General features: G+C 41.7%; 7 protein-coding genes across 11 annotated transcripts; 4 read left to right on the forward strand and 3 right to left on the reverse strand.

Moving 5' to 3' along the window:
• Positions 1-10630: 10630 nt before the first annotated feature.
• e2f3 (E2F transcription factor 3) lies at positions 10631-18410 on the reverse strand. Of its 2 annotated transcripts, XM_061741956.1 has the most exons (7): positions 18228-18410; positions 17725-17794; positions 15504-15720; positions 13447-13581; positions 13135-13246; positions 12840-13026; positions 10631-11969 (listed from the first exon to the last, which is right to left on the reverse strand). In XM_061741956.1, exons 3-7 carry the CDS (start codon positions 15710-15712, stop codon positions 11719-11721), a joined length of 894 nt encoding a protein of 297 aa, XP_061597940.1. In that variant the 5' UTR covers positions 15713-15720; positions 17725-17794; positions 18228-18410; the 3' UTR covers positions 10631-11718. The 2 variants fall into 2 exon arrangements, with proteins under 2 accessions (XP_061597940.1, XP_061597941.1); XM_061741957.1 differs by lacking the exon at positions 17725-17794.
• A 2864-nt stretch (positions 18411-21274) lies between these two features.
• Positions 21275-24606, reverse strand: LOC133461167 (uncharacterized). The gene is made up of 3 exons (XM_061741958.1): positions 24266-24606; positions 23313-23428; positions 21275-22242 (listed from the first exon to the last, which is right to left on the reverse strand). Exons 2-3 carry the CDS (start codon positions 23391-23393, stop codon positions 21454-21456), a joined length of 870 nt encoding a protein of 289 aa, XP_061597942.1. The 5' UTR covers positions 23394-23428; positions 24266-24606; the 3' UTR covers positions 21275-21453.
• A 2108-nt stretch (positions 24607-26714) lies between these two features.
• On the reverse strand, positions 26715-31560 carry srfbp1 (serum response factor binding protein 1). The gene is made up of 3 exons (XM_061741061.1): positions 31465-31560; positions 28326-28775; positions 26715-28168 (listed from the first exon to the last, which is right to left on the reverse strand). The coding sequence occupies exons 1-3, from the start codon at positions 31465-31467 to the stop codon at positions 26945-26947; spliced, it is 1677 nt and encodes a 558-aa protein (XP_061597045.1). The 5' UTR covers positions 31468-31560; the 3' UTR covers positions 26715-26944.
• A 1640-nt stretch (positions 31561-33200) lies between these two features.
• On the forward strand, positions 33201-49939 carry maco1a (macoilin 1a). The gene is made up of 11 exons (XM_061741060.1): positions 33201-33432; positions 36011-36152; positions 36252-36378; positions 36614-36737; positions 37429-37607; positions 38790-39315; positions 40108-40266; positions 42762-42944; positions 43032-43152; positions 43972-44146; positions 47946-49939. The coding sequence occupies exons 1-11, from the start codon at positions 33353-33355 to the stop codon at positions 48146-48148; spliced, it is 2019 nt and encodes a 672-aa protein (XP_061597044.1). The 5' UTR covers positions 33201-33352; the 3' UTR covers positions 48149-49939.
• A 2544-nt stretch (positions 49940-52483) lies between these two features.
• Positions 52484-78200, forward strand: ldlrap1a (low density lipoprotein receptor adaptor protein 1a). Its single transcript, XM_061741960.1, has 9 exons — positions 52484-52638; positions 63279-63421; positions 67575-67687; positions 67842-67956; positions 74743-74815; positions 75490-75585; positions 75750-75877; positions 76151-76185; positions 77809-78200. The coding sequence occupies exons 1-9, from the start codon at positions 52554-52556 to the stop codon at positions 77951-77953; spliced, it is 933 nt and encodes a 310-aa protein (XP_061597944.1). The 5' UTR covers positions 52484-52553; the 3' UTR covers positions 77954-78200.
• A 3929-nt stretch (positions 78201-82129) lies between these two features.
• LOC133461169 (probable thiopurine S-methyltransferase) lies at positions 82130-91569 on the forward strand. Of its 4 annotated transcripts, none has more exons than XM_061741961.1 (9): positions 82130-82379; positions 83579-83743; positions 85088-85180; positions 85255-85387; positions 86623-86675; positions 86746-86820; positions 88991-89076; positions 89163-89207; positions 91321-91569. In XM_061741961.1, exons 1-9 carry the CDS (start codon positions 82315-82317, stop codon positions 91437-91439), a joined length of 834 nt encoding a protein of 277 aa, XP_061597945.1. In that variant the 5' UTR covers positions 82130-82314; the 3' UTR covers positions 91440-91569. The 4 variants fall into 4 exon arrangements, with proteins under 4 accessions (XP_061597945.1, XP_061597946.1, XP_061597948.1 ...); XM_061741962.1 differs by having other exon boundaries at positions 83582-83743; XM_061741964.1 differs by having other exon boundaries at positions 82134-82294; positions 83582-83743.
• Positions 91570-98819: 7250 nt separating this feature from the next.
• sdc2 (syndecan 2) lies at positions 98820-125865 on the forward strand. Its single transcript, XM_061741073.1, has 5 exons — positions 98820-99154; positions 119442-119550; positions 121140-121303; positions 122670-122799; positions 124858-125865. The coding sequence occupies exons 1-5, from the start codon at positions 99101-99103 to the stop codon at positions 125019-125021; spliced, it is 621 nt and encodes a 206-aa protein (XP_061597057.1). The 5' UTR covers positions 98820-99100; the 3' UTR covers positions 125022-125865.
• Positions 125866-143725: the final 17860 nt, after the last annotated feature.

The raw sequence follows: 143725 nt of genomic DNA on the forward strand, positions 1-143725 counted from the left end.
AACACAAATACTGTAACATGAGAATATTATAGATGTCAGAGTTCAACCACCAAACAATATTTTATTTTTCAGTAACACTTTCCAGCCATTTCTCAACAACAAAACTTTGGTTGGATGCTAATTCGGAACGTGAATCATGATGATGATGGCAGATTTGGAGTATCAACAATTTACAACAAGTGTAAGCAATAGCCATACGCATCATACTGTCCAGTGTCATTGAACCAACTTCACATGCTCTCCGAATCAGCTGCATTGGCTGAACTCATGCGGCAGCCTGTTGCAGAAGTGCTTGTTTCTGTATCTTGAGTGTTTTTCCTGTTAAACTGATATTTTTGTAAACATTTTTCTAGATTAACAACTGACCAGAATAGGTGGGGTCACGCAGCAGGATCACTGTGCTTCTGACTCCACACTACACAAATAAGAAGTGTGCTTTGAAACTGCCCCGCCCCCATCCTGATTTCATTGGCTGGCCATTTGTAAGCGAGAAAAGCGGAAAAACTTTCGATGGAAGCATCGCTGATGCAGCCTACCATTCAGTGTGGCAATGCTTAACATCGCCCCATTCACACAAACGGGCGGCAACCCGACCCTCTGATCTAGACCTCCAGTCAATATATCGCCTTATTGCTATCCAATATTCAAATGTAAGGATGGAGGTGAAATTTAAAGTGGCACAAAGCAACTTTTGTGATTTTTTTTTGCTCATTGGCATCTGCCTGCAGGCATGGAAGTCACTTTTACAACACTGTCCAAGACTTATTCCTGTTTACTTTCTTATCTGGTCACTGTTTGATCACTACTATAAATTATTTGGTGCTGCTTTGAAGAAAACCTGCAGGACAATGATTCTTTTGTGCAAAGAGGACCTGAATTCTGGCTTTCATCTCTTGCAGTTTACTTTTCAAAGCAAACAAACAAGACAACGACATTTCAGTGGATGATATACTATCCCTGATGATGATGCCGACAACGAGGACAACGACGATGATGATGATGATGATGATGATGATGATGAAGTGTGTGTTTTTCTATGGGCAGTGGTGATTCTCTTATAAGTACCTGAGTGTTCACCTCAACAATAAACTGGACTGGACTACTAATTCCTCTGCACTCCACAAAAAAGGCCAGAGCAGACTCTATCTGCTCAGGAGACTGAGGGCTTTTGGTGTGCAGGAGAAACTCCTGAAAACATTTTACGACACTGTGGTGGCATCAGCCATTTTTTATGGAGTGGTCTGCTGGGGCAGCAACATCACAGCTGCAGACAGAAGGAGGCTGGACAAAACCATCAAAAGGGCCGGCTCTGTCGTGGGCTGCTCTCTGGACACAGTGCAGGTGGTGGGAGAGAGGAGGATGATGGCTAAGCTTTCATCCATGATGGAGAAGGACTCCCACCCCATGAAGGACACCTTCAGAGCGCTGGAGAGCTCATTCAGCGACAGGCTCCTTCACCCTAGGTGTGTGAAAGAGCTACAGAAGGTCCTTCCAACCTGCAGCTGTGAGACTACACAACCAGCACTGCTCACAGTAGACCACATACAACCTGACAATAAATGTACATAAGGGAAATAAGGTGCAATATCTTTCACTCACTGCAACGTGCAAATATGTAAATATCCATCTGTAAATATCCGTCTGTTATCTTTTTATATACTAGTATTTCTTATTATTTATATTTCTTCTTATTATTATTGTATACCAGTTTACTGTTTATAGTGTTTATAGTGTGTTATTATTATTACTGTGTTATTACTTTTTCTATTGTTGCCTCTTGTTTTTGCACTATCCCCTTTGCTGCTGTAAACTGCAAATTTCCCCTCTGTGGGACTATTAAAGGTTTATCTTATCTTATCTTATCTTATCTTATATCTTATCTTCCACAAACACTCCAGAATTGATCCCCCTTCATGAAATCCATTACATAATATCTGAGGGAATCCATCTGCCTGGGATTCTCTACTTCCCTCAACAGCGCAAATAAATAAACCCGGGTAGAAGGAAGAAGTGGAGGATAAGGAAAATGAGCTTCAGTGAAAAAGGAATCTATAAATAACTTGGGAGGCAAAACTTAAATGATGTGGCCCATTCTGTGTGCGCGGGGACTTCAGTGCACCCCGGCGCCGCCATATGAACGCATTAACAAGACAAAACACCATCTAAAGACCCATTCCAAGTTCCTTAGATCAGTGAGGAAGTATTGGCTCCGGTTATTGTGCTCAGTGAGCCACTAACTCTCCCTCTGCCCATGCCGGCACTCAGTGATCACCACCATGTGTGCACACTGTGGCCCCGAGTGTGATGGGCCTGATTTTCCGTAGATGGGATGATTAATGTGCCTGCTCTGAGATGCTGAGTGAGATTGATGCTGCCCAGTATCCATTCCACGCCTAATCTTTCATCCTTACAGTAAATATGACACAATGTCCATATGCACGCAAAAACAGCCTGATTACAAACAGCTTGCAAGCCATCGTTCCTTTTAATGATTACATCCAAAGGCACTCTCTCAGTCTGACGGCTGCTTCCCTTAATGAAATTATCCCGTCGCGCTATCTGCCTCCTTTGAGTTGCATGAGGTAAGGAGTTTCCACCGGGGTCACTCAGCCAAGTGGCCCAAGTAAAGGAACTCTAATGCAAATGAGATGTAAATTAGGCTAAAATTGAACACTGGTTAATTTGGCCTCCTGACATTGCAAACAGTCGCAGGAGATCCGATGCAAATTACATGCAAATGACAACCGATGCTCTTTGTCTCTCTTGGGTAAAGGTAAGGAGCCTATGGGCTCCGGTTCACGTGTGATTTTGTCTATGCAAATATTTGACGCATTCAAGTGGATCTAAAGAGAAAAAACAGCTACCAGAGAGATGGGTAGAATAGTTCACAACAGGTCACGAGGCTGTCATCGCAACAGCTGAAGCATTATACACCCACACTGCACGGCCCGGTGCATGAGAGGAAAAATACAAAACCTCAAACCAGCGAACACGACGCAACCAGACATTACATTCCAACCGCCCCACATTTGCCAAAGCCAGGACCCAGCTGTGCGCAATCCAGCCAACCACAACATCATCTGGAGCCGAGCCTCAAAATTCACCCCTTAGATCAAACCCTTCGCTTTAAAGGCCCACATATACCGTCAATGTGGCAACATGGCGGGGGTTGTGTTAACACTTGAGAGTGAATCTAAAGCAAACATCTTCTGAGCGGAGGTCAAATCTTTGAACAGACAAGCCCCTTCATGCCACGTGACTGAAGAAAATTACTTTCCTGCACGCTCAATCCATAGACTGACCTACAGTATGGATTCCTGCCGATCGGAGCAGCTGACTGATCCCATTGAATCTTCCTCTCGACCGTCTGGTTATGCAGAAAGTAACCGGTCACAGCGTCTACTGTGTAGCCTTTAACATGCCTTTAGCATGACCGCAATGGTCAAATTGAATTTGAATTGAATTATCCTTGACTGTAAACTGAATCAGAGTTGCTGCAAAAACACAGCCGCAATTTTGGCACCTGAACGATTTCCTTTCACGTACCCACATAAACAAATGTGTCGTTGCCCTTCCCTTAAAGAAAGAAAAACCCCACAAGGGTCAAATCATTTTCTAGGAGTACCAACTCATTTGTCGGGTCAGTTTCATTCGTTTGCTTTTTAAATAATTTAGTTGAGCACAGTTCAAACGCAACATCTGATTTTAATGAGTCAGTTTTCAGTAATTACTTTTGCAGTTTCGACCCATCTCCATAATCGTTGTGGGCTTTTTTTCCTTTAATGGAAGGATACCAACAGATCTGTCCACGTGTGAATGTAGCACTTTGCTTTTACAGTTACACCCTGATGGACATCTCGGGGGGAGCGGCTCAGCGTGTAGCCTGGGGACATTTTGACACGCAGCAGGGCTGGAGATTTAACCTCTGACCTCTACCAGCTCGAATCGCTCTGCCCATCCAACATGTTCACGTTTTTAAGCGGAAACATGTCCTTTATACCGTCAAGCTTACTATATACTACCTGTATCTGTCAAAATATCAACACTGATGCTATTTTCTACCTGAACGTGGTAGAAAATAGTTAACCGTTTAAATTATTGTCTCTATATTCTTTAGTCTGTAAAATGTACAAAATAAAAGAAGCAATGACCAGAGTTTTAAATAACAATCAGCACTAAAATTACCTGCAAACTCTTTAAAATGACCAGTTATTGCTTTATCTTTTGCGCAGGTAAATTTTATCTTTGTACAATATATTTTACAGCATTCCCCGATTTCAGTCCTCAAAGTTTTAGACGTGTCCATGCTTCAGCACACCCTGATACAAGTGACTGCCATTAACAGACTTGTGCAGACCTCGATGACAAGTTGATTGTGGTTAAATCATTTGAATGGGGTGTGTTGATGCAGGGAAACATCTAAAACACGCAGGGCGGTGGCCCTCGAGGACCAGAATTAGGGAGTAGTGGCAATAAGTATAGGGGGACATTTTAAAAAAGCATCTAGGTGCTTTGTAAAGTTATATTTCACTACGGGAAAATGTGTGCCTTTACCTATCTATAAAACTGCATCCGAGACGGGTGCATTGCTCAGAGTTTTCTGGAGATTTACTACTTGACACCTCAAAAATACAACCAAACATGCTTCTCTTCCAAAAGCACGTCTGTACTGTAAAGCCCAGAGGTTTCCTCTGAGATATCTAGTCTCCAGTTTCCTCTCCTGCATACCTATAAAGGCATTTGGAGGTGTGTGCGCAGCTGCTTTCTTTAACATGCCGTCGTCCATTCGTCTCCCCACGTCAGGCTGCAAAGTGCACCAATCTTTGTGATGTACGTTTTACACCCAGAGCTGCGGCGGATGAATCAAACTGCTCCCGTGCCGCTTTGTCACTATTCACTTCATTCATAAATCCAAAATGTTGCAAACGCAGCCGGTTGGCTGTGATGGCGTTGCGTAAAAAGACGCTCCACTCCCAGTGCCAATGAGAAACAAGTAGTACGCTCTCTCTCCCTCTCTCCCATGCGTTCATGCTCCCTCTTTAACCCTCTCCCGTTTTTCGTTCTCTCCGTTTGGTTCCCTGCCTAGGTGTCCTACAGCAATAACAGCAGCAGCCTGGGGAACGGCAGCGGAGTATAGTATTGTGGGTAAAGCGGGCAGCCGGTCACACGTGTCATCCTGCACCATCGGTACAGGATACACTTGACCCAAGTCACTCCTCGACCCCTTCCACTGCTCCAGTCTTCAGTCTTTGCCCCATGTCGACCTTTAAGCCCAGCTGTCTGCTTATTTCCTCCAGGGCTTCAAAAAGTCCCAGCGTGCCCCACGAGTGTTGAAAATTAAAGTTCAATGAACAACTGATTGCCTGACTGACAGCTTTATTGACTGATCTGTAACTCTTCTTTTGGGAAAGGAGGGTGCTGACATTAGGCCTGCTTCAATGTGACCCAGTTCGATAATCACCTTGTTTTTTGGGGCTTTTTTTTTTCTTTTTATGGTCACGTTTTAGTTGCACAGACGACAGAATGAAAATAAAACGACTGACAGAACCACACATGAATCAGTACCAGCAATGATCCACTGACTGTCCGTGAACTCGGAGTGTGCCAGCGTTTGTGGGGAAGTGGGTTGACAGAGTTCAAGGAGGTTTTTTCCAGGACAACACTGCCACCTATGGCTCTGTCGGGGTATTGCAGGCAGCCAAAAGATTACATCATCATGTTCAGGGCGATGATGTATTTTTCTTAGATGCTGTGGCTCAGACAAAGAGAGGAAGGGACGGATGCTGTTGAATTCAGTAAAGACAGGAGAAAAGTTTTAAAAGACAGGACAGAGATGACATGTTTTTGAGCACATCCAAATACTTTTCATCAGCATTACTTCCAAAAACATGTGGCTTGTAAAATTAGATATATTCAACTGGTTTAACTGAGCCTCATACTTCAGAACACTGGTTACTAACCAGTATGTTGGCTTTAAGAAACTCCTTATCTGTAAAGCTGTGATGTATTGAATGTAAAAACATTTGAAATGTAAAAAATGTGCCTTAAGCAATCACAGCACACCAACTTGATGGGATGACTAAATGTCACACCATCAGGTATCTGTCTTTCCCAAATGATGACATGAAACGCACTGAACAGCCTCATAGGTGTTTAATTTGACAATGATGAGCCTAAAAACACCCCCCCATCAAAAGTTTTTAGGAAGGTTTACTCTTACTGACATCTCCGGCTCCCTGCGGTTACAACGTGAAACATCCCACACCTCAAGTCATTTCCTCTTGAATTCATAAAAGCAATTTCCCAGCGACACGCGGGCCGCGCTCCACGTGCGGCGGTGCGAACGCAGCACAAGCTGCGGGAGCTCACTGCCCCCTGGCGGTGACGGGCAGCACTGCACCGGGACTCCACGGCAGATAGGAGCATCATTATGATTGTTCACAGGGCCGGCCCAAGCCTCCATGGGGAACCTAAGCAAAATGTGATTTTGGGGCCCTCTTTTACAGCCAATAATACTGATTATTGATCATTCACACACCCACTATAAACTTATTTCATGTCGAGGGACTTTCCTAACTTGAGGAAACTTTTCACAATTTCCTTGACACCAAAAGTACACTAAAACATGCAAACATATTTTTATCTTTCTGTTTTTTCTCCTCTTCATCTTTCATCCTCTTTTCTCCGCTTCTGACGGATAAGTCCGTTTTTGCGACATGGTGGGCCTTCAACCTACTCCTCAGATGCGAAGTGCCGTGCGCAATGCACGGTTGAATGAACACATAACCAGTGGAGCTCTGGAGCCGGGAGCCAGTAGTCGATATGCCAGCAGTAGTCTACTCTAGTCTGTTAACATAATATTGTTTAAGGTATAATATTAATTATTGTGTCTTTGTAAAATAACCTACCTTTGATAATGTATGAATCATCACTCACACATAAAAAAAATAAATGAGTTCGCTTATGCCTTGGACCGGCTCTGATTGTTCAACAAAAATTAAGCCAAAAAAGGAAGCGGGGTATATAACCACTTACTGCGTCAACAGGATTTAAGAATTTAGGAGCAATCATTGCAATCAATCTTCAGTCCAGGAAGGATTACTCCCAAACTACTTGGAGTCAATGAAAAGGCAGTTCCCAATCTCCCCAGGAGTGGACATCCCAGCAGATGTACCCCAAAATCTAATGGTGCAATACTGAAAACAAACAAACAAAAACTAAAAACAAACACTCAAAACCTACATCACAGACCCCCAAAACATCATTGAGTATGTCAAATAAAAAGTTCATAACGGGACAATTAGGAGAAGTCTGAATAAGTATGGTTTATTAAAAAGGTTGCCAGAAGAAAGCCACTTCTGTCTTTTTTTTAGAAAAAATTCAGCCACTTTCAAGAATAGTGGTGACGGGGTGGAGATTGGGACGTGTTTTACAGTCTGAGTAGCTTGCAGTAACTGAAATGACCAAGAACATTTCCGTCGAGACCATTCTAGTCCATTTTAAGATGTCAGAATGCAAAAAAGAAGAAAGTGATTTCATCCTTATCCATATGTTATATTATCCTATGTGTACTGTTTTAAAATGAACAAAGATGATTTCCCAAATATTGCCTTCAGTTCTAGACTCTTGGCTTTCCACGTGTGCTCTGATTTTTATATGAACTACATGGCATCTGAGAGGACATTTCCAGGTAGAAGGCGCCATCAGAGGGTGCTGTAGTCACATTAAAGATAGCTGTTCTGATGCTGATTCTTCCCTTGTTGAGTGCTGATAAAATACACCCCGACTTTACTTGTACACAGGTTAATTGTCATGTCGACAGTAGAATGGCCTTGATGTTTACGGCACTTAACATGTTGCCCCTCTGAAAAAGAAGGTAATCAGTCGGAGGAGGGTACACAGCTCCCTGCGGTTTCATTCAGAGCTGCGTACCTTAAACAGACTTCAAAAAGCTGGAAAGGTTGTGGTTCCACTCAGCTGGAAAAATCTCATTCAGTCTGCAAAAATAGTCTTTCTGATGTCAGCGTTGCATTTGATAACAGCACTCTTTTACAAAGGCTTACTGGTATCAAAGGGACAGCGCTGGCATGACCAGAGTTTGCCCTTTAAATAGCTAAACTAAATTATAGAACTGGCTTCTTTTGCCTTCTCAGTTATATTGTATATTGTAACATACAAATATGAAACTACCTGACAATAATGCAATTATTTATATGTCCTAAAGTTACTCTGATTTGTCTCCAGCTGGTCCAAAGTGATGCTACGAGGGTTCTTCCCCAATCTGAGACCCGACGGGTTTTCTGTGAAATTTCAGATGGGTTTTTAAATTATTCTCTTCACATACAGTATGAGGCCTTTAAGTGCCTCACTCCCTTTAATCTTAGGGAATCTATACATCCATATGGTCCAAATACACCCCCCTCCCACCCCCCAAACTGTGCAGATCTTTAGTTATGAGGCTCCTCTCTTGTGACATCAGTGTTTCAGTTTCAGCATCTGTTCCAACTGTTTTTAAGGAAGCTGTGGTGAGACCTCATTAAAAACTGTCTAATCTTGAGGCTACAGTCCTCTCCAATCTGTCTTTTTTGTCAAAGGTCTTAGAAAATGTTTTTGCTGACCCAGTTCTTCTCTGTTTCGGAGGAAAATCGTATCTGAGAAATTCCAGTCAGGATTCAGAACCCGTCGTAGCACTGAATCTGCTCTACTGAAGATCCAAAACGACGTCCTCCTGTCCCTGGATGCTAATAATCCAGGGCTGCTAGTGAGGCTGGACCTCACTTCAGCATTTGACACAGTTGACCACTCGGTCCTCCTGAAACGTCTGGACCAGCGGGTTTGCCTTGATGGTCTTGTGCTGCAGTGGTTCAGATCCTATCTGACCAAGAGGAGTTTCTCCATTATGATTAATGACATCTCCTCATCCTCAACCCCTTTGACGTCTGGTGTGCCACAGGGATCCATTTTGGGCCCTCTCCTGTTTTCATTATACATGCTGCCATTAGGGTCAGTAATTTCCAGACATAATGTCTCATTTCACCTTTATGCAGATGATCTGCAAATCTATCTGCCAAAGTTCATCAAATGCCCTGGAATCCATCCACAGGTGCCTGGACGACATTAAACTCTGGCTGTCTCAAAACGTCCTCTATACAAGAGTAAAACTGAATGTATTGTATTTGATCCTTCCAAGCCCCCCAGTAGTACAGTTTCCTCATTTATCCCAGGTCTTGATGCCCTCGCCTCTCATTTCAACCAGGTAGGACAAACAGATCAACTCTGTTGTCAGTGCGACCTTCTGGCAACTTCGACTCCTCACAAAAGTCAAGGCGTTCTCGGGCCGCTGGTTGGCAGTGGTTAAAGCAAGCGGCCCATGTACTGAGGCTACAGTCCTCCTGTAGCGGTCGCAGGTTCGAGTCCCGGCCTCTGGCCCTTTGCAGCATGTCGTCCCCATTCTCTCTCTACCCAATTCCTGTTTACACCTTGAATAAAGGAAAAAAATCTTTAAAAAAAAAAAAAGGTCAAGCCGTTCTTGAGCCGTAGTGACCTTGAGAAGGCTGTACATGCTTTCATTAGTTCCCGGCTTGATTATCGTAATGCCCTTTACTTTGGTATCAAACTCTACTGCGTAGTTTGCAACTTGTCTAGAACGTTGCTGCTCGCCTGCTAACAAATACTCAGAAGCACGACCACATCACACCTGTCCTCTATTCTTTACACTGGCTCCCTGTTGAACTTAGAATTCATATTAAGCTCTTGTTTGTTTTCAGTGCTATAAATCACCTTGGTCCCTCATATCTGCAATGTTATAAAATTCTGTCAACCCAGCGGGTAAAGGTTGCAGGGAGGAAGGTGAAAACGTGGGTTGATCGCACTTTTGTAGTATAGCTGGTCCTAACCTCTGGAACACGCTTCCCCTTGAGTTACGGCCCCTCCCTAACCCGCGTCAATTCAAATCCAAACTAAAGACGCACCTATTCAGATTGGCATTTGGCTTATAATAGCCTTTTTTATTGATGGATTTTATACTTTTGTTTCTTTTCATTAGTTTTTCTGGAATGTTTTTATCATTCTAAGTCTCTATGTGTTTTATTATTTTTGTAGTCCATGTTTCTATTTGATTATAACTGTAAAGCACTTTGGTCAACAGTGGTTGTTTTAAAAGGGCTATACAAATAAAGATTGACTGATTGACATTAACGCTGCACTGAGTGGTGAAAGACGTAAAAAGATGCATATGCTACCACAAAATATACAGTTTACAGGAATTAGCTTGACTGTAATTAAAGATGTAAACCTTATACGGTTATATTTTCTAATTTCATACAAGAAAACTCCAGATTTGAACCAGTCTGGTTGGGAATGTGCTCATGAACCCGGATACGTCGTCTTCTACGTTTGACACAATGATAACAAGCTGGGTTACACACATAAATGGCCCTGAGGGACGACAATCGTGCTGTGAATCACTTCTACCATGAAGTAGTTTTCACAAACAATCTAGTGGTGAACGTTTCCATTCATCACATAGACTAAAATAGCCATCAACAAAGAAGCCTGGTTTTGGTTAGTCTTATTCTCATTTTTCATTCTTATTTTCAAAGCAAAGATGACACCCACATATGCACCGATCCTCCATCAGCCACTTTAATTCAGTCGTTAGGCGACATGAACCTCCTCCTGGCCTGGTTCATGTCTATTGTCATCAGATGCAAATAACAGTTTGAGTTTACAAAAACAGTCTTGTTGTGCTGCAAATCATTTTCAAGGGCTCTCATAGATGCTCAAGTGAACACCACATGGTTTTAATAGTACAGCCATTCCACTCCAACCGTGGTGACAAACAGTTCTTCACATTTTCACAGCCTTGAAATACATCAAGTCCTTTGACTGGTAGAGTCTGGAAGGATGATGTTACCGCTCCGTCAGCTGCCGCGGCAACAAAGCAGTTAGCCTGCAAGCGCAGCAACAGGAGCGTGGAAGCAGCCAACCAATCCCACCTGACATGCATCAACCTGTCTCTGATGTTCTACAATCCAGGACAGACCCTGTAGAGGAAAGGCGAGGCACATCTGCATGATTCCAAGCTGAGAGCGCTTCACAGTGTCACAAAGGGAGAATCCCACCGTGATTAATAGCTTACAAGGCAATTTCCTGCTGGGCTGATACTACTGGGCAGGAGACAGAAACACGACAACAAACAAACAAAAAAACCTAGGATTAATCCATGTAACACAAAACAAGATTTACAGATCATCTGAAAACCAGTACAAAAGCATTAAGTTAACTCTCTGGAGGAACTTTAAGCAATAAAAAAAAAAAAAAAAGGAAAAATAATTACTTAATTCCAATTACAAAATCTTTCAGCTGTGATGCACCATCTCTCAAGGTTCCTTTGGGATATACGCACAAACATAATCATCAGAATCTCAGCAGACGAAGACATTTCTACCACAGAATGACAGAACTGTACAATATAGACCGCTATGTTCATACTTTGGAGAGAAATGATCAAAAAAGGTGTGAAAACTAGATGAAAGGTCCTAAACAAACAAAATGCACGACAGAAGACATTCACTCCTCCGCGGTCTGCAGGAAAGATGATGATAAATCCCAGTGAGGCCAATGAAAATGTACCTCCAAAAGAAAGACTTGCGCACACTTTGTCTTTGTTTATTGCATCTACTCGGCGTCCGGTTTGTGCAGACCTCCGTCGCCTGCTCAGAGAAGCGACATGTCCATGGGCGACTGGCCCAGGTCCATGGGGAAGAGGTCTGTGATGCCCTCATCCTCCGCCAGGTCCAGAAGGTACTCCTCCTCACTGAGAGAGAAGGGCGGAGGGGGAGTGCCGTGGTCGTGGGGAAGCTGGAGGGGGCTGGGCGTGGAGGAGAAACTAGACCGGGGGGAGTGTTGTGTCAGCTGGGACTGTTGGTTTGAGAAACTGTCAACTCCGCAACTATTGTTTGTATCCTCTGGAAAGAAGACAAGGACATAGAGAGATAATGATTAGAAGGGATTAGCTTAAAGATCAGATATTTGACTGGTTTTCTGTGTAAAGCCAGAAGCTGATATTCCCTGTGCCGTGATTAGGCCTGTGTTGAAAAAAATCAATTTTCCGATTCTAAATCGATTCTCATATTAATTCCTAAAAATCGATTTGTATGTCTAAAGATCGATTTTTTTCCACCATTACATTTTCACCCGGTGAACTTTAATCCCACTAGTCACGTCATTTAATTCACACATGCGCGTGGTGTGAAACTATCAAACAATGAACATGGCGTCAAAGATCAACCACAGTGTTAACAAAGCGCTGGTTTTGAAAACTCCTGAACTAAATAAACTTCTCTTTAGAGAAAATACTGGATATTTCAGCTTAAATTTCTAAATGTTATATTAGTTCAATGAATTTCATATTATCTATATTAACTATAGCTTGTTTGGTTTCTTCTGTTATCGGACACGGTTTGTCATGACATACCTGAAAAATGCTGGGTGCATCATGGCAATATGTGTGTCTGGTGACAGAATAAATTAGACAAGCTAAAATGATTTGTTTACGGCATGAGCTGTTGCAATTTCCTTCTTTTTTTGCACTTTAAATGGATATTGAAAGGCCTATTTGAGTTATTTATTTCTTAGTTATTTCACAATAATTATTGTATTATTATTTCACTAGTTATTTTACAGTCGTATAATTCAGGCAACAGCTCATAAAACCTTTTTAATAACACTAACACAGATCAATATCGGATCAAATCAAATGGTGATAATCGATTCTTAAGAATCAGAATCGATACCCAGCCCTAGCCGTGATGACGATTCCCAAACAGAAAGCTCACGTTTAGAAGATGCCTGCATGAAGGAGGAGAAAGGCAGCGGGAGGAAGACATCGTTCCCAGAGGCGGCTGACTCCAAGTGGCTGCTCGCGGCAGCTGCTGCTGCTAGGGATTCCACAGAGAGGGGCTTGTCCGTGCAGAGGAACACTTCGATGGGTCCATGGACGCTACTGAGGTGGACCTGGAAGCTCTGAGCATCAGGGAAACGCAGGCTGATATCATTAAGGTAGCCAACGACAGACACTCACGTCGGGGGATGTGGCAGTGCTGTGACTATTGACCATCCCATCGTACGTACCTCCTCCGGATGCGGCACCTGAAGTTTAGTCCCTGCAGGAGCTTTGATCACGATCACAGTCTGTTCTTTCAACCACGGAATCTGACTGACATCCTTATAAGTCAAATAGGCGTATGTGATCCCCAAGGTCAAAGAAGGTCACTGTGATTGGAGAATTCGATAAAACAAAACTGCAGAAAACATCTTTTTTGGCATAAATGTGCCTTCTGAACGGACAACAACAATTGTTTTTTTCTGTCACATCAGGGGACTAAAAGTTCAGCTCTGACTGAAATCAGACAGTTAAAGGAAGCTTCATTTACAAACAAAGGATATCTCTGGCAGTGGCGGTCCTCACAGAGAAGGTTCATCTGCAGTGTGCAACGCTGAATCAGCTCATCCAGCTTCTCCTCCTCCTCAATGAGAGCCTTCAGCTCTCCGTTCTTCTGTTCACCCACGTGCTCGCCCCTATGGACACGCATCACACGACACAGGGACAACTAAAGTGACTATTTATGACTAAATATCGTCGTCAACAAACCATCATCTGAGGAAAATATATAATGCAACATCGTAGATTAATAAAAACTAGACTAAAATGTAGATTACAAAATAAAAACTCTGCTAAAATGTGTCTTCATTTTTGTTGACCAAAATGAGACGAGACAAAATGTTGTAACAAAGTTGTTTCCTGTGGTTTAGTTCTGCTGCTGGGTGACGTCACGTGGAAATCCCAGTCGCTGCAGCGGGGAATCAGATCCAGAAGATGCAGCTGCAGGTTAGAGGCTGATGCCGTTAACGCAGAGCTCTAGGTTCACGCCAACTAAAAACAAAGTTACATAGAGAAATGCGGGGATCTTCTCTGGGGCTGGGAGAAGAAGAAGAAAACCATCTTTGGATACACTTTCCTACATAGACGTGGAAAAGAAAACCCAATGTGTTGTCGAAAAAGAAAAAGATGGGGAGAAATGCGGAAAAATAAATATGTTGTAAACTCAAATTAGAGTCTTCTGTATCTGGAATGAATGTATTCTTGAGTCTATAAAGGTAACGATAATATGATAACCTTGTTTGAATTGTAAAATGGGTTTTGCTAAATAAATTCTTTGACTAAAATAAGACTAAAATGCTCAGATTTTTAGTCAACTGAAACTTGACACGACTAAAAGGAGAATGAACGTGACTAAAACTAATAAAAACTAAAAGGATAGCTTGACCCAAAGACTAGACTAAAACTAAAATTGAAACAGGCTGACAAAAACAACACTACGGAAAACCAAGCAACAGCCTGCAAAAACGACCACAGCTTCCTCCGGACATTTATGGCGCTTTTATACTAGTACCTACTGAGCGCGACTCGACTCTTCTCGCCTCCACTTGCCTTGTCCTTGTTTGTTTTTAGACACCCAGATGAGAAGTAGATTGGAGCGAAGCTGCTGTGACATATCTGATTGTTTGATCTAAACGAAGAAGACAACAACACTAAAGATGTAGAAGATGGATTAGATGATATATGTGCTGCTGGGTCTGTGGCTTGTGTTCGATATCAAGTTAAAAATTTAAAGTAAAATAAGCTTTTTTTGTTTGTTTGTTTCGGCGCTGCTGAAAAGTCTGTTGGGAGCCGCGAGCGCATGAAGTGACAGAGCTCCGGGTAGATCTGGTCGTTCCTTATCACCCGTCTAGATCCCTTTTAATTCTCTCCTCAGCCACCAGGTTTATGAACATCTGCACCTCAGAGTTGGATCAACAAACAGACTTTTGCTGCCATTGCCTGTCGAATAAAATGAAGAAGCCGCGAGCCGCTCTTGCGCCGATTCCCGCTTCCTGACTCAAATGTCTATCGGCCCCGCCCCCCGACCAATCGGTGGCGTGTAATGTGATGACGTCAGATACAGCCGACTCAGCCGCTTAAAACCTCGGCAAAATAGATACAGAAAAAGTATCTACTCGGCACGCCTCCACCCGCCTCCACCCTTAGTGGAGAAGCGCAAAACCGGGGCGTGGCGAGTCGAGTCGCGCTGAGTAGGTACTAGTGTAAAAGCGCCATTACAGTGAGGTTTAGATCACTGGCCTTTTCCTCTGTCGCCCTCGCCGCTTACCAAAACATAATACTTTTGAGGAAAAGCTCTCAGCATTAAAGGGGCCATTATATACATGTTTTTTTAAGAAAAAGCACCGTATGTGCTGGAGAGGGAACCTTTGGGTGTCTAAAGTATGTTTCAAGACCAAAAAACTTAAACATAATACCACCAGCACTTTAAAGTAACAGAAGTACAGTTCATCACTCAGCAGTCATGTAGCCTCTAGACGCCGTCGCTGTGAACCCATCACATTGTCCCCTTTGGTTTTAAATCAATGAAAGAGCAGCCACTGCTGGCCCTTCTACTTACAACCACTGGACCTGGTTTTTGGTCTTCTTGATGAGCTTGACTCCTTCCAGGACGTTGGTGATGTCATATATGCGTCTCTTTTGTGTGTTAAGCTCCCGGCAGACGGAGTTGAGGTCCAACACTCCATCTGCCGAACGATGTAGAAGGTTTGCAAACTTCTGGGTCAGCAAACCCAGCGACGTGTCACACCGCGATCTTCCCAACAGCATCTTGACTGCTAAGAAAGGAAGAAATAAAGAAAGATGACTGATGGGCTGACGATGTCCTCGTCAGCCCATCATGATGCATCATGATGGCACAGTCCCTGTTATGAATGTTCATAATACTCAAATAGAGCAATCTGCAACCTGTATGGTAAAAAAAAAATAATCCCTGGAGGAACAACAGACTAATCTTTGGAAGAACCACTTTAAACTGGAAATTGAACACCAAAATAAATGCATATTAATGGAATCAGTGAATTATGAAACACCATTTGCCTTGGATGACATCACAGGACTGGGTGGTACCTGGAAGCTGCACCTTCTAAATTGTTCCCACGTGTTACACACTGGTTTTCATGCAGCAGTTTTATCCAATTGTAAATGGCCCGGTTTCCCAGATCAGTTAAGTAGCTCTTAACAGCGAAAGACTTCTTTCACAGGCTCCTTAAGAAGGTTTGAAAGAAGTCTTTCGCTGTTAAGAGCTACTTAACTGATCTGGGAAACCAGGCCAATGTGTACATGTGCAGGAGGAAGGACATGTGACCATAAATCTGCAATAGTGATGGTTTTCTGTTGGGTTCTCAGCTGTTTCATTATGTTCTGTACGTCCCGTGAGCATGGATGAATGCGTAACATGCGACTACAGAGGTCTAACATGGATGGAAATCTGTCCCAACACTGAACTAGAGCTAACGCCGAGCTGAAAGGCGGATCAGTCTGAAATCTGGGTTTCAAATTTATTTATTTTTTTATTTAACCTTTATTTAACCAGGCAAGCAGATTAAGAACAAATTTCTTATTTACAAATGCAGCCTAGGGGGGTAAGACTCCCAACAGTTGATGTTATTGGTTCTGTACTTCACAAACCATGTATTACCCGTCACCCCCTACCTTCTCTTCTGAGTTTGACAGCTGTCTGACAGGAAGCCCGCTGTCATGACAACGCTCAGGTGGGCAGCGTCTAGTTATACTAGTAAGCCGCACTTCACTCTTCCACCCACAAAATACCAAAACAAGGACATAACTAGTCGTGTGCAAATTAGATGTAACAGAACATGCCTGTTGCGCCTGTAAAGACGACGGCAAATCTCACAGTAGACTTGTAGTCAAGACCACCTAAACCGAGACCAAGATACTACCAAGACCCAAGAGTATCAAGACCAAGACCAAGACTAGTTCAGCTCAAGACCGAGACTGAGACCAAAAACAACCTACCGGTAGCTATTTCATCATCTTGTGTGAATTGTAGAACATCAGCACCATCCTGGTTCAGCTGCTTAGTTTCCATATGAGGTTGTTTTCAACTGCAGCTCAATAACCCAGAGAAGTGGATAATGATGTTGAACTCACTATAAATGTTTTCATCCATCAGCTGATATCATTTATGTGTGGCGACTGCACTACTGCTATTTCTGCACCATTGGAGGATTGACTCAACTACTAACTAGTCCAAAAGTCATGTAACACAATAACCAGCCTCCAACACCCCCCTCCACCTCAGAAAAGTAATGAATAGTAAATGTTACTGATTTAAAGCAGCACAATGTAACTTTTCCACCTTAATATAATATTTCCAGAGTGATTGTGATGGTACATCAACTTCCAACAGGTTTAATGACACCTCTGTCATGGTCTGAGGGGTCTGTATCACCTTCACTGACACTATGTAACTTTGAGGTGGATGGTAGGAACCCTGCCACATTACTGGTAAAGCACTACCACTTTTGTCCAAAGGAGCCGCCAAACTCAACAAAAGCTGAAAGTTACATTGTGCTGCTTTAAATTGTACTTAATTTGGAGATGAAACGTGAACAATGACGATACACAGAATTATCGACTTGAAATTGCATTATTTACCATTATAGTAGCTAAATTACACTGAATATCAGCATCACTGAAATGGCATAGACCTAATGCTTAATGCTGTTTAATGACTATTTGCATTCTTTTTTGTTTTGTGTAATTGTTTTTTTGTATGCTCGAAATAAAGATTTCAATCAATCAAATCACAGTCTTACGTTTGGCCCCTGGGGCCGCAGAGGCCGCATGGCTCCTGATGTCAGCTTCCAGCTCCAGCCTGCTCGGTGCCTGACAGGAAGGATTTACCAGAACTTAATACACAAAATTGAATTGAAAATAAAAATAAAAAGCTGGAAAAATCCTCAACACTACATAATCAAATATTAAAAGTTTTAGTTGCTTTATGCAGCCCTACTTTGGTCAGTAACAGAGTATGGCTTTGTCATTCATTCGTTCACGTTTTTTGCATATAAAAAGTATGGATGCATGTGTCTAGGTGAAGGTAATAAGTTCATGTTTTGCTCTGAAGATGGTTATTTCTCCTTGCAGGACTGAAGGCTGATTTATGGTGCCGCGTTACACCGACGCAGAATCTACGGCGTAAGGAACGCGGCGACGCGCACCGTACGTTGGGCGTCGCCGCGTAGCCTACGCCGTCGATTTGACGCGGAACCAAAATTCAGGCTTGAGTGCAGCAGCACTCCCATCCCCCCAGCCTCACCTCAGCCCGCTGCAAACAGGCGTTCAGCGACCAGTAATCTACACTTCACTCAGTTTCAGACGATGTCTTTTCACTCTTCCAAACACTTTGTCAGAATATTCACGAGACGATGGTCAAAATATTTAAAAAAGTATGCTCCAGCAAGGTGTAGTGTTATACGCCTCAGATCAGGCTAAAACGCGACTCAAGTCACCGGATGTACACAAATGCAGCCAAATTTCGCCTCGCATTTAATTTTCAAAATATAAGCATGGAATTAAAGCGTAGTTACTTTGCCTTTTAACATGAATTATGTGTCACTGTCTCGTTTGGGAACTTTATGAGACTATTACTAGTGGAAGAAAACAAACATTAAAATTAAATCAAATGAGTGGCAGAGGTGGAAAAAGTACTGAAAAATTGTAATTGAGTAAAAGTATATTTATTTTGCTTAAATCCTACTCAAAGTAAAAGTAAAAGTACTCATCTAAAAATTTACTTGAGTAAAAGTACAAAAGTACTTCATTTAAAATGTAATTTGACTAAAAGTTACTTTCAGTTGTTTAATGCAAAAAAAGGATGAGTCACGAATCAAATCCAGCACAAGTTGTTTTAATTAACTTCGAGGCATATTAAAGTACACATCCACACTTGTAAAAGCTCGGCTGAGCTCAGTAACAAGATCCTCTTACTTCCGCAGAACAGGACAAAAAGGACAGTCACAACCTGTACTGTAAAGTGCAAACTATTTTCAGTCCAACCGACAACACTAAAACCAGAATCAAAGTATTCAAACACAAAATAAAGTGCCCAATGCCCACAGGATCCTGCTATTCACAATAATCCACAATAAAATGCCCACAAGATTTTAACCAAAAATGTTGTACTCAGTAGGCTAATGTGAGGGGGTTCAAATGTAGCGAAGTAAAATACTTGGGTCAAAATGTAGTCGAGTAAAAGTAAAAATTACATATTTCAAAAACTACTTAGAAAATTACAAATCACTCATAAAAAGTACTCAATTACAGTAACGTGAGTAAATGTAATTTGTTACTTTCCACCCCTGATGAGTGGTAATTAAAAGGAAGCAGTTGTAGCCACATTAGCAACTTACATTTTTACGGACAGTTATTTGTATTGTGATGTGAACGTATTTTGTAACACAAGCAGATTTCGGACAAGTTATGTAATACACTGAATTAGTATTTCAACTTGATGATGCTCGTAAAACCCAATTTCCAAACGCCTCCATTTGATTCAAACATGCTTTTATTTTGAAGATACAGTAAGAGCTTCCGCTTTAGGCGGGATGCGTTTGGCGTTGCGTTTAATTTCAAGATATTGTTTACACAATTACCTAATATTGTTATGAATGCTTGGTGAAAAGTTTTAATAATCCATGGTATTAAATCCCCCTCATTGTGAATCTATTTTTTTAAGGAACCTTCAACGGCTGCTGCTGATACAGATTCACCTTCCAGTGAGCAGAGGTGTCAAAAGTATTCACATTCATTACTCAGATAGAAGTATAGATACTAGAGTTTAAAAATACTCCTGTAGAAGTATCACCTCAAGTTTTTTACTCAAGTAAAAGTATAAAAGTATTGGTTTCAAAACTACCTAAAGTATAAAAGTAAAAGTAATGTAAGGGGGGAAAAAGCCATTAAGGACAAAAGCCATTGAAAATGAATGCATCTTAGTATAATGCAAATATATTAAAGAACCATATATGTGTACTATTGAGCATTAACATGTGTTTCAGAGAGCAGGAGATATGATGACTAGTTGCCTATAAGTATTGTAATGGTGCAAAAAGTCAAACTTCAGAGGCATGTTATCATTTATCCTAACCTTTATTGGAATGTACATCCAAGTTTAGTTGCAGGAATCTGAGGGAACGGATGTAAGAACAAAACTGGACAAGAACATCTGAAACAACCACAACCAAATTCACTCTATCCGGATGGAGCAATTTAACTGGATAGTTTTTTTTTAAAGGCCGAAATGAAATAGAGTAACAAGGCTGTTTTTAAAATGTAAGGAGTAAAACGTACAGATAATTGCGTGAAAATGTAAGGAGTAAAAGTAAAAAGTCGTCTGAAAAATAATTACTCCAATGAAGTATAGATAACCAAAATTTCTACTTAAGTAAAGTATTTGTACTTTGTTACTTGACACCTCTGCCAGTGAGACCTGTGCCAGCACCCCAGAGGAGCCCGGCTTTGTTGAGACTGACTCGAGGCCCAGTAGTCCCCTCGCGGAATCAACAATCTGTGGAGGGACGTCGTCTTCAACTTTGCCAAGCACCTCCAGTCCGAGGCCTCAGGTGAAGCGCAGCAAAAAGGCACTTGATGAGTCCAGCAGTGAGTCAACCAGTCTGATGCGTAGCATCGGTAAAACACTGGAAAGGATGCTTCAGGACGACCATGATGATTCCTCTCTGCATACTGTAAAAACATTGAACACAGAATGCAGTTGCCACCACATGTATTGCCATATTTCCAGCATGAGGTGGACAACTGCCTCTTCAAGTATTTGGTGGACCAGAGGCAGACAGAAACATCTAAAACACATTTAACTTTGTTGTAATTTTTGATGTGCTACTGTAAATAATTCCTACATGTTTATATTGTTTTTTTTACTACCTACGTTTTTATATTTTTCTTTGTATTTCATTGTATTGCACTCAGATATTAAAACACTTTTTGACTTAAACAGATGGTATTCTAGTTTTTTTTTACACTATAGATCATTTTATCAAGAAGCACCATTTTTAACTAATCTAATCAGTTAACAGTTGTTTTAAATAACCATTTGTGAATGTCATATTGGAGTTAATACAGCCACACATATAGAGATAAGTGGAAACTTGGGTTAATATAAGTTGACCATCTATTTTAAATACACCACAAATGTGTTTATTCCTCAAGCAGATAGTTGGCATGTGTTATAAATAACAAAATCCAGCAAGTCTTGCTAGAAACTGTATTAGTCCTTGAATAGTGCACAGAACTGTGGAAAAAAACTAAGGCACTCCATCTTCAGGTAAAAGATACTGTGATTTTTTGATATTCAGACACCACATGCATACATGCCAAAGAAACATGAATCCACAGTAAGGCACAATGAACGAGTAATTAACATCAAGCCAAAATAAAAGATCCAGAAAACAAATACTGTATATACACTATTTACATCACACATCCATACTTCTGACATGTATGAAAGGTTTTTCCCTCATAATTTACTATATTTTGCCCCACTGAAAATGCACCGCACCAGCATCAGAGATGAAGTAACGGCATAGTTCATCCCTGTGTTGCTCGGCTCTGGTTGTAGCATTGGTTGTGTGTGGCAGGGAGGCTTGCCGTAGCTCAGGGTCTTCTCTCCATCTTCCTGGGACAGTGTCATGATCTGGTCCTTCCTGGTCAACAATTCCCGCCATGTATAGGTCACGGCTCTCGGTCCGCAGGAAGTTGTGTAGAGCACAGCAAGACAAAACAATGTCCTCCACTTTGGCAGTGTCTTGAATGTTAATGGTGGTTTGAAAGACTCGAAAACGGTTGGCTAGGATGCCAAAAGCATTTTCTACCACCTTTCGAGCTCGTGACAGCCTGTAATTGAAGATGCGCTGCTCTTCAGATAGCCTGTGGTTTGGATATGGTTTCATGATGTACTCCTTCAAAGGAAATGCCTCATCTGCCACAACGCAACAAGGAGCCAGCTGGTAAGAACCAGGAAGCGGTGCAGGGGCAGGGATGTTGGATGTTCTATTCTCCAGGGCATCCTGCAGTGTGCATCCTCCAAACACTCCGCCATCTGAAATCCGCCCATTGCAACCAACATCCACGTACAGGAACCTGTAACTGCTGTCGACCAGTGCCATCAGGACCATGGAAAATGTATCGGATTCAGTTCCTGGTGGGGGGCGAACGTTTACATGTTTCCCATCCAGAGCACCGAGGCAGTTTGGGAAGTTCCACTGAGCCTGGAATCCATCGGCTACTTGCTGCCACTCTTCCACTGTGTCTGGACACTGAAAATAAAACACATGAAGGATAGTTTAAGTAACCTAATACATACAAAAACAAATAAAGAAACTATTTGCTATTCTGTCTGACTTGTAGGACAGAGAACCTTGAGAAACACATATACTGTCTGTTGTGATCAAAAGACAAGATTAACATAGGCCAACGCATGTCTGTCTGACATCATCAAAATGCAGGTTGAGTTCTGGGCATATCCTGCTCAAGACAATTCATACCACAGTGCTAATCCAGTTACTATTATAATTACAAAAGGCAAAAGGACAGATCGTCTGAGAGTCTGAATAAGTTGATTTTCTGTGTGAGTATCTTATTGACTAAATTATTCAGGTGTATTGCTGTAGGGACATACAACAATACACCTGAACAATTCATTTCCATTTCATTAGTAACTGAATTGTTCAGGTGTAATGCTGTAGGGACATATAACAATACACCTGAACAGTTCATTTCCATTTGATTAGTTTCAAGAGTTTCTTTTACTCACAGGAGGCCTATTTTTATGCAATTAGTTGTGTAAATACATACAGTCATGGAAAAAATGATTAGACCACCCTTGTTTTCCTTGTGTTCTTGTTCATTTTAATGCCTGGTACAACTAAAGGTACATTTGTTAGGACAAACATAATGATAACCACAAAAATAGCTCATAAGAGTTTTATTTAAGAGCTGATATCTAGCCATTTTCCATGGTTTTCTTGATAATAACCTAAATCACTTAAGTTTTTACATCAATAGCTATGGCATTGCACTGCCAAAAACAGTGCTTTTATGCATTCAGTGTTTTCTTTTCTGTCTGTTTTAGTCACATGATACACTTTAGTGGTACCAGGCATTAAAATTAACAAGAAATTGGAGAAAAAAGGGTGGTCTTATAATTTTTTCCATGACTGTATATACTGGAGACAATATCAAAATACAAATTTAACTAAATCTATAAATCGACAATACAAATGTAACTAAATCTAGTAGATTATGTTTCTACAAAGCCAAGATGTAAACCGTATTGCACAGCTGAAGATGTAAACGAGATGTAAGATGTAAACATAATCACACATACCTTCAGGTATTTCTCTTTTAAAACCTGGTGTATTGCTGCACAGGTTTCAGGAACGAATTGCCGGATCGTTGATACTCCCATTCGGAACTGGTGAGAAAGGCTCCTGAAGCTTTCCCCTGTTAATATTAACAAGCACATAACTTAGTTATCATGTTTCAAATGTGTCACCTGTTTGTTCACGCACTTTATTCCAAATCCAAACAATGTTCAATCTTTAAAAAGCACATTATACAAAATGAAAGTGTTGTAGTTTTAAACATATCTAAACCACCGCGGTTGAATTGGTTTGATATTGGATATTGGATATTCGACATTCAACACCCATAAAACTTGTGATACATACCACTGATTTTGGTCAAACCACTTGTGATGTGTTCATGGTCATCTAGACTATATATCACAAAACAGTAATTATTAAAAAATCATATAAAAAAATCATATATATGGGCTGATTTAAAAATCATATGGGCTGATTTAATGTGGTTTAATGAATTCAACACCCATAAAACTTGTGATACATACCACTCATTTTGGTCATATTGCTTGTGATGTGTTCATGGTCATTTAGACTATATATCACAAAACAGTAATTATTATAAAATCATATTATGGGCTGATTTAATGAGGTTTAATGAATTCAACACCCATGAAACAATCGGTGTTATGTATCACAAGTTTTATGGGTGTTGAATTCATTAAACCACATTAAATCAGCCCATATATATGATTTTTAAAACAGCCCATATATATGATTTTTAAAACAGCCCATAGGCCATATATATGATTTTTTATACGATTTTTTAATAATTACTGTTTTGTGATATATAGTCTATGACCATGAACACATCACAAGTGGTTTGACCAAAATCAGTGGTATGTATCACAAGTTTTGTGGGTGTTGAATATCCAATATCCAATATCAAACCAATTCAACCGCGGTTCATCTTGCCTACCTGTTGCCAAGAAGCTCAGTGTAATCGTCAAACGTTCCCCCACGGAGATACAATCCCTGTAGTTGGTATTTTTCCTCTGGATGATTGGCCTGATAAGTTCCTCCACAAGTGGAACTGAGCAGGGAAAAGCCGAGCGAAATCTTTGAAATGGTTGGTTTCATTCATGTCCAGCTCTCGACACAGGTCCGGGTAAACTCCTGGAGCCTGTCGCTGTTGTATCCATGATTTCACCCATGTGGTGCGGTTTCTTCTTATTTTTTGCCTCCGCCTCCTCTTTTCTTCTTCCACAAGCAGAAGGCCGAGGGCTGATAAAGCCACTGCCAATTTTTTATTACGCATTGTGGGAGCGAAAGTGGTCTGGAAATGTGGTGTGAATATGAAGCATGGACGAGACCCCCCACTACGGTTGTGTTTCCTGTATCTGTCACACGTGGGTTTCCCCACTGCCCCGCCCCTTTAGGAGACTAACAGCAGGTCCTGAGTCCATTGAGCCCTATGGGAAGTTTTTGATATTTCTCATATTTTTTTATATGTAGACAATTTGAAGGCTGTTATATCTGATATGATTAATATAATTATTCTTATGGGTAAATATCATATTCACTGCTGTAAGTGGAGAAATGGTAAGCCCTCCTTTGATTGGTTTTTAAATTATTTTAAATTGTTCTTTTTGTCCCTCAAAAAAATTGATTCCAGCAAAATGGCTAAAAAGATTTGTGACGACATATCTTGTTCTTTGCTTTTGTGATTCATGCCTCAGACCTTGCTCCTATTTTGTTATGGTTTTTGTTTTGCCTGATTTTGAAAATATATGCAAATGTTTTTACTTGTATTTTAAAATAACAACCCCTTTTTGTTTGTTTTGTTTCATTTCTACATATATATATATATATATATATATATATGGAGCCAAATCAGGGCCAAAAGTTTTGCTAATTTGAAAATAAGATTTGAACCTGAATTTTTTTTTTTACAGTTTCAGTTTTATTTTTTTCAGTATCAGATCTTTTTTTCAGTTTCAAATCTTTTTATTTCAGTTTCAAATCTTTTTTTCAGTTTCACTTCTTTTTTTTTCAGTTTCAGACTTTTGGCCCGGATCTGGCGTGGGGGGCGTGGCATCAACTGAGAGGGGCGTGGCATCATGAGTGACAGCAGAACAGAGAAGGCGGGGGACGTTCCTCACTCATGTGACACCAAAATGTGACACCAAAATGGCAATTTTCAGACCGACAAATTAGGAGAAAATTAACTTTGTTTGAGACCTGTCTCTGTCTGAGCAACACACTCTCAGCGCTCCTCTCTGGTGGTGCTGATTCAGAGAGAGTCGTCGGTCACTGCAGAGCTGCCAAAGTCGTTTTCCCATAGGATAAACTGAAATTTAAAACTAAAATAAAACTTGCTTCTTTGCTTAATAATACTGTTATTGTTATTATTGAAGTCTTTTTGGAAGGGAAAAAAAGAATATTAGACTTATCCGATGATCTTGTACTGGGTTGATATCAGATATTAAAGGAGCTGTATGTAAGAGCAATAATAAAACGAATCATAAAATGACCCCGATATGTCAACAGACAGGGGGGGCCTGGGACTGAAAAAAAAAATATATATATTTTTTTTAATTCTCATTAAATTATGGAATCATTTTTCAAAATGTTTCAAAATATGCCTATTTTGTGGAAAAAACATGTAGTATTTGAGTTACATAAAAGCTGGTTATTTGTTTTCTTCCTAATTGTCCTTGTGGTCAAGAACCCCCAACACAAAAATGGTTTGGCCGCTGATAAAAATTTGATGTTATCATTTAATTCAACCATTAGAATGGTCAAAATGTCCGGTCAGCACAAGTCTGGTGCTCAGAAAAGAAAAGAAAAGAGAAGAAGAAAATAGAGGCCTCAGAGATTCTCTACACAAATATTTTAAAAAGGGGGTGACGGTGAAGCTGGAATTAATAAAGTCAGCGTAGAGCAAAGTAAGAAACAGTGCAGCCAACGTTTACCAACCTTGTAACTTAACCTAACTGGCTGGCTCTAATGTTAACGTCCATTAGCTTGTATAAAAACCTGAAGAGCAGAGGGAGAGGAGAGGAAGAGGGAGAAGGAGAGATCCGGGCGCAGGGGGGGTCCATCTTAGATTATTTTGTCCGGGGCCCAGGCAAGACTGTCAGCTGGCACTTCAATGTGTCGTCGAAAGTAGTTACCTCAACACTTTTACAGCTTGGACATTTTTTTTTTTTTTTACATAAGTATAAATACACCTTATCGTTAGCAAAGTGGTTAAAATCTAATATAAACAAAACAACATGAATACCAGGTTCAGTTGCACAACTATATCTGAAACATCTGAAATCATCTAATTTATGTAAAGAAATTGCAACACAATATATGCTTGTGAATAACACCGGTTTTATTAAAAGTAATTACATAAACAAGTGAGGTCAGGGGTTGAGACAAGAGGTCCGCTGACGATGCCAACATTTTATTTTTACAATGTGCTGTTTCATAAAAACATATTGTTAGTTGTTTTTTTTTTTCTTAACAATACAGTTAGAGAATGATTTAACTGCTTTTTAGGACATTACTAACATATGCTGAGGTCATTGTTTTTCAGACATTTCTAGGATGCAATAGGCATAAACTTAATAAGGTATAAAAGACAGAAACCAAGTACTCTGTAATAGTCTCAGTCATCATCATCAAACTTAATCTTTTTCCCTTGGAATGCCAGGATTTGTCCTTGCTGCTCTTTTCTTTTCTTGCTGGCCTCCCAGGATGGATGGAGCGCCGGCTGTGGTGCTTGACGAGAAAAGACACCTCCACCCCTGTGATCTTTTTGCCCCCGAACACCCCCTCTTCCTCGTCCCCTCCCTCTCCCACCAGATGCAAAACCTCTGTCAACTCTGTCGGGACGTGCGCTTTCAGCACAGGCCTGGCTGTATTTGGACTCTGAAGTTCCTTTTTCATGGCCAACATCACGTTTAAATTTTCCTTGGCCCCTAAATTTACCACTGCCCCTCCCTCTGCTGATACCCCCACCAGACTTAGACCCACCCAAGGATGAACAGAATATAGACTGAGGCGTTTTTGATTTCAGCCTGGCTTCAAGTTTATCAAGTTCAATCTGGAGCTTGTCAGAAGTTTCCTCGCTGCCCGTTGGATCCTTTTTCACATTACCCTCTTGGTCCGGACTTTTCTCCCCTTCATTGTCTTTCTGCTTTTTCTTTTTCTTGAATTTGCTTACTTTTCCTATAAAGAAGTCGTCATCCTCGCTGTCTTCTGACTGGGAGGACTGCTTGTGAAAGCGCTCCTCTGTGCTGTCGTCAAAGTACTCTCTCTGTTCGTTATCCGATGACTCAACGTCACTCTCATCATCATCTGCGCTCTTCTTCGGTGCTGCCGGAACGGACAGAGCTCTACTTTGAGGTTTAACCTTCACTAAGACCTTTGCATCTCTATTTTGTACTGACACGGGTCTAGCATTCGTAGACTTTGACATATTTTCTATGTGAACATCAACCAATTTATCTTTCTCCATTTCCCTCTGAAAGTTGGCAGCAGTTGCAGCTTCATTGTCTTTAAGGACAACTCCCACCTTCTCATTGTCAGTTATTTTTTGAAGCCCAACAGACCTGTCTTTTTTGTTTTTCTTCTTCTCTCTTTCTACCTTCTTTTTAGGAGAAGGCAGAGATGCCTTTTCGGGTTGCTTCTGAACTTTTGTCTTTCCTCCCAGCTTTCCTATGACACGGTCGTCTTTGAAGGCTTGCACAGCAGCTTTGATGCTCTCAATCTTCTTATTGAACTGAGGGTGGGTGGCGATGCGTGCAATAGCTCGGTCAGAAAGAGTAGACTTGGGATTTTTGCACACTTGTTCAAAGTTGAGAGTTATCTGCAAGGCTGTCTTTGTAACCTGAATTGGGAGGAAAATAAAATCATGCATGAGAGGATTTACGGTGTAAAACAGGAAAAGGTTATACATTTTAAATAATTTAAGTGCCAATATGGTTCAGTAAATCACTCTAGAAATGGCCCCTCTGGCCTACAGAGAGGGACATAAGCAATCCTACCAGGTCTGGTTTGAGCTTCTTCATGCACTGGACCTCCTCCATCAGTCTTGCAGCTCTCCTCTGATTCTTCTCGATTTCTGCCTCCTTTCCCTTATTCTTCTTCAGGACTGCAGCTTGACGGAAAAGTTTCCTAATGATCAAAACTCGAATCCTTTTCACCTCCTTCCTCATCTTCACCACCTCATTGTTGAGAATCAGGACAGGTGAAGGAATATTTTCTCCTGTGGCTTGTGGCACTACTTTAACTTCCTTTTCACCACCAACTGTACTTTCCTCTTCATCGTCATTGCAAATCTCCTGCCCTTCTTCCTGTTTCTCCTCCTCCTCCTCCTCCTCCTCGTCCTCAGTCGCCTCGTCCTCAGTCTCCTCCTCAGTCTCCTCCTCCTCCTCCTCCTCCTTCTTCTTCTCGTGTTCCTCAACAGGCAACATTTTTTCCTTGGTTTTTATCATCTGTTGGAGAATAAAGCCATCATTACTGATAACAGATAACTGACAACAATATGATACATATACTCACTTTTTTTCATCTAAAGAAAAAAGTGTAGTAATGAAAGCCAAAAGTGTCCTATGGCATGCTTTTTCAACTGTTGGAGTATGGCAACACATCACCGTTTCCCGTTGTCATGATTTACAATCCGTGTTGTTTTGAATTGCTCCGTTAGTTTTATTATTCTCATTATTACTCCAGAAAACAGGTTTTTACTATTAACTTGGTTAAGTAAACACTGAATAATTAACTTGTGTCTTTGGTTTTTTTGGTATGATTTCTTTGATTCATTCTTTAATATATTTAAACAACATTCTGTAGCCTGAAATTTAAAATGTATCCCGTGAAGTTGCACTAACACCTTTACAGTATCTTGGGGTTTGTTAAACCATCTTTCTGGAATGGCTCCCCTGAACACAAATTGTCACTCAAGATCTTATCAATGCCATTTCTGAACAGACACCCTTGAAAGCTGACCACGTGTGATCAAATCATGGCACATGCTTTATGTCCCTTGAAATCGTATAGTATGATACCATAGACTGTATACAAGCATGGACGAATCATTCAGTCACGTGACCCACTGGGTTCTGAAGACCGGTGTTGTGCCAAAAAGTGATTGCCTGCCAGAATCTGATTTCTTCTGATTTGTGGCCGCGGGAGCGCGCACAGCAGCCTGTTGAACGATAGCGCTAAAACGTCAGATTTTCAGATTATGAAGCTCAAGAATGAGATAAAGTCATATTTAGGCAGAAACAACTTTTCATTAACTGCATTTGGCCTTCAATCAATTTTTGGCAGGTGAAAATGCCTATTTTGTGTTGTAATGGTCCTTTAAAAGAGTTAAAAGCAATCCTGAGAGCTCTAGTGTTTATATTATGAAGCTCAAGAATGAGATGAAATCATATTTAGGTAGAAACAACCTTTCGTTACTTGTATTTGGCCTTCAATCAATTTTTGGCAGGTAAGAAGACCCATTTTCAGGGGAGAAATCAGATTCTAGCAGGCAATCACTTTTTGGCACAACACCGGTTTTAAACTTTAAAATTTTTGTTTAGATTTAGAGGTGTCAAAGTCTGGAATAGTTGGTACCATATTGCAAACAATTGTAGGTCCCTATCCATTTTCAAAAGTCGCTCAAGAGAGCATTTAATTCAACAATGTAGTCAAGAAAGCTCTTAATGTTCTTTTGCACTTCATATTCTGTGTTCCCATTTGTTCAGCATAATACTCATATTTTCATGATCATGTGTACAGTAATTTTTTTTATCTTTTTTTAATTTTTTTTTTTTAATTATTTTATTTTCATTCATGTTCTACATGCAATTTTTATGATTTATTTTTATTTTTATGATTTTGTATCCTCATAAGCATTTTGTTAAATGTTATTAAGTGGGGGCTCCTCATAAGCTTACTGGCTTGCTCGCTCCTCCCTGCACAGTTTCTTTTAACTGAACTTATTTGTGTAATGTTGTTTTTTATGTTATGTGTTAAATAAACTAAACTAAACCGGTTTTTTGTGTTTTTTTTTTTTACAATTGAGTGCGGTGAATTTTTTTTAACTTCATATTAAGCATTAGATGCATTTCCAATATGATTGACTGGCAGTCGACTCAGCCAATCGTGAGCCGGTATCACTTCCTCATCAGCAGGCGTCATGCTACCGCACTCCGCGGAGCAACCACACGTTTGTACGAACCCAGCGTCGGATAGACATGACGGTAATGTTTGATTTCGCCGTCGAGGCCACATGTTAAACGGTATAACCCGCTGTAAATGTTTACCAGCAGCTCTGCGGATATGTCGGCGGGGTTTGGCTGAAGGAGCTGGGAGCAGAGCTAACGCTGAACCACATGCGGTGGGCGGGGTTGCTGCTGAACAAGAGAAACGGGCTTCAAAAACCGCTCTCCACAAACCAATGGGTCTCCTAACCTAATGGATCGTCCATTGTTATTTACTGTATACAGGACTGTCTCAGAAAATTAGAATATTGTGATAAAGTTCTTTATTTTCTGTAATGCAATTTAAAAAAAAAAAAAAATGTCATACATTCTGGATTAATTACAAATCGACTGAAATATTGCAAGCCTTTTAATATTGCTGATTTTGGCTTACAGTTTAAGATTAAGATTCCCAGAATATTCTAATTTTTTTAGATAGGATATTTTAGTTTTCTTAAGCTGTAAGCCATGATCAGCAATATTAAAATAATAAAAGGCTTGCAATATTTCAGTTGATTTGTAATGAATCCAGAATGTATGACATTTTTGTTTTTGTAATTAAATTACAGAAAATCACAATATTCTAATTTTCTGAGACAGTCCTGTATGTATAATACTTATGTGATCACTATATACCAAAACACCAAAAGACGTAAGTTTTAGGGCACTTTTTTATGTCAACGCTACTAAACTGTGTATTATCCAAGTTAAAAGTAACCACATTCATTCGTATGCCATCGCGTACTGTTGCGTTTGTATTAATCAAGTATTTGGATGAGCTAACGCAGTATGATACCTCAAAACAAACGTGGCCAAAGCAGCATGCACTAGTGAAACTGTTTAAAACGAGCTACACGTGAGTTTCTTACATCTGACACGTGTCGGGAAGAATAAGAAAACTAGTATTTCAGCGCGTAATTAGCACACTTACCATTCAGAAAAGAAAACTTTAAAAAAGAAAAGTCAAATTTGAGAAAAGAAACCCCACGACTAGCAGGAGGCGGCCATGTTTAGCACATCGTTCACGGCGCGGTGACGTCAGACGTCGCCGTCGGGGTCGGGACGACGCGGTGACGTCAGACGTCTTTTTTTTTCAACTTTATTGAAGCAAAAGACAGAATTGAGAGCAACATCAGACATATGTGTATACAACATAAAACTACACAATTATACAGTCACAAATACGCCTGGGGAATTAGTCATTGACAAAGAAAAAAAAATTAAACAAATATCTTATATAGCTTACAAAGGTCATAAGTTTTAACAGCTTTTTTATTTACAGAATCAGATATGGAGAATATGTATTGTTTGATATATGCGGACAGCTCCGGAAAATTCGGCTTTTTATTTAAAAATTTGGATGTGTGGATATAGAATTTAGTTAAAATAATGAGCAAATTGATCAAATAAAATTTACAGTTGAGATTCCTGTCAAATTCAATATATCCAAACAATACATTTTTCCAGCACAAATTAAATTGGGGGTAGATGTGATCTATAATAAAGCGGGACAATTTACTCCACAGTTTTTTTGTGTACAGGCAACACCAAAATAAATGAATCAGTGTTTCATTGGGAAAACCACAAAAAGTACAACTCACATCAATGTCTTTCTTAAGACTCTGTAAATAATGATTGCTAGGATAGAATCTGTGTAGCATTTTAAAGGAAATCTCTTTGACTTTATTAGTTAGGAAAAACGTCTGTGGTAATAGCCAGACTTTTTCCCAATTAATGTTTCCAACAAAAGAAGACCAGTAAGATAGTGAAGGTGTACTGATGATGTCTTGTTGAAATGCTTACGAACAATATTGTTTTTGTTCTTAGTGTTCCAAGAAAAACACATTTTTCCAACAGTAGTTTCAATTACATTTTTTTTTTTTATTATTCTTTATTTAAATCTCAAAATACAATGCAAAATTAAGAACAAGGGTAACATACAAATACAGACATTCGAGCACCATATACAAAATAAATAAACAAGAGAATATATAAAGAACAAGACAGTTGAATGTAAATTAAACAGATAAATAAAAATAAAAACATAATGTGCGAGAGTGAGTTTCATGTAGTCAAGTTGATGCCGATGGTTTTTTGTGCCTTTTGGTTTTTTGATGAGTAAATTGTCCTTATATATAGATCAAGTTCTTTTTTAAGTACAAGGAGTTCAGGTTTTCTGTGGATTAATTTGGACTTGTGTATGTGAAATTTAGCTTAAAATAAAAACAGATTAATAAAAAAGAAAGCATCCCTATCTTTGTGATTAAAATTATGAAAACCAAAAATAACATTCTTAAAATAAAGATGAAAATCAGAAAGGACAAAATCAACAATATGCTTGTGGAAGTCCCTCCAAAATTTATAACTGAATTCACATGACCAAAATAAGTGGGAATATGTCACAGGATATGTTTGGCAAAAAGAACAATTAACGTCTATATCCTTCTTAAATTTAGATAAATATTGTTTTGCAGGGTAGAATTTGTGTATCAATTTGAAAGAGATCTCTTTGACTTTATTTGTTAGGAAGAATCTTTGTGGTAACAACCATACAGGGCAACGTCGGGTGACGTCAGACGTCGCCGTCCGTCGGGACGACGCGGTGACGTCAGACGTCGACGTCGGGACGACCGACGCGGCGTGTCGTGAAAAGGGGCGGGGCTTCGGGGGGGACTGTTTTTATTTATTTCTTTGTTTCATGTGGATAAAACAACAACAATGGTGGATAATTGAAGAAGTGTGAATATTCAAGAGTGAGCGGATGACGTTTCCAGTCCCAGTTATCAGACCGATAGCGCAAGTGAATCCACAGGGGGAGGATGAAGCGGCGCAATGCGGACTGCAGTAAACTCCGCCGGCCGCTGAGACGGAGCCGCATCAGCGACGGTTTATACAGCAGGTACCGGGGAACAATGGCCGCGCTGCGAGAGGGGACGCGGCGGCGGGGTCCGCTTCAGACACAACCAACCACGGGTTGCTCTGGGGCTGTATCCGCCACTAAACTGTACAAATCCGCTCAAACTGTCACCATAACAGGCCCAGGTTTACCTGTTTATTCCTGTCTGGATCGGTCCGTTACCACCGTTTGAACCCTGCAGGTGTTTGCTGCGGAGGTTATTGTTTAATTTAGAAATTGTGTAACAGCGTAGACTTGAGAGAAAGCTGACTGACAGTCAGAGGAGCTTTCACCTGTGCTTTGTTGGGCGGGTTGGGCTTCAACTCCCAAACAAAACCCGAAAAAAGAAAATTATTACCAAGTAATCTACAGCAGTTGTTTGTTTTTTCAAATCCAGAAGATATAGAACATAGAAGGAAATATAATTTCAAACATCAGCATGCTAGGGTCACTCTCAAGCAGATGTGTACATCGGTTGTGGGAGTAAAACTGTGGAACTCTCTACAGAATGATTTAAAGGAATGCACAAATTCACTTAGGTTCAAAAAAATGTATAAAGATAAAATATTTAAGTTATATGATCATGAAGACTGGGAATTAAGCAGTATTATTAATATCTGTGGTTGGTTCTATTTAAGTGTATATTTTTGTAAATATTGGTTACATTGACTGTTCTTTTTGTTTTGGTATTTAATAAGGGACAGGTAACATAAGACTTGTCTTCATCCTGCTCCTTTTCGGTCATGGGTGTGTAGATTGACCACCATGCACGAAACGAAATAAATAAATAGATAAAAAAAAAAAATAAAATCAATTTTTAATTGAACGCGTTTCTTCAGGAACATCTGTCTTGAGGTTGATTGGTGGTTAAGGCTGATTTATGGTTCCGCGTTACACCTACGCAGAGCCTACGGCGTAAGGTGCGCGTCGCCGCGTACCTTACGCCGTAGGCTACGCGTCGATTTAAAGGAGCTGTATGTAAGAGCAATAATAAAACGAATCATAAAATGACCCCGATATGTCAACAGATGTTTAAAAATCGTGTTCATTTAACATATTTATGTCACTGACAACAGCACTCAAGCCAGGATATCCCAGTTTAAAAAGAGGAGTTGCAGCCCTCAACTGATGTTTATGTTGTCATTTTTTGTTTTGGCCTGAAGCTCCACCCTCCACCTATCTCCCAATCACCAAGTCAGTATTGTTTCTGAAGCTCCACCCTCCACCTATCTCCCAATCACCAAGTCAGTATTGTTTCTGAAGCTCCACCCTCCACCTATCTCCCAATCACCAAGTCAGTATTGTTTCAGCATCCGGGTTGCCAGCTCGGCTCTAATTATCGCAGCCATGGCAGCCTACGTTCCTGCTGCATTCTGCAGCCTACCTGGCAACCTCTGGTCGGGGGGAGGAGGGGGAGGGTACACGCCGCTCAACAATATTTTGAAAGTGACTGCAGTACCAGTTTTGGACATTTCTTACAGACGGCTCCTTTAACGCGGAACCATAATTTATGCTTTAGGCAGCAGATGGAAAGCAGCTGTGCTGCTGCCAACAAGTCCAGACATGACACCCCTCTTGCTCTGCCCCGCATGTACAGATAACATACAGTACAGCAGTTTGATGGACTTCACTTGTTCAATGTTTGTCTATTTTAAATGGTATATTTTAAATCGTGTTCACTGCCGCTTCTTTGTCTGCCTTCAGATCATACCTGTCAAGTTTTGGATTTAAAAATACGGGAAATTTTCCGCTGCTGTCCCACCAGCCCAACCAGGGTCCTGTATCTTACATTTTAAAACAGATTTACGAGCAATTCAAAATAACTACCTGTCAACCACTTACAAACTACAATTATGTGGTCAGAATCTGATATTGACCTTTGTTGACCCTGAAATGTTGTGGACATTCTTATGTTTGTAATTCCTATAATAGAGCCTAAATGAAAACACAAAAGTGGATTAAAGCACATTTATTTATTTTAAATATTTTCAGTTAATATACACATTAATTGTCTTCAAGTGAAACATCTACATTTTCACTCATGTGGCTCTCTGGCATTCACTGACTGATGACACAGACGTATTTTTCTGTGTCTTTTCTTTAGGAAAGTAAATTTGGTTTCCCATTTTTAGAGATATTTACACCAAGTCTTTATTTTTTGTCAGAAATATCGTCACTCTCCAATCCACCTCTGATTTGTTGTTCAGAGTTTGCTCCCGTTGTCGCCACTAACCTCGCAAGAACAGCTACCCAGGCGACAGCAGGTGGTAGGTCTTGCGAGGCCAGTGACCATTCAGTTTGCAGTTTAAAAATTATTATATTATAAAAAGGGAAATTTACGGGAAAATACTAATACGTGAGGACGGCCAGAAAGAGGGTTCAAATACGGTAGTTTCCCAGCCAAAGCGGGAAACTTGACAGGTATGCTCCAGATAGGGAAGTGACACTGTCCGCAAGACTAATGTATAAACCTGATGGTTGTCATTGAAGCGGCTACTTCATGAAACGCCATGTGCTGTACTTTGTTTTGGACTCAGTTCTTTGTTGAACTGTATATTTAATCTGTTTCTGCTCCTCACAGCACGTTCCTGTACCTGAAGTTCCTGGTGGTGTGGGTGTTAGTTTTACTGGCCGACTTTGTTCTGGAGTTCAGGTTTGAGTACCTGTGGCCCTTCTGGCTTTTCATCAGGAGTGTGTACGACTCCTTCAGATATCAGGGGCTGGTAAGAGCTCGTCTGGTGACCTTTCCTTTGCTCTTTCCACTTGGCACCGGTTATTGAGCCTAAATGTGTATTTCTGTGTCTCTTTTCTCCTACACGTAGGCATTTTCTGTCTTCTTTGTGTGTGTGGCATTTACATCAGACATCATATGCCTCCTCTTCATCCCCGTCCAATGGCTGTTTTTCGCTGCCAGCACTTACGTCTGGGTCCAGTATGTCTGGCACACAGGTTAGTTCAATTTTTCAATGGACTCTTTTCTTACATTATTTAATCATTTTTCAGATGAATTCAAATATTAAAATTTTTATTCTTGCAGCCAAATTGCTAATTTCATTTCAAATATTTAAATAAAAATTTCATTACTTTCTTTTTTTTAATTATATATAAAGAAATCCAACTACAAACCCGAGTGCTGGAGAAAAAAATAATTACATTTTGCTTTTCTTTTCCCTATTTCACACAGAGAGAGGAGTCTGTCTACCAACTGTTTCGCTGTGGATCCTATTTGTGTACATCGAAGCTGCCATACGGTTCAAGGATCTAAAGAATTTCCATGTAGATCTCTGTCGGCCTTTTGCTGCTCACTGGTAAATGCATTTACTGCGTTGTACGTTTGATATTGCCCTTTTGTTCTTTTTCCCTCATTACTACTGATAACAGTGAAAAATACACAACTACGTAATTTTTTTTTTGTGTTCTTGCATTAATGTATGCCATATAGTCATATGCAAAAGTTAGAATGTCCTTTTTTTTTTTATGCTCCTTTTTTTTTTGTGTAAGACACAATGAAAATAATCAATAATTATTTCTGCACATTAGCCTGGTGAGAGATCCAAATCCATCCAGGTCAATGTTCATCAGTAAGAAAGAATATTCACAAGCGAAAACCTTCAAGACAGTTTTCAGAATTTTCAAGAGTGGATTAACCAGAAAATTTACCCCAGAAATGTAAAAAACAAACAAACCATGGGCTACATCTCGCATCATAAAGTCTATGGCACAATTAGAAGACCTAGCAAACGACTACTCCTCTTTACTGCTGCTAAAGGTGAATCTACATACTACTGAATGATGGAGCTACTGAGCATTGCCCTCTGATGCATTAAAACATGTATTTTACTTTTCATTTTGTTAAATGGATAATCGGATGGTTAAAAAAGTTTGTTGCTGTTCAACTGAGTGTTTGTGTGACTGTGTAAAACGGTTTCTTTTCACATTCTTGCCTGAATCTAAGCAGACATTTAGGGTTCACTCTCAATATATCTCCTCCCGTTGTAGTATCGGCTATCCAGTGGTGACTCTCGGCTTCGGCTTCAAGAGCTATGTCAGCTATAAGATGCGACTGAGGAAACAGAAGGAAGTCCAGAAGGAGAACGAGTTCTACATGCAGCTTCTACAGCAGGCTTTACCACCAGAGCAGCAGATGCTGCAGAGACAGGCGCGGGAAGCAGAAGAAGGTGAGACGCAGCACACTTAAAAGCCTTATGGCCGTACTATCAGCGGAATTAAAAACCAACAAAAGTTCTGCATATGAGTGACAGATGAACAGTTTGTTTGACACAGGTTGGACGGGTCAGAAAAAATGTCCCGGACCGGCATTTATCCCGGGCCAGCAAGGTGTGACTTAAAAGAGTCTTGAAGTTTAACTAAAGGTGTTTTTTTTGAGAGGCAGGTGTTAGACATGGGCTTCCTTGCATCCTCTTTCTTCCATCTTTTATTTATTTATTTTTGAAATGTACCACTTGCAAATGCAAGGTTACAACAGTCAGGAGGAGCACAACACACACCGTGCTCCGAGCACACCAGGGATATTTGTGCCAGTTTTGGTTTCACAGTTGGAGGGGTCGGAGACGGCAAACCATCAACTCTGCTCAAATTGTACAATATTTTTATACACTGCTCCCCAGGTGGATCTAAGTGGCCTTAAAATTGCCAAACCAAGTGGCCTCAACAAAATAGCTTAGAAAGAAATAACATCTTCTCCAACGAACGGTAATTCAAGGATGCGAAACACGTCTGGCAAGAAGAACTAACGACATCCAACTGGATGTAAATGTGTCCCGGACTGCAGTAATTTCTGTTCTATTATGTTAAAAAGTACAGTTTCTATCTAAATTTCTTCTGCATACCTCTTCCACTAGCTAATAGTTTCTGCACTTTTGCTGACGTGCTTAAGGTTACTAGCAGCTCACACAGATGACCCGTCAATTATTTGCTGATTGTCTTCTGAGTCCACTCTAAAATTTTAAACACATCCTTTTCTCTGCTTTGCTTTTAACCACAAAAGTGTAGAGTTAAACAACCCCGTCAAGGGATAATTGTGACACCTTTCATACAAATGGCACCAGACGGGGAGGTGACCTAGACTGAGAGGTATGCAGGTCATCTGTAAAGGCACCAGAGGGCTGGTTTGTTTGTCGGTAGACATTTATAGACAAAGGAGATAGTGTAATATTCGTGTAGCTTCTTTCTTCCAGGGAGTGATGTCTGACTCCTCTGCTTTGTATCAGTCAATCAAGGTCATCGTTTAGGCTAGCCTCTGTTTATAACCAAACATGTCTCTACTTGTCTTTTGGTTAAATCTGCTGTTGTATGTTTATACCTAACGGCTAAGATCATATACCTTTGCTTTCATCCAGCTGCCTTAGCTAAAGGGATCTCGGAGCTAGAACCCACAGTCGTATCTCAAAACGGAGGACCGCCTGGAAAGAAAAGTACCTCATTCCCGTTACCGGAACTGGAGTACCGCGAAAAAGGGAAGGACAGTAGCACGAAAGAGGGCAAAAAACAGAACGCAGTGGGAATCAATAACAACAGTATTATACACACGCTGGACTCCAAACTGCAGGAGGCGGAGTATATCGAGAACTGCGTCGGGACAAAGAGACTGAACAACGACCTGGCAGGAGAAAACGCAGACAGCAGCAGCCACACTACCAGTAAAGAGGACATGGGGGGGACGGGGAAGAACTACAAAAACACCGGTGGAGGTGGCGCAAGCAACTCGTCTCCACGAAATCACAGCTCTGCCAACGGCAGCCTCCCGTCAGGCTCCTTGGCCAATAAGAGCGAGAGGAAACAGAAAGGGTCGGGGAAGGGGCAGAAGGATCTGGTGGAAAACTGCATCCCCAATAACCAGCTGGGCAAGCCAGAGGCTCTGCTGCGGTAAGGCCACCGTTCCAACATCCCTACTTACGATTGGTTTTACGATAGGGCTGGGCGATATGGACCAAAAGTCATATCTCGATATTTTCTAGCTGAATGGCGATACTCGATATATATCTCGATATTTTTTCTGTGCCATAATTGGGGTTTCCCCCAAAGCATTATAGCATAGCATCTCTGTTAGCTTCATTTTTTTCTGAGGCAAACCCTTAAAAAAACAGTCAGTTTTAATACAAAGCCTCGTGCCAAATGTCACACAGGTTCCTTTATTAACAGAGGTCTGCACAATATCAAAATGTATAAAATAAATGAAATAAAAATAAACTGCCTGCATATATAGAATAAAAATGCTTCTTGAATAAAATAAAACAAAACAAATGTCCCTTTCCTGCATAACAATAAATTAAAATACACTGTACAATTAATACAATGTAGGCAGTAACAGGCAGACTTTTCCACTGAGGTTGACAGTTGTGCAAATAACAAAACATTTGTGCAAATCTCAAATAAAACATTCAAGTCAATTTGTCACAAAATAAGCTATATCAAAATCAAAAAAAAAAAAAAAAAAAAATTTAAATCGATATAAACGATATTGTCTCGTACCATATCGCGTTTGAAAATATATCGATATATATTAAAATCTCGATATATCGCCCAGCCCTATTTTACGATAACAACCAGAATTAGTTTCATTGTGCAGTTTAAAAAATAGCACGTTGAGTAACGGGGACTAGTTTTAGGTGCTTGGAAACGAGTAAACAAATGTTTTACTGTCTTTTTTTCGGGAAGGCTGGAGCAGGATGTGAAACGCTTGAAGGCAGATCTTCAGGCCAACAGGCAGCTAGAGTCGGAGCTGCGCAGTCAGCTTTCCTCTGTGAGCAGCCAGGACCGCAGCCTCCGCTCCGAGCTGGGCCAGCTGCGCCAGGACAACGAGCTCCTGCAGAACAAGTATGTGTACGCACACTCTCGCACTTCAGTAGTGGGGCTGGATAACGGCGCTTTTCCACTAGTACGTACTCAGCGCGCCTCTACTCGCCACGCCCCCGTCTTGCGCTTTTTCTACTACGGGCTGAGGCAGGTGGAGGCGTGCCGAGTAGATACTTTTTCTGTACCTATTCTGCCGAGGTTCTAAGCGTACTGAGTCGGCCCTGGATCTGACGTCATCACACTAAAGCCTGAGTTATGGTTCTGCGTCAAATCGACACCGTCACCGTGACGCCGTCGTGAATCCTTCGGACTTCTCTGTCACTCCATTTCGCTGCAGTGCAGTACCCTCCGTGACCCCTAATTCGCAATCTTTTCCTGAATGGTTTATCCGACTTTTTCCGGTCACAGTGAATCAAAGAGATAAGGACAACTATTGTGCAAAAAAACAAAACAAAAAAAATCACACATACACGAAGAAAAGAGCGTGACTCCACCGAGCGGTTCTGCTCAGTTTAGGTGGGTTTGGTTGGGTTGGGGACGGTAAGCTCTCAGCTTGGTTGTGCTGGGGCAGCAATGTGAGCTCACAGCCATGTAGCACCGTTTCTCCTGTCCGTCATGTAAATGTGCCAGTAAGAACAACATCATTTGGACTGTAGTGAGTCCGCAAAACACCACAGAATAAGTAACTAGTAAAGTCGGGTCACCACCACCTCCCTGACCAAAGCTCACCCACACGCTCCACCAGTGGCTCCTTCCCTTTCTACACTTCCTGGTCCGTGTTGGAAGATGCTGTCCTCCATCAAATCAAACCTCTCCCATTGTTTCAGCTTGTGGTCCTGGCTGCTGTGATCTGTAACCTCCCCTCCTCACTGCACGGCTATCCCCCGCAGCCGCTCCCTCCACCCATCTCAATACTTACTTGTTCTTGACTTTGCCATAAAAGTCCTCTTACACCTCTCTTTCCCCCAGTTACCCCGACGATTTCACTTCCTGGTTCGTACAATGTCCCTTGCTTCACACTTGTCTTCTATTTCACCTATAAACACAAGCCGTTTGAAGTTCTCAGTTACAAAATGGTGTGTTTTATGACTGGTTAAGGAAGGAAGACGACTAATGTTTGCAATTCCATCCTAAGTGTGCCATATTTCTTAAGCACCTACTGTCTTGGGGGTACCAACCTTTGGTGTTTTAGTACAGTCTTCTGGGTTTGATTTGGTCGTCCAGAGGACGGTAGGAATGCTGTCTGGGACGGTACATGTTGGCTGTTTTGGAGATAAAGTGGTCAGATTTAGATGGTTTGGACACACACAGAGGAGGGATAGTGAACTTCTTAGGAAAAGGATGCAAGGGTGGGAGGTGCCAGGCAGGAGGCCTAGAGGAGATTTATAAATTTAAGAGATTTATGGGTGTGGTGAAGGAGGACATGAGGTTGGTTGTTGTGGGGGAAGGTAGATGGAGATGGACGACTTGCTCCGGCGACCCTTGAAGTGAGCAGCAGAAAGAAAAGAAGAAAAAGATGAAGAGTAAGGATGCTGTTTGATATGCATACAACCAGTCAGAGAAATGAAGTAGGCCATTGTGGATGAAGAGCATCCACAATGGCCTACAGTTGAGTAAGAAACAACTTACTCAAGCTGTTGTCTTTTTTTTTTTTTTTACAGTAGAAACTTGTTGATCCAAGGTAGGAACGGGCGATATTTTACCGTTCACGATAAACCGTCAAAAAAATTCCCCACGATAAGAATTTGTCATCTCGCGGTAAAATAGATAAATTCCTTTTGATTATGTTTTTGTGTAAAGCTGATTTATGGTTCTGCGTTAAATCCACGCACAACGTACGGGGAGGAAGGAAGGGAGGGAGGGATGGAGAAAACAAGGAAGGAAGGGAGAAAACAAGGAAAGAAACAAGGAAGGAAGAGAGAAAAGAGGAAGGAAGGGAGAAAAGAGGAAGGGAAGAAGGAAGGAGAGAGCAGGAGGAAAGGAAGGGGAAAAAAGAAGGAAGGAAGGAAAGGGGAGAAGGAAGGGAGAAAACAAGGAAAGGAGGAAGGAAGGGAGAAAACAAGGAAAGGAGGAAGGAAGGGAAAAAAGAAAGAAGGAAGGAAAGAAAAAAGATGGAGGTGGAGTTGAATTGGTATTTTTTTTATCGTTATCGGGATTAAAGGCCAGAAATTATCGTGATACATTTTTTAGTCCATATCGCCCATCCCTAATCCAAGGTGATATTGGCGGTTCCTCGGCCACCCTGGTTGTTTTTGAGTGGTGGCTTTTGGATTCCTCTGCACGAGTCGTGGCATTAAGCCTTCCCCATGGTGATTGGTTCAGCACGTTTTGCACCGGGGGAAAATGGCTGTGAACGGGAGCAAGAGACCCGTGTCATGACAAGGAATTTTTGTGACGTGAATGGATACACTGTGGTACTTGACCGACCCGAGCTTTTCTATATCGCTGAGCGGGAGTGTGGTTCATGTCACGGCGCCAGTGCTGCCTGCTTAATTACGTGCTTCCCTGTACTTTAGGCTCCACAATGCCGTCCAGGCCAAACAGAAGGATAAGCAGACCATCTCCCAGCTGGAGAGGAAACTCAAGGCCGAGCAGGAGGCCCGGGCTCTGGCCGAGAAACAGCTGGCCGACGAGAGGAAGAGAAAGAAGATGGAGGAGGCCACCGCCGCCAGAGCAGTAGCTTTAGCTGCTGCAAACAGGTACCAGTCTTTGTTACTTAAGTCCGCGGCTCTGGGCCACGGCCACCGTCTCCAGCCTGACAAACAGGTTTTTGTCCTCCGAAACAGAGTGGAGTCCACTGATTCTCTCCGCGGTCGTATCAGAGAGCTGGAGACTGAGTGCAAGAAGCTCAGTATGGATATGAAGCTGAAGGAGGATCAGATTCGGGATCTGGAGGGAAAGTGTCAGGTGAGATAAACTGCTCTGTGTTGATGGCTGCCGCCATAAGAAAGTATGCGTTTGTAACTGTGTCATGCGTTATTTTCTGCAGCTATCAAAGACCTGTGGGCCAGCTAACCTTGTCTTAGACAAGGGGTCGGCAACCCAAAATGTTGAAAGAGCCGTATTGGACCAAAAACACAAAAAACAAATATGTCTGGAGCCGCAAAAAATGAAAAGTCTTGTATAAGCCTTAAAAATGAAGGCAGCACATGCTGCATGTTTCTATATTAGTTATAACTGGGGGAAGAGTTTTATTTTCAATTATGCGCAAGTCAAAATTTTGAGAAAAAAGTCAAAATGTCAAGAAAAAAGTCAAAATGTCAAGATTAATGTTGAAGTACAATCTTGAGAAAAAATTCGAAATGTCGAGAAAAAATTCGAAATGATGAGAAAAAAGTCGAAATGATGAGAAAAAAGTCGAAATTTCGAGAAAAAAAGCCGAAATGTCGAGGAAAAAAAGTCGAAATGTCAATGTTGAGAAAAAATTCAAAATTTCCTGAAAAAAGTCGAAATGTCGAGAAAAAAAGTCGGAATGTCGAGAAAAAAGTTGAAATGTTGAGATTAAAAAAAGGGGAAAAAATGAAGGAAAAAAAGGTCAAACATTTTTGAAAAAGCTCCAGGAGCCACTAGGGAGGCGCTAAAGAGCCGCATGCGGCTCTAGAGCCGCGGGTTGCCGACCCCTGTCTTAGACTGTAGCATGTGATTGTATGGAATCCTTGAGAAGTGCAATGTTTTTCAGTGTAACAGAGTTTCTGATTGTTCCTGTCCATCTCTGATCTCATGAAGGAGCTGCGCAAGTACAAAGAGAACGAGAAGGACACAGAGGTGTTGATGTCGGCGCTGTCGGCCATGCAGGAGAAGACCCAGCACCTGGAGAACAGCCTCAGTGCTGAGACCAGGATCAAGCTGGACCTCTTCTCTGCGCTGGGGGACGCCAAGAGGCAGCTGGAGATAGCGCAAGGTAGCTGCTGCTGGTGCAGACGCACCCACTCATTCACGCTGCCGTTAGCCACTTTCAAAGCACCACCGTTTTCCACATGTTCTTGTTCGCTTCTGAGTTCTTAAATGAGCATGTTTTCTTTTGTATATACACATCGTTCTAAAGTGTCAGGGGACTATTTAATTATTTATGACCTCCACAAAGGAGATGAGGCGGCAGGTGTGTTTGTGTTTGTCAGCAGGAGGAATCAACAGGTCGTTACCAGAAACTTCTGAATTTAAGTCTGATCTGGATCTTGGAAGGATTGAGGCAAATTGAGAAATGTCGTGATCAGAGATGACTTAAATAGCAGTAGAATTTACAGCAGCGCTTCACACCGAGCCTCAGAGCATTGCCACGGTAAACGTGAGGAGAACTCGATGCATTGGGTCTAAACTGCTCTGTAGCCTTAAAGGGGGACCTATTATGGCATGTAATACCTTAAAACAGGCATTGAATGTCTTAAAAACAAGCTTTTGATTGTTTTTGCTAAATAAATTAGAAATTCAGCCTCTGAGCCATGTCTTTATCTTCCCATTCTCTAACCTCATTATCTATGAGGGATTCTGAGTGGGCGGGGCTATGATAATGAGGCACTGTGCTGATTGGCTGCCTGAATGACGTGATACACCGCTACGAAAAAATGGTGGAAGCTCCGGCCGGCGGAGTTAGTTGTGGGCGTGGTTTCACGCATCGGAGGCCAACCTATGTAAATCACTCCCGTCGTTACGTAACGACTGGAGCAGAATCTGAACGACTCATAGAACCCACTTCACACTGGATGTCTCATCGGTGGCTGTACAGACACTGCAGAATTTGGTTGCTTTCCTCCTTCTCTGAGTTGGCAGGCTGAGGGGAGACCACTTTATATATGTTAAAGCAAGAGAAAACGTGTTTTTCATAATAGGTCCCCTTTAAGCAAACCACTCAGGGAGGCTTTTCAAGAGTAAAGGCTTTGATTTACCAGAGTATAAAGAGTGGACTCTTGAGCAATGGAGAAAGCTCTTTCTGTTCTGTACTATTAATCCAAGAAAGGAAATTGCCTATCGCAGTGACTCAGGCCGTAATACAGGTTGTTATAGCTGTGGATGGGAAGGATGTTCTGTAATAATGCAGTAGACCCGAGGAATCCTCTGACTGAAGCATCGACTGTGATCCCAGTGTTGAGAAGAGGCAGTGTTGTCATTTTCACCCTGTGGGGCTAGTATTATTATTTGGGGTTGCTTCAGTTAGTCAGGTCTAGGTTAAGTAACCTTATTGGGCTCCCGAAGAATGAGGACGTCTGCCTGAATGAATGAAGGTTTTTCTATGAGCAGATTTCTTTGCCCCCGAAGGGATGTGCCCGTTCATAACAGACTCTACATGTCCCCTCCTCTCGACCCGACTACTGTCAAGCCCTTTCTGAAAGCCTCTGTGTGATATACTGACTGTCAGGTCCTCTCCTCACCTCTCTCTGCCCTCCTCCCGTCTCAGCACCATGGGGAGTTTTCAGTACCTCTCACTCCCACCTGACATCCCTCATAGGGACTCTTTACCCCAGTTCAAATCCAGACTCCAAACACATCTGTTTAAAACTGCATACAACTTATAATCTTTATTTTATTTTTATAGTGTTCTTGTCTGTTTTTTTTATTATTATCATTTAGCTGTAAAGTGTCCTTGAGTACCTTTTTTTTTTTAAAGGTGCTGTTAAATAAAATGTAATAATTAATTATTATTACTGCTCTGTCTCTTCCTGCCTGTTCTGGCACCCTGCTAGGTTTCATATTGATTTTATAATCTTACCTCACCTCCAAATCCTTAAATGGTCTTTGCCCTGCACTGGCTTAACCAACACATCCCCTCCTGAACATTGAGATCTGTGCAAAAAGCCCCGCTGGTTGCTCGCACAGATGCTTGCAGTTTGCCTTGATTCTTTTTACATTTTTGTGAAGATCATTGTAACAATCTTGCATCAGCAGAGTGTGTGACAAGATGGGATAAATAAGATTAAATACAAATGATTAAAAAAAATAAATAAAGAAAGAATTAAGACGCATGAATAAATGATGTGTTGCATTGCCACCACCTGAGCCTCCCTGGTCTCAACGTTTGGACAAGCTGGTGAACAAATATTGGGCAGAGATTTGTGAAGGTTGCCAGTGAGAGCTGAAGATGTGGGAACTTCCAGCTCTAACTGGATCGAACGGCGTAGGAATAAACTCTGGAAAAGGATGGAATTCCCTCTCCGGGTGGGAAGTGAGGTGCTGCTTCAAGTGAAGTATCTGGATTTCTAGTACTAAAATGAGGGAGAAATGGAGGAAGAGAGTGAGCGGTGGATTGACACGGGCAGTGGTTCAGACTTTGCAGTCCCACACTCACCTACGGTCACGGGTGGTTGGTAGTGACCACTGACTGCATAAGAAGAGCTGGACGAAGCCTCTCCCACATCGCCTGCAGGGTTTCTGAAGAGTGCTGGTCAGAACACTCCCACCTTATGTCAATCACAGTTGGCCATTTTAGCTCGGCCAACTTAGCTTATGCTACTGTTTGATGCTAATTAATATCAATTTACATGCATTCTCATCAAATCTCTCCAAACATCCTCCTTTCAAGCGGCGGCAGCGGTACTGAGACATCTGAAACGTGTTGTGACCCGGAGTCACTTGGGCTGCCACGACCACTAGAGCTGTTAACGCGGGCCTAGCCTACGTCCATCACCGCCTTTTACCGCGGCTGCCAAGGGACAATTTTAAAGCTTCCTGAACGATTCACAGCGACTCCCGGCCGCTTCGCGCCAGGGGAGCGGTGGAGCTCCTCCGGAAGCTTCAAACGGTTTCAGATGTCACAATCAGAAAAAATATGAATGATTATCCTCTCTTAGGTCTTTATTCACAGCTCAGGAGTTGAAAAAGTGATGACAGCTGTTCATTGGTTATGCTTGCTGCCAGTTATAAGTTCATACCCTTATTTGTACTTTATATTTTCTTATATAAATTTACCTGAAGTGGCAAAAAAAAAGTTTTCATGTATGATTCAGACCAACATGGCAAATGCTGCTACATGTCCTTTTGTTTAAAGGGGGCCTATTATGGCATCTAATACCTATTTTAAACAGGCCTTGAATGTCTTAAAAACTAGCTTTTGATTGTTTTTGCTAAATAAATTAGAAATTCAGCCTCTGAGCCATGTCTTTATCTTCCCAGTTTCTAACCCCATTATCTATGCCGGATTCTGAGTGGGCGGGGCAGCTATGATAATGAGGCTCTGTGCTGATTGGCTGCCTGAATGACGCCATACACCGCTACGAAAAAATGGAAGCTCCGGCCGGCGGAGTTAGTTGTGGGCGTGGTTTCACACATCGCTCCTGTCGTTACGTAACGACGGGAGCAGAATCTGAACGGCTCGTAGAAGTCACATCACACTGGATGGCTCATCCGGGCGGCTGTACAGACACTGCAGAATTTAGTTGCTTTCCTCCTTCTCTGAGTTGGCAGGCTGAGGGGAGACCACTTTATATATGTTAAAGCAAGAGAAAATGTGTTTTTCACAATAGGTCCCCTTTAAATGATTGTGTGTTAGACGCACACAGGACGCTCACCTGTGCACCAGTGGGGTCCACAGCCACGTGTCATTAGTAAAGAGTTTTGTGATTGCTGAGAGACAAAATTGAAACTGCACAACGCTATGTGCCCTACAGATAGTTTATCATTTATAGTTATGACCAGAGCTGTGCAGGATTTGGTCCGAGCCTCCTCTGCCACCACCTCCCTGACTCAGTGTACTTGCATGTGTCTTCCAGGCCAGATCCACCAGAGGGAGCAGGAGATCGCAGAGCTGAAGCAGAAGATAGCAGAGGTGATGGCGGTGATGCCCAGCCTGTCCTACTCATCAGACGGGGGCAACCTGAGTCCCGTCACCCCCCACTACTCCTCCAAGTTCATGGACAATAGTCCCTCCTCCCTGGACCCCAACGCTTCAGTCTACCAGCCCCTGAAAAAGTGACTGACAGCCACTCGTTTGTCAGACTGAACTTTGTCCCTCTTTGTTCTGCTCTCGCTTTCAGTTCGGGTCATTTTTAAGTTTACAGACAAAACTCCTCACTACACCTGTGAATTTGTTTCCCTTTCTGGGGAGGTTTTATTATAAGAGCTATTATTTTGAAGAGGTTGTACACAGAAGGATTGGTTGGCCATCATGCATCACTTCTTTTCTCCTCTTTATGGTTTGAAACCCCCCAACAGCCACTTTTCTTATACAGTTGACTAAAACCCAGACATCTAGATTAAAAAAAGAAAAGAAAAGAAAAAGAAATTCGATTGACTTCTGGTGATTGTTTGAACAAGAGCGAAGATGTGTTTTTAGTTGTTAGTTCACGTGTAAAGTAAAGCCCCGTGAGAGATACATGAATGTAAAAGTGTTCATGTTTTGATATCAGCATTAACTTAAATCAGTGATTGTTTGTTTTGTAAAGTTTCAGTTCAACAATGTGCATTTCTTTTCTAAAATAGTGATATTGAACAGATAATCGTTTGCTGTGTTCCTCAGATATTCTGGTTATAGTTTCTCGTCCTAATGCTGGACTATTGGACCCTCCAGGATTGTAATTGGATGAAGCAGATGGAGTTTTGTCCTTTAAAAAAAAATGCTACTGTTACGTTGGACACGAGACTGCCAAAAAACTACATTGATGTTCAGACACACTTTCTCTTCTTTTTGGACCAAATTCGAACCTGTTCGGCCATATTCTTTGCTGGATTTAATGATGTCGAGGTAACGGGCTGTCACCGTGATTTGCCGATTTTTACAGTGCCTTGCGGTTTCTCTTTTAAGATTCAGGAAGCACATATTTTGTGATCCTGGGATCTTAAAGCATCCTTCTTCAGATCTTCTCTTTCTCTCTCTCTGGCTCTGATATGCCTGGTTTACATTTGAATGAGTTGCTCAAATGCTCTAGTCAGTATTGAAAGAACACAAAAAAAAAAAAGTGGAGACGTTAAACGTGCTTCATCATTTCGCAGCTAGTCAGCCACAAAGCTGCAGACGTAAAGGGAAAATGTAACGCTGGACGTGGTACGAGACGTATCATAGCGGCAGCCTTGGTATGCCAAACACCAACCAAGCTGCCGGTCTGTGGTCGGGCCCTCCAGCTGCCGTCTGTTGTTTACACCATGTACATGAACCCACTGAGGAATGTTTTCTTTGCTTATTTAATTTCAGTTCTTAAGTGCCAAGTGTTGGTGTTCGGTTTCCATCCATACTTTGATGTAGCTTGCACAATGTTTGCAGAAGTGTGCCGTTGATTTTGTTTGTTTTGTCATTAGGACATATATGAATGGTGGTGTGTTTACAAGATCCTTAGAGTCTGGTGAGGCAGCAGAAGGTCAATTGGACTGATTGTGTTACTCGCACACTTATTTATTTGTTAAAGACATCGAGTGGCACTTATTTGGAATTTCTTATCATATTCTGTTGATTTCCTGTATATGTTTTTCATCAGAAAAAGATAATGGGAATGTGTTGAGAAGAGGTCGCCTCTGAATCGTCTGACCGCTTTCTGCTCTCACGTCACCTGCCAGGAAAAAAAGAAAAAATGTGATGTTGAGGGAACACTCTTGAATTGAGTTCTCAAGTTGCTTTTACAAGTTTATAGGAAGGAAGAGAAGGTGCTTTGTTTTATGTTTTACTGTTCCACCACTTGTTTCTTTTTCTTTTGTAAGTAATGGTGGCTGTGTCACACGTTTCACTTTGATCTTCACCATTAAAGAAAGTCTTGCTGGTGGCAATGCAAGCTGTTGAGACTGTCGTGATTTCCTCGTCTGTTTCCTTCCTCTGGCTCTAGTGGAGGCCGAACCTGAGACTGATCACCGGAGGAGGAGACCAGGGTTTGTAGAAATAAAAAACACAAGCGCCTCACTCTTAAGACGGTCAAAAGGCAGGAAAAGTAAGTGACACTCAAACAATTGGAGGAACATCTTGAAACTAAATAACTTGTGAGAAGGTCTGACACTGAATCTAAAAAGAGCATCTTGGAGGGATAAGAGTCTATGGAAGAGTATTGGGACAAGGGCAGGAGAAAAATGAAAAATATTTTAGAGGATGAAGATTTTTTTTTTTTCATTATGCACTTTGAGAAAAAAGTCGAAATGTTGAGATTAATGTTGAAGTACAATTTTGAGGAAAAAAGTCAATGTCAAAAAAATAGTCCAAATTTTGTGAATAAAGTTGAAATGTTAAGAAAAAGGCAAAATTTCGACTTTATTCTTGAAATTGTATTTCAACATTAATCTCAACCTTTTGACTTTTTTCTCAAAGTGCACAATAAAAAACAAATCTTCCCCTCTCAAATATCGTTTCTCCTGCATGGCCCTAATACTCTTCTGTAAGAGTAGATAGCCTGAGGGCAATGAATCACATCTAAAAACAATTTCTGAATAATGCTCCAGAGTAAAATTGTACAGACTTGAATGTCTCATTATCTATAAGACACAATACGATCAAAAGATTTTAAGAATCTGGAGAAATCTCTGTGCACGTTGGACAAGGAGGAAAGACCAGCTGGCTCGTTATCAGTGCTCAGCTCAAGACCTGCCACCTCTCGTGGTATGGAGGTGCATTAATATCTGCACGCATAAAACGTCAGCGCTCAAACATCCATGCTGACGTGTGTGTATACAGGATTTAGAACATTTGCTTCCAACCAGACATGTTGTCCAGAGAAAGTCTTGCATCTTCCAGCAAGGCGGTTCTTAAGATGGTACATGTCCTTACTTTCAACATTTGGTTAGTTCTCTGTGTCCTATCATGTAAAAACTCTGAGTCTATGAGATATGAAAATCATTGCATCTTGTTCTTATTGGCATTTCAATGTCCCAGCCTTTTCAGACTCGTAGTTTTACTTCCTGGTGTATCTTTATACTCTGACATATTTTAAAGAAGACACTTGATAACATTTGTTGTAACAGTTGCCATGGAAACAGAAGTCGTTTACATGCACGAGCTAGCTGATTTAAAGCGCCCAAAAACCAGATAATGACAATGATACCCAAATGCAGATAAGCGGCACAGGAAAGGTCAAGGATAAACAGCATAAGAAATATGGGAAAGACCTGAGTATGGAGACTGTGGTTTTCCCCGACTATCGTCGTGGGGAGTGTAGGATCCCTGGGAATGAATACAGGAGAACTTTGAGCATGATAAGACAGTGGGAGTATCACATGTTTCAAGATGTGGTTATAGGAGCATATTCTGAGCTCCAGCACCTCCATACACAGGTTTTGGACGATACATGCTGGGAAAAAAGACACAAAACTGAGCAAAAGAAGTACAACTGTTGGCAATAATATACACTGCCAGTTGCTAATTTACCACTATGAGTAAATACATTATTGTTCCATTCAATCCAATATATGTAAGTAATTGAGTGACTCAAATTTGTAGGGGACAGACACAATTTGGAGTAAAATGACCCACCTTCCTTATTATTTAAAAAATATACAAAATTCAACAATACCTAATCCTCAGGGAAATTTATCTAAATGAATTTATCTCCCTCCAATGCCACATCTTGCTACATTTGCTCTACCGCTTAAGTGGATAACACAAAAATGTAAGTGATTTTAAATATGCACAAACTTTCTAAAGAAGTGAGTGGAGTGGAGTTAAAAATGTGAAGTCCATCCATTTAAGCCAGGAGCATAAACAAAACTGGAAAGACTTGTTAACTGGAGGCTTTATTTTATATTGTTTGTATTTGACAAAATCATGTCACGGATATTTCATTGAGACCAGAGAAGACCATTATTAACATTTAAAAAACCGCCAGAATGTGTTAAAAGTTAAATGCAGTCACCACCCTGATTTATGAACCAGCAACAAAAAAGTGCTTCTGTTGGATTTAGTCAAAAAAAAAAAAAAGAAAGAAAGGCACGGGATGTCGCCTTCAAGTGGCGCTTGGAAAAACCTATCTTCTTACTGAATTCCTCTTCCCTGAATAGACTTTGCTCTGTTTATGCACTTAATTATCAGACAAATATTTAGATATTCACTGTTCAGTTCTAGGTATAATTATAATAATAAAAAAAATCATCGTCATAAAACCTAGATAAAACATTACAATACTGCAAATACAGAGAGTAAAGCTGTGCTCAAATCAAGATGCAGGGACTCTATAAAATAGACTTTCTAGTCCTTGGGTCAATGTTTTTTGTTATGATACATACAATAATCACAGGATTTGATTGAATTAGCCCTGGATAAAATGTATCTGTATTTTTTCCCACGTGACTAAACGCAGCCTACTTAAAGCTCCCTGCACTTGAACGCAGCAGCAGAGATCTCCATCAGCTGCGCGCAGGACTCGCCAAAGACGCACCAAACTTCTGCTGGAAGACGCACCAAACTTCCCGACATGGATGCCTTCAAGTCGGCCGGCAGGGCGATCATCCGCAGCCCCAGTGCAGCCAAACAGTCGTGGACCACAGGCAGACACAGAAGTAAGAAACCTACTGAACTTATCTGGACAGAACAGGATAGAAGTTGAGAAAATGCGTCGTTTTTTTTAGCCGTAGGCTGGACGTTTTACTTTTGCCTCACCGAAGTTGACAAGTTACTGATTTTGCTCTGATAAACCAAGTAAAAACAGTCTGGGGACACTAAATTTAAACATGCATTATGAAAAAGTAGCCTACTATGTCGCTCGCTGGCTGTCACATTCTGACGTTTTATTGATTGCTCTATTCCAATTAAAGATGGTTTGTTTCTGCGGGGGTCAGAGGTGTTTTCGAGCTTTAAAAAGGTCTGATTTCCACCAATCAGGGGTCTTGAGCTCCTGCATGTTGTACAGGTTCCCCTGCGTCATCACACCTGATTCTGATTGCCTGCTCATCTCTGTTGATGACGTAGCTCCTGGTATCAGGTTGTGCTGAAGCAGGGAAACATCTCAACCCTGCAGGACAGGGGGGCAAGGACAGGAATTGAAAACCCCTGCACTAGATAATTGTGCAGTTTTTGAGTAATTTGAGTAGGTGAGTAATAAATAAAGTAAAGCAGTCATATGCTTAAGTATTTCCAGTCACTTGCTTACCTTTTGAAACTGAGTCAGTTTTGTCTTTTTCTAGTTCTCTTCTTCACCTCCCAGATGTTTTGGTTTCTGTGTGGTCTTACAGTAAACCACACCCAGCTTACAGTTTCTGCTTCCCAAAAACATTCAAGGAATGTTGCTTTTTAGTTGCGGGAATGTTCCCTGCTTCTTTTTTTTCCCCCCAGCTTCTTGTAGGGTTATTATGGCAAGTTTTCCTGGCATCCTAGAACGTTAGCTTTTGGTTACATGTTTGGTTCCCCGGACGTTACTTATGTGACAACCTTGGGTACCCTTTGCAACTTCTCATGACGTTATCATATCCTAACCCATGGGCAGCTAGTCTTTGTGTGACATCTGAAGATGAGTGATTTTTTGTTTTTTTCTCCTGTCATTGATAGATGAATATGCAATCTTAGAATCATGATAAAAATATCACAAAAGTTTTATTTCAAGGCAAGAATATATAGATAGATAGATGATTAGTTTTTATGTAATGATTAGGATGAATATTTAATGGCGCTGGCCTACAGTCAGTGGAAGGTTTGAATTGTGATATTAAAAAAAAGAATCAAAATAAAGGTAATTTCTAGTTCTAAACATTCCTGGAGTGTGTTCACTCCCTTCTCTCTGCCGTGACTAATCTTTTCTCTTACAGCATTCTTTACAATTATATAAAATTGCCAGCCTTTCCTTGCTGAGGACTTGGCAACACTGGCTGGTTTAAACTTGAAGCGGGCCCTCTGCATTTCAGATGTCTGCGATATGGAACGATTTCAAATTGGACAGCAAACTGCAGTGCTGGAGCAGCTTTTGCCGTTTGGAAATTGGTTGCTTTTTGTCCCTTTTTTTTTTTTTTTGTTTTTTTTTGTGGATCGCTACACTCCCATCACACTCATTGCTTCATAATTTAGCGTAAGTGCAGTCAGCCTGGCTAAAACGACCTACTGTGATTGACATGGGTGGATGTCTTCCAGCAGCTCCCCAGGCCTGTGCAACACAGTGCTGTACGAGGGGAAGGAGGAAACAGAAACAGTCCCATGGGTGACGTCACGAGGAGTTTCTTCTTGTACAGTCCATGGGCCCTACTTCCTAATGTTGTGCCTTGTCAGTTATGGGCACTCTACCTGTACCATCAGTCTTTTTTTTTTTTTTTTTTTCTCCTCATTGTTATCACAGAAAGCTGTGTGAGTCTGAGATTAATTGCTGAAGGGATGTCAGGCCGACCGTAATGTTTGATTTAAATGTATACATTTGGAGAAGTGCAGACTCTGGTTAACCGTCTAAAGTTGTAACAAAGTAAGGTTTGCGTTGAGGTTTGCCTCAACTTCAGTAGCAAGGTGGGTTCGTCTGATTGGTTTTAAGCACGGAGTAGGTGGCTGAAACACAGCGCTACCAAGCCAGTTGAGAAGTGACACTTGTTGGGAATAGCTTTCAATCTCTTTACAATCTGTTCACGTGCGTCAAGGAAGGGATTTTAGGATTATAACGGCAGTAGTTTAAGAAGGTTTTAGTGACCTTGCTAGTACAATAACGTTCTTTATCAGCATTTTGGATTTTGTATAATCCCGCCTGGTCAGCCTGAGAAAGAGAGGTCTGGGTCAGAACCATAAGTGCAGTGATTTGTGTGTGTGTGTTGGGGTGAAAGGCGTTATTGGTCCCCAGTCTCCCTGTAACCAAGAGGACCAGCCAGGAACGGGTCTGTTGTTGGCACCAAGTCCACACGGGATAGGAGTAGTTTCAAGTTCAGACATCAGCTGATCTTTGGGGGTCGTAATATATAATATCAGGCAAATGCAAGATCAGATGATCACCTTATACCTTTTGTTTACTGTGCCATTTTTTTTTAGTTCACAAAAACCAAACAAAAGAAATACATTTACAAATGAAATATTAAGATAAGATTGTCCTTTTATTTCTCCCTCAATGGGGAAATTCACTTTGTGCAGCAGCAGTACACTCAACACACACATGCAGAGAAAGAGTAAAAAAAAATATATAATTACGAAATATAAACAGTATATACATTGGAATGAAAAATAAAAAGTAGTGCAGTATGGGAAAGAAAGTAAAAACAGTGCAAAAAAAGTGCTTACATAGGATTTGAAAGGGGCAGAGCTGACTATACATTAGATGGCTTTGTTGAAACTTCATTAAGATTTTTAAAAGACTTAACATACGACACACAACATCTAAAGAACATTAGCCAGAGCTTTTAGTCTCACTAGTTTGCAGAGATTAGGGATATTTCAACAAACAACGCTCCTATTGGTCGCTGATGATAAATGCACAGTGGAATGATGTGATTTGCATGAGACAAGACCATAAACTACATAAGACAAACTGGACAAACCCCCTTTGCTGTCACTCATACTTTCTTAAAAAGTGCTCAAAGGTGGGTTTCCACTGTTAGTATGATCTGAGACACGCTTGATTTTGATCAAAAGGCCAGGTCCAAGAATATCTGCCTCTGATTGGCTCCAATTGCCACCCTACGCCTTAGTGGTCAGGGAACAAAAGAGATTACGTTTCATAATGAGATGAATTGAGAAGTAATTTTATTGCAATAAATAAGTGGTGAAAGTTTTAATGATAAAACAGAATGAGTAATGTCAGTGAGGTTCATAAAATATACTAACAACGTACTGCTCAATTCTTCCTATATTCTTAATTACCATACTGTAATTTTAATCTTTTGCTATTACCCTTGACGCCTCTTCGCTAGAACGATAAAAGGCAGCGGAGTGCTGTGAATGATAAAACATGGCTTCATGTTTTATAATTCAATTCAAAACTAGATCCATGACTGAGGTGGAAGATGAAACTGCTGAGGTGTGGCAGGGAGGATGTGGGGCAGGAGAGGAGGAGGCTGGGATTGTTTCTGAACTGAACCTGTGGAAGAATGAGTTCAGTTCACTGACTCCCTTCACTTCAATCTATCAGGAATATCTCTGAAATACTACTCAAGTAAATTTGAGTAGTACTTTGAATTCATCACTTCTATTTACGAAGTACCTTCGTTTTAACTGCTCAGTTTTTCAAATCACATGCATTTCTATCGCCCCTTTTATATTTATCGCCGTGTGCGCGCGTGTGTGTGACATTTTAGCTTCAAAGTGTGTGATTTAAAAAAAATGGCAAGAGGGAAAGACATAAGCAATAGTCTTACAGAAGAGTTGTTATTGCACATCAATCTGGAAGGTGTTTTAAAACTGGACTGCAGTAATTATTTTAAAGAAAAATGGGCCTAAATCCCTCTACGACCGTTTGAGAGAGAGACTGATAAACAGCAGACGATACATTTAAAATTATTGCTGCTAAAAGTGGATCTTCAAGCTATTGAATCATGGGGGTATCTAATATCGCCCACATGATTTATTACTTATTGTTATGAAATGGTTATGTTTATTTAAGATCGTATTTGACAAATTCTAATATTCACTACATTTGATTTATATTATGTTCTGCTAACATTAAAGAGTCTATAATAGTTCCACATGACTTTAAGCTTGTGCCTCAGGAATTGGAGAAACCCGATTTGTAATATTTCCAACAGAGGGTTTCCCTCAAAAATGGAGTGTATATCGAATATTCCATCTAAACCTCTGCCTTGGGGATGATGTGCAGTCTTGGACTGCTATTGAACAACATGTAGCAGCTCAATAATAAACCTAAAGCAGAGTTTAATGTACACAAAGCCATGGAGTCTCGAGTTGCAACGCCTCAGCAAGGTCTCTTAGAATGACCCTTTTTGTTCTGGCTCAAGTGCTTGCAGAGGATATTTTGACTGTAAATTTGGCTCTGACCCCGATTTTTATAAGTGGTATTGGCAGCTTCATGAAATTCAGCTACTGACCCACTTGTAATAGAAGTAGTGTTTTTTAGTATAGGTTTACAGTACTTACCCTGGCGGCAGGCCACACATTCCTCTCCGAGTCTGACCCAATTTGTCTGGGTTTTTCCTGCATAGGGAAATACAATGCTACCATTGCCTCGGCCTTCAAGAATATGCATGTATGCCAGTATTTACAAACAAGTATGAACTTGGTGTAGTTGGCATTTAAAACTACAAATATGGCTGTCTACCACTGCAATGTGAGGTGATGGCAGGATACTACAATGTGATAATCGGGCAGAGCCCCCCACAGATGATAAATGTGGGGTTCCCCTACCGACCTGACGACTGTCTGACAGCAGCCTCACTTTATTGCTCTTGTCTTCAAGTCACATTGAAACAGATTAAATGACTTTATCGAGTTTATAAACATGCACACATAGCTCCTTAATTTATGTGACATTGTTGATGTTCTTTTCTAGACGTGTAGAGACCTTAGTCTCATGTTTGGCCAGGAAAAACCGTCCTCATTCACGCTAGAGCTTCAGGTCTGATGAAACAAAGTCTGGATGACCTACATTTCCAACTTAAATTGATTAATTACATTCTACACTTTATGTGAATGACACCTACCAACTACACAGAAGACTGGTACCTACCAGACCAGGAAAGTCTTGTCCCAGTGCACATAGCGCAGCACTATTAGGTGCATTTCCACCAAGAGGAGTTCCAAGTAAACCTGCCGGAGGGGAAAATCTAACGGGGCCGACCGTCTCCTCAGCTCCTTCGGCTGGCGTGTCTCCATTACAGTGTAGCGCAGGGGTCACCAATCCAGGTCCTCGAGGGCCGGTGTCCTGCATGTTTTAGATGTTTCCCTGCTTTAACACACCGGATTCTAATTAATCATCGTCATCAGCTTGTCATCCAGGGCTGCACAATTCTGTTAATGACACAGTCACTTGTATCACGGTGCAATGAAGCAGGGAAACATCTAAAACCTGCAGGGACACCGGCCCTCGAGGACCAGGATTGGTGACCCCTGGTGTAGCGCCACGCAGGAACTTTTAACTTAACAAATAACACAGCTGACCATGAGGTGGCGGTAATGTACACTTTTTCTGGAAAGAAACGCATAAAGAATTGATGCTACGTCCGTTTTTGTTTTTTAACATGCATTGCGGTCGTAGCGTTTGAAATGAATAGAAAACCCCATGCGGGACCTTTTTTTTATATTTATGTAATATGGCAATAAGACCTGAACCGTCTCGCTGTTCCTTTTATCTCCAACTTCATCAAATCTACTTGTAGCAAAATGTTTCTGGTCCAAACGGCACGAATGAGTTGTGGTCACATGATTTAAGTTAGTAAGTTTAGAAATGCTGATCAGTGGAGTCCCCCCACCAGGAGGTTCCTGTTGGACAACCTGAAGACCTATCCTGCTACAGAGACATTTTTTGCCACGTAAAGGTTTCCAAAGGCCACTTTTGCAGGGCCGTTCTGGTAACGCGCACAAACGGCCCGGCCTCGGAAAAAATACCCAGAACTCCCGCTAGTGGAAATGCACCTATTGAGTAATTTTAAGGAAACACCTGTGGCCACGTAAAATGTCAACTAGGATGCAAATATTTCTATTCCATAATATTATTTCTAGAAAAATTCCAGTTCAGTTAAAAACATTACTTTCCTCATCAATGAGGCTTTTTTTTTTCTCCTTTCTTCTGCTGTCTCTCCCACTGCATTTAAATGAAATTTTGTCACTTATGACTTCGGCTATGGTGGCACATTTTGATACCTGTCAGAACTAACTTGATGTTAATTCTGTCCTTTAAACGGTCACTTCAGGTGACGGCTTACATTCAGAATGCATCCCACCTCTAGTGATGGAAGTCTTGCTTGCTGACTCAGTCTCACAGTGCAAAGCTGGTTTTATTGGGTATGCACTGATTTCAAGGACAAAAACTTGTGACTAAGCCTCTAGCATTCCTATTTCTAAGAACCCCTGTGATCATAAACCTGGGATTATGGTATACTACGATAATTCTTGGTAGGCAGCCCCTTTATGTAGCTTGTACTTCTTTGTGATGCTCAGAATACCTATTCTTCCCTACATGTACCAACAAACTCTTATCTTACTGTGAGTCTCCTATCTGTCATTCCATAAGGATCTGACAGTTTTGTTATGACTAACTTATGTAATGTTGCAACAATTATTTATGTCCAGAGCTGTGGTAATCTTTCTGCCAATATCTTATTGATAGAAAAGGTTGGCCACTGCAGTAGGTCTTCCTCAGGACACCCCAAAGGTTTCAGTAGTTTTAGGATCTGGACTCCGAGTGTGAAAAATAGTTCTTAGTCCCTGGACCCCTCTCACAATCGCAGTTGCACCATATAGAATAATTAGTTTGTTTGGCTTAGTTTGACTCTGCTGTCTTCTTTTCATGGATCTGATGTCATTTTTTTGGAAGCCAGATCATGGATCGTTGATACTGTAAAACAAACGAGACAAGCTGTTTGTGCGAGACAAAGAACATGAGTAAAGGAATGGATTCGGACGCACTGGTAGCAGAGCCAGAATGTCTGAGACAGTCTCGCAAACGGTTCACGGTTCATCTTTTTTCCTTGTACACAATAATTAGTCACTGCACCCTAACAACATATGACATCTTTATCTTCTGTCTTGGGTAGGAGTACGCTCTCAGTTCAGACACGGAGACAGTCGTGTCTTCTCACCTTTCAACCCAAAGTGCTCCACATTCTCAGACTGAATGGTTCCTGGTACCTTCTGTGTTAGCGGGTTCTTGGGTTAAAAAAAAATTGAAAACTGATGCTAAACTTCAATATTGGCCGTTTAGGCTGACATCAGTCTGCATCAAGACTTGTGGGAGGTATCAAGTTTTTTCTGCTTTTAGTTGAGTTTGAATTGAAATCTTTGTTTTACTGACATTGCCATATGAACTTTGTCATAAACTTCTTAAACTGAGCTAAATATAACTCAGACATACTGTATCTATATTTTTTCAACAAAAACAAAGCCAAAGGGCTGAAGTATTGTGTGAAAACAAGGTAGCCTGCTAAACATGGTTGCATAACTTGTAGGATCACCTTCAGCGATAAAGTCTTTCTGTTTGAAATGATCAGTCCTTCATATTGTTGTGGAGGAATTTTCACTTGTTTTTCATTTTTATATTGAGATTTTCTGGCAAGTGTTTACGTTCAACTCTCTTAATGTATGCAGGTAAGTGTAGGACGCACCAACGGCATCGCTAGCAGCACCGCTAACTCTGAGTGGGGACGTCTAGTGTTGCCGGACTGAATTCTGGATGCCTCCTGTCACCTTGGACGCATTGCACAAATGATATTGAGAAAAGTTTAACTTTTGAAGCCTCAGAACAAATGTCAGTCAATCACGTCATAGGTATACAGTCTAAGGCCGGGCAAATCATTTATGGGGTGGCCATCATTGGGGAAAAGGGAAGAACTGTTTATTGCCATGTGCAGTTTTCCTGTGATGAGACCATGACATTCCCACTGCTCCTCTACTGCGTGTCGCACATCACATGGACAAATCATTGATAGCCAACACTGCCACAGCAAAATAGTTTTTTTTTTTTTCTCCTTTTCACTTTTCGTGTATTTATTATGTAAAGTACCTTGAATGGCCTTGTTGCTGAAATGAGTTATATAAATAAACTCGCCTTGCCTCTTATTGCTGAAGGCCTGCTGCGTCCAACCTGACAAAAACATGGCTTTCTTAAAGACTTAGGGTGTGGACATTCATTTCCACACCCACTGACATTCAAATCAGCTGCATCAAAATCAGTTTGGACCCTGTATGGAGTGATTCACCTCGACTAAGTTCTGTTTGTGCAGAAGATCAGCCGGTGTGCTCGGTGTCGCCGTCTTGCTGCACGGCCCAATTTTGATCTTCAGCTTCAAATGACTTCACACACATAAGAGTTTAGTGATTTCACAACTTTGTTTTCATGGACAAGTTAACCAATAAGATGTGCTCTTTATCTCTATTTGCCCCCCCACAAAGATGACTGTTAAAACTTCAAAATTTGTTAGCATAATACCGCAACCCCCCTCCCACATCTAAAGACTATAAATGCTCATTTTAAGTTGCAGACTCATGGTTTTGCTTAAACTGCAGCATTTAAATGACGACCAGATTCCTTTGAGACTGTTGTGCATCTGGAGAAAATTAACAGAAAGTATTTGTTTTGACATTTACGATGTTTTGTCCTGTAAGAGGACAAAAAGGGGATGAGGGCACCTCAGAATGTCGTACAAATGGGAAGACGTGCCTTTTATGGGGTCATGTCATAGAGGCATGTCTGCAGATTCTAGAGTTGTTTTAAACTGAAAAGATTATGTTTAAAAGCATTGTTTTAGGTTGAAGTACATAATTAAAACGAGCTGATTACACCCTTTCCTTCTGCTGGTAACACAGTCCTCAAAGGGCTGCAGTGTATCACCAAACCGGAGTTGCATCCAGTAAGAACCACTAACACAAAGGCGAAAAGTCTGTGCGCACATGATGGATGACATCACACTATATCCCAGAGGCTGTTGGAGATCACACGAGCGTGACTTTCTCAGATGATTGTTCTCATTGTGAACCGGTGTGTGTTTAGATGTTGAGTGCTGATCAACACCAGAGCTGACACACACCTCAGGAAAAACCTGGAAAAAACCGCTGCAGAGACCTGTTTAAACACTTTGCCCATTCAACTCAGAAGTCATACGTTAATAGTGCAGAAAAGGCTTTAGTCCTGCTTCGAGGAGCACTCATAAGCATTATTGTGGACAACAGAATTAACCTGGTTTTTATTAGTTTTAATTGGTCATTATTAAGAATATCCGAGCTGTTGGATCAATTTCCCCGCTACACATGCACTTAATGTGCAGTGAAGGACTGAGCCTTGCACTGGCTGCTCTCAATTATCCATTTTACTCTGCTGCTAGTACAGTTAAATTCCCTTGTGCACCGTGAGACATCCTTTGTTTTGATTTCGCTACATGGAAGCCTAATGACAGGAAAGATTCTTCTTTTTTTTTTTTTCACCCAGTGCTCCAAGCTAACTTGACTGATCTTGTACCCCGATTTAATTTGCTGGACCTTGCCGTGCAATAACAGCCCCTCTAGAAATAAGCCTATACTCTTAACTAAATCTTGTAAAATTAATGTCTTATTTTTTTGCAAAATATCTGCCAATGTGTTTAGGAACTTCTTCTAACGGAGACTGCTTGAAACTAGCAAAGTAGACTGAAATAGTGATTTTCTTGAAACAAGGCTTTGTACTTTCTAAGATGTTTTTGCAGTGTAACGTTTCCTTTCCTTTTTGTAAGGTTGATGATTTTTAGCTTGAAAGTGAAGCTGCTGACCAGAATGAATCCTCTTCTATAAATAGTTTAATTGGTTTTTAACATCTTGAAGTCTGAAAACATGCGGTCTTTGCTCTGTGTTTGTGTGTGTAAACATGTACTAGCATGAGTGTGTGGTATGCACTTACATCCCAGAGGAGCTAGATGAACTTGGAGGTAATGGGGATGTTTTTCAGTCCTCTGATGCCTCGCCCCTCCTCCGAGGAGTTTCTGTAAACACAGAGGAAGCGCCGGGACCCGCCGGCACCAGCCGGCACCACGTTCAACCTGATAAGAAACCGCATGACGGTATCAGCGGCTCCTTCAGCTGTTACAGTTTCAGCACTCCTCATTCATCTTCAAACAAGTCGGCATTTCTTACGAAGGCAAACCATTAAAGCCACACACGAGGTTGGCTCTTGGAGACGCGGTCCACTTGGAAAGGAAAATCACGCTTTGTTCTGGAGTCCATGTACATTTGCCCTCGGTCCTTTTTACATTTTTGACGTTTTACATTTTCAAGGGCTGGAAGTTGTTTTGGAGATGAAATATTTAGTTTACATCTACAAAACCTCTGACCTAGATACCTTGTTTTGCCTCTCCACTTCAGGGAGAACGGAAGGAACGGCTCAACTCAAAGTTCATCACACACTTGTTTACATTTGCTCTAATTTGTTTTTTCCCAGGCTCTTTGAATGTTCTCATGACTTTAATTTATCTTGGAATATGAAATGGAAACAGCTTTAAAAATAGATGTATCTTGATATTTATGCTTTGCGCTTTACAAGAATGTTATTACTCCCGATGAATATATTGACCCACTTGTACCTTTCCAAACCTGCTTTCTTCTGTAGAGCTTCCAGAGAACTGGACCGATACACGAGAGACCATCTTGGAGGGGATGACCTTCAATCTCCGTCACCTCGGCATGACCCTGGTGGACCAGCCCAAAGGGGAGGAGCTCTCTGCAGCCGCTGTGAAGAGGATCGTTGCCACGGTCAGAGCTCCAAGAGACGTGTGCCATGTCTGCCTCAACTACACACCTCATCCTCAATCAAAGACCAGTCACCCTGCAACTATGAGCTAGCGCTTTGTAGCAGGCTTCAAAACACAGGGCTTTCTTTCCCAGCTCATGGTTATGAAGGATCATGTCCTCTTGTAGTAAACATTAAACCTCTAATGTTTTAAGGTTTTTTTAATTGATAATCTATAGGCAAAAAGAGATTTATTCAAGCATTTCTGACTGGATCCATTACATGACCTCACGTGACTTTGATACGTGTTATTGAGAACATTTGGTCTACTTTCATTTCATCCTTTCATCCTGCAGATATGCTTTTTCCCAAAAAAGGCACACTAGTGATGAATAACATTAAAATGTTAAAATTCAGAAGGAAACGCTGGCATAATCATGAAGTGCTGAATCTGTTTAGACAACAGACTGGGGGGGGGGGGGGGGGGGGGGGGGGAAACGAGTATCTAGAGCAATAACTTTATTTACAGGCGATGCACCACCTTGAGCTATCGCAAAATAAACATCTACAGTAACGGCCCCAATGCTGATATTGGGTTGGTTCATCTCTAATATGAATGTTTTGCTTCATGCAACCATCCTGAAAGTCCCATTTTATAAGGAACTGGAAAGGGACAAGCACATCCAAAAAGAAAAGAAAGAAATCACTGGTTTAGATCCAGGGAAGCTGGTGCTACAGTAGCAACCCACTCTGCAAAGCTAGATGCAAAAACACTTGCATCAGGGCCGAGGGGCCAGATTACTGGTACAACACTGTGACCACCTTGGTTTTATCACACGTGTCCAGCCAGTGGACAAGCAACTATGAAAAGGAATTAAAGAACTGACACAAAAACAAGCAGCAGTTGTTTTTGCAGACGTCATGAAGTAGGTTAGTTCACTTGAAAAAAGTTGCCGTATTTTTCTTTGTATGCTTTTTTGAGGTAAACTTGCTAAAGGAGTCTGAGAAGTTTCTCGATGTAGCCAGAAGCAGTTTGTAAGAGTTAGAAACCTTTTTTTTTTTGAAACACCATCCATAATATCACGAAGATTGTGATGTAGGTTCCGATTAACATTTGAGCGTCTGTATTTACCATCAACAGAACAGCTCCATACCACACATGTTGTCCTTTCTTTTCTGAAAATGATTTGCAGGTTGCTGTTCATACATTGTCGGGAGCTCTGCAAGAATAAACTCTGTTAGATGCTTCTTACTGAAAAGGAGGCAACTGACAGGTGTTTTTCGACACTCCTGTCATAACTGTGAATTCATCCCAGTCTTTTGCATCTTCAAATTACTATGTGATCATGTATGATCATTTTCTCTGCTCTTTTTTTGGTGATAGAGCCTTGAAAACACAGTTGGCTCACGTTCATATAGGTCTGTTTGATTGATTCAACTCCATATCTTTACAAAGGTCAGTCCCCAGGCTGGACTGGAGCAAGAATCCGCCCTGGCATTCTTCCTCTCAGTTGGTGGTGAACACGGCCCCTCAGACCTCCCCCACAGTCCTCCTTGAGCAGTCTGTACTCAGGCCGTGTCCTGGACGAGTGTACCAGTGCGGTGTTGCAGTCCGCTCGCTCGTTGTTGCCCAAGCTCCAACGTTCCGACTTCGCAGTTGAAGCCAAAGTGGAGAAGTACCTCGACTGACCACCGGAGGGCTCAACTCAAAAGGGACTCTATCAATTATTCCGTATGGAAACGTGTCCAACTTTTTAGCAGATGTAAACATATTTACAGCGTGGTTTAAAAAAAAAAACTGCCCTCAACCTAATATTTTGTTGCTGTAACTCTCAATGAGACTTCTAACTGCAAGACGAATGGGTTCATCCCCATGTTCCCACAGCCCTATGCTCCCACATTCCAGTTCTATGTGAACTGCAACATTCTCTTTTCTTATTTTGATTGTTTGTTCAGTTAAAATAAAGTCATTTATTGTGTACTGTGTCAATTGCACAAACTTGTACATTGGATTTCTTCAGGTCCTTTGCAAGCAGCCTTTTGAGTGTGAAGTCAACTGAACAGATATGTGGGAACACTGGGCTGTGGAAAAGAGGACACGCTCCCCATTGAAGACACCTGTGATGCTACAGGACACTGTTGTTAGGACCCGAGCACCAAAGGTGCAGAGGACGAAGCACCGACCATCTTACTTACTAACTAGGATGCGTTGCAGTTCCTCAACTGGCCGCTAGGGTTTGGCTCCAGAGGCGAGTCAGAGGTTGACTCCCATGTTGTATAGCAGAAATAAACATATTTAAAGCCTGATTCAAAAGATGGTTTTGTTCTCAATCGTTTGATTTCACATTCATGACAACTCTGAGGGGTGGTGGATTTTTTTTTGTGCCACGCCAGGAGAGTTTATGTAAAGCATTACATTTATTTCTAATATGATTGACAGTCAGATCAGCCAATGGCCAGCCGTTATCACTTCCTCAAAGAAACGGTCGTTTTTGATTGACATGTAGTGGGTGTGTTCCCAGTTCCCAACAAGGCTTCGCCCCTCACGAAGAAAAACGGACTTCAAAGCGGCTCTTCAGAAACCAATGGGTCACGTGACCTGATACTTTGTCCATTGTTTTATACAGTCTGTTATCGCTCTGATTATCAGGGCGCGAGCACCAAGGCTGCGGACGACCCCACACGATTTGCTGTTCACAATCAGCTGAGTGTTTCGATGGTATTGCATATGGGGCCCAAGGCAATTCATGCTCCCGCCCCGTAGCTCAGCCATACATTGTTTAATCCGGCCCACATTTGATGTATATGATTTGTGGTCTGATTCTGAACACTCCTACAGTTAAAAATATTCAGGAAAAGTTTTAGCGCCACCTGTTGGCAACAATAAATATACTTTTGTATTACGTGTCCTCACTGGGATTGAGGTCATGCAACTCCAGTTCAAGCGCTAGTGAAGACATTAATAAAGATTACTATGTGGCCACAGTCATATAAGAGGTCCAAAGTTAGGTGGAGATGTTTCACTGCCAAGTCAAATGTTTTTGATTTTTACATTAAAAAATAAATAAATAAAAGATGAAATCAGGGGCTAACAGTGCTGGGGGGGTGGTACGTTTCTTAAGTCACAAAAATGATGTTCAGCCCTTTTCAAAACAATGTCCTAAAGTGTGCAGTATTTCTTAAAAGATTTCATACTGTCTGTGTAGATTACTTCTTCTCCACTTGCACACAGCTGGGGGATAGCGTACCGTCTTTGGTGCCTTTGTCCTGTCTTTTTTTATTTTTTTAACAAAATAATGCACTTCACAATCTCAGTCAATCAGTTTTAACTGAACTTGTCACTATGCTCAAATTATTTTCAATCTCTTCTAGGTGTTACAATTTGTAATTTCTTAAATTTTTCATTTGTTTGTCCCTCTTAAATAATTCAGTTGAACAATTTAAAGCAATGCCTGATTTTGTTCATCTTTTCCATCCTCGGCTTCTTCTGTTTACTTTGTCAAAGCCCAGCCAACTCGCGCTGAGCGGTATTTGTGTGGCTGGGGGTGCAGCTAACGGCCTAAACATTGTGGATTTGGTTGAGCAATTTCAGGACTTGGCAATAGACACGTCAGTTCTTTCCGGTTTAAGACCCATCATGGAATTAGACCCCTGTAACCTACAAAATGTTTACAAAGGAAAGTCAACAAACGCTCTGACTTCAGATGCAAAGCTTTTGACTCAGTGAGGAAAAATAAGAATTCCCAAACAAAACGTTTAGCTTCACATTATCATTATAATCTGTTTTACTTGCGGTGAAAGAATTAACTGCCATTTTGAAATTGAATCACTTAATTACATTTGTTTGTTTGCATATAAGAGAAACAAGAACACCTCAATATTTCTGTGTAGGGATTGCATGATGGGAGCTTCTCGTTTTCAGAAAGCAAATGCTAAAATAGCTGCAAATATGTGAACCTAAATTATTTCACTTAATATTTCCACATTTGAAGCATTAAGGTAATGGTTAGTGGAAGTCATGTTGGCACAATACTTAACAGTGGAATAAAACAATCTGAAAAAGACAATTCCGATCAAATTTCACAACAAAGGTAGGCACTGCTGGGAATGTGTTGTTCTATAATGCATGGTTTTAGTTTTTTACATATATTCTATTGAACAAGAACCTCTTTACAGGCTAAAGCCAGTGGGAAGAAACCCCAGAAGGTTGCCTTCAAGGTGTCTCCTCAGGGAATCATCCTGCATGACAGGCCGACCAATAGACTGCTGGAAAACATCTCCATTTACAGGTATGTGCAGAGCAGGAGGTGTTCCTCATGTGCAGTATTTAAAGTACAGTGAGTGTGCTGTTGTGTACATAGCCTAGCACATGGTAGATGTATACCCTGAACTCTGCCTGACATCTTTTTGTTGCATGTTTAACCCGTCACCCCTGGCTGACAGAATATCCTACTGCACAGTGGACAAACTGCATGACAAAGTGTTTGCTTATATCACTCAAAACACCCTCAATGGGACCCTGGAGTGTCACGCCTTCCTCTGCTCCAAGAGAAAAGTGGTGAGTTTAGAGTATTTGTCCCTTTTGTTTCTGGTGCAGAGCACACAACATTAATTTTGTTCAAAAATATCTGCGATACTGTTTCCTCTGACCACGAAGCACGTTTCCACTGTGTGATGTCAGAGCGTTTTTCTGGCCTCGACACAAAGTTAGTGTCAGACTTCATGGACAGTGGAACGTGCCATTTGTGAATCTTGTTCCATATTGTAGTTTCTATTTTTGAAAGAAATATACACAAAGTAATCCCTTGTGAATGTGGATGTATTAGGTACTGATGGAGGGTTCTCGGAGGGGTGTTGTTCCTGGAGCCTGTTTCTCACCACCGTGGCCTAGTTCCCCAACAACTAATTCAGACCTTGTTAATCCAGGCGTCTGAGCCGGCATTTCTATTCTGCTCTGTTCAGCTTGAAGGTCGTGCGCAGTATTTTTGCTGTTACTAGGATCGCACACCTCTGGAATAATATCCCTTATGTTGTTCCCGGGATCTGCTGGAGCCACAACTCCCACCGGGCCCACTGTTGCCTTCACCTTCCTCGTCTTTTCTACTTCTTCCTTCAACCCCTGGTATTTTTCCAGCTTCTCATGTTCCGTCTTCCGCTTGGGATCGCTACGTCTATCATTGCTGCTCTCTTCTGGAGTGTGTCGACCGCCACAGTGTCCGGTGAGTTAGCCATCCCCAGTTCATCGGTCTGGATCTGGAAGATCCACAGGATCTGCTCTTCCATGCACTACCACTCCTGAGGGCATCTGGGACCTCCAACCCATACTCAGTGCAGATGTTCCTGCGCGCTATTCCAGCCACTACGTACGGAAGTAGTATTAGGGCCAGGCAAGAGAAAAATAAAAATATTTTAGAGGAGGCAGATTTTTTTTTCATTATGCACTTCGAGAAAAATGTCGAAATGTTGAGAAAAAAGTTGAAATATTGAGAATAATGTTGAAGTACAATTTCAAGAAAAAAGTCAAAATTTCCAGAAAAAAGACGAAATGTTGAGATTAATGTTGAAATAAAATTTCAAGAAAAAAGTCAAAATTTCGAGAAAAAAGTCGAAATGTTGAGAAAAAAGTCGAAATGTCGAGATTAATGTTGAAATACAATTTCGAGAAAAAAGTCAAAATATCGGGAAAAAAGTCAAAATGTCGAGATTAATGTTGAAGTACAATTTCAATGGAGAGATCAAGGAATACGGTACTTACAGCACGTAATTGTAGGAGGACAGTTTGTACCTTTCAATACACTTATTGTTCAATACGGAGTTAGCAGGAATAAATTTTTAGAGTATCAACAATTTAAGGCAATAATAAATAAAACATACAAAATTAGCCAATTAGATTTACAACTTCCCGCTAAGATAATAGATTTATTGAATCTAAGCACTTTAAAGTTGTTATCAAAACTCTACAGGTTAGTGTCTAAACTGGACGATTCAGTCTCTCTCCCGATCTCTAAGTGGGAGGCGGATCTCTCTCTTAATACCGACCAGTTTTCTTGGTCACAAATATGCTTAAATACGTTTACTATGACTAAAAACCCAAACCTACAACTTATACAGTACAAAATTCTTCATAGAATACATTATACTGGACAAAGGATGTTCCAGATGGGCTTTGTCACCTCTAATATCTGTTCACAGTGCACAGAGAACACCCCAGATAATTATATGCATGCTTTATGGTTCTGTACACCGGTACAGAGGTTCTGGAAGGAGATTTGTGAGGATTTATCCACATGGATCAACCACAGAATCCCAGTGTGCCCCACGGTATGTATATTAGGTCACCTGGGAGACACTCAAATAGATCCTAATTGGACACACCGGGTTCTCACTGCCTTATGTATCGCAAAGAAAACCATTCTAGTAAATTGGAAACAAAAATCCAGTTTATGTATCAACCATTTTAGGAATCTTTTATCAGATCATATTAGTAGTGAGATAATGTCTGCCTCCACTGAACAACATTCGGCTGAATTGCACTCTCTGTGGTCCCCGTTTATTGGCTTCGTTACCTAGTGGGGGCGGGGGGGGTGGTGATGATCTCGTAGCCCTTGGGGTTGGGGGTCGGCTTGGGGTCTGGGGCGCGGGCCTCTGGTGGCCCCTGGGGGGCGGTGGGGGGGGCCGCGGGGCCCTGTCCCTAGCCGGTGGGGGCCTTGGGGGCCTGTGGGGGGGGTTACCTCATGGCGGTGGGGGGGGGGGTGGCTGGGGAGGGCTCGGGCGGGGGGCTGTGGCTGGGGCGTCTCCGGGCCTCCCGGGGGGGGGCGGGGCCGTGGACGTGGGGGTCCCACCCGGAGGGCCCGGCCCTGCCTGGGTGGGGGGTGGCTGTCTGCGCTGGGGGGGCATTGCTGCCTTGGTCCTCCGTCGCTGGGCGGGGGCCAAGTGCCCCTGCGGATGTGGGGACTCCGGGACCCTTGGGGTGTCCGCCGGGGTGGCCTCGGGGGGGGGGTGGGGCCGGGTCCGGGGAGCGGGCCCTCCCTGACCGGGGGGTGCACGGGCGGGCGCGACGGCGGGGTGGCACCATTCCCAGGTATCTATGTCTTATGTTGTCAGTATGAATGGGAGGATGTTGGACCGTTTCCCCCTCCGTCTGGGGGCTCCGGCGGCGCCGGGGGCGCCCTTGGAGGTACGGTGGGGCCCTTGCCCGGCTCGGAGGGCCGGCCCCCGTCTACTGGACGGCCGGTGGGGGGACGCGGGTGTCTTATCAGGGCCGGCTTTGCTGGTCCTGCTTCCTGGCTTCAGCCTCCGCTCCCCCTCTTTCCCCCCCTACACGATTCATACGTACATAGGCGAAGGGCGGGGGGTCCGGGTCGTGGGGGGCACTGTCCCGCGGGGCCTGGCACTCCCCGCCTCACGGTTTTAACAGCAAAATAGACACTGCACATTCAACACTTAATAAATACATTTGACAAGGACACGTAGTTCGGGAGGGGGGGGGGGGTCGGTGTCAATCGATACTTGGCCCTTCCCCCTCCCTGTTTTTATGGCATTAATCACACGCACTCAACACCAGGGGCGGGAGGGGGTCCCACATCACCCGCGTTCCCTCACTGGCCTGGGACAGGTGGGTCGAGTTACCCGGGCCTGGCGGGGCCCGCCGTGCAGCCTGGGGTGCCTTCTGGCGGTGCTGGACCCCCCGGGGAGGGGGAAACGGTGCGTGATTGTATGTCTGTGTCGGTGAGAATGCGGTATGGAAGGGTCCTGCCATGGAGGATTTGAGCCTCCATTGGCAGGACATCAAAACTTAATAATTTATGAATATTATATTATACAAAGATGGTTATTATTATTATTAGTATTATTATTATTAGTATTATTATTATGTATAGTATATTATATTATTATTAGTATAGGTATCTGATAGGTGAATGGATGAATGAATGGGATGCCTGGGTCTGGGGCCCTCCGTTGTCGGGCCTGCACGGGTGTCGCCTTGTTGGGGGGTTCCCTCTCTCCGGGCCCGTCTCCGGTCCCCCCCGCTGCCTCTGCGGCGGGGCGCCCCTCTGGTCTTGGGGGGCCACTTTCGTGGGGGACGGGTGCGCCTGCCCGCGTCGGCGGCCGGGGCGGCTCTGTCTCTCCGGGCAGGCTGGCCCCCTGCCGGGTGGGGGTCGTTGGCCTGAAGGGTGAGGGCCTCCTGGCCGCGTGTCCGGCCCGGACCGGACGGCCGGGGATCGCCTGGGTCGCGGCCCGCCGCCGCGGGGTCCCTGGCTGCTTCTTCCCGCGCCGTGGGGGCCCCGCCCGCGGGCCCCCTCGGCCGCCGCCGGGGGGGGGGGGGGGGCCTCGCAGGCGGTGGGTTGCCTCCCTCCTACTTCTCCCCTCTGTGGGGTTGCCGGTGGCCTGGGTTCCGGGCTCTTCCGTGTCGGCCTCTGGTCTCGCGGGTGGCGGGGTTGCTCCCCCCCCTCCCCCACTATAGATACACTTCAGGTGGAGCTTTGTTTGGTTTATTACACACACACACACACACACACACACACACACATAGGGGTGGGAAAAAAAATCGATATTTCAATATATTGTTGTGCTCTCTGTTTCAATAAATAATCGATATACTGTCGGCTAATATCGATATTTTATTACAACACACATAATGGTTTACGCGGTTGTCACCGCACTATTGTTCAAGCTCTGCCCCGCCCGCCCCCGCTGCCCTCGTGAACAAAACAAACATATCAAAGCGGCCGCCTGAGAAACCAGCTCAGAAAATACAGAACCACGGGTTACTTCGTACAGACAGCGGGCTGAGCAGCACTGTTAATGCTGGAAGTTACTGGTGTTTAAGCTGCCATGTGCGTTAATGTCCGCTCACACAGACAACCAGCTGCGTTAAGAAACGGACCCCGCTCCGCTCGCGCTCCACGTGAGGAGAGCGGCTCGCGTTACACCAACGCAGAGCCTACGCCGTAGGGGTACGCGGCGACGCGTACAGTACGGTGCGTGTCGCCGCGTACCTTACTGCGTTGGTGTAACGCGGAACCATAAATCAGCCTTTACACACGACACGGACACACAGACACACGCCCACCCGTGCAAAACCAGTGTTCAGTGCTTTGGATATTTCAGCTTAAATTTCAAAATGTTATATTAGTTCAATGAAGTTCATATTATTTATATTTATTATAGCTTGTTTGGTTTCTTCTGTTATCGGATACAGTTTGTCATGATAAGTGAAAAATGCCTGATGCTTCATGGCAATATGTGTGTGTGGTGACAGAATAAATTAGACAGGTTAAAAGGATATTGGAAAAGAAGGCATATTGAAAAGCCTATTTGAGTTATTTCTTAGTTATTTCACAATAATTATTTGTGAAAGTATTATTTCACTAGTTATTTTACAGTCATATAATTCAGGCAACAGCGCAAACATTTTTTTTAATAACACTAATCCACATCAATATCGGATCAAATCGAATAAAATGGTGATAATAGATTCTGAATCTTAAGAATCGGATCAATTCTTGACATTTTAATAGATACCCAGCCCTAGGAGGCAGTGAGGTACTGTGCAAAATTAAGTTGCTTACTAGCTTTTCAGTATTAGAAACAAAGCAGTGCACTGTCTTGGTTTATATAAAACATGTTATTAATGTTCATGCACTTTAATTTGTCCAGCTGTACAGTGTTTACATTTACAAGCCTAGGAGACAGTGAGGAAATATACAAATGCACTTTCTTGTATGAAGTTTTAGCATTGAATAAATGCATAACTACAGACGTTTTCCTTTTTATAGGTATTTTTTCCTTTTCAGTCCCATATATCGTGATATATCGCTCTTACCGATATATCGATATATCGATATATCGAATATCGAAAATATCGTGATATTATCGATATCCTGGGCCACATATCGCCAAAGTATCGAATTGGGACTTACCCGTATCGTCCCACCCCTACACACACACACACACACACACACACACACACACACACACACACACACACACACACACACACACACACACAGTCACAGTCACTTAGTCACATGCATATACACACACACACACACACGCATGATCATATACATACACACACACACACATAGACATACACACTGGCTTGTTCACCTGCATGCTGGCTCTCTAGTTTTTGGGTTTAGGTAGCGGTAGCGATAGCTTAGCTCAGACTGCGATCAGATCTCAAGATTTAGGTCGATTGCTGTTATTTTTTTGGTTGGCTCCGTGCCGGTTTCGTGCTTTGTTTGTGTTTTTTTTTTTTTGTTGCAGATTTCCAGTGCTTGACGTGTGTCTCCGTGTGTTCCTGCTTCCTGGATTGGCAGTGGATGTCGTCACCCCCCCCCCCCCCAAAAAAAAAAAAAAAAAAAACACTGGGTTTGTATGTGTATATTTATGTATGTGTACGCATTTGTGTGCGTATATATATGTATATATATTAAATATAGTAATAATGCACATATATACACTTTTGGTTTCTACCGTCATGGTATCAATCAATAATATGTGTGCAGACAAGGTAGAAAAAAAAAAAAAAAAAAAAAAAGTACAATTTCAAGGAAAAAGTCGAAATGTTGAGAAAAAAGGCGAAATTTCGACTTTATTCATGAAACTTCGACTTTATTCACAAAATTTCGACTTTATTCTTGAAATTGTATTTAAACATTAATCTCGACATTTCGACTTTTTCTCAACATTTCGACTTTTCTCTTGAAGTGCACAATAAAAAAAAATCTTCCCCTCTCAAATATTTTTTCCCTTGCATGGCCCTAATACTCTTCCATAACTACCTTCCAGCACCTCACGTCGCGCTGTTATGTCCTGGATTGTCTCTTCACTACCTTAGCACAGTCTGAGGCTGGAGTCATGTCTGGTGTGGTGCTGTGGTCTGGCCTACTACGGAATAATGTCAGGAGACTATTACCTGAGATGATGGGAAACACCCATGGCAAGGTGTCGGCCTGAATAAATACACTTTCAGCTAAGCATTGCTTCTTTTCACGACTTCTTTTCACAACATATGGCATAGCAGGAACTGTCGTTGGAGCGCGCTGCAGCGACTGAATCGCTGCTAGTGTAGCTGATCAGGAGTGACTGCAAGTGATCAGCTCTCTGTGTGACGAGAATAGGAAAGCAAGGAAGTGGTCGTAGTAATTGAGACAGTGGCCAGGGGCTTTTTCTTGACTCCCTTCAGCTTATTACAGAACACACAGTTGAAAGGGAACCTCCTTTATCATCAGCTGTGCAGCCGTCCATGTTTCTGGCGTCACGAGGGTTGGTAAACATGAATGCACTCTTTGCTCTACTCTCAAGGTATTACAGTGTACTTTCTCCTCTTTTCCAGGCTCAAGCAGTGGCTTTGACAGTCGCCCAAGCATTCACAGTAGCATTTGAGCTCTGGCAAGTGGCAAAGGAAGGTAATCATCACATCCTTCCCCCTCCGTAGAGGTCCCTGAGATAGTTCTGTCATCATCTTGGACTTTGTGTGTTCTGAAGCTGTAAATTCACCACATCTGTATTATGGTTCCAGAACACAGTCAGGATGTTAGAAAAACCATTAGTCTGCTTTCTTGGTCCGTTGTTACTAAAGTTAGCCAGAGACACCGCTTTGTAGAGGATATTAGAATTACCTTCCAGTCAATAATCAATACACAGCAGAGGGAAGTGGGCAGGAACTGATCCGTTTTCAGTGAAGTCAAGTGTTCAACAGTGTTCCGGGGAAGGAGTGAAACGGGACTTGTTTATTGTGCAAGGTTTACAGATGTAAGTCGAGTACATCTGGTACGCCACAAGCGTTGTGGCTCACATCATCTACGATCTCCCAGAGCGGCATTAACGTGCACAAGTTAAATGTTCGTTTTCAGGCCAACACAAACTCCATCATGTTACCAGACTTAATCATAAAACAAGCCGATAATAATCTGACATCATTCATATCTTCTCTGATTAGGTGAGATGATGATTGAAAATTAGTTGGGGTTTTTTTTTTTCTCAAGCATGAATCCATCTTATTAAGAGTTATGCTTCATTAAACTGGTCTTGATGTGAATTCACTTGGTCTACATATCTTTTTTGTTTTTGTTTTTTGTAGAGAAAGGAAAAAGAGTGACGTCTGGTTCTGCTGGAGACACGGGCAGCAGTTCCCACTCAGAAAGATCCAACAGCTTTGGGAATCTTAAAGAGACGGGTTGGAAAAATAAACTCCACAGTCTTTGGACTGTATTTGAACTGTTTCCACATTGCTGTCGTGTTTCATTTTAACCGAAATATATACGTATATCATAGTAAACGATATATATGTATATATGCAGTGTTCCAGCAGTATTAACTGTCCCTCGCTCTGTCATTCAGATGCTGCCCCAGAAAACCTACTGCACATAGAAGACGCCGTGATTGTGGTCGTGGAGAACAGTGAGAATCTTCGGGAGGATCAGAGGAATCGCCACAAGCCCTCGGAGACCAATAACAATCCTGTCCCGGTACGTTTCTCTGCTCTGTTGCTGGCGTTCTGTTGAACATCCTGAAAAGTTCTCTCAGCTGCATCCTGCGGGACTCAGGATCTTGTCACCAGGTCCACGATGGTTGTCTTGAAACGGATGCAGCATCAAAATGTTTAGACACTGTTGAAAATGGCATGTGGTTTCCCATAAGTCTTACATGCGGCTGCATGAAAGTCTGTGATGGATGTGCTGTAGTGAAACTGTGCTGTGTGATATTGTGATATTCCCTAATATAAGTCCCTTCTCTTCTAGGATATGGAAGATGGTTTGGATGAAGCCTTTTCCAGGTAATAAATCTGCAGTTAATAATGTAAAATGAATCCTCCTTGATTCTCTTGGCTGTCTGTTAGCAATAAAGTGTCTCCTCACCAAAATCAGCCCATAACATCCATTAGTATGTTGTTCACGCTCATTCAGACCTGGCTTCACACTGCCACTCAGTGGTGATTCATTTGTACTGCAATATACATGCTTTTTTTGGTGATTTCTTTTTTTTTTAGCTTCTGATTTTCTAGAAATTGAAATGTTGAGGCGACTACCTGAAGCAAAAGCTGTACAATGACTAAGAATGAGCTTTTTAGCTACACCTGAACCTGTCCTCAACCTGCTGTGTTTGTGTCTCCAGCTGTGCTCTGGATAGCTATGGTTCATTACCAGGTAAAGTTGAGCTTTACTGTCAACCCCGACTTGGTCTCGCTCACTAAACTAACATCAGTCTGTTCCATTCAATCACTACCGAATCCAGTAATACTGTTTACAGTCATGTCAGCCAGTAGTTCCCCTCCCTGATGGATAAATTGACAAGTTTAGGAAAAGAGGGCTTGAATTTCTGTCAGAATGAAAGGGGTCTTTCACTGCCCACCCTCCCTCCCCCCCACCAATAACCCCCCTGTGATATATTGTGTTTGTGAGAATGAGCCGAAGTAGTGGACTCTTGTGACTCAACTTCAGAGTGCTTGTTTTTGCTTGAGCAGCACCTGTTTTTTGTTTTTTTTGCTCTTGAATAGGAGCGGTGGCTCGTGTTTTATCCTAGCGTTCAAATGTCCTCAGTGTCTCAATAAGATCTTCAAACCAAGACTGATTAGATAATGATTATCCACTGAAGTGACGGTTTGCTTCGATAACAGAGGTCCCAAATTAGTACGGCTTTAGTTTCATTAAATAAAAGGTCTTCAATGCTGCGATGACACTGTGACTTGGGAGAGGAAACGAAGGGGAGTCAAAGTTTTGGGCATTTGAAAGATGCCTTATCTTGCCCCCACATACTACATAGTATATAAGATAATGATTAATTTGCAGCCAGGTGTTTACGTAGAGTATAGAGAGGACAGATAAACCCTTTCCATCCACATCAGGCCGGTGACCTGATGAAACTTTTCCTGTCTCGGGTCAGTAAGAACTTCCTCTTTTGTGACATCACAGAATAATGAATCCTAATTCCTATCTTCAAAGTCAGAAGTGTACATACGTTAGGTTAGTGTTTGAACTGTTTAACTTTAGCCCTCTCCAGATCTCTCACATGTTGTTCGGCCCCAGTTCCTCCTGACGGAGTTGGTGGACCTGAGTGGAGTTTGTGGGCCTTCTTGCTTGCACATTCCTGCTTAGTGCTCATTGGTGATCATCCGTAAACCACTTTGCAACTCGTTTGCAGATACGGTGTCACTTCTAGTACTGTACATTGTTAGAAACATCTTTTGGAATTCTTAAGTAAGTCAGCAATCCCAACTGACTTTAAATATGAAATGTTCCTTAACGTCACTGTCAGACATGGAGGAAAACCTTTTATTTGTGATGAGTCATGCCTGCAGGGAACTGAATGCATTTCTGGTGTGTTGCCGAGACAGAGGGGAGACGTTTCTGGCTCATTTCAGTGTTAACTTCCTTTTGTATTTCCCCCTTCTTCTTCTCAGACTGGCAGTGTCACGTACTAACCCCCAGGTCCTGGACACTGGGGTGATTCCTCAGGACTGGCTTGCTGAACCTGACTGGGACAGCACCAACGGAAACACCCCCGACTCTCTGTGCTTGTACAGGGAGGATATTTTGGGGTTCTGACAGCTGATGTGCAGCGAGGAAAGATTTTCCGACAACAAAGAAGATCACAGGGACTGACATCCTCAAAAACAAATCCAGTTTTTTGTGTGTATCAACACAAAGTAGGTCTGCGGTGGCACAAGCTGCTGCCCCTGCACACCAAGGCAACAATACCATCCTGTAATATTCCTGCATCTCATCTTTAATTACATGACAAACTTTGGCAATGACGCGAGTTGACTGTTCTGTCATCATTGGTTCCCTTTTTGTTTACCGGTACTTAAATTGTTGTCAGTAGTTTTGGCAGCCCAATCAGCATAACTGTCTGTATCAAATTATAATTGATGGTTTTTGTATGGATGAAGTGGGGAATTAATTAATTATAACGAAGGCCTTAATAACAATCACGAGACAATCAGCTGTGCTGTACTGTAAATGGTTTTCCTCAAAGTTCATGAATTGGGAATCAAGTTCATATTTTTGGTCCTCCTCTGACTCGTACGCTGACTGTAAATTTTGTGTATAAATTTAAAAATTGCTGTACTTGTATTTAAATAAAATCTGTCATTTGCTTATTCAAAACATTTTTACTTTTGTAGTGAAACAGTGTTGTCTGGAATGAAGCCCAAATGTGTTTAAACTCTAATAAGGCTTTTTTGGTACACTAAATTCTGAGTTTTGTGTAGAACTTAAAATTATTAATGAATAAGCAAAAAGACTTTTGCTAAACTCCAAATATTTTCTCAATTTTAGGATGACTGGATTCCTTTGACAGCTTCTAGATTTGAAGAATTAGCAATTTGGATTCAATTTATAACCAGAAAAATTGCTTCTCTTTTGAAAATGCAGGCCTGAATGCTGAGAGCTGAACCTAAGCAAGAAATAGCTGAATCCTGTTGAAAGTTAGTCTAGACATCCTTAAATCATACATGTCAGCAGGTGCATTACATTTCACTATTTTCAGATAACACCCCATCATGCCCTCCCATTCATGAACAGAGAATAAGTCAGAGTTATCATTCTCACCATGGAGTCACACCAAAGCGTCAAAAATTGCCTGTGGATGCTTGCATCGCGTGGTTGCAGTAGTGGCAGGGTGGCTTACAAGCTGCGATGCAGAACTGGAGGGAAATAAGTGTGTGTGTGTGTGTGTGTGTGTGTGTGTGTGTGTGTATATATATATATATATATATATATATATATATATATATATATATATATATATATATACACTTAATAGAATGTACAAAAACACAAACTCAAAAACTGAAGTTCCACTTGAGAACCGTTGTACATTAGGTTAAGCAACAATAATTTGGGGGAATTATTAATCCGTCAAATCAACCATTGTTACATATATAGCCTACCGGTATATCAAAATTGTTGAAATAGAACAAAACATGTGGGAGTAGTTATATGACATGGAAGAAATGCTTTTACTCACCATACACACCTATTATTGACTGGTTTAACATGATGATTTTTCAGAAACTGTAAAGGCACATCTGCATTTGTAAAGCCCACTAATGGGTAGTCACGTTTGTGCATTAATTCAATCTTATTGGGATTTTTGCAATTTATATCAAAAATATATTTTATTTTGCTTTAAAAACGTTGGTTCTGGGGAAGAGAAAAATCTGTTTTGAAGACCTTTTGTAGATTCCGGCGCTGCCACGTTTCTGCTGTAGGCGACGCTGTGGCGCGGTGTTCCGCTCTAATCCTGCTGGTTTTCCTCACAGCTGAGGAGGATCCAGGGAAGGAAGGCTGCGTTTCTCCTGACATCCTTGTGTTATTGTGTATTTCATCCAAAGACTGTATAAGACAGCCACATAATGTATACACACACAACTGTCCACAGGCGCCGCAAAGCGGAACCCGTTACACATGCACACCTGATTAGTTTGTCATCATCCAAGTCGACTCAACACAAGTCTGTTGTCACTGTAAGTCACTGGAATCAGGTGAGGTAAATTAGGGAAAAAATAAAAAACAACTGGAATCAGGTTGGGTAAAGTAGGGAAACAATAAAAAGCAAATGGAATCAGGTGGGGTAAAGTAAAGAAAAATAAACAACTGGAATCAGGTGGGGTAAAGTAGGGAGAAAATAAACCCAACTAGAATTAGGTGGGGTAAAGTAGTCAAGCAATAAAAACAGATGGAATCAGGTGGGTATAGGGAAACAATAAAAAACAGCTGGAATCAGGTGGGGTAAAGTAGGGAAACAATGAAAAACTGCAGATGTGGATAATGCTGGCTTAAGGAGGCTATAACCACACACGAAGCAACGAGAGCTCGTCACCAAAGGAAAAAAGATACATTTGTATGAAGCAAGAAGGTTGGGAATGGTATAATTTTAAGAACATAGAAAATAAATACTTTGATAAAGACATTGTCTTGATGCAATATGACTTTTATCATTTTTATTAGGGCCCGAGCACCAGCAAGGCTTGTGCGAAGCCCTATTGAAATCGCAACGATTATTATTAGGGCCCGAGCATTGACAGTGCGAAGGCCCTTTAGTGTAAACTCTAGTGTATTAGAGTCAGTAGTCATAGCTGCAGCTGCAGGACAAGACTAGAGCAGCTGGTCTGAAACAGAGCTTCATCCTAGATATGCTGCTATAGAGCTACGCTGCAGAGAGACACCAACATGATCCAATGAGCGGTGCCCATCACCCCTCCTTTCTCAGTTAGGCTATTAATTATAAGTCTCTCATCATAACCATCATTGTTCTCCATTGTTCTTGTAGTTTGTTGTGCTGGTCCCCCCCCCCCCCCCGTCCCCTTTTTGTCTTCTGTGTACGTTTGCAGGCCAGAGCTTCAGGAGCTGCATGCTGACCTGCAGTCGCCGCCCTCTGATCATCCAACTGCTACTTCCACCTGTCTATGTGGAAGTCTGCTAGATGCCTGCTGACATCCTGCCCTGCAGTCCCCCCCCTCTGACCACCTCAGTCTGCTGTCTACATCTGTTTATATATGTCCCTTTTGCACTAGTCCCGCTTCACCTCGATTCTACCCGCCACGGCCCCCGTTTTGCGCTTTTGCACTAGGGCTGAGACGGGTAGAGCCGCTCCAAGCCGATACTATTTCTGTAACCATTCTGGCGAGGTTCTATCCGGGCTGACCCGGGACTATTTCTGACGTCACCACCCTCCTGGCCACTGATTGGTCGGGGGGCGGGGCCGGCAGACATTTGAATCAGGAAGCTGGAGTCAGCGCGAGAGCGACCCGCGGCTCGCGGCGATTTTATTATAAAGCGCAAAACGTCTGTTTGGTGATCCAACTCTGAGGTGCAGATGTTCATAAACCTGGTGGCTGAAGAGAGAATTAAAAAAGGGATGTAGACGGGCTGTTTTACTCTCAGCCGCTTGCGGCTCCAGCTAATTTCTCATCAGCGCCGACATGAACAAAGCGGTTGCGCAATCGAGTACGTCACAGCAACTTCACCCCAACCTGCCCACTTCTCACCTGGCTGTGGAAAAACAAACGGGGACAAAACGGGTAGAGGCGTGACGAGCCGAGTCGGGCTCAGTAAGTCCTAGTGCAAAAGGGCCAGTCATCCCTGTAGTGCACCAGTTAGCCATTGTGTCTGTGTCTCTCCTTTCTCTGTTCTTCATTCTCTCTGTCTGTTCTCTCTTTTCCTGCTCTGTCCAGCTGGCCTCTGGAGGGCCCCCCCCTTATGATCCAGGTCCTGCTCAAGGTTTCTTCCCTCCTAAAAGGGATGTTTTTCCTTGCCACTTGTTTGGCTTAAGGTTTTTCTCCCACTAGAGGAGTTTTTACCTGCCAGTGTTTATGTTATGTTTATGTAATAATTGCTCGGGGGTCATGTTCTGGGTCTCTGGAAAGATCCTAGAGACAACTTCTGTTGTAATAGACGCTATAGGCCTTTATATAAAATTGAATTGAATTGAATTGAATTGCATTGAGCTTTCACAGTGAAAGTGGACCGTTGTTACAAAGCTTTGAAGGGATTTCTTGCTCAACTACCTCAAACATATGTTTATATTGTGTTGCTAAAAAGAAGTAAAAAGTATGTTTCCCCCCCCTAAAGTAGGCCGACCCTGAACGCAGCACCAGACTCCTCCTCTCACTACAGACCTTTGTTTTCTTAGTTTTATCGGTGTTTTTCAGCCCTGCGGTAGGACTGACAGGACACGTGTCCTCCAATCAGAGCGGGTTTCTGAGCGGACCGCGGGAGCGCTGCCTCTCCGGCAGAAACGGAAGTCTGGCCGGCGGAAGTCGGCTGCTCATCCAGGGGAACGACGTGTGCTCGGCAGCGGTCCTGTCAGACACAGCTGAGGAGAAGCAGCGTCCAAGGCCGTCATCGACCGGACCTGCAGAGCCAGCGCGTCCTGCCAGAAAGGTAAACTCCGCTCTGCTGCCATGGAGACTTCAGGTGCGCTCACGACGCTGCTCTTTCTGCTGTTACGTCACACGGCTGCCGACAGGTGAGCCGCCGCGAGGGCGCGGTCACGTGTTTAAACCGTCCCAGAGGGACCGTATATTATTATACAGTCTATAGGAGGAGGGCGGATAGAGCTGCACGTGATGTCACACGCTGTTTACAGCTGGAAGAGTCACCTGATTCAGGTCCACAAGGAAGAGATAAGCTCTGCCTGGTTACCATGGCAATTAGAAGCTGCTCTGAAGAAGCGTGGTCTTTATGTAGTTTTTCCAAGTGAATTTAGTCTTATTCCCCCAAACTATAATAATAATATCGTTTTTTTATTATTATTATTTATTATTATTGTTGTTATGTTATTATAATAATAATAAAAATAATAATACTAAAGCTGGCGTGATCCACCTTTGAAGAAGCGTGAAGGTAAATAGTGGTTTTTATGTAGTTTTTCCACGTGAATAAAAAAAAATTATTCCCCCAAACTATAATAATAATATCGTTATTATTATTATTATTATTATTATTATTATTATTATTATTATTATTATTATTATTATTATTGTTGTTGTTAAGTTATTATTAAGATGGTTATAATAATAATAATAATAATAATAATAATAATAAAGCTGGCGTGATTCAGCAAGGCAAGGCAAGTTTATTTGTATAGTACAATTCAACACAAGGCAATTCAAAGTGCTTTACATCAACATTAAAAGCGGCAAGACACAATTAAACAGTAAATAAAATGAAATAAAATGATAACAAAAGAGGTAAAATAATAAAAAGCACAAGTTGTTAAAAAGTAAGGGCAGTAGAGTACAGCAGGTACACATCTCATTCTTACAATGGCAAGAATTACGTTTCTATACGGTCAAAACGTACAAAGACCGGGTCAAATACACATTTTACAAAAGTAATCTGTAGCAATTTGTACGGTGAATTAAACCAATTTGACAATTCTATGCCACAATGCCTGTTTCCAGGTCTTATTTCACACAACTGACGAGAATTACGTTTCTATACGGTCAAAACATACAAAGACCGGGTCAAATATAGTATTACAAAAGTAATCTGGGCCGATTCGTGCGGTGAATCAGACCACTGGGTGGAATCGGCTCCTGCTATTATCCTTGCAGTAAAGAGAGACTTAACCAGCTTCTTCATCTGTGTGCCACATCACCCGGGGGGTGTTTTTTATATGGTCTATGTACATCACCGTGCGTGTGTGTATGTTGTTCCTCTCAGCAGCATCCAGACGAACATCAGCAGCGTTCAGACGAACACCAGCAGCAACCAGGTGGATCTAGGCAGGATGCTGCAGCCGCAGGCTGACCGGGTCATGGCTAGAGAGGAGTGGGAGGAACGTTGGCGGGAGCAAAAGATCGGCTTCCATCAGCCAGACGTTCACAAGTAAGTAGCCGTTTACTGTTTGTGGAGCCAAGTCCACGCGTTCACCAGATAACGCTAAAATGTGCAAACAAATCAGTGTTTTCCAGGAGAGCAGCGGTCCAAAGGTTGTCGACATCTTCAGAGCTCTGACCAGAGACGCTTCCAGCACTCTGGGGCTCCTGAACTAAGATGTTGGACGGATCTGAAAATCTAAAGTTCAAATTCAAGTTGAGCTAAATAAACCTAATTCGCTAGCATGCAGGCTAGCATGATGGCTGTGGGCGATAACTGAGGGAAAAGCTGGACAGCAACAGGGGACCTTATGGTGCTTTTGCACTAGTACCTACTCGGCTCTACTCATCTCAGCTCGGCTTGACTCAACTTGGCCTAGTTTCTTTTCTATAACAATTCAGCACCTGGAGCAGAAGTAGGAGGTTGGAGCGAAGCTGCTGTGACGTATTTGATTGTGTGATCTAAACAAAGAAGACAACACTAAAGATGGAGAACCTGGAGGAGATGATATTTGTGCTGCTGGGTCTGTGACTTGTGTTTGATATCAAGTTAAAAAATGAGAGTGAAAGAAGCTTCAAGCAGCGACGCTTTTTACATATTTTAGTTTGTCTCTGCGCTGCTGAAAAGTCAGCTGGGAGCCGCGAGCAGCTATGAAGTGACAGAGCTCCTGGTAGATCTGGTCGTTCCTTATCACCCGTCTAGATCCCTTTTTAATTCTCTCCTCAGCCACCAGGTTTATGAACATCTGCACCTCAGATTTGGATCATCAAACAGACTTTTGCACTGCCATTGCCTGTCGAATAAAGTGAACAAGAAGCCGCCGTGAGAGTCGCTCTTTCGCTGATGTCACATCCTGACTCAGACGTCTGACTCCAACTCCCCGACCAATCAGTGGCCTGTAGTGTGATGATGTCAGATACAGCCCGACTCAGCCGCTTAGAACCTCGGCAGAGTAGATACAGAAAAGTATCTACTCGGTACGTTAGACCCCTAGTGGGGAGCGTCAAACTCAGTGGAGGCGAGCCGAGCCGGGCTGAGTAGGTACTACTGGAAAAGCGCCATTAGATCACAAGGACAAAAGATTCTGATTCTACAAACAAATGTTTGAGAGAGAAGGAAATGCAGAATTTACACCTTTTGTGAGCTCAAAATAGGCAGAAAAAATACTGAATTCCACACTTTGTCAAATTTAAAATTTGCATAAAAAGAAAAGGCACATTTGTTACTTTATAAACTTGAAAATGTGTAAGTAAACCCATTCGTACCTGGCCCAGACCGTTTATAGCTGAGTCCTGGTTTCAGTTGTTCACGGCTCTGTCTCAGAATGTCAACTCTGTTTTATTTTTCAAACAGGATGCTGAAGAAGTACTTGGATAAAGTTGTGAGGGGACGCTCCGCGGTGCGCTTCTTCTTTCCTCTCTGCGGGAAGGCCGTGGACATGAAGTGGTAGGAACAGACTAACGGCGGACGTATTGGGTTTCTGTCTTCCTCCCGTGGACTCACCCGCTCCTCCTCCGCAGGTTGGCTGACCAGGGTCACCCGGTGGTCGGGGTGGAGTACTCGGAGAAGGCCTGCCGTCAGTTCTTTGAGGAGAACAACCTAACGTACAGTGAGGAGCCTGTGGCTGCCATACCTGGAGCCAAGCTCTACAAGGTGGGTGGGCCTTATGAGTCCTGGGTGGGATGTCACAACCACATGTAACATGCAGCTAGCACTTACCCAGCGGTAAGTTAGCAGCAAACTTACCAGACTTGGTGAAGTTAAGATAGCTAAGCGTGGCTGACTTAACTGCAATAACCTAGTTAACCTGAGTTAACTTAGCTAAAGTTAACTAAGGTTAAAGGAGCATGAGGTTCCTTTTAAGAAATGAGACTCTCTAGCGCCACCCTTCACCACGATGGCCGTTGGGGGTACTGCAGCCAACAGCGAAGCCGGCACGGGAGAACGGGGAGAATGCGCATGCAGCGTCATGTGACGTCACATCCGCAGAACAGCGCGGGAAACTCGGCCCCAGCACTGCAGCACATTTTGCAGCACACAGCCTGTTCAAGGCAACGGAGAGATACGCTAGAGGGCTCATTCGTTTTGGTTTGGAACGCTTCATCTGACATTATTACTAGAAAACTTAAAACGTTTAGGAATTTTTTTCATAAATCCTGCCTCAATCCTGCCTGATGCTCCTTTAAGTGCATTTAACTTGACTGACTGATGTTCCAACGCTGTTTGACCTCGGAACTGGGCGAATCACCTCAGAAAAGTGCAGTGGAACGGTCACCGAACCCTGGATTTAAACTCCAGCCAAGTGGGGCTTGCTGAGGTCCCAGTAACATGGTGGGGAAGTTTGTCAGAGGTGGTTGGAACACATAAAATTGATTTGATCAGTTTGTTGTAGATAAATTAGAACAGCAAACACAAGTATGTTCTTTTTTTATCCGCCATTTCGATTTCAAACCCATGACGACTAGCCACTATCACTTTCTCATCTTTGGCGAAGCAGTCAGCAGCTTGTACCCATCTTCGGCTAAACGTGACGGTTACCTTTGATTTCACTGCAAACAACATATTATGCTGCTGTAAACTTCTGGCGGGAGCTCTGGAGATATTTCCACTGGAGGAGCCGGTGGCCAAAGCTAACATGGCTGCACCCTTGAAGGGGGGAAATTGTGCATCAAAGTTTGCATGCGTGCGTATTGTTGTTTACATACGGGGAGGTGCGGTGCATAACAACTTTTATATAGACATCTAGAATTGTCCTCATTCGAACAGATTGCTGGAAACAGGAATTGGGTTCAGGATGCTTGACGCTGAAAAGATGTTACTAAATACTTGAGACAGGAAGTTTAGCGTGTGACAAGCTAAAGCGTTTCTGCTGTCTTCTTCTTCTACAGAACTCTGAGAAGAACATTTCTCTGTATCAGTGCAACCTGTACGACTTCTCCAGGTGAGTTGATTGCCTCTGTGTGGTTTTCTGTAGAAACCTCAGGTTTTATGACTTAACTTCTCCCTTGCAGCTCTGTGGAGGGAGAGTTTGGAGCAATATGGGACCGAGGATCTTTGGTGGCCATCAACCCAAAGGACAGAGAGAAGTGAGGCCATGTCTCAGTTGATTTGAATCCAATTTTATAATCGTTAGTCATAAGTTCAAATAAGATGTTTAACTGCCAAAGTATTTTTTTTTCGTTATGGATGGTTGGTTTCTGTGGGTAGGAAGAACCTCTGTAGTGTTCTGAGGGACAGAAGGGACGGAACTGGCTTTTGAAATGTCCATCAGCTACTTGTAAACATCTCTCTCACTGCTATGGTTCCTCGCTGTAACAGGTGGCAATAAGTGTCAAAAGTACAAGTGTGAACCTCTCAAGCTGCACCCGGAATGAAAAATGGAATAGAAAAATTTTGATTAGAAAACCAGAAAGAAGAAACTTTAGATATAAATTGTTTGTCATTAGGGTTGTCCCGATCAGGATTTTTTAGCTCCCGATCCGATCTCGATCACTTGAGTTTGAGTATCTGCCGATCCCGATTTTTCCGATCCGATCACTTTTTTTGGCTCCCGATACAAGTCCGTTAATTTTTCCCGATCAGATACATTTTGGCAATGAATTAAGTAAAAAAAAAAAAAAAAAAAGGACTAAAACTCAAATTGTCCCAAGTTTCTTTCATTGTAGATTCTCTCCAACATGGACATATATTTCTTTTCTTTTTTTTCTTTTTTTTTTATATTTCTTTTCACTGACTGCACCATTGGATCAAAACAAAGCTTATCAGCACTGGTGCCACAAAATAGGTAGTTTACCTACTAGGTTCAAAAGTTGAATGACATCCAGGCAAACTCACAATCAATAAGAAAATTAAAATACATTTTGGCTTAACCTTAGTGCAGAATTCTCAACAGCATGAAATGAATAGCAGCAGCTTTTCATCGCGGCTGTTAGTTTTGGCCCTGTCTGTGGTTGTTCAGAGACGGACCCTTTAGACCGTAACGCCAGTAGTCTGTCATTCCTGTGTTGTGTTGTCACCGAGAGTCAATAAAGTGGACCAAAAGATGATTAACGAGTGACGGATAATCATTTACATAACACTACAGTCACTTTTCTCCGACAGCTTTTCTTTCTTTTTTAAACTTTCAGACATTGTCTCCGTTTATCTGAGCGTAGCCTAGCTGTTGTTAGCTTTCTGTTAGCCACGCTTCTTTCCCTCCAGCACAAACGTCACTTTCAGCCGCCGGCGCCGCCCAAAAGCAATACCTTATTATAAACACACATCAACTGTCTGTATATACAATTATACTACTACTAGGTCGTCCTCAGACGAGCCGTCCATCGTTGTCTCCAGTCATCCCGATTCTCCATACAACTTTCCAGTTCACTGGTACTCTGGGCCCCGGCATCCTTCTTGAGTATGTCCACATATGTTGGTGTAGGACGTCCTCTTGACCGGCGCCCGCGTGTTGGCTCCCACAGCACCAGCTTGCTGGCTGACAGTTCTTTGTGTCTTTGGCAGTGCCCTGCAAGTCTCATTCTCCTTACAGCAACCTTTTCGCTTACCCTTGGCATTCCTTCATATAGGACTTGGTTGGTTACATGTGCACTCTTGCTGATGTTTAGCACTGCACGCAACATCCTGGTGTAGCACCCGTCCAGGGATTTCACTAGGGTTGGTTTGAGGGTCCAGCATTCACTGCCATAGAGGAGAACAGACTCTACTGTCGCGAAGAAGAAGCTGAGTCTGATTTGGCGGGGGAGGTTGGAGTTCCATATACTGGTCATCCCGTTCAGGGCCCTCCATGAAAGTGCCTTCCTCACTTTTAGATCTTGCTCAGTTGAGTTGACCCACGAACCCAGGTATTTGAAGTCATCAACTTCTTTCAGCACAGTGCCTGCTGCTGTAGTCAGAGGTTGATGTTCTGGTGGAATGTTGTAGGTGATGACCTCAGTTTTCTTGGCGTTTAACCTGAGGCCAACCTTGGCACACTCTAGCTCTACCCTGTATATTACCTATATACCATTATAAAACGATTTAATAATTAATATATATAAAAAAAATTAATACCAGGTGTGTCCCGATACTTTTTTGGCCGATGCCGATGTTTTGAAAGTGACGTGATCGGGCCCGATCGATAGGGACTACAATATTTGTCATATAACAAAGTAACTGCAACAAGCTGCCACCGTACGGTGGTGGTCTAGAAACACCCCCTATCTCGGTGTCTTCATGCTAGTCTGAACCTGCAGTGTTTGGTGGCTCCTGTGTTTCCAGGTACGCTGCTCTCATCATGTCTCTGATGGCCGGAGACTGCAGGTACCTGCTGGACACGCTCCTGTACAACCCAGAGCAGTATCCAGGTACGAGGATATACATCTGCAGACACAAACTCCTCTCTGCGCTCACAAGCTCTCCTTCTAAAGATGTTCCCCTGTCTTCCCTGCAGGTCCTCCGTTCTTGGTTCCGGATGAACAAGTCCAGAGCCTGTTTGGTAAATAAGTAAATAGTAAATAAGAGCATAATATGTGTCCGTATTGGTTCAATACGGAACGCAACATTTAATTCCCAATTACGTAACAATTCCGTATTTCAAGGGACGGGTGGCAACCCTACCAATCAGAGAAACCAGACCGGTTGTTGGTGTCCAAGAGGAACAGCGTTAACATGGCCAAGCTAGCAGTTATATTTCATTTCTTTTCATTTTTGCAAAAACTGATGGAGCAATTTGGAGGCAAAAGTTACCTTTCCACCAGTTTTTCCTGCAGCCCGTTTGTACAGACTGAAAATGGCACACATCCAAGGCCGTGGCCATTATAAATTAACACTGAGGATCTGCCTGAATATTTCTACAAAGCTACAATGATAACTCAACTTTGCACTGAGAAAATATTGCTGCTAAACTAGGGCTGGGGATTGATTCCGGATCGCTTTGATTCGATTCCGATATCAATTTGGGTTAGTGTTATTCAAAATGTTTTTTGAGCTATTACATGAATTATATGACATGTATATGACATGCAACATATTAATACTACTATTATATTGAGATTCGACAGCAAGTATTGGCAGCTGATGATGCTGTAAGGACCAATCACCTCCCAGAATGCTGATATAACTGCTTTCAGAAACATTGTGTGGGGCAGAATTATCAAACAGATCCAGGGCAGCAAACAGAGACGTATGAAATCGCTTTTATTTTTTCCCATTTTTGAGAATTTGGTTTTTAGCATTTTATGCAAATGTAACCCCAAGACAGTATATAAAGCAAAGAAATATAGACAATTTATGCAATTATAACTGAAAACTTTAATGTTTTCATACCTTTAGACATAAAGAAAAAACATGGCACTAGTTATGCTCGTGTCCAACAAAACATAAAAAAAAATACCAAAAGTTGTAATGTAATGATGAAGAAAATTTTAAAAAATACCAAAAGTTGTAATGTAACGATGAAGAATTTTTTTTTTTTTAAATCGATCTTTACACATATCAATCGATTTTTAGCAATGAATGAGAATCGGTTTAGAATTGAAAAATCGATCATTTTTTTTCAACACAGGCCTATGCTAAACGTAAATTTTTTTTGTCTATGCGCATATATATTCTTACACACACATATTGACATTTTCTTACTGTTCTAGTTATTATAAGTCTGATTGCTCTCTGTATTGAACTTGTTTGTACTTTGTGTACAGTGACAGTAAATGGCCCTTATTTATGGAACAGCCTGCCAGAGAACCTCAGGGCAGCAGAGAATGTTGATTTTTTTAAAAGGAGGCTCAAGACACACCTTTTTAGTTTGGCTTTTATCTGATCTCATTTACCTAGTCTTTTTAGCTATGTATTGTGTCTACTTCTTTAGCTCTTTTATTATCTTTAAAACTTTAATCCATTTTAGTGACTTTTTACTTTGTTATTTATTATTCATCTTAAGTTTTATATAGATTTCTCTAAAATGTTACACTTTTAGGCATTTCTTACTTTCTTTTAATCTTTTAGTTTTTAGCTCCAGCGTTTCCTCAGGGGGGTCGTTCACACTGGGAGGTGTGCCTGCTCTGCCCATGGGGTTGTCGTCATGGGGGTCCCTCAGGCCTGGGTAGCTGGGGGTGGGACTCCACCTTCTGTGTGGGGTCTGCCCCGGTCTGTCCGGGTTGGGGGGGGTCTCTGTGGCGATGCTCCTTGTGGTCGTGGTTGGTGGAGCCTCTCAGTGTGGACGGCCACCCATAGGTAGTGTTTTCCTCACCTGGATCGTTAGTGCTAAGCCATGTCACCAGTCCACTTACTGTGTGTGTGTGTGTGTGTGTGTGTGTGTGTGTGTGTGTGTGTGTGTGTGTGTGTGTGTGTGTGTGTGTGTGTGTGTGTGTGTGTGTGTGTGTGTGTGGGCGTGTGAGTGTGTGCACATGTATATGAGTGTGAGTGAGTGTGTGTGTACGCGTGGGGGGCGGGGTCGTATGGAATGTTTTAAATTGTGTTTTTTTTAATTGTTATTTTATTCTGCATGTAAAGCACCATGTGTTGCATTTTATATTGTATGATTTGGTGCTATACAAATAAATAAATAAAAATAAAGATCGTGATGCTGATCGAGTATCTTCTCGTTTCAGGGGGCAGCTGTGACCTGGAGCTGCTGGAGTCTGAGGATGCTTTTACTGATCGACACAGGGGCTGGGGACTGGACTACCTCACCGAGAAGGTGCACCTCCTGACTCTAAAGAGCAGCTAAACAGGAAGCTGAAAGTCAAGGGAGCAGGGGAGCGCTCTGAATCTCCACAAGCAGATGTCCAACAATAAAACAAGGACTGGTTCTTAAAGCTCCTGTAAGGATGTCTTCTCTTCCTACAAAGGTTTTCAAGGTCCGATGCCGAGGAATGGACCGATGCCTTTTACAGAAACTCGATCAGATTGTTCTAGGTTCCAGCTGGACTGTCTCTTTAAGAAAAGTAAAAACCAGACCCTCCCAACCTCTCCAACTTCAAGTTCTTGAAGAAGTCGCTTTCGTATGGATGTACCGGCAGCATCACTGCAAAAATAAGGAAATGAGTGAAGGCAGTGTGTTGTCTGTAATTAGAGAGATGTCTTTGTCAGGAATCATAGCTGATGGAAACTGATTGGTTGGGATAGCAGTGAGAATAAAAGTTTGTTTTCCCACAAGTGTACCATTTTTGTAGCTCTGAGCAACCAATCTCCAATCGATCTTGAATCATTTTCCAGATAACTTCCAGGTTTTTGGTATCCTAAAATGAATCACTTGCTGCTGAATCACTGAATAAGTTTGTCTGAATCAAGATGTCATGAAGGCACGGTATATTCCCAGGCTTAAACCTGCTCCACACTCCCCAGTTGAGTTGTTCATCAAGCTTTAAAATGAAGGAAAGTAACTGCTGTTTCCTTCGGGGGATGCTCCAAAGCTCGAGTCTTCCTTTCACCGTCCAAACACTTGGAACGACGAGACCTGGAAGATTAAAGGTGGTTTGAAAGGTGTCCCAGCTGATGTTCGGACCTGCCAGAACCTCTTCCTCTTGCCACCCAGGTCTGTTGAAGATGCATTCAAACATGGTGCAATCTCAGTGGATTCTGGTTTTTATTTTATTTTTATTTTTTCCCTCAACCAGCCATTTCCTATGGAAGAGTATTAGGGCCAGGCAGGAGAAAAATAGAAATAATATTTTAGAGGAGGAAGTTTTTTTTTTTATTATGCACATCGAGAAAAAAGTCGAAATGTCGAGATTAATGTTGAAGTACAATATCGAGAAAAAAGTTGATTATTCTCGAAATTTCGACTTTATTCACAAAATTTTGACATGGTACTAACTACAGTTACTACCAGGTAAAATCCCAGGAGGGGATAAAACCCAGAACCACTAACGACAGAACAAAGAAAATAAGGATGTAAAACACATAACATTTGTGTTTCAGAACCAGAGTCAGAAGATTATAACGGCAGTTGACATCAGGGCAGCTCCCACCATCATCTTATAAAAGAAGGAGTCACACATCAACACCAACATGAGAACCACACACAAGATAACCAGATGTCCTTCAACACCTTGGTACCATTTAAGTTAAACTCTCAATGTTGCAGGATTCCAGGAGCCGGAGTCAGCATAAGTGCAGTACGTAGGCCTATCTGTAATTATATGACAACTGTTGTGACTTGAATTGATTTGACCCAAACTAAAACCTACAAGTCACTGAGGCACTGATTAAAGAGATGACGCGTCTCCTTGGGCAGCATGTCAGTTGTGTGAATGAGTGTCCATAAACATCCTTTGTGATGCTACAAAAGGGATATTTATTGGCATGCACAAGCTCCTTTTTCACTAACGTACTACATGCACTTATATTGCATAACTTGCATGAGATCAGTAAAACTGCAAGACCAACAAAAACTGCAACCATGCAAAGCCAAAGTGAAATGGTCAAAAAACTGTGTGCTCACCGGCACCCAGCACACCTGCCCGGGATCAGCCTCACCTTTATAAACCTATTCCCTGGCTCCATACACCACCTACAGTGCAAAAATGGCACTACAATTCACATACCCCTGTTATTCAATGGGAAGCACAACATAATATAAATTGGCTCCAACAACAACCAACAAATGCCAGTATGAGTTATAAACTATGCAGTTTTATAGGAAAACATCATAGTTCCAGTTCCAGTTGACTGGGGGAGACTTATTCAGTTCAATTCAATTTTATTTTTATAGCACCTATTACAGCGCAAGTTGTCTCTAAGTGCTTTCCAAAGATGACCCGAACAATTATATATAAATTCAGTAGGCCTTTTTGATTGTTTACTCATATGCTGTGATAGTTTTGCATGTAGTCCTCAGACAGGCCATATATGATGGAAATGATGATAGTTAACATGTGGTGTTGGTGTGGAGTTACATTCTGATTGGAGCATCAGTGTAGTGCGGCGTTTGTAGACTCATGTCTGTCTGTGGTTTTACTCTTAGTTGGTTTCTTGTCTTACATTTATTCGTAGTATGAGTGTTGAGCATGTACTTCAGCAATACGTTCATGTAAATCTATGGTCTTTATAACCATAGTAAATTTCCCTTTTTTTACCGTAAAATGTGGGAGGAGGGGGCACTTCAAGTGTGGTCACCCTGGGGAACCAGACTGAGTTAATCCGGGTCTGGACTGGAGATACAACACTGATGGTGTTTATAAGGAAGGGCAGAGCAGACCGTCTGACCTGAGCTGCAATAATTGGGGTCAGGGATGTGCAGAGACCTTTGGATGGGCATGTGCTGAAATTTAAAAAAGGACACATGGAACATGACTTTAACACTTTCCGACAATAACTTTGTTACATTTGTTACTTTGTTACATTACAATACAACACAACACACTGTTGTGTTTTGTATTGTAATACCTGCTCTGAACTTCTTAAACCTTACCCACAACAAATACCCCATATTATAATAACAAACTAAAACTAATACTGAAACTAATGGAAAAATACAAAACTATAATAAGTCTGGATACCCAATAATCAAAACTAAAGTAATGACAGATCAACATTACAGATCTGAATCAACATAAATAACTGGTACATGTGCTGCCTGCTGTGCTCTTTGTTATCCAGCTGGTGATGGATCCACGGCCTTTAGCACCTCACTCCACTCCTCTTCACTCTCTCTCAACCTCCTCTCCTTACATGCATGTCTGCACAATTAAATATCATGATAAATAAAATATAAATCTGATGCACGCACATACACGCAGCCAAGTGAGGGATTGCAACTTTAAATAAAAATCACATGATCTCTAAAACGGTGGGCAAAAAGACCTAGAGAGACGAGCAGCTGCATTTCCAGCCCTCTCTCTCGCCAAGCGACTTACAGCTGTAATCGCAGCAAAAGGTGGCGCTACAAAGTATTAACTTAAGGGGGCTGAATAATTTTGTACGCCCACTTTTTCAGTTTTTTATTTGTTAAAAAAGTTTGAAATATCCAATACATTTCATTCCACTTCATGATTGTGTCCCACTTGTTGTTGATTCTTCACAAAAAAATTCAGTTTTATATCTTTATGTTTGAAGCCTGAAATGTGGCAAAAGGTCACACAGTTCAAGGGGGCCAAATACTTTCGCAAGGCACTGTATTAATGCGTGGCCACGAGTTATTATTTTTTTTTTTTCAAATGTCACCAAAGGGCCTCCGTATTTAAAGACCTTTGGGAAAAAAAGGCCTTTGACAAAAGGGAACTTTGGGCATCTGAGCAAAGGGGGCGGGTGCTTGGGCACCTTCCGCCCCCCCGAATCAGATAAAAATAAAAGAGGATTACCGAAAGAAAAAGAAAAAAAAAATATCACAAGGCACTGAGACATGTTAAGAACGAGAAAGAAGAAGTAAAGCTGAGAAAAACTGATTTTTCGGGGGAAAATAGATATTTTTTTCCACCCCCTCCCCTTTCTCCCTCTCCTTACTTGGCACTTTGCTGACACAGCACAGTGCAGACCTGGATGGTGAAAACACCATCCCCGAATTTTTACCCGATTTTCCCACAGTTTGGTTTGTTACAAACGGGAGAGATTTAGTTATGATACAGGACTCTGTCACACATTTAAAAAAAGGTACTTTTATGCTGAAAGACTTTGTATTATGCTTTTAACAAAGACATACGGTATGGCATATTGATAAATGTATAAATTAATTAATGTTATATTTTAATAAATAAACAAGTTTGATTGTTCATTTGAATTTATGAGTCATGAGCTGTCATTAAGCCATTATGGGAAAGTTTTGATACATGTCATTTCATTCTGTAACACATATACAAACATACAAGCTGCCGTATATACTGTACCAGCTCAGTACATTTTTTAAAGGCATGGAAAAGTAAGCATTATAAATCCAGGTCGTACTGCGGCAAAAAATTGTATTGTAAAAAACTGGAAATCTGAAAAATCCCAGCACCCAAACAGTGGATCAATGAACTTGCGTCATATAGACCCCTTTCCGTGTTTGTAAACAAGTATGACGTAGGCAAGCTGCGCGCGCATTGTTGCGGCAGAAAGACGGAGTTCATCACAGTTTACACCAGCCGATTGACGGAAAAAGATCGTGGAAATTACGTTACTAAACTAACTTTGGCGGATGGAAAGCAACTTCCTTCCCGGAGGAAGATATCACAAAGTGGCCCGATGTCCAATGGCCGGATATTCATCTGTATTTGGTTGAGAAACCTAGTGTTTACACTCAGAAGCTGCGACACTGTCAGCAGCTGTCACAGCTGAAGTTTGTAAAGAATTATGACAACTGAATGTATTTTATACACTAGACATTTAAGTTATTTTATTATTTCATATTTATTTAATTTATCTTATTATTTTTGTTAATTTACTGTGTCCCCTTTGTTTCTTAATGTGTTTCATTAAGCATTGCCTTTGAATGAAAGCCATGTCATGTGTACGTTTGTCTGTGCTGGCTGAATGAAGTTGATAGTTATTTTTAAAAAAAATAAAAATTAAAAATTATATGAGCTTTTTTGTCCATCCTGCATCTCACATTATCACCATTAATTTACAGAAACCTATTCCCACTAATATGATAAAAAGAAAAACATTAAAAGGCATATAATGCAAAATACTGTTTTTTAAAACTTAGTTGATTATTTTTAGGTAAATTCATTATTTTTATTTGAGGGTTTGTGGGGATTAATATATCTATAATATACCTGAGTTTGATATACAACACATATAGTGAATATATGTATATTTGTGTAGCATATTTACAGCTGTGGAAGTTGGATGTTTGTAGCTTTAAAAAGAGAAAATAATCAATACATTTACACAATCAGTGAGGAAAAAACAAATAACTCCGGTAGTTTATTAGCAAAACTTTAATAGTCAAGTAAATCATTAATGGCTGATATTCAATTCATAGTCACAACTCCAAATCACTGATGAGAAAATAAAAAAATGTCAAGACTTGATGTTATTATTCAGAACCCTTATTTCTTAGATTTTTTCGGACACTTTTGCTAAGCACACACAATAACAATATCATAGAAGGTCAGCCTGTGACAGTGGAATTCTTGTCTGCAAAATTCTGAAGTTCTTCCATCTCCCTATAACACGTTCGACATGTATCCTGACACGTGACAGTTGTCTTGATGTGTCGACCTCCTCATTTTCATCTCGCAGCTGTTGATACTTTTCCTGCAGGTTGACGTGGTCACTCTTCAGCTCGGTCATCGTATTCTGTCCTCGTGACTGGGATGTCCTCTTCAGCTTTAGCAGAAAAGAGAACATTTGAGAATTGAAGACGGGATGGATGGATGGATGGATGGATGGATGGATGGATGGATGGATGGATGGATGGATGGATAGGTGTATAGAGAACATAAGAGGGGCATTGGAATCAGTAGAGGACAGTTGTGAATAGGAGAGGAGAAAAGGACAGGGACAAGGAGATTTTATTTGTCACATACACAGACCTAAGATTAATTGCAACTGTGTTAGTCTACACTGTGCATAAATATGGGTTGTAAAGAAAAGAATGGATGTGGAGATCAGCATAGGGGGAGAATACTCAACATGGTTGAACCATTATACATACAATGAGACATGAAATGACAACAGTGGCTACACTTACTAGGACTGTGATCCATGCTGGAGACTTCCTCTGGAGCTCCAGGAGCAGGAGCAGGAGCAGGTTGGTTTGGTGGAGCAACCAGAAGTCTTTCACTCCATTTCTTTTTTCTTTGGTACCTTCACATAAAAAAACTCAAATGAACAAAAATACTGATCTCAAGCTGTAATACAATACATTCCCATCTTAATTATCGGTTATGGTTTGCTTAATACCAAAATAAGTAAACCCTTAATATTCATGAGTTAATCATGTCATTAGGTTAAGCTAAAAACACAAACAGCTAGGTCTTATTTATTGTATTTTACCTTTTGATCTTTGCATCAGGGTTTTGGTTTTGTTTAGTGTATGAAAAAATAGAGGACACAAAATCAGTGGTCCAGTGACATCTCACCTGTAAAAATAAATATACACATTAGCCAAATAACACCAGATAACCACTTTTCAAGTTTCTTAAGTGTCATGAGATGCTCAGATCAGAATAAAGACAACCAGGGTACACATCCTAAACAATGATGCTAGAGCGTTAAAGCTGTTAAGTTAGTGGAGCTGCTGTACACCCATGGATCTATAATATTAATAATATTAATAATATTAATTATTATTATGTACACCACACTGAAGCTCTCAGCTGTATCAGTTAGCCAGTAGTAAACTTACAGTCTATGGTAGCAAACACTTACAATACACTTACTCTTCTTACAGTTACTCAATTAAAGGCATTCAAGTAAAGCTAAACCAGATAGCGACGATAACTCACCAGATATGAGCACTGCAAACGCGGGCATGCTTGATGTTTTCACCGGTCCAGTCGGTTCTCCTGATGGCTTGCAGCCACAGGCTCCTACGGTGCTTTTGAAATGGCCTGTTTCCTCTGGGAATTGCAAAAAATGTATGTTCCTCAGGATTTCTATTTGTACACCCGTACACACAACAGCTGGTGGGCATGTTGTTCTACTAAAACGTTACTGCAACTCCAAAAACGCAACTTAAGAAAAAAATCTTCCCTCGCTCTATTCAAACTGATGCAACTTCTTCAGCACTTCCGCCGCAACAATGCGCGCGCATCCTGTGATGACGTAGGCTGGAAAGGGGTCTATAGCACTCTGACCTTATTTGGGGACCCTTTTTGGATTTTTTGCCTTTTTTGGACTAGCTAAGGATCTGAATCATCTACTGCATTAATTAATGTGTTTTTTCGGGACTTGATTATTTACTTTATTATTCATTTGCTCCAGTATTGTTATGCATATGTGAAAAGAAGCTAAGTTCCAGCATGTCATGAGGCGTCTACGTATATATGTCTATGGTTGGATCCATGTGCATGTTTAGTAACTGCACATGTCCGCTAGATGGCGGCAGAGGAGGGGGTTAGGCGGATCCAGCGGGAGGTGTGGGCTCTGTACCCCGGCCTGGGGGGGTCGGGGCTCCTGCAGTCTGAAGCTGCTGCTGGGACTCCCAAGACCTGCACATTCCTGACTCTAGTCCCGATCAGCTGGTGGGGATGAGGAGTGCGCGGGACTCGTCAAGCGCGCCCCCGCCAGTCGGACACTGATTGATAATAACGATTATTCCGGTATTGGACTGTGAGCGCGTCCCCGACCGAGCTGCCCTGGTTCCTCCCGCAGGTGGGAGGAGCACACCGCGGACACGCGCCTCGCTTCCCTGGATTCCGACAGATTCCCGGAGAAGGAGGAGGACGCGGACCCTTGCGGACCCTCCGGACCACGTTAGGAGGACCAGCGGGACCAGCGGGACCAGCATCCCCCTCAGGAAGCATGAGGCGCGCCTGGATGATCGTGGCGCTGAGCGTCCTGCTCTGCGGAGACACGGTGAGTCCCGCACCCCCGGGTCGGTGCATGGGGAGGGGGTGTTGACAGTCTGTCTGGGGGTGCAGGGGCTTCTGCAGCCTCTGCTGCTGCTTGTTGGACCCCCATCCTGACCCCACCACAGTCCGCTGCTGCACCAGTGTGATTGTGATGACACTGAGTCTGAAACTACTTAGATTGAAAACTTAAAAGGCAGGGAAGGCAAGTTTATTTGTATAGCACAATTCAATACAATCAATCAATCATTCAATCAAATTTTATTTGTATACCACCTTTCATTCAGGTACATGAAATACAAAGTGCTTAACATTTTGACTGAAAAAAAGCATAATAAAAACAAAAATAAAAATTGCAATGTATGTACTACTGTGCAATTGACATTTATTTTATATATATATATATATATATATATATATATATATATATATATATATATATATATATATATATATATATATATATGTATATATATATATATATATATATATATATATATATATATATGTATATATTTATTATTTTTATTCATTTATTTATTTAATTATTATTATTATTATTATTATTATTATTATTATTATTATTATTATTATTATTATTATTTCTAATTTTGGTCACCTGTCTTAATTTGTATTTTGTACTATGTGTGTTGTGAGAATGAATGGTTTAAATACGTACAGTTCAGGGTGGGTGGGTGGATGGGTTGTTCTGGGTTTGATACGTAAAAAAGGACTGGCTTTATCGTCTGACTGTTGATTTACTGCTTGTTAAGTTATGAGCTTTTGCCTGTTCTGCGCAAAATTCAATAAAGAAAGTTTGGATAAAAAAAAATGTGCAATGCACACTGACATACAATATAGTTAATTAAAATGAAATAATGATAAAAGTTCAAGAATTAAGGCTAAAAGATAATCAGTCCACAACAATAAAATATAATAATAATAATAATAAAAACGTTACAAGAAATAGATAAATAAATAAAACAAATACCTCTAAAAAAATGTTAAACAGAATATACTATAAAATTTGATGCTACATAAAAGCCAGACCAAAGAGATGAGTTTTTAGTCTACGTTTAAAAATGTCCACATTTCCAGCTCCTCTCAGATCCTCCAGCAGGCTGTTCCACAGTTTTGGAGCATAGTGGCTAAAAGCAGCGTCACCAAATGTTTTAGTTCTACTCTGTGGAACAGCTAAAAAGGAAGAGCCAGAGGATCTGAGGGGCCTTCCTGGTTCATAGAACAAGGTAATTCAAAGTGCTTTACATCAACATTAAAAGCGGCAAGACACAATTAAACAGTAAATAACAAATAAAATTATAAGAAAAGAGGTAAAATAATAAAAAGCACAAGTTGTTAAAAAGTAAGGGCAGTAGAGTACAGCAGGTACACATCTCGCCATTCTTAAAATGGCAAGAATTACATTTCTATACGGTCAAAACGTACAAAGACCGGGTCAAATACAGTATTACAAAAGTAATCTGTTACAATTCGTATGGTGAATTAAACCAATTTGACAATTCTATGTCACAATGCCTGTTTCCAGGTCTTATTTCACACAAAAGGGGACAAATGTATATGAAAAACAATCTGTGTTTGAGAGCGTCTGGCTTTTTGAAGTTCTGATACCTCAGAAACATACATACAACATTAACATATCTGATAGTTGGTTCAAAACCCATCAGTATATTAATAAAATAAAATGCAATACAATTTAAAAAAAATAAAAAAATAAAAAAAAAGATATCATCCAATGAACTGTTCAGGTTTACAAGTAAATGATCCATCTTCCTCAACTTTACCTCCATTGGTACTCTGCAGATGATGGCACAAATCTACCTTCTGATTTCCAAAGGGCACAGGAGTAGTCCAGTTTGGTTTTTCCTCCGGGACCAGCAGGAGGGTTCACAGGTGTAAGTCTTCTGATCACTGCCAACTTGGTCGTATCTGTTACTTTATGAGTTTATCCGGAGTTTATCCAGATGAGAATCACATGGTAACCTAGCCCTCTAAAGTCTTCATTAATCATGGTAGTGTCAGTGGTTAACTAGATGAGAAACTTCAAATTCAGTTTTATCAACTGACTCAGTCTGAACCATAAGATTGTAAAACACAATGGACGAAGCATCAAGTCACATGGTCATTTAGTTTCTGATGAGCGGTTTGGAAGCAAGCACAAACCATCTAACTTCCGGGTTAAGGGTTATGCAGAACTCAGAAAAACTGGTTTCAAAATCGCTCTTCGCAAACCAATGGGTCACTTGACCGTAATGCTTGGTCCACTGTTTTATACAGTCTATGTTTTAAAGCCTCTTAGTCTCTGTATGGGGCACAGCCAAGTTTCTCAGGTAGCCAACGTTGATACGTCCACTGTATGTCAATCAAAGATAGCTTTGCCTACCAGCTCCTTTTGCAGATCCCCACTGAAATATCTGCAGAGCAGCCATCAGACACCTAAAGCCAAATATACCATTTAACACATTGGCTCAACGGCGAAATAATAAAATGACATTCACGTTTAGCCGATGCTGGCTACATACAAACGGCTGGTTACATCATTGACTGCAGTAGCATGACAATCGGGAAGTGATGACGGCTGGCCATTGGCTGAGTCCAGTGTCAATCAATCATATTACAAATAAATGTAAGGATTTATATAAATTCTTCTGACGTGATACAAAAAAAATGTACCCCTCTTAGAGTTGGCATGGGTGTGAAATCAAACGATTGACACCAAATCAGTTTTTTGAATCAGACTGTAAATATGTTTATTTCTGCTTTTAAATTGGACATTTTAACATGAGTCAATGGAAATTGTCTCGCTTCTGCAGTCAGCCTCTAGTACGCAGTCAAGGAACTGCAACCGTTTTTATTTCCGCATAAGACTCCAGAAGTTAGATGGTTTGCCTTTCGTATGAAGCAACCAGCTACATGCAGCTAGCTGGTTTGAATCAAATGACAATAAAGAAACCCGGAGTTCCTCTACTGACCACTAGGGTCCAGATCCAACAGTGAGTTCCTCTCCAGTGACCTCCATATTAAAATGTCCAACTTTACAGCAGAATTAAATGGACACTCTCCAAACAAAAGTCACTATAGGTGTAATGTGGCCTTCAGGAACCTTTACGGGGGCCAAAAAAATTGTCCTGTAGTAAGAGAGGGCCGCTTTTTGGCCTAGAGGGACTACCCGGTGGGTGGTCTCTGCGGATTGGGTATTCTAAAAGCAGGACATTTTCCTTCAGCCCACTCACGTGAACTTAAATCATGTGTCCACAAATCATTTAGACATTTTGCTACGAGTACATTTGATGCAGTTAGAGAGTACACAAGACGTCATTTCCGGTCTTGCTGTCATATTAGACCATTAAATAGGTCTGGTGCGAGGTTTCTTTTAATCTCAATCGCTACAACTGCAGTGTATGTTTAAAAAAGAAAGAAAACAAACTGCAAAAAGTTTCTACCTGGTGACCGGTGCTATTTTTTCAATAAAGTTATTGTGCGGCGCTACATTGTAATGGAAACAAACCGGCTGAAGGGGCCGAGGAGACATTGGGCCCTCGAGGTTCCTGTTTGGCAGATTTACCCTGAACTCTGCTAGTGGAAACGTGCCTTTTACTATTTAACTGGATATGGCTTTATCTAAAGCATGCATTTGCTTTGGCATTGTTCTGATAAGTTCCTGCAAAGTCAGTATTTTTTACTTCAGTTACTTAGTACTGTCTTGACTGTGAGTTGAGTAGAGATCTAACAGAATATAATGATTCTTATTTTAAAGTTGATGTCATTTTGTGCTGTTAACTGTACTAAGACACCACCAACACCAGTTCTGGGTTAGTCTGGAAGGATTCTGGATTAGTCTGCAAGGGTTCTGGGATGGCCTGAAAAGGTATTGGGTTGGTCTGAAAAGGTATTGGGTTGGTCTGGAAGGGTTCCTGGTTGGTCTGGAATAGGGGTGGGCAAAAATATCGATATGGCAATATATTGCGATACTTTTCCAGCCGATTCAATATCGATATTCAAAATTTGAATACAGATTATTTTTTTTTTTTTTTTTTTTAAATATTTTTTATCCCCGATTTTTTTCCCATTATATCACCCAGTGCTCCTACCTAAGTGACAGTCCTGGACATTGCCACTCTCTACCAACCCTGGGAGGGCCCTGCACTGAGCTCAGGTTTTATTTCATTTTATAATTTATTTTTTATATAACACAATTGCCTGTCCTTAAAAAATGAAAAATAATGGACAGAGGTTTATTTATTTATGGATTTATATCTATACCGACTGATCACTGTGCCTGTCCTTGGTTTTAGTACCCATCTTTCTTGTGTTTATTATCATTTGCCACATAATTAAAGCAACCTCATACTAAATTTAATGTTAATTTCATATGATGTAAATAATATGAAAAACATATACAAATATGTTGTAACTTTAGCTTATATAGTTATAATAAAACATTGTTTTGACTCAGTTTGTCCCATGAATTGTCACTATAATCTGATGAACGTGCAACTCGGATTTTAAGATCCATCACTATCATCTGATGTACATATATACAACTTGGATTTTAAGATGTGTAATGCATTTTTAAATTTTTCGGTGAACTATGTAGAATATAATAATCGGGATATCGCATAATCGGGATATCGCAATGTGTATCGTATCGTGGCTCAAGTATCGTGATGCGTATCGTATCGTGAGGTCCTTCCCAATACCCACCCCTAGTCTGGAAGGGTTCCTGGTTGGTCTGGAAGGGTTCTGGTGGGAAACTTACCATAAGAGCTCAAGGTGGGTATATTCACCTAGTTGAAGGCTGCTCACCAGAGGAAACCATCTGAGGCTTCCGATGACGTACTTCAGCAGATCTGACATTCATCTTGGTGCATACACACAAATCACATCAGCTTTACTTAAACCATGAAACCAGGGGAAACTAACCAGTTGGTCGGACTACAAGCATGTCTTAAAGACCCAAAGATCTGAATGACTCAAAACTTTCTCCAGCTAATTTCAGATAAAATTGTAGTTGTTGAACTTGAGCGGTTCAGGGTCATTATTGTCTAGCTTTGTAGTTACTCTAGATGGCATTACCTTGGCTTCTAGTACTACAGTTAGGAACCTGAGAGATGTTTTTGTCCATAATCTGTCCTTCGATTCACACATTAAACCGGTTTCTAGGACCATCTTTTTTCACCTTCATAATATTGTGAAAATTAGGAATGATCTGTCTCAGCCTGGTGCAGAAAAACTGATCCTTGCATTTGTTACTTCAAGTTCAGACTACTGTATTGTAATTCTTTATTATTGGGTTGTACTAAACATTCTTCATGAAACCTTCAGCTCATACAAAATGCTGCAGTTTCTAAAATAAGAATGAAAGGTGAACCTTCAGATATCAGGCCCCTTTCCTCTGGAAAGTGCTCCCAGTTTGTGTTCAGGAAGCAATCTCCCTCTCTACCTTTTAAGACTGCGCCTAAAACCTTCCTTTTTGATAAATGTTGTATTTAGGGATAACTCAGGTGCCCTGAAACATCCATTAGTTATGCTGCTATACTCCTAGACTGCTGGGAGACCTCCCATGATGCACCTGTCCTCACTCTGTTCTCTTCTACTAACTTCCAACTCAATTAATGACATCATTGTTGTTATAAACCTGTGTTCCTTCTTCCCGGCAGGTATTCCTTATTTGTTGTTGTTGCTGTTCTCTCTTCCTGTCCTCCCAACCTCCAACTGGACCAGGTGGATGGTCACTTCAATTCAAAAAACTTTTGATGCACAGTGTTGGTTTCCTTATTGAAGCAATATATATATATATATCATTATTTTACTGGCTCTCTATTAATTTGACTAATTTGTAATGAGTTGAACTGTTTTGTCATGATTTAGTGCTATATAAATACAGCTCAATTGAATTGAAACATTTAACCCAAAGAGCTTCACAGAGCAGAAGAGAACACATAATATATCCTAAAATATATCATTGATCATAAGATAGTAAAAACACATACATTTAACTAGTAAAAAAATACTCAATTGAGGACTTAAGCCAAGAAGATGTTTAAGGTATGTTTAAGGAAGATGTTAAGGTCCAGTACAGATTGAAAGTCCTAGAGTGGGAGATCTTTTCTTCCAAAGGTGAGAGTGAGCTCCATTGGTCCTGGAGGAAGCAGCTCATTTTAATTAACACGTTCATAGCTTGAAAAGACTTTAAAAAGGACAGAAACATACATTTATCCATCCATCTTGCACTTATTCCAAGGCAGACTAATAGGGTCTTCTGGAGTTTATCCCAACCGTCTTGCAGAAAGCATGAATTGCATCATATGTCTAGTGGCTACAGAGGTGGCCTTGGGTCTGGAGGCCCCAAGTTCAAGCCCTGGAATGGCAACCAAGATGAACCACCTTGGGCCCCTGAGCAAGGCCTTAACCCTAATTGCTCCATGGTGTGTGTCTCAGATGTAAGTCGCTTTGGATAAAAGTGTCTGCTAAATGACAGTAGTATTAATCAGCTTAACTTATATGTTTTTGGACTGAAGACAGACTGTGACAGAAACATGAATCTACTAAACATTAAGAAGCATTGGTTCCACCTCAAAACAGCCGTATGGACACAGTGTTTGTGTCGGACCTGCTGCAGTGCTGACAATGTTCTGTCATAATAAGATGCTTTGCCTCTAAGGTCTTTGTCCACCAGATGGGTGCTTTTGTGTGATGAATAATTTTGACAAACCGATATCGAATCAGCGCAATCTTTCACATCGACAAAGCATTTCAGTGTGCAATTATGTGGTTTTAATTTTTTTTTAGAGTTTAGATAGTTAGATTTTTTTGAAAGTTTCACTTCCAACAAAACATCCGACCAGTCTTGATGAAGACAACTCTTCTGTCCCATAAAATGACTTAAGGAAAGACATGAATCAGATTCTAACAGAGACATGTGGTGAGCTGAGGCGATGGTCGCTTGGACCTTTGACATTTCTTATCTGCTGCTTGCAGCTTGGTGCTAGCTGTCCGACAGTTCTTCAGACCGTCCAGCAGTTTCCTAGACCGTCCAGCAGTTTCTTAGACCGTCCAGCAGTTCTAACCCGACTCTGAAAAATGTCTTGAAGCTCCTGAAGTGAGTAGAAGCTCTCACCAACACAGTCTTCTTTGAATGGATGTAGCACATGTTTTGTTTCTTCCTTTTTTGTGTCAGTAAAAGCAACAGAAAATCATTGTCATTTCCTGCCAACTCCATTTTCTCTTAATTATTTTTTGGAGTTGTGATAGTTTATTTTCAAATTTGCATCTTGCTTGACGTTAACAGACCAGAAGTCGACATTTCACTTGAATTTTTCATAGTTTCATGCCGTGTATTCGCTTCGCCTTCATTCTAGACTGTCCTGTTGGAGCTGATCTGGTCCCTGACGATGCCTCACTACATCTCTGGAGTATCTTGTCTTGTTCTCTCTGTCAAACCAGCAGTCAAAGACCTTGTGTAGACAACATCGGTAACCTGTTCTTAGACTGCAATTCGTGTCCTGATCATGGTGACTGGAGTGTAGGAGCTCTGCTTGCGTATTAGGAAGACCTTCCTAACCCTAACCCAAGAGGAAGAATTCAGACCTCGACAGGAGTGTTTAAAAGTAAAACAGCGTCTCAGGAGATGGATGGAAGGATGGATGGATGAAGTGTATGAATGTGGATAGTGGCCTTAGGCTGCTGAACTCTGTGCTTTCAGAGTCTGAATGAGCTTTCTTCCCTCCCTGCTGTTGGCATTGTGCTTCTTTAAGACCCTCACTCATGACCTGAATGCTTAAGCTCTATGCTGTGATGCATTCAGGGACTGCTGCAGTTTACCCTTGCTGTATTTTTAGGCGGTATGTTTTTTTTTTATCTTTCATCAACCCAGAACTCTACAAAGTGGATTCAAATGCATGAATCTTTCACTAACGCACATGTAATACCTTATTACTCAGCACAGATTCGCTTCAGGCGCTCTTCTCTGCTTTGTGTTACACAACCACTAATGGACTCTAGATCCCCCCAACCCCCCATCCTGAATCTGTTAGCCAGCAGGAACTCTGTGTGGTCCCTGTGAGGAAGAGATTAACCGGAAGCTGAGTGTCCATCTGGAATTCCTTGAGGACCACAGTTGAGGAGAATGGCCGCAGAATTTGATCAGGACACTAGGGTCTGGATTAAGACCTGCAGTTCCTCTACTGACCTCTAGGGTCTGGACTAGGGCTGTTCGATTAATCGATTTTAAATCGTAATCGCGATTATGTAATTAGAACGATGTTAAAACGTGAAAATGGTAAAATCGATTTTTCACTTTTTTTTTATTTTTTATTTTATTTTTTTTTTTACCTTGTCTGCACACATATTAATGATTGATACCATATTAATGATTGATGGAAATACCTCTCAATACCTGCGGCAAGTGCCCCATGGGAGAGGCTCTTTAGTGTAGGAGGGGGCGTTGTAACATGCCACCGGGCATCCCTCAAGACAGATGCGGTAGACTGGCTCGTGTTCCTTGCAAAAAACTTGCAAATGTGAATAGCAAATGTAATGACTGACATTACACACCTCTACCTCCTTCATGGGTTGCATTATCATTTAGCATGCAAAGACCCAGTTTAGTTTAATTAGAAAATGTCTTGTTTTATTTAATTGGAAATATAACTTACTGTATGTTTGCAAGTGCTGATTTGCTGATTTTTTTTTTCAGAGATAAAACTTTATATTTTATTATATTTTTAAAAACTTTTTTTCAACTTATATTACAGAGTTTTGCCCTTTATTCATTAATTTTTGGTTTAATAAGAGCAAAGTTTGCACTTAAAGCCCAATGGGGCAAATGTTCAATAAAAAAACAGCATATTTGAAATCATTTCTTTGCCTTTTGTCAATTCACAAAATAATCGTAATCGTAATCGAAAATCGGATTTTGAGAGAAAAAAATCGAGATTTTATTTTTGGGCAAAATCGAACAGCCCTATCCTCTATCCCCTATCAACCTATAGGGTCTGGACCTTCAGAACTGAAGGTCTACTGATGAACTGAAGTTCTCAATCCAGACTCCAGTAGTCAACAGAGGAACTGCAGGTCTGGATCCAAACCCATTACACTGTAATCCATATCGTATTGGGTCTGACAGGCAACTTGAGCTCTGATCTTTTTGTGTTTTGGCTGCTGTGTGAACCTTAGTAATCATGTTCAACTCAACTATAACTAATTTTTGTGTGAGAACAGAAAACTGGCAACACAGTAATGTTGCCACTATCACCATGGGGGCTTCTTAAATAATTAAGCTGTGTTAGTTTAGATTTGTAGTTTCTCATTTACTGGCTAGCTAGCCTTTTACTTGAACAATCTCACTAAAATTGACTTTAGAGTGAATCTTAGAGATTTTTCTCACATATTTTTGAGTTTTTGAGTCAGAAGGGCCTCAGACACTGTGTTGCAGAAGAACCTCCTGCAGTTTCAGGGATCAATTCATCACCAACCTGCAGCCTTCTGTTGGGACTTCTCGCTCTGATAGTCCTGCTTTTATGCTGCTGTGTATGTGTGTGTGTGTGTGCTAGAGAGAGAGAGAAAAAGAGAGAGAGGCTGAGCTTCACACTGTGCACGTTAACATGATCAGAGGTTGTTAATCTGTACTAATGCAGCTCGCAGCCATCTGCGCCCTGACCAGCTGCTGCTCTGTTACTCAACCTCAGAAACCCTCACATGGACTGACTCCAGTTTGATGTTTGTGTGCGTGCTGGCCGACCAGAAGGCTGATGGAGGGTGGGAGGTGTCAGGGTGTGTCACATCTGCAGAGATGCTCAGCCGATCCTTCAGGAGGTCCTGGGTCTGCTGCACCCAACTCTGTTCCTCTAAGACCTAAACCAAAAAGCTGATGTGTGTCAAACAGGAGTCCTCAGTGCTATGGCTGCATCAGCCCCCATCTTGAATGGGGACCTTCACCAGGTCTCAGACTGGATTTAATTCAGTAAATTTAAAGCTTTATTTATATAGCGCAAAATCACAAAAAAAGTCAAGATCTGGAAGAGCGAACACAACAACAACAATAATAACAACAACTATAGTGTCCTTAAGAGAGCTGGACTAAAAGAAAACAGAGTCAGGAGAGGTGCATCATGGGTGGTCCCCCAGCAGTCTATAGCAGCATAATGAAGGGATGTTTTAGGTCACATGAGCAGTTGGTAATTCACCAGAGGCCTTTGACATACTTTCACCTTTTGTACAAATAATAATGACAAACACACCAGAAACGTCATGAAGAAGAAAAAAATCCCAGAATTTACTTGCATGGGAGGTGGAGGCAAGACCAAATATTATATTTGGTTTCCTCTGATGTGAGTAGTAAAAGTAAATGAATTGACCAGGAGTGTGTGACTAAAACTGTAAACCAGCAGGATCAGAACATCACACCGCAGTTGGAATAAAGAAAAAAATGTCTAGTAGTAGCTGCACAGTAGCAGTATATACAGCCAGCTGAGGAGGTCCAGGGGTGCTGGATTTGACCCTGCTTGAGGAGCAGGGCTGGGCATCGATTCAAATGTCAAGAATCGATTCAATTCCAATCCTTAAGATTCAGAATCAATTATCACGCTTTGATTCGATTCCGATATTGATTTGAGTTAGTGTTATTAAAACTGCTTTTTGAGCTGTTGCATGAATTATATGTGTAGTTATGCAACATATCACTACTAGTATTATATTGAGATCCAACAGCTAATGATGCTGTAAGGACCAATCACCTCCCAGAATGCTGATAGAACTGCTTTCAGAGACATCGTGTGGAATTACCAAACAGATCCAGGGCAGCAAACAGAGACGTATGAAATCGTTTTTATTTTGTCCCACATTCCGTTTGAATTTTTTCCATTTTCAAGTCTATTTCGGTTTATTTTTGAGAATTAGTTTTTTTAGCATTTTATGTAAATATAACCCCAAGATAGTATAGAAAGTAATGAAATATAGACAATTTATGCAATTAGAACTGAAAACTTTAATGTTTTCATACATTTAAACATATTTAAAGGCAAAAACATGGCACCAGTTATTCTCTTGTCCAACAAAACATTCCTTTTTTGTGCATAAACAAAAAAATACCAAAAGTTGTAATGTAATGATGACAAAAAAAATTGATCTAGACATACAAATCAATTTTTAGGAATTAATATGAGAATCGATTTAGAATTGGAAAATCGATTTTTTTCAACACAGGCCTTATGAGGGGGTACGTGGAGGCTGGGGTTAACTCCACATGTGGAAAAAACAACCTGTATCATTGGAGAAAAATTTTCTGGAATCCTGCCAGCACCTGAGGATGACTGGATATTATTCAAAATCACATTAAATAAAAACATCGTATAGATATTGATTAGCCACATCAAGTAGAACCAACCAAACTTTTAGTGACATGTTAGATTAATGTTAAACACACTACTTACCTGTAAATTTAATTTTTATGTTTGTTCATAGTTCAGTAAATTTTCTACATCTGGTTTCATGTGGATTAGTCGTCTCACATGGACGTAATTGGGGTGACAAATATGTCCGACATGCCAGCAGCCTCCACTGAAAGACTGCTGTTGCTATAGGAACCAGTGGGGTGAGGACTTGTACTGGTACTGGCATGGAGCCACTTCTTTCAGTCTTCCACTGTAACTGGGACCAGTTCAGCAAAGATCCAGCAGGATCATTTTGGTAACCTACATCAGCTGATGATCCAGTCGTCATTCTGGACCAGCAGGTCAGCGTGGTCCCTGAAGACAGCCTGCCTCCCAACTGCTCAATGTCTTCCAATTGGACCAAAGCTGCCATTGTTGGGTTTCCACGCGGCTTCACGCAGTCATTTGTAGAACACGCGTGTAATTTATCTATCTTTGTTGATTTTAGAACTAATTTGACCTGACTTGTCTTTAATAAAAATGATTATCAACAGTTTTCTTCTCAGTCAGCATAAGAGTGCATCTCTTGTGTGTGATGGACATCTGGAGGCTTCACAGCCCATCACTCATTGATATGTGTTAACAACGATTAGTGTTTGATATTCAGTTTTCTTTGGATTAAGGTTGTAACAATCGTTTTAATCATAGTATACATGGGAAAGTTAGTAAATATGCAGCTTTGTTTCATTGTTCAAGTTAGGGCTGGGGATCGATTCAAATGTCAAGAATCGATTCGATTCCGATATTGATTTGGGTTAGTGCTATTAAAACAGTTTTTGGAGCTGTTGCATGAATTACATCACATGATTATGCAACATATTATGCAACATATTATTACTAGTATTATATTGAGATTCAATAGCAAGTATTGGCAGCTAATGATGCTGTAAGGACCAATCACCTCCCAGAATGCTGATAGAACTGCTTTCAGAAACATCGTGGGGCAGAATTATCAAACAGATCCAGGGCAGCAAACAGAGGCCGTATGAAATTGGTTTTATTTGTTCACACATTACGCTATAATTTTTTTCCATTTTCGGTCTTTAATTTTTGAGAATTTGGTTTTTAGCATTTTATGCAAATGTAACCCCAAGACAGTATATAAAGTAATGAAATATACACAATTTATGCAATTATAACTGAAAACTTTAATGTTTTCATACCTTTAAACATATTTAAATGCAAAAACATTGTGTCCAACAAAACATTCCTTTTTTGGGCATAAACAAAAAAAATACCAAAAGTTGTGATGTAATGATGAAAAGAAATCGATCTTTTTAGGAATTAATATGAGAATCGATTTAGAATCGGATAATCGATTTTTTTCAACACAGCCCTAGTTCAGGTGTAAATCATAAGAATTCAAATATGTGAAGAAATATTGCCTTCAAATCTCCCCTGACTTCAGGAGGTTTTACTGCTGTGTAGTTGGAAAGTGTCACCTGACAGAGTTTGTGTAGCTTTGTCCACAAATCCACAGAAAGTTGATTTTAGTTCACTCAGGCATGTGTGTGGAGCACGACATACCACCTTCTCTGTGTGTACACACTGTTAGTACCAAACCCATGGTCTTCTAATAAAGACCTGGTCCTTATACCTGAAGGCCACATATTCTGCTTTTCTTTGATTTCAAAGGTTTAAAACTGTCATTGTAAGAAGTGAACATTTAGTTAATCACAAAGTAAATGTTTTAAAGTGCAGTCATATCAGGAACAGAGATGGTTAGTAAGACATCAAATCAACGCCGTTTGGACCGTTGTCTGTTTTACTGATGTGAGAAATTGTCCACGCAAAACACCAACACTATATTTAAATACCCTCGGAGAGCACAAGGCTTCACTATAGAGACGCGGAATAGACAGTAAAATTTGAGGACTCGTTGCAACGGCTTGCTTGACACGATCAGCACTACACCAGTGCAGAATATTATAGAGCTGTTGACCGGCACTGACCAATCATTTGCCGTCAACTAACACCACTAGCGCTCAACGGTATATTGCAAGTCACGAACGTGTCGCGTATTTCTTGGGGGCGTACACGACCATCGTATCCAAACGAATGCAGGATAGACGTGACAGCTGTGATGCGTACACGTACGCGTTGTTAACTGCTAGTATAATCCCGGCCTTAAAGCCCTGACACACCAAGCCGACTGTCGGCCGTCGGGCCGTCGATGAGCGTCGGTGCGCGCCTGTCGGCCTAGTTTTTTCCGGTGTGTCCCGCGCGTCGCACGTCGGCCGTCGGCCGCCCGTCGGCCGTCGGTCAAACAGCTCACTTTGTGATTGGCTGTTCAGGTAGCGAAGAAACGGAAGTGACGAAAGCAAAGCTAAGCTAAGGAAGCAAAGCTAAGAACGCAAAGCTCTTTTCTTCTTCCACAAGCTGAAGGCCGAGGGCTGACAACGCCAGTGCCGATTCTTTATTCTTACGCATTGTGGTAGCGACAGTGGTGTGGAAATGTGGTGTGAATATGAAGCCTATTTGTTTTGTTTACGGCTTCCCAGAGCTTCCGGTTTTCGTGCTAGTTGCCGTTGGGTGTCGTCTTTGCGGTGTGTCTAGTGCTCCTTTTTGGAGCCCGACACAGGCGACGCGAGGCGACTCAGCAGTCGGCCGACAGCGGGCGACGTCGAGTTGGTGTGTCCTCGGCCTTACAGGGCGGAGCAAACAGGAAATAAAGGCTGTAGCCTGCAGGATCTAACGGACCTGGAGAGATTTAGAGTCACAATCAAAGTAAAACAAGTCTGTTGACATTCTTATCAATACGATCAGAGCTAAATACATAAGAATATGGACCTTTGAGTGACTCCAGACTGCAACACTTTTGGAACACATTCAGAGGGTCAGATCTCCATTTTATTTTTATTTATTTATTTTTTTTATTTTATTCTTTATTTCATTCATTAAAAGAAAAACAAAACAGTTCAATATAATTACAACAAATCTTTTTACTTGAATGAAGGGGAATAGAAAGAAGACTAAGCTTATTTTATCTGTCCCTTTTTCCTAAGAAATCAAATTTCAATTAATGTGATAATAAAAAACAAAAAACAATTACAAATGACGCTATTAAAAAAAACAACTTTCCAATAAACGTAATGAAAAAAAAAAACTACAACAAAGTAGCTGTCGTCAAACACAGATAGTCGTATTCTTTTTTGATTCAAAGAAAAAATATATGAGAATGGTGCTAAAAAGAGAGAGAGAAAAAAAGAAAACCCACCTAACTTAACAATTATCATGATATTTCTTCATCAAACTGGCTTTTATTATTCTTTTAAATGTAATTTTTGATTTGCATTCTTTTGGCTTCTGTATCCAGATTGTTTCACATTTTAGTGCAGACTTGTGGGTAGCCGGCATCTTTAGTTAGCTTTAACCACACATCTACTGCTGGATGAGGAACAGACAGACAGAAACTAGATGGTGAGAGACTGGATGTCAATGTGGGATGAAAACCAAGCAGTCAGAGACCAGATGTCCATGCTGCATAAGAGCAGGCCGTCAGAAAGGAGACATGAGTGGGCGTGCAGAGGTTTAGCAGGAACATTAAAAGCCTTTTCAGCTGCAGTTTTTCTGATGGCTTCCCCCTCTCTGCTGTCTGTTCTCCATTGTGACTAAAGAGCCCAGCCGGCTGCAGAGCTGCCTCTATTTTCGGTACCACGACTGAATTATTTACAGAGCTTAAAAAAAAGATTCCTCCGCCACCTGTGAGCGAGCGAGTCCTAGAAACCTTCCAACGAGCCCTGTAGTTCTGGGGCCCGTTTCACAAAGCAGGTTTAGTGAAAACTCTGAGTCTGTTAACCCTGAAATGAGGGAAACTCTGAGTTTTCCGTTTCACAAAGGGAGGTAACTCAAACCAGAGAAAGAGAGGTAACTCTAGCCTGTTTCACAAAGAGAGGTAACTTAAGCTCTCGGTCAGTTACCATAGTAACAGACGCTCTGAATCTAACCTGGTCGGGACCAGGTTTATTTCAGCGAACCTGGAGTTTCTCTCTGTCTCCTCCCTCAGTGGCGTCAATTCAGCCAATGGGTCTTTACGCAATACACATCCGTTTTCTGCAACACGGACAGCAAGCGGCAGAGTTAGAGAGCAGAATAGGCGTATCTGACAAACGCAACGTATTTTATTCACTATGTCAGTGCAACAATATCACAGGGACATCCCAGTTTAACTTCAAACAGTTAAAGTCCAAATGCAAAAAGGAGAGGGAGAGTAAAAAAAAGTCAAATATTTCCCTTAAACAGATGTATAAGAGGATTTATATCTTACTTTGAGATGAACTTGCATAATTAATCCATCAGTGGCTAACAGCCTCGTTAATATATTCTGGACCCATCACTTGCCTTCTTTCTTTTTTTTTATTGCGTGGTTGTCTGCTTCATTTTAATTTTTGTAAGTTAGTAACACTGCAGAGCGCACTTTTTTTAACTTTATTTAAAACTTTATTTAAAAGTTCCAATTACAGACAGAACATTGACCGTGGACAGTCAGGCATCAAGGAATTAAATAAACAAATACAGTATGAGACATAAAGTGGATGAAGTGCATAAGTCATTACATAAGTAACATAAATATAATAAAATAAATCAATTTAAATAAAAAGAAAGAAAATGGCAGGACATATATTATATCTGCAGAGCGCACTAAAAACGAGATTGATAGCGACCACTGTCGTCAGGGACGCTGGGACATTTCAAGATATGAGGGGGGGGGTACAAGTGTTGGGATAGATAATACCTACTGAAATCCATCATGTTGTTCTGATATGCATTTGTAGTTATTTTATATGTATGAAGTAATAGAATACATCAATACAAATAGATACAGAGTAATTCCATAAATGTATTTTAAAAAAAACATTTACATTCTCCCCTGAAGCCGAGGTGTGGCAGCTGCCGTACCCAATTGACGGCCCTGATCTAATTGACAATAAAATTTCATTTTTTTTTTCAAAATATGCTCTCATACTCGCCATATGCACGTATTAATGCTTCTAACTCCAGTGGCGTGAAGTATGTGGATCTTCAGATGCAAACTAACGTTTCCTCAAAGGGATTTTGTAAATTGAAAAGATAAATAAAGTTAAAAAGAAAAAAAAGAACATGTATGTCGCTCTTTTGTGTCGCCGGTTGCCATGGTGAATCCTTGTATCAGCAATCTACTGATGCTGGCTTTTTATTTCCCTCACGCTCGCGCTTAACTCCCGGTGAAACTACTTAGAGTTGAGTAAATTACCTCAAATCCGCTGTTCTGGAACCGAAAACTCAGAGTTTCCGATCTCAGAGTAGATCAACTAAGAGTTCAGGATTAAACTCAGTGTTTGTTGAACCTGCTTTGTGAAACGGACCCCTGGACTAGTCTGGTTATCAAAGCTCAGCCTTCAAAGTCACACAAGCAACAAATGAGCAGGGCTGGGCTCGATTCAATTGTCAAGAATCAATTCGATTCCGATTCTTAAGATTCAGTATCTATTATCGCGCTTTGATTGGATTCGATTCCGATATCAATTTGGGTTAGTGTTATTAAAAAGGTTTTTCAGCTGTTGCATGAATTATATGACTGTGTAGTTATGCAACATATTAATACTACTATTATATTGAGATTCAACAGCAAGTATTGGCAGCTAATGATGCTGTAAGGACCAATCACCTCCCAGAATGCTGATAGAACTGCTTTCAGAAACATCGTGTTGGGCAGAATTATCAAACAGATCCAGGGCAGCAAACAAAGACGTATGAAATCGCTTTCATTTTTTCCCATTTTTGAGATTTTGGTTTTTAGCATTTTATGCAAATGTTACCCCAAGACAGTATATAAAGTAATGAAATATAGACAGTTTATGCAGTTATAACTGAAAACTTTAATGTTTTCATACCTTTAAACATATTTAAAGGCAAAAACATGGCACTAGTTATGCTCGTGTCCAACAACGGTCCAAACATTCCTTTTGTGGGCATAAACAAAAAAATACCAAAAGTTGTAAAGTAATGATGAAAAAAAAAGACATACGAATCGATTTTTAGGAATTAATATAAGAATCGATTTAGAATCGGAAAATCAATTTTTTCAATACAGGCCTAAGAGTGGGCAAGGTGTTTTCAGGTGCACGGAAGGCCACTTTCAGACACTTTCATGAAGTCTTGAGGTGTTCAGACACATGACAGGTGACAGTGGTCACTCACTAGTGGTTGCGTCACTTGCATCTGCATCTTCATCATGGAACCCTGACGTTCCTGTCTGGTTGTAGATATCCTCATTGATACTGCTGGTTGGATGTCTGTTTTGCGTGCTTTCCTTGTCCACATGTGGACTCAGTCACTGCTACTTTCAAATTTCTAAGGATGTTCTCGGTTTCCTCCCATCTTATTGATGTTCACTCATCTCTGAGTAGCTCAGGAGGATCTGAGCATCCTTCTCTGGCTCTTTTCCTGGTCTCAATTCCTGGAGCTCGTACAAATTAAAAAAGAGAAAAATAAATGTTTCGTGAAGTAAGTTATTTTGTGTAATTTTACTTATTTTAGAACTGACACTTTAAGCACTAAGATGCTTATGCTCATTGATTGGTTAATTCTACTTTAATGCTTGAACATATAATAATAGTGTTAATGTAATGATAATATTGATAATAATGATGATGATGATGATGATGATGATGATGATGATGATGATGATGATGGCAATGATATGTTTCAGGTGTGTGTCAGCTAGGGCGTTCCCAATCCAATATTCATATCGGATATCGGTCCGATGTCAGCCAAAAAAACGAATATCGGATTTTAATGGACTGCATCTAAAATCTCCGATATAAATAGTTAATTCCACAAAACCACCCCAGCATTTCTGTCCTATAAAAATAGGTGTCACTTCAAACCTTAACGTTGCCGCTGCCCTCCAAAGAAGAAAAGTGTCTGGCTTCAGCATGTAGAGATCACATGATCACAACAACAAGTGTGTGTATGTAGCACGGACAACATGTCGAACGTATTGATATAATATCGGATCATATCAATATCGGCCGATATTCATGGCTGAGATATCGGTGTCATATTGGAAGTGAAAAAGTCTTAGCGGCCTAGTGTGAGATATGTTTTAGGTGTGTTTCTGAAGTAATTCAGGTGTATTACAATTGTGTTTCAGGTGTGTGTCAGGAGTGTTTCTGATCTGTGTCAGGAGTGTGTCAGGAGTGTGTCAGCTATAATTCAAGTGTGTTTCAGGATGCTGGATTCAGTTCAGACTCGTGTCTGCAGAGAAGTCGAGCAGCCGCCTTGGTGTAAGCAGGTGATTAGCTGAGCTTTAAGTCAGTAGCACATGATAAGTGTTTAATGATCCCCTCCCCCAGCCTGTCAGCGTGGGCAGGACATTGTTTCACAGATTAAGGCCACTGAGTTTAACGCCCGTAGCCAATGGGAGCCCCAGGATAAAATAGAGTTCTCACTCTGAGGACCAGAATACAGAGGGCTTTCACCACGTCATTAGCACATTCATACCAGAAAAACTACCTGAGAGGGAGTGTTAGAGAACAACCTTTTAAGCCAAACAGAAGCAAGAAAGACTCAGAGGGTCATAGGCTGGGACTGCAAGTCTGCATGCAGCTCCTTCCCCCTGCTCCTCCTCCTTGGTAATGAGCTTGTTCTGTTGGTTCTGGCATGTACACAAGCCCAGAGATGTTTTATAGAACATCAGCGTAGAGAACGTACACATGGTACATGCCTACGCGGCGATCTCGTAACGGCTTACACCGCTTCACAAGCATTGCGGTCTTCACGAGAACAGACACTGGCCTTGCCTTCTCCTCACACAAGGAGATCATAGTCTAGACCAGGGGTCGGCAACCCAAAATGTTGAAAGAGCCGTATTGGACCAAAAACACAAAAAACAAATATGTCTGGAGCCGCAAAAAATGAAAAGACTTGTATCAGCCTTAGAATGAAGGCAACACATGCTGCAAGTTTCTATATTAGTTAGAACTGGGGGAAGATTTTTTTTTCATTATGCACAAAAAGTGGAAATGTCGAGAAAAAAGTCAAAATGTTGAGAGAAAAGTCGAAATGTCGAGAAAAAAGTCAAAACTTTGAGAGAAAAAAGTCAAAATGTTGAGATTAAAAAGGAAGAAAAAAGAGAAAAAAAGGAAAAAGAGTGGAAAAAAGGAAAAAAGAAAAAAAAAGAAAAAAGAAAAAAAAGAAAAAAAGGAAAGAGAAGAAAAAAAGGAAAGAGAAGAAAAAAGGAAAATAAGAAAAAAGAAGACAAAAGAAATAGAGCAAAAAAGAAAAAAGAGAAAAAAAAGAAAAAAAGATGAAAAAAAGAAAAAGGAAAAAAAAGGTCAAACATTTTTGAAAAAGCTCCAGGAGCCACTAGGGCGGCGCTAAAGAGCTGCATGCGGCTCTAGAGCCGCGGGTTGCCGACCCCTGGTCTAGACTGTTTTCTGAAGTGGTTCCTCGATGGTGGAATAAGTTACCAGTGGAGAAAAGAGCAGAGTCGTCTCTCTGTACGTTCAAGAACGTGTTGAAAACTGTCCTCTTCCAAGAGCACCTGTCATGAACTGCGCTCCCCCTTTAACTTCCTAATCTGCATTTGTTAGCTGCATTTATTTAAATACTGTTTTATCTACACAAACTTTGTGATCTACTATGTTACTGTGGCTTGATTGCTGTCTTCTGTTGTAAGTCGCTGTGGATTAAAGAGTTGTCATGGTGATTTGAGCTTTCTAATGGTCCCCAGGAGGTCGGGTTGTTGCATTAAGACCTGCTGGAGTGTGTCCTGAGGGCGGACATGATGTGGATTTGGGGTTAGGATTCGGACTGAATCCCTGCATCTTGACTGACAGGTGTCCTATCTGCTGTTTCCAGATAGCAGAAGCAGCCTCGTCCCCGGCTGATGACCTCTACCTGGACACTGCTGCTTCTGGAGGTTATTACCCCGAAGACGACGATGACTTCACGTCTGGCTCCGGATCAGGTACACATCACACTGAAACATCCAGCAGTGGTGCATCACTGTTCCACCTTCTACTTTATCTCCAAACCCACTCCCAATCACCTATGTTCATATGAGGCTGTCTGTCAGAATCCTCTGGGGAGATTTACAAACGTCACAGCTCTGCTGGTGGTACCTGAAGCAGCTTTACAACCTTGGTTTAGTGGTCGACATGCCATCAAAAGGGGGTCAGAAGTTAGAATCTCCTCTCTTAATCGTGTTGTTATATTTAATGATAAAAGAAACATGATCTGATCATAGTGAGACTTTTTGTATAAGACAAATTCACCCTGAGTGGGCAAAAAGTACCCCCATGATTCAGCGGCTTGTAGGTCCAACTTCATCAGCAGTAACTCAGTAGATGTTTCCTGTCTGACTTCATCATCATCATCTTTGTTGGAAGCCACATATAGATTATATTAAGCAGAAATTGTCTAGTATAATTTACAAAACAAGGGATCTGTTGGATAAAAAATGTCTGCACATACTGTATTTCTCTCTTATCATGCCATACATGTCATATTGTGTGGAGGTTTGGGGGAATACGTATAGAACTTATATAGACCCTATAGTTAAACTCCAGAAAAGAGCTGTAAGAATAATAAATAAAGTTTCTTATCGTGACACTACTAATAAATTATTTGTAGAGTCATGCATATTAAAATTCATAGATATTGTATATTTAAAAACATTAGAAATTTTGTTTCGAGTTAAGAATAATAGCCTTCCTGCTTGTTTTCAGCATTTCTTTAAATTAAGAGAAACAAATTATAATTTAAGAAGGCTGTGGGTCTTTGAAAGATGTCGTGTGAGGACTAATGTTAAATATAGATGTGTTTCATTTTTGGGAGTCAAATTATGGAATCAACTTAGTGATGAAGTGAAACTGTGTAAATCTCTGTTGAATTTTAAAAAAATATTGAAAAGTAAAATAATTAAGGATTACAATGCTAAATGATTGGAGTATAATTTGGTTAAGCAGAACAATTTAAAGGGAAATTTCTCTTTTTGTTTCTTTTCATATTGCAGATAATCTGGGTTTTCTGTTGGAAAGTACAGGGTAGGCAAATATAAGCTTTGGCTTCAGCCTATTCCTTTTTCGGTTACAGAGTTTATTATTATTTTTTGTGTGAAACTGATGTGTAAACTTGTATGAAAGTGTTTTGTCATTTACACACACACACACACACACACACACACACACACACACAGTTTGAATTGCAAATAATGTAATGTAACCGAAATAAACAATTCATTCATTCATTCATCAGTCTCTCATGTTTGTGGAGGAATTCTGGCCCATTCATGTTTCCAACGTTGCTTTAGTTCATTGAGGTCTTTGGATGTTCACTTCTAGACAGCTCTCATTTAAATCAGGTTCACACTGTCAGCCCTCCACCACTGTGCTTGACACTGGGTATGAAGTGTTTAGGTCATTGAGGGTTGATGATTAGCAGCACTTGGCTTCAGCTTCACCTTAAAGAACAGGATTAAAGGCGGTATTAACTTTATCAATCATACGTGGTGCTATAATAGTTTTGGATCGTTTAGTGACAGCTCTTCCTTCCTAGGTGGACGTGAGGAGGAGCTGGAGGATGCAGTGACGGTCGGTGTGGCTTATACTGAAGTCAGTGCAGCTCAGCCCACCCTGGATTCCACCAAAGCTTCCACTCCGAAGATGGACACGGCCACGGTCAGAGTAAAGACCAGAGAAAGGAAACCTGTCAGAACCGAGGTAAGGGCTGAAAATAGACTTGGTTCCTGCAACCCAACATCTGAAAACATTTGGACTGTGTATTCATGGATTATTAGTTGGTGATTGTGTCAAGGCCAACTGTTATAAGCTGTGGATGAGAACTTACAACACCTATTACAGGAATAACAGTGTTCTTTCAGTGACATCGGCCAATATGCTTAAATAGCTGATAGGGCTGTTCGATTTTGCCCAAAAATAAAATCTCGATTTTTTTTCTCTCAAAATCCGATTTTCGATTACGATTATTTTGTGAATTGACAAAAGGCAAAGAAATGATTTCAAATATGCTGTTTCTTTATTGAACATTTGCCCCATTGAGCTTTCCGTGCAAACTTTGCTCTTATTAAACCAAAAATGAATGAATAAAGTGCAAAACTCTGTAAAATAAATTGAAAAAAAGTTTTAAAAAATATAATAAAATATAAAGTTTTATCTCTGAAAAAAAAATATCAGCACTTGCAAACATACAGTAAGTTATATTTCCAATTAAATAAAACAAGACATTTTCTAATTAAACTAAACTGGGTCTTTGCATGCTAAATAATAATGCAACCCATGAAGGAGGTAGAGGTGTGTAATGTCAGTCATTACATTTGCTGTTCACATTTGCAAGTTTTTTGCAAGGAACACGAGCCGGTCTACCGCATCTGGCTTGAGGGATGCCCGGTGGCATGTTACAACGCCCCCTCCTACACTAAAGAGCCTCTCCGATGGGGCACTTGTCGCAGGTATTGAGAGGTAATTCCATCAATCATTAATATGGTATCAATCATTAATATGTGTGCAGACAAGGTTAAAAAAAAAAAAAAAAAAAAAAGTGAAAAATCGATTTTACGATTTTCACGTTTTAACATCGTTCTAATTACATAATCGCGATTACGATTTAAAATCGATTAATCGAACAGCCCTAATAGCTGAGATATTTTTGTCTCTGTTTCGTTTTTTGTTTCTGACTCGCTCTCTGTCCTCTGGTGGGAATGTCTCACTTGTGAGCACATGCATGTGTCTTTATGTTGTCATTGGGCCAAAACTCTGCCGTGACCAATACCGAGAGCAGAAAAAAACCAAAAACATGCTTGCTCTGTTTTTTTCTAAGACCCAAATGTATCCGAAATGTCTTTCCAAAACTCAAACTCTCCATAGCTCTTGAGTTTTGTCTTTGGATTTCCTGTTTATTACAGCGCTTTTGCTTCGTTAAAACCTGCAGTTTAGCAAAACTGCTTCCAGTCTCCTCCAGTTGAGTCCTAGGTTTCTTGAGGAACAGAGGAAACATTGTTTCTCCCCAGCCCTTATGCTATGGTACTGTACCTATGGTAACAGTTCAGCCTTCCCTCTCTTCGCCCAGCCACCAGTTCCAGTCACAGAGGGGCCCCAGAGGAACCAGTTGACCAGTACGACCGCAGGACCCAGCTTTCCTCAGGAGTCTGTCGAGGTCCAGACTGAAAACCTGTTCCAGAGGACAGAGGTGTTAGCAGGTAGGTGTTGTCTGGCGCTTGTATCGAACTTCCTGGGTCAGTATGGTTGCACATCCTTTTATGTTTCCTTTGTCATAAGTTGGATAAGACACTAAAATAACCGCTCTCTACTGTCCTACATTTTGGCAACCCTCTGTTGGGATCCAGACTAGTGGTGTTGAATGCTAAAGGTGCTATGGGTTGATTTTCAGCCATTTGATTTTAATCTCTGGCACCTCAAAGAGTGTCCCTGAATGCTCCAGAGATGCATCCCAGATGCATGACACAACTCCAAAACCTTGAAATGATTTCAGACAAACAAAGACCCAGAATGAACAGGAGAGGCTCCTCATGAAATCAGTAAGCAGAGTTGCGGGGGACAGCTGTTCACACTCCTAATTCACTGCTTTTGTTCTGAACCAAAGCAAGAACAGATAGTTTGGTTTACTAATAGAAAGTCTGGGTTTGCCTATAATAATCCAGCCATGAATTTTCTATAACCTCTAAATCAAATCCAGGGTCATGGAGATCTGATTGAGCCTATCCCAGCTCACTACGGGCAAAAGGCAGGGGTCTGGACAGGTCACCGGCTCTGTTTATGATGATGATGATGATGATGATGAAGCTATATTTATATTGCACATTTATAAACAATGCTATAAAGCAATGCTATAAAGTGCTTAACATAGAGGAGATTAAAACTAGAAAGCAACATAAACCACCACGAGGAACCAATATACCAAATAGTTTGTGAACATATCTGAGCTGACTTGTTTAATTACTGCATTACTTTATTGTAAAATGTGATCTAAGTTACAATAACAAACATAATATAGCATTCAGGTCACACATACCCCTTTTCCACCAAACTGGTTCCAGGGCTGGTTCTGGTTCACAACTCGTTCAACTTGCGAACCAGCTGTGAACCGGTTTGTTTTTTCATAGCTCGGGTGCTAAGGGGAGACACGTCATTACGGCGCTGCAAACATCAGTTACATCGCTGTGTTTGCATTGGCGCGAAAGTTGAAGCAACAACGCATTCGCTGTAATACGTAGCGTCTCCTCCACAGACCACTGCTGCTTTGCTGCATCCAGATTAATTCTTATTTGTAGGCCTGCTCACTCCTCAGGTTAAGGAGGAGACCTGAGCTCAGTGCAGGGCCCTCCCGGGTTTGGTAGAGGATGGCAATGCACAGGACTGTACTTAGGTAGGAGCACTGGGTGATAAAATGGGGGAAAAAACTGGGATAAAAATATATAAAAAAAAAAAAATTCTTATTTGAAAATGTCACTGTCTTGCTTTTGCCATTGGTCTTAACAACTCTGCCCCCTCCGCTTACGTAAGCGGTTTCTTCCTCTAGCCCAGCAAAGAGTTGGTGCTACCTTGGAACTGTTTTTTTTCTGGCCCGGAGCCAGTTCTTAGTCAGTGGAAACAGAAAACCCGGTTCTGAACTCAGCACTGGCCCAGAACCAGAACCAGCCCTGGAACCGGTTTGGGGGAAAAGGGGGTATCAGAGCACTTCAACTCTTTATTTTCTCAGTTGTGGAATACCTCAAGGCTCTTTGTTGGGGAACCAGTCTGTTTTCATTGTACTGGTGTCTCCTGGAGTACTTTTTAAAAAGGTTAAGTTCTTCTTTCATTGCTCTGCAGATAGTCTGGGGTTCATCGTAAGTCTGAAAGACTGTACAGCAGACTTAACTGTGGACTCATGAATGTCTAAACCCTTGGATAACCTTTGTCCCTCTCCAGCCAGCGACTCAGAGATCTCATTTTAGCGCGGCATGGTTCACATCATGGGGCAAAAATTAAATGTCTAAGTGTCTTTCATTAGTGTAAGTCTGCCATATTTCCAAACCCATGTCATTACAGTACATGGACTCCAGATCTGAAGCTCCCGCATCCAATTAGATTTAGCTGAAGTAGTTCTGTGGGCTTGGTTACAAACCTAGAGACAAACCACAGCAAGTGACGTACATCATCATCATAGAAGCTCGACAGTAATTGGTTGAGACGTTTGTGCAGGAACATTTGTGAAATTTTCCTTATGGGAGTTAAACTCTGGTCTCTCTCTGTCTCAGCTGTGATTGCAGGTGGCGTGATCGGCTTCCTGTTTGCTATCTTCCTCATTCTCCTGCTCATCTACCGCATGAGGAAGAAGGACGAGGGCAGTTATGATCTCGGTGAGAGGAAACCCACTGGAGCTGCCTATCAGAAGGCCCCGACCAAGGAGTTCTACGCATAAAGCCCCGCCCCCTGCCTGCTGCCACCAGATGAACACATTGACGAGTGACACGGTGTCCATGGGCTGCTTTTATGAGAGAAAAGTAACCGAGACCTTCCCTTTCTGTAAGACTGAAACGCAGCCATAGATCCATCGAAGAGGCTGAAACATTCATTAAGCTTCCTGAGCATGTTCAACAGGAAGAAACTGGAGAACAAGGAGAATTACTGTTGCAGCTCGTCTTTTATTTGTGGTAGCGTGTCTGAATGTGTATCGTTAGTCTCAAAGATACCACTGATGGAGGTCTGTGTTACTTGTATCAACACTGTTAATGTTCACTTTTACAAATGTCAGCCTTCCAGCTTCTTCCTCTGTCCTTCGTTCTTTGCTGACTTCAAGATTCAAGGTTCTTTAATGTCACGTACAACTTAACAAGTCATTACTTGACATTTTTTGTGCTCCGTGTCAACTCAACTTTTGATAGTTAAATATATAAGGGCAAATTAAATAGGTAAAATAAAAAAAAAACAAGAGTTCACACAACTCTTGCTGTGTGCAAGATGTGCAGCTTGGGGAGGGGGTCACAGTTCCAACCTGCCCAATGTTAAATCCTATTAACCCTCACACTAACCCCCAGGTGAAGAGAGATGGAGTGTGGGAGGGACAAAGAGAGAGTAGAAAAGGAGAGTGTGTAAGAGAGGAGAGGGGTAGTGAGAAAGTGGCATCAGCAGTTCAGAAGCTTGATGGATTGTGGGTAGAAACTGCCACATGAAAGATGCAAGAATAGTTAAAAACTTGGGCGACTGGGGTTAAAGAGGATCCTCCGAGCCTTCCTCTTCCAGCGCCGGTTGATTGACTTTATTTGGTGACACTCAATCTTGATTTGTGTTTGTCTTTAAAAGACAAAAACTGTGTCAGGGCTCCAAACTCTCAAATCTGGTGTCTAATCTTTGTCTTTGCCAAGCTTGGTGAGTTTCCTGTTGTCATGTTTCATATTCGCTGCTGCTCTAATGCCCTGTGGGATGTTTCTGATCCATAGCTTCATCTTCCTCCTCACATCCTCCCTTTTATTTCCCAACATCTTCCTTCAATCATGATCCAGATGTGCAGAAGATGTGTCTGTACCGACACCCCTGCCCTGTTCCTCTACTCAAACAGGCATCTGTAAAGAGAGAACATAAATGGTTGAAATGAGTTTCCTCTGCAGGATGGCTGGACTAGAGATAGGAGGAAAAGGTCAGTCATCCAGGAGAGACTTGGAGTACAGTCCCTGCTCCTCCACATCCAGAGAAACCAGTTGAGATGGTTCTGGTTGGGATGCCTCCTGGATGCTATAACGGGCAGGTGTTTCAGGGATGCCCCACCAGGAAGGTGCACCAAGGCAGACCCAAGACACACTGGAGAGGTTATATCCTATTGCCTCGATGGTCTGAGGCCTTGGTGTCCTCCTGGAAGATCTAGAGGAGGTGGAGGAAATGGTAAAGTAGAAATGGGTCAAAGGAGACAAGTTAACCTAAAATTGAGCAGAAGGTTTCTTTTTTATCAGCTTTATTAAAATGTCTTATTTAGCTATAAATGGCTATAAAAACTGCAGTTGTGTGTGGCAACAGCCTGAAACTAGTTGTCCAGATATCGGGGTTGGAGATGGAGGAGAAATGGCTCCAGACCCTTCCAGTTGGGATGTTTTAGCCTCAGATGTTTTGACTGATCTGGCCTGATCTGGTTTTCCACTTAACCGACCTGGTCTTGTCCAGTTCAGTTTTATTGTCACGTGTTTGCAGCTTGTCCCTGTGTTGCTCTGTATACCTGAACTTAACCCTCAAGACTGCTGACATCACAGGTCACTTGACATAAATTCCTCTCCTGCTGTGTTACACCTTCCTCAACTCGCTCCTTGTCACGCCCCCATCCTGCCTCTTTCTTCCACACCTGGTCCCTGGTCCATGATTGGTCCCTGGTCTATGTTCCATACCTGGTCTTGGAGTTTCATTGTAGCGTCTGAGATGATGTAGAAGTTCATGTTAATGTATATTCACAAATGATTAAAACTTCTAAGTGCCTACAAGTGTGTGTGTGTGTGTGTGTCTGTGTGTGTGTTTGCGTATGTGTGTGCGTGTGTTGGAGTGAGCATGTGATAGAGGCGTGAAGACAGCATTATGCCATCATGGATGACTGTAAATCTAACTTTTGTAGTTTTAATTGTACCTGGGAGGTGAAATGAACTACAGAATAAAGTTTGTGGTCTAAAAGCAACTTCCTGTCGTCTTCTGTCATGTGAACCCCTCATTGTTCGGAGTTTGTATCCATGAGCTGGATATTGGTCGGGAATCTTTCTTCACGTTTTTTAGCTCATAAATGATCCCACAGAACTTTAAAATGTATTAACTTTTATTCTTTCACCAAATGCCAACATTCTGACTTCCTGGTTGAAGTCAGAATGTTGGCTAACTTTGAAATGATAAAATACGTTGTTCCTCTACTGACCACCACATTGTCTGTGTCTCTCTTTTCTCTGTGCTTCATTCTCTCTGTCTGTTCTCTCTTTTCCTGCTCTGCCCAGCTGTCCTCCGGCAGGAGTCCCCCCTTATGATCCAGGTTTCTTCCCCCCTAAACAGTTTTTCTTGCCAATATTTGGCTTAAGGTTTTTCTCCCACTAGGGGAGTTTTTACCTGCCACTGTTTATGTTATGTTTATGTAATAATTGCTCGGGGGTCATGTTCTGGGTCTCTGGAAAGATCCTAGAGACAACTTCTGTTGTAATAGATGCTATATAAATAAAGTGGAATTGAATTGACCACTTGGGTCTTGAGCCAGGCATGCAGTTCCTCTACTGACCACAAGGGCCTGGATCAAACAGTGAGTCAATCTCCATTGACACACTGTTGAAATGTCCAACTTTATAGAAGAAATACAGCAGGTACTTATATTTGCATGTTTTACAAAAACTGTTTTGGTCTCCATAGCTAGATTTCACATCCATTTAATGTGTATGTATGTAGGAATTTGTACCTTGGTATGCTTGGATGGATCTGATCAGAATAAATGTAAGGCAAGGCAAGTTTGTTTTTATAGCACAATTTAACAACAAACTGATTCCAAGTGCTTTACAGAAACATTAAAACATCACATAGTAGAAATGAAAAGCAAAATTTAAAGGTTAAACAAAAAAGAAAGAAAAAAGAACAGATAAAATGTAAAGTAATATCACTGAGCAACACAGGTCAGCATATGCTAAGCTAACTGTGATGATATAACATGGGCATGTTTCTGGCTTTAAGACCTGTTTTTTCAACCCATTTACAACATGGTGCGAGTGAAAGGAGGAAAAGTAGGCTTCTGAAGAACTCATCAATAACTAAACCTATGGCTTACATCACCAGGAGTGTGTCCTGTTCTTCTCTTTCAGCCTGTGGTTTGAGTCCTGTGTTCCTAGTGGTGAAACTGTTAAACAACTAAGGAGGACTACCTGGGTTGTGTCAGAAAACACCCCTCTCTATCCAGTCCACTGGTCCTGAAACTCCCTATAGTAGCTATGTCTCTGATAGACTACTACAAGCTAACCTACATATACTGCAGGCTACTACCTTTTAATGCACATATACTACACATTACCACCTGTTAATCCACAAATATTACAAACTACAGCTTTACGATTGTGGCTAGGTAACATATTGCGTTCCTGTCTGTCTGTTGTTTGCATGGTGACACAGACTTCAATTCTATTAATCTATTTAACATAGGTCTTTTGATTTTCTCTGATAACCAAACATTGTAACTGATAATTGACAATTGAGCTCTGGCACTTGATTGTGGCAACACATGAGGGCTGTGATAATTTTATGGCTAATTTTAGGTATTAATTGTGCAAAGTCCAAAAACAACACCTTGGGAAATTCACATAAGGAATATCAATAAAAATGCAAATCCTGTAAAACCAAGAAAGCGCTGAGGTCCATTCAACAAGGACCTACCCTCCCTGTTAAGTGCACCCATGATGAATGTCTGTTCAGCCTGTTCACTTGTGATTTCTCTCACTGCTTTAGATTTACATTCACATTCCCAATGTCCTTTCTTTTGACACTTATTGTAGGTACTTTTTAATACAATGCGAGGTATTTCATCAGTGTTGTGGCTTACAAGACTTCAATTCAGTTTTATTGATATAGCGTCTATTGCAATACAGTACAAATTGTCTCTAAGTACTTTCCAGAGACCCAGAACATGACCTCCGAGCAATTATTACATAAACAATGTAGCAGCAAGGCAAAAACTTCCCTAGTGGGAGAACACCCTTAAAGCCAAACAGTGGAAAGAAAAACACCCCTTTAAGTGGGAAGAAATGTTGAGCAGGACCTGGATCATAAGGGGGGACCCTCCTGCTGAAGGCCAGCTGGGCAGAGCAGGAAAAGAGAGATCGGAAAGAGAGAAAGAAGAACAAAGAGGAGAGGGAAAAGTATATTGTCAATCGTACATAAGACAAACCATATTCGTAGTCACTATCCCACAATCCTCTTTGGTGTGGACTCCCTGGCTGCTGCATTCATGTCACTGTATCTTTTCTTGTACCGTCCATCCATCTGCTTGACATCATGAATGTTGGCCAGCTGGGCATCTGGTTGGTTGGCTTGAAGATCAACCTGCTTTTTTATCTCCACCACCTGGCGCAACCGTTCACATGTGACAGAGCTAGGTCAACCTTGAACTGGCGGGAGAGCTCCTTGTCTGCTATGCCAGGGATGAGAGGATCTCTAATGTGCTCATCTCCTCTGTTCACAAAACTCTTAGTGCTCTGTTAACTTGGACAATGTCCTGATGTTTCTGGTTTTTTTTTTTGTTTTGCAGTGTCATCCATACCGACACACAGGCTTTTTTTGACACCATGTAATGTCTGTACATGTCTCTTAAGGTACATAATAATATAATGACCTAATGCCACGTGATCTGTCTGTGTTTAGTTTATTCCTAGCTAGCATCGTAAAAAAAAACAAAAAAAAAACAAAACACCCTGTCTGCTTATCTCCTTTGTGCACCTCATGGACATGGACATATATCCACTTCTCTCATTACAACAGGGACATCTTCTGGTCAGTCCTATTTATTACAACTACTTGTTGGCCGGCAGACGCTCCAGAATGATGCCAGTTCAACCACAAACAGGAAACACAATGCCATATTCTGTGTTTCCAGTTATGGACGGAGCCAGGCTTTCCAGCTGTTTCTAGCGTTTGCCTGAAACGTGGCTCTTGCTGTCTGGCTCCGTCGTTGACATGCATTTACTATCTTTTTGTTAGACTTTCCGCATTGTCTAAAGAAGCTTGGTCCATCTGAGACAGGAAATGTCCTGTTTCCGTCAGCAGATTCGGACCTGTTCGGTGTGATAAACTGAACCCAGTCGTGAGAATGAACTGTCCCCTTATTCCACTGCAGCTGTTCTGTCCTGTGGATTTTAATCATCCTGTCAGTCTAATCTTTTCTGTAACCGGCAGATTAGGACTCTAAAATGATCCTGGTGCACAACACTACCAGGGGGATTACTCATTTGGTGCTGATAATCCCCTCAGACTTTCAGTAATGTTAGTGGAGCCGAATAGCTGCAGCGTTTCATTTTCTGAATGTTCGCTGATGCAGACGCAGACTCTGGTTTCAGAGCAGGATCTCTGGGGGGGGGTGCATGTGTCTGCATGTGTGTGGGTGGAGGGCTGCTTCGTCACGTTGACAAAAGCAGGAAAAGATTTCCTCTGAGTAATTAGGCAAATGAACACTGAGACTTTTAAAAATAACTGTTTTATTAATCTCCCACTCTGGAATTCTTGTTGTACTTCCAGTTGTTGAATGCTGGTAATAATTCTAGAACTCAACCTTTACTTCTACAATTCCCCTTTGAATTATATAACTCTCATACTTCCAGTCCTGGAAGAACTCTGGAGCTTTACTGTTAGTTGAAGAATTCTACTTGGAATTCTTGTACCCGAGTTCCGTCCTGGTCACTTGATCTTTTATGAGGAGGAAGGAGGACGATGAATGAATCCTCACGCTGAAGCACTGAGCATTAAAGGAATATTCCAGATTTAATCAACCCCAGGTCTGACACCGGCTAGAAATGAGTGGGGGTTTTCATTAGGGAGCAAAAGGAAGTGAATCAAATGGGTTTGGGATGAGAATGGATTGGGCCAGAGGGGAGGTCAGGACCTGCATCATCATTGTAACTCTGTACCAACTGACTGCTGAATGTCAGATATGCTACTGTCAGTAGAAACATGAGGAGCGCGTTCATGGAGGTATCACACTGATCCAGCTCTAGAGCAACAGTGAACATCCTCATCATTTAGAAATAGACCTGACTGACTAAAACCTTTTAATATTCCTTTAATCCTCTCCTTTGCTGTTACTACACTTGCTCTTGTGGTCTGCTGGTGCACAATGTGCACCGTTTCCAATATGAGTACATTGATTTTTGTGATGTACTTTTGCAGTGCTACAAGTACCACCGGAGGATGGAAGCCTGCTGCCGGTGATGTAACTGATAAAAGAGCTGCCCTGTATCCCCTGTAGGGTTTTTTTAATGCCTAGAGATCAAAGTGAGGAATATGCAGGATGAACCTTCTCTGCAGACATCTAATAACGGAGAAAGAAATTCCTTTTTTCAAATTATTTTTCTATCTTTCTCACAATAAAGTATTATTTTGTTTCGACTTCTACATAGAGATCAAAGAGACCAAAGTATATGTGTGGATGTGCAAAGTCCAAGGAGAGCTTTTGTACTGCATATCTGTGGTATTTATCTTGGCAAGTTTTTGACTGTGATTACTTTTTTTTTTTTTCTAAGCAAATACATCAAAGCATGGGAACACTGGAATCCAGTGGGTTCCTCTGCGTGGCCGGTATCATGCTGACCATACGTGCTGCCCCCGTGTGGTCAGAAAACATACTGCTGTTGTTTTTTGTTTTTTTTTTACCTTGTCTGCACACATATTATTGATTGATACCATGACGGTAGAAACCAAAAGTGTATATATGTGCATTATTACTATATGTAATATATACATATATATACGCACACATATGCGTACACATACATAAATATACACATACAAACCCAGTGTTTTTTTTTGTTTTTTTTTGGGGGGGGGGGGTGACGACATCCACTGCCAATCCAGGAAGCAGGAACACACGGAGACACACGTCAAGCACTGGAAATCTGCAACAAAAAACCACAAACAAAGCACGAAACCGGCACGGAGCCATCCAAAACACGAACAGCAATCGACCTAAATCTTGAGATCTGATCGCAGTCTGAGCTAAGCTATCGCTACCGCTACCTAAACCCAAAAACTAGAGAGCCAGCATGCAGGTGAACAAGCCAGTGTGTATGTCTATGTGTGTGTGTGTGTATGTATATGATCATGCATGTGTGTGTGTGTGTTTGTGTGTGTGTGTGTGTGTGTGTGTGTGTGTGTGTGTGTGTGTGTGTGTATGTGTATGCATGTGACTAAATGACTATATGTGTGTATGTGTGTGTGTGTGTGTGTGTGTGTGTGTGTGTGTGTGTGTGTGTGTGTGTGTGTGTGTGTGTGTGTGTGTGTGTGTGTGTGTGTAATAAACCAAACAAAGCTCCACCTGAAGTGTATCTATAGTGGGGGAGGGGGGGGAGCAACCCCGCCACCCGCGAGACCAGAGGCCGACAAGGAAGAGCCCGGAACCCAGGCCACCGGCAACCCCACAGAGGGGAGAAGTAGGAGGGAGGCAACCCACCGCCTGCGAGCCCCCCCCCCACCTGGCGGCGGCCGAGGGGGCCCGCGGGCGGGGCCCCCACGGCGCGGAAAGAAGCAGCCAGGGATCCCGCGGCGGCGGACCGCGACCCAGGCAATCCCCGGCCACCCGGTCCGGGCCGGACACGCGGCCAGGAGGCCCTCACCCTTCAGGGGGCCAGCCTGCCCGGAGAGACAGAGCCGCCCCGGCCGCCGACGCGGGCAGGCGCACCCGTCCCCCACGAAAGTGGCCCTCCAAGACCAGAGGGGCGCCCCGCCGTAGAGGCAGCGGGGGGGACCGGAGACGGGCCCGGAGAGAGGGAACCCCCCAACAAGGCGACACCCGCGCAGGCCCGACAACGGAGGGCCCCAGACCCAGGCATCCCATTCATTCATCCATTCACCTATCCGATACCTATACTAATAATAATATAATATACTATACATAATAATAATAATAATAATACTAATAATAATACTACTAATAATAATAATAATAACCATCTTTGTATAATATAATATTGATAAATTATTAAGTTTTTGATGTCCTGCCAATGGAGGCTCAAATCCTCCATGGCAGGACCCTTCCATACTGCATTCTCACCGACACAGACATACAATCACGCACCGTTTCCCCCTCCCCGGGGGGGTCCAGCACCGCCAGAAGGCACCCCAGGCTGCACGGCGGGCCCCACCAGGCCCGGGTAACCCGACCCACCCGCCCCAGGCCCAGGCCGGTGAGGGAACGCGGGTGATGTGGGACCCCCTCCCGCCCCTTGTGTTGAGTGCATGTGATTAATGCCATAAAAACAGGGAGGAGGGAGGGCCAAGTATCGATTGACACCGACCCCCCCCCCCTCCCGAACTACGTGTCCTTGTCAAGTGTATTTATAAAGTGTTGAATGTGCAGTGTCTATTTTGCTGTTAAAACCGTGAGGCGGGGAGTGCCAGGCCCCGCGGGACAGTGCCCCCCACGACCCGGACCCCCCGCCTTTCGCCTATGTGCGTATGAATCGTGTAGGGGGGGCAAGAGGGGGAGCGGAGGCCGAAGCCAGGAAGCAGGACCAGCAAAGCCGGCCCTGATAAGACACCCGCGTCCCCCCACCGGCCGTCCAGTAGACGGGGGCCGGCCCCCCGAGCCGGGCAAGGGCCCCACCGTACCTCCAAGGGCGCCCCCGGCGCCGCCGGAGCCCCCAGACGGAGGGGGAAACGGTCCAACATCCTCCCATTCATACTGACAACATAAGACATAGATACCTGGGAATGGTGCCACCCCGCCGTCGCGCCCTGCCCGTGCACCCCCCGGTCAGGGGAGGCCTGCTCCCCGGACCCGGCCCCACCCCCCCCTGAGGCCACCCCGGCGGACACCCCAAGGGTCCCGGAGTCCCCACATCCGCAGGGGCACTTGGCCCCCGCCCAGCGACGGAGGACCAAGGCAGCAATGCCCCCCCAGCGCAGACAGCCACCCCCCACCCAGGCAGGGCCGGGCCCTCCGGGTGGGACCCCCACGTCCACGGCCCCGCCCCCCCCGGGAGGCCCGGAGACGCCACAGCCACAGCCACAGCCCCCCGCCCGAGCCATCCCCAGCCACCCCCCCCCCCACCGCCATGAGGTAACCCCCCCCACAGGCCCCCAAGGCCCCCACCGGCTAGGGACAGGGCCCCGCGGCCCCCCCCACCGCCCCCCAGGGGCCACCAGAGGCCCGCGCCCCAGACCCCCCAAGCCGACCCCCAACCCCAAGGGCTACGAGATCACCACCCCCCCGCCCCCACTAGGTAACGAAGCCAATAAACGGGGACCACAGAGAGTGCAATTCAGCCGAATGTTGTTCAGTGGAGGCAGATAAAAGATTCCTAAAATGGTTGATACATAAACTGGATTTTTGTTTCCAATTTACTAGAATGGTTTTCTTTGCGATACATAAGGCAGTGAGAACCCGGTGTGTCCAATTAGGATCTATTTGAGTGTCTCCCAGGTGACCTAATATACATACCGTGGGGCACACTGGGATTCTGTGGTTGATCCATGTGGATAAATCCTCACAAATCTCCTTCCAGAACCTCTGTACCGGTGTACAGAACCATAAAGCATGCATATAATTATCTGGGGTGTTCTCTGTGCACTGTGAACAGATATTAGAGGTGACAAAGCCCATCTGGAACATCCTTTGTCCAGTATAATGTATTCTATGAAGAACTTTGTACTGTATAAGTTGTAGGTTTGGGTTTTTAGTCATAGTAAACGTATTTAAGCATATTTGTGACCAAGAAAACTGGTCGGTATTAAGAGAGAGATCCGCCTCCCACTTAGAGATCGGGAGAGAGACTGAATCGTCCAGTTTAGACACTAACCTGTAGAGTTTTGATAACAACTTTAAAGTGCTTAGATTCAATAAATCTATTATCTTAGCGGGAAGTTGTAAATCTAATTGGCTAATTTTGTATGTTTTATTTATTATTGCCTTAAGTTGTTGATACTCTAAAAATGTATTCCTGCTAACTCCGTATTGAACAATAAGTGTATTGAAAGGTACAAACTGTCCTCCTACAATTACGTGCTGTAAGTACTGTATTCCTTGATCTCTCCATTGAACGAAGTTAACCATCTTTTTATCATTTTTCACGATGTCTGGGTTGTTCCATATGGGTGTACGGTCACATGGAAAAAGTGAAATTTTAGCTATTTTAAGAAATTCCCACCAAGCTGATAAAGTTGTGCTAATATTAATGCTTTTGAAACATTGATGACGTTTGATACTTTGACTAATAAATGGTAACTCTGAGATTTCTAGTTCATTACAAAACACTTGCTCTGAGTCCAGCCATTGACTATCTAAAGGATGATCTTTTGACCATTTTACAATATACTGTAACTTACTGGCTATGAAGTAATACTGAAAATTAGGTAATTCTAAACCTCCATATTCTTTGGATTTTTGCAATGTCTTTAAACTAATACGTGGAGTTTTATTTTTCCACAGAAATTTTGATACATATGAGTCCAACGATTTAAACCAGGAAAGAGGGGGTTTGCATGGAATCATTGAGAAAAAATAATTTACTTTTGGTAAAACCATCATTTTAATGGTGGCTATTCTACCCATGAGCGAAATGGGGAGAGAGCTCAATCTGGAAAGATCATCTTCTTTTTTCTTTATAAGCTGAACATGATTTAATTTTATTAACTCTGACAGCCTAGGGGAGATGTTTATGCCTAAATATCTAATGTTCCCTGATTGTAATTGAGTATTTGTTATATTCCTAAAATTGCAGTTAACACACAAAACAGTGGATTTAGACCAATTAATAGAATAATCAGACAGAGATGAAAATCCCTCTATAAGTGCAATTGTCTGTGATAGTGAAGATCGTGAGTTCTGGAGGAAGAGGAGTACGTCATCCGCATAAAGACTTATTTTGTGCTCTAATATTTTACATTGTATACCTTTAATATTTTGATTTTGTCTAATAGCTGCTGCTAAAGGTTCAATAAATATTGCAAATAATGAGGGAGAGAGAGGGCAACCCTGTCTAGTGCCTCTTTGCAAGGTAAAACTTGTAGAGATTTGATCATTTGTCCTTACACGTGCCTTGGGAGAGCTGTATAATATTTTTATCCAGTCGATGAAAGATTCGCCAAATCCAAATTTATGCAAAGTTGCCAATAGAAACTTTCAATTTACCTTATCAAATGCTTTTTCCGCGTCTAAGTATATAATAGTAGTCTCCTGTTTATTGATACTCGAATAGTCTATAATATTTAATAATCTGCGAATATTAGTAGACGAATGTCTACCTTTAATGAAGCCTGTTTGATCCGGATGTATAATAGAAGGGGTGACTCTTTTCAGACGTTCAGTAATGGCCTTGCTAATTATTTTAAGGTCTACATTTATCAATGAAATTGGGCGGTAGCTCGATGGGAGCAAGGGATCCTTGTCCGGTTTTAATAAAAGACTAATATTAGCAGAGTTAATATTTAAGGGTAAGCTTTTATTCTCCCTAGCATTTAGAATCATTTTATAAAATGTTGGTGCTAATATGCTCCAGAATTCCTTGTAAAATTCAGCTGGGAAACCATCTGGGCCCGGAGCTTTATTATTGGGCATATGTTGAAGAGCTTCATGGAGTTCTCCTATTGAGAGCGGTGAGTCTAAATTCGTAACCTGTTCCTGATGTAACTTCGGCAGATTAATGTCTCCAAGAAACTCATTAATGGATTGATCAGATGGTTCAATTTGTGACGAGTATAATTTATAGTAAAAGTCTCTAAAGACTGAATTTATTAAACAGGGGTCATGTGTAACTCCCCCTGACTGGTCCTTAATGGATGTTATGGTTGTTTTTTCTTTGTTTATTTTTAATTGATTGGCTAAGTATTTTCCCGATCTGTTAGCATGTGCAAAGTTTTCCAGGCGAAGCCTTTGTACTAGAAACTGTGTTTTTGCGTCAATTATTTTATTTAATTCTATTTTAGTTTTCCTTATTCTGTTAAGGATACGTTCGTCTGCAGAGGTCTGGAAGGCCTCCTCTAGCGTCTTTATTTCACATTCTAATTCTTTTGTTTTTAAGTTGTCTTTTTTTTTCTTATTTGAAGAAAAGGAAATTATTTTGCCTCGCATTACTGCTTTTCCTGCTTCCCATAGAACGCTCGCTGATATTTCCGGCTGGTCGTTATTTTGTAAAAATATATCCCATTCTTTCTTAAAAAAATTAATAAAGTCGGGGTCTTTGAGCAATGATGTATTAAATCTCCAAACTTTGGAGGATGATACGCTCCCCCTCTTCCCCAGAGTGAAAGAAACAGGTGCGTGATCGCTAATAATGATTGGGTGAATTTGTGATTCTGAGATATCTCTCATCAGAGAGCTACTGACTAAAAAATAATCTAACCTAGAATATGAGTGATGAACGGCTGAGAAAAAAGTGTAGTTCCTAAGGGTTGGGTGTAAAGAGCGCCATGTATCGCAAAGACCCAGATCATTCATGTATTGCTTAACAATACTTGCTGACTGCCAACACCTGTGTCCGCCTGCATTACTGAGCCTGTCCACTCCAGGGTCCAGAACCATGTTGAAGTCTCCTCCGATGATGACTGTGTTGTCTAGGTGAGCAGAAAGTGAGGTGAAAAAAGAGTGAAAAAACGAGGAGTCATCAACATTTGGACCATATACATTAGAAATACATAAATTCAAGCTTTGAATTTGCAAGACTAAAATTAAATATCTACCCTCTGAGTCAATGTGAGTGTCCTTTACGGTGAAATGTACTCTTTTATTAATGAGAATTGCTACCCCTCTTTGTCTGGAGTTGTAACAGGCGGAGAAAACATGCAGAAATTGTGCCGTGGCCAATGCATCTACCGAAGCTTTAACTAAATGAGTTTCTTGCAGTAGGACAATGTCTGCCTGCAGAGTTTGTATCTGGTTAAGAAGTTTTAATCTCTTTGCCGTGTTCCCGGCTCCGTTTACGTTCCAGGTGACAAACTTTAATTTATCCATAATCCAATCATTGAAAGTAACATTATATGTAAGTGGTAATGTTGCATGAAAAGCTGTTGTATGTGTGTGTGCCATGTTATTCTAGATGTGTGAAATGTGTGTTTGTACCAATTTACCAAACCGAGAAAGAAAGTGCAGCAGAGTGGGACATAGAGGGAAAAAAGAAAAAAAAAGGGGAAAGGGAGTGAGGTGGGGGGGAGGGAGATAATTCTAAACATGATAGAAAAAAAAATAGAGAAAATAAAAAAAAGAGAGAGAAAGGCAATCACCAGTGTGAGCCTATAACTTACCGAGACTAGCAGAGCAAGAATTATTAATACATTAATATATACCGAGAATATTTTATGAAACTATATCTAATCTAATCACCAAGTGTTTATGTAACTATATCTAACCTAATCACCAGTTAGTAATAAAGAAAGAGAGGAAAAGAAAGTAAATTTTGTACTCATCCTTTTTAGAAGAGCCAGGGCGTGATGTTGGAGTCGCGGTACAGTTGTCCGTTCACGTACAGCTTGTCCACGGTGATGACAGCACGAGATCCCTCCGTCATGAACCTCCTCCGGACCGGGAAGAGGACTCGGCGACGGTCCAGGATCTCCCGGGGGAACTGGTCGTTCACGGAGAACGGCAATCCGCGTAGCTGTGGCCCCCGTCTTCTCACAAGCTCTTTGTCTTTATAGTGTTCGAATTTAGCAACAATGGGCCTGGGTCTCTGGGCTTCGGGTCTTCTTCCTCCTAGGCGATGGACGCGGTGAAACGTGATGGAGTTCGCCAGGTCTTCTGGAAGCTTCAGGTGGTTCCGGATGAAATCCTGGACGGATTGTTCAGGATCTTCATCAGGTTTCTCCGGGATCCCCGAGAACACCAAGTTGTCCCTCATGGAACGAGCTTGAAGGTCTAAAACGGCCTCCTTTAAAGATTTATTCTCATTTTGGAGTCGGCTAAAACCCTCTGACATGGATTTCATCGACTTCTTCAGATTGGTGTTTTCAGCCATCAATTTTTCCACCTGCTGGTTACCGTATTCCACAGCTTCTCTTAATGACTGGAATTCCTTGTGCAGGACTTCCACCAGGGATAAACGGGAGTCATGGGAGGCCAAGCGGGTGTCAATGGACCTCAGAATGTCCTCGGTGGTATTTCCTGGAGGAGAGATTGCTCCAGGGGAATCCTCAGGACGGGAACGCTTCGGCGTGGAGGAAGCGCCGGAGGACGCGCCCCCAGACTTCTTCACCATGACAAATCTCTCAAAATACTCGTCTATAGATGCGTCTAAAGATTCGCTTTGCTCCAGGTTGGGTTGGGAATTATATAATCTAACTATAAACTACCCTTTCGTTATTTTAAACTGAGAATATAATCGTTTTTAAAGCATTTATTGAAAACGAAAGTATTACCTCGCCATGTTGGATTCTGCTGCCTCGTTCTCGCGATACTACCACATCTCGTGGTGCGTTCGCTGCTGCTGGGAATCCCCTGCTGCTGGGAATCCCCTGCTGCTGGGAATCCCTGCTGTTGTTTTTGTTAATTATAAACGTAATAAATCGGTTTGTCATTACTTTGGAAAACGTTTTTTTTTTTTAAGAAAAAGGAAAAAACCCAACAACAACATGGATTGATCTTAATTCTACAAAGTTTGTCTGCTGTTTCCACATCCGTCTGGCACTGTATGCGTTAGTGCCTTTCTTATTGTTCTAATTTATAAATTATTGTCACAGGTAGGGTTGGCAATTGATAAGATTTTTACGATTCCAATTCCATTTTCGATTCTCCTTAACGATTTCGTTCTTTATCGATTCTCACTTGGAAAAAAAGGACAACAATAAGGCAAATGGCGCTAATTTGAATGGCAATGTTCCTTAGTTATTTAGTTTTCTGCAGTATTATTAGCCAACGACGTGCTAATGTTGCTGCTCCGGAGCGGATTGAAAACGCAACATTCATTGATTGTTAACATGATGTGTGTGCAAATGTTTTTGCATGTTGGTAGTATTTCAAGCTGTTGCTCTGATGAACTCTCATCACTCATAGAGTCTCAGAATAATAAATCACTGTGCAATAATAATAATAATAACAACCACAATCAAATGTTGTAACAATGCACCTTTCAATAACCATGTCTACCTCATACTGCTGCACCTTTCACTTTAAAAAAAAAGTATATATGTTAATAAGAGCTGTCATTTGCCTATTGCCTATTTACTGTACAGTGAGCGAAAATATTCTAGTCAAATTCCCTTGTCTTGTTTGATCTGACTTGGCCAAATAAACATTATTCTGATTCTGATTTCCTGCCTTTGATCAAATATCCACTTGGCAAGTATTGCAGGTTGCCCTGTTGTCGTCTTTTTTACTGAAATATAACCAGACTTTCGAGGGTTTATATCACTTGGGCACCATGTTTACTATTGACTGCTGGCTTACGCACGTTACGCAAAGTGCGTGATGATGTCATTCGCGCCCACTGGAATCGAAAAGGGAATCGTTTGCAAAATTGGCAAATGATTCCAAGGAATTGAAACACTGGGAACCGGTTCGGAACAAGAACCAGTTCTCAATTCCCATCCCTAGTCACAGGTGTGGTTAATCATTCAATTTCACACTCACCAGTATGTAATCAATGGCCTGATATGGACAGATTGTCCAACAAAATGGCTTCACTCTGTGTTTATCTTTGCATCACTGCCACTTCATCCACCTCCCTCAGTAAGGTACAACTGGGTTCTCTGTTTTATTTAAGTCTCCATCTTTGGAACGATTTGTGCTCTATCATGAGATTTTTTTATTCTGTAATATTTATGTAAATGTCTGTCCCGTCAGATCATTTTGCTTTGTTTTTTCCAAACTTGTTAAAGCCTTAGATCAAAGATAATCTAATTATTTTGGTACATTGGGTAAAACAAGTAAATGCAGAGAATTATTTCTTGTTGTCTCGGTATAGTCTCTGTCTTTTCTCCAATCTCATCTGCACACATTTGAACCCGCTTTCACAGTGTGACATGGCAGCCTGTCAACAGCGTGAAACAACCTCCTGTGATGACGTCACACAACAACAGTGACGTCAACGATCAAGCTGTTGCAACCGTACTGAAGCTATGATGCAGGCAGACAAGCTTGCAGAGCACGCTGGCACGCCTCCACCACAACTGAATGCACACAAACACAGCTGGTGGATATAAAGAGTGTGGAAATTTAATTGCGCTCTCCTATCTGCAAACTCTTGTTTACTCAGCTGGACATAGATGGAGAGATAATTAAGCACAGATTAAATTCTGACAAACTATTTTCAGACACTGTTCCTCACAAAACATTTGAAAATAGAAGAATTTAGTGATTCACATTTAATGAAATTAAATGAATCACGTTCAGCTTCACTTTACATGCTTTTCCTGAACTCAGTATTTGTGGCCATTAATTAAAACATTTAGGAATACTATCACAGTTTTATTTATGCTTTTCTCTGTTTAACTTGGCCAGATCTCCTTTTTTTCCATCGCCCCGTACCCTAGCAACCCGCCACAGATCAATGGGAATCTATAACAAAGCTCACTGCATCAGGGTCGAGTTCAGTGGAAAGCCAAACAGAACACGTGCGAACAACAACAGCAAAACTATGAATCACACTGCAGTAAGAGGTCAGTAAGCGCGTGAGGGGGTGCAGTTCACTGAGATGCCACAAGGTAGAGAGCACAAACAACCTCACGGTGCTGCAGCCACCCGGCAAGTCAGTGTCGGGTGGCATCAGCCGCATCGGCCGCATCGGCCGTGTGGAGCACAGCTGCTTAGTTCCCTCATATCCCTCCATCCACCCATCCATCCATCCATCCATCCATCCATCCACCCCTCCATCCATCCATCCATCCATCCATCCATCCATCCATCCATCCATCCATCCATCCTGGAGCCTATCCCGGCTCATTACAGGTGGAAGGCAGGGGGACACCTGGACAGGTAACCAGTCCATCACAGGGCCACTCTTATCAACAATCATGTTTTTTAACTGTGGGAGGAAGCTGGAACTCCTGTATAAAAAACAAGCAAGCACCCCACACAGAAAGACTCCTTCCAGGAGTCTACCAAGGAACCTCTTGTTGTGACACAACAGTGAAAAACAGTTTAAATCTATATTTAAATTGAGGATCTGTGGCTATCACACAAGCACTCTTGTATAGGAACGTATGACAAAACATATGTATGAGTTATGCTGTATGTGTTATGTTATGATTGTTTGCTGTCCCGTCATGAGCTGGTGCTCGCAATGTCCTGCTTTACAAATTGAGTCAATGGCAAATCAAAAATTAAAGTTGCGTTTAGCCGATGCTGGGTTCAAACTGCTAACTGCTTTGCTAAGCTTGGATGACAATTACAGATGATGAAGTGATACTGGTCAGCTATTTGCTGAGCTGACTGTCAGTCTATCATTTTAGTTGGTGCGGTACAGAAAATAGGGGGAGTCCTCAGAGTTGTCATTGAAGTTAAATAAAACAAACCAAAAAGTTTTTTTTTTAAACCAGGCTGCTTTAATATTGGATATTTTAGCATGGAGGTCAGTAGAGACTGACTCGCTTTTGCAGCCAGCCCTCCAGTGGCCAGTCGAGGAACTACTACGAATCTTAGTTCTGCATCAGAACATCAGACTCATGTCTTATCAGTTAAATGCACATTTCAGCCACTTCCACGCAGTCTCCATGGGTTCCAAGAGTGCTGGCCCATACATGCTTATGTCATAGGCTACGTACATCACTTTCAGAGTGAACATGGCTACCGTTCGCATCAACTGAAGCTCCTTTCAGTCACCGCAATAATAAAGACAAATTGGCAATTAAATATTTGTGCTATTGAGATTTAATTAAAACTTCAAACAAGTTTCTTTAAAAAAAAAAAGAAGAAATTCGCGATTTTTAATCTGAACCTGATTTAGCAAAAAGTGGATGTATTCTTATTAACTGTAATGGTCCTGTTATTCCACAAGATGGCAGTGTAGGGACTGACATCTTGGGTAAATATAGTCTGCCATCAGTAAAGAATTGGTTTCTGGGAATTTGATAGTTTTACTAGTAGTAAGTTTGAATCACTATTAGTTAATAGTGAATAATGCGACCACCACACACACACACACACACACACACACACACACACACACACACACACACACACACACACACACACACACACACACACACACACACACACACACACACACACACACACATTACAAAACAGTAAAAGGAATTTAAATGAATAAAAAATTTAAATAAGAAGATTGCTTAAGCAGATAGACAGCTGGATCAAATTGAATGAGTCAGTTTGAACAGGTGGGTTTTAAGCTCAGATTTGAATGACGGAAGAGAGTTTAAGTTGCCAAAGGTCAGATGGGACTGAGTTCCAGAGCCGGGGGGGCAGAGTGACTGAAGGCTCTGAGACGGGCAGAAGGAACAGTAAGGTGAATGGAGGAGAATGAGCTTAGAGTTCTG

The sequence above is a fragment of the Cololabis saira genome, chromosome 15, assembly GCF_033807715.1.
Source record: "Cololabis saira isolate AMF1-May2022 chromosome 15, fColSai1.1, whole genome shotgun sequence".
NCBI lineage: Eukaryota > Metazoa > Chordata > Actinopteri > Beloniformes > Belonidae > Cololabis > Cololabis saira.

Bases quoted from the DNA above. Each gene is read 5' to 3' on its own strand.
- sdc2 (XM_061741073.1), top strand. From the start codon at position 99,101: ATGAGGCGCGCCTGGATGATCGTGGCGCTGAGCGTCCTGCTCTGCGGA. The intron at 99,155-119,441 runs GTGAGTCCCGCA...TGCTGTTTCCAG, and splicing joins TCCTGCTCTGCGGAGACACG to ATAGCAGAAGCAGCCTCGTC. The intron at 121,304-122,669 runs GTAAGGGCTGAA...CTCTTCGCCCAG, and splicing joins GGAAACCTGTCAGAACCGAG to CCACCAGTTCCAGTCACAGA.
- maco1a (XM_061741060.1), top strand. From the start codon at position 33,353: ATGAAGCGGCGCAATGCGGACTGCAGTAAACTCCGCCGGCCGCTGAGA. The intron at 36,379-36,613 runs GTTAGTTCAATT...TATTTCACACAG, and splicing joins CCAGTATGTCTGGCACACAG to AGAGAGGAGTCTGTCTACCA. The intron at 39,316-40,107 runs GTAAGGCCACCG...TTTTTCGGGAAG, and splicing joins AAGCCAGAGGCTCTGCTGCG to GCTGGAGCAGGATGTGAAAC.
- e2f3 (XM_061741957.1), bottom strand. From the start codon at position 15,712: ATGCTGTTGGGAAGATCGCGGTGTGACACGTCGCTGGGTTTGCTGACC. The intron at 13,582-15,503 runs GTAAGTAGAAGG...GCGTGTCCATAG, and splicing joins AAAAACCAGGTCCAGTGGTT to GGGCGAGCACGTGGGTGAAC. The intron at 11,970-12,839 runs GTGAGCTTTCTG...TCTTCTTTCCAG, and splicing joins CATGCAGGCATCTTCTAAAC to AGGATACAAACAATAGTTGC.
- LOC133461167 (XM_061741958.1), bottom strand. From the start codon at position 23,393: ATGGGAGTATCAACGATCCGGCAATTCGTTCCTGAAACCTGTGCAGCA. The intron at 22,243-23,312 runs GTATGTGTGATT...TTTTATTTTCAG, and splicing joins TAAAAGAGAAATACCTGAAG to TGTCCAGACACAGTGGAAGA.
- srfbp1 (XM_061741061.1), bottom strand. The intron at 28,169-28,325 runs GTAGGATTGCTT...CTCCCAATTCAG, and splicing joins AGAAGCTCAAACCAGACCTG to GTTACAAAGACAGCCTTGCA.
- LOC133461169 (XM_061741961.1), top strand. From the start codon at position 82,315: ATGGAGACTTCAGGTGCGCTCACGACGCTGCTCTTTCTGCTGTTACGT. The intron at 85,388-86,622 runs GTGGGTGGGCCT...CTTCTTCTACAG, and splicing joins CTGGAGCCAAGCTCTACAAG to AACTCTGAGAAGAACATTTC. The intron at 89,208-91,320 runs GTAAATAAGTAA...TTCTCGTTTCAG, and splicing joins ACAAGTCCAGAGCCTGTTTG to GGGGCAGCTGTGACCTGGAG.
- ldlrap1a (XM_061741960.1), top strand. From the start codon at position 52,554: ATGGATGCCTTCAAGTCGGCCGGCAGGGCGATCATCCGCAGCCCCAGT. The intron at 67,688-67,841 runs GTATGTGCAGAG...CCTGGCTGACAG, and splicing joins GAAAACATCTCCATTTACAG to AATATCCTACTGCACAGTGG. The intron at 67,957-74,742 runs GTGAGTTTAGAG...CCTCTTTTCCAG, and splicing joins TCTGCTCCAAGAGAAAAGTG to GCTCAAGCAGTGGCTTTGAC.